Below are 121,366 nucleotides of genomic sequence, written 5' to 3'. Positions count from 1 at the left end.
GCAAATCTATCTTTTATCTGAAATGTACATAAATTCCTTGATGAGTCTTCTGAAGACTTGAGTGTTTTCATTTTGTCTGCGGTGCAAATTAGAACATGAAGGAGATCCAGCTGAGCTGCCTCTGCCTGTGATCAGTTCCACTGATTGAATTGGGTTGCTCCTTCACTGTGCCAAGTGTCTACCTCCACAAGCTGTGACCTGGATTGAAGAAGATGCCATTTGTTGAAAGTGACAATTTAATACGTTACTACTCTCTAATGACTCAATATAAATAATTCCCCAAGGGTGCAGTAATCGTTGAGTAGCCTGGAAAGTGGATTTGCCATATAATACATAAAATACATATAGAAGAATTCATGAAATGCCTAAATATGAAAACAGGACAAGTTTGACCGCATATACCCCACCCTTCCTTTCTTTTACACATCTTTTTGAGCATTCTCCTAATCTAATAGATATTTGCATTTAGAATAGAACAAACATTTGCATAGTCTAACAATATAAACAATTATATTTTTTGTGGCCTCCTGGAGAAGAATATGGGCTTGGAAATCTGTGACCCAAGCACACTGGATGCTGTTTTGTATGCACTGTGTTACTGACAATTATGCCCCCAGTCATAAATTATTTCTGTTGCCACTTCATAACTGTACCTTTGCTGTTGGTATGAATTACAATGTGAACATCTGTGTTTTCCAATGACCAAAAGCGACCCCTATGGAAGGAGCGGCCCTTCAGTGCTCAAAGGGAGCAAGCCTCACAGGTGCAGAACCACCTGTTTAGAGTTAGGACAGCAGAGAAAAGCTACGGTGTGGAGCACAGAAGAGACACACACACACACACACACACACACACACACACACACACACACACAAATATGGAAGTCTGAGTGGAGTCGTGCTGATTGTACAAGATGGAAAAACACGGAGAAGCTTTCTTCCCATTCTTTTGGGAAAAAAGTACAGTCTATGTCTCCTTTTCAACCATTTGAAGGCTCAATAAATCTCTACTTTATAGGCAAACATGCTAGAAAAAAAATCATTCTGCTGTGAGTAAACTGCAGGTGGTAAACTGACAATATCATCTCTGGTAGGAAAAATACAATAAGACCTGTTAACATCTATTGAAGTTACAAGAAAATGTAATTTTTATTTCTAATCATAACACACTAAGTAAACAATGTAAACGGGATAGAAAAACAATTTTTACCCTTCAGTTTCTTCTATGAAGAAGGAACAAACGGAGTGAACTAATACATGGTAATGTTTTGTAGACAACTACGCATCTTCCACAGCAGAGCCTGCTGGGTCCTCAGTCGGTAGCTCTGTTTGATTTCTTTGGGCTACTTCACAAGTTTTAGTACATTGAAGGAAATGGCTGATGGGGCACTGTGTCCTCCCTGTCTGGATGTGATTGACTTGACTTCTCCTCTATGCACAATTAGATTTGTCTCCATCTGAGTCCCTGCCAGTAGTCTCTCATTCCATGATGGTTTGTGCTATATTTATAACTCCTTTGAACCAGTTATCCATCTCAGCATTCCCGTGGGACCAGTAAACACTCTCTTAATGTATGCATATTTCTATCTCTGTAAAAATCATCATTTTACCTTTCCTTGAAAAATTATCTTTTCACAGTGTATCTTGGTACTGAGCACACTGTATGAGACTGCTGGGAAGCCAGAGCTGATGGATTCTACTCCTGCTTTAATATGCAATTACAATATGTTGACTCTTAAAATTACATCTAAGTGCACGAAGATCGTGTATAGACATTTTCCAGATAGTAGCAGCTTACGTAATGCATGCTGTAGGTTCACTCTAATGTTAGGTTCTCATTCTGCGAGCCATGAACCAATGTGCAGATCATCTCTCTTATTTTCCTTTGTCCTTGAAATAAATATACTTCCATAGCTACTTCATAACTTACCCAGGCTAGAAATTTGTTACACTGTGGCCAATTAGAATGTAGCAGTCTTGTATCCTAGCACTTCATTTTTCTCACCCTTCGAGAAATACAGAGATAACATAAATATCTGTTAAATAGTGCCAGTGTTCATTCACATTATAGTACTTGAAAGATATTCCAGAGGCTCTAGAAAGTAAGACAGAAAATAAATACTTACTTCATGTAAGTATCCTCCCTTCCCTAACAAGTAGTATACTATGGCACACCTGTCTTTCTTAATGCTATAGTATTCGTCATCTGTTCCTGATTAGCAAATGACTGCAGTACTTAACTACCACAGCATAACAATAAAGGTTCATTATCTTACACAATATCCTGAAGCTATGGCTGTGATGCTGACCACTGGTGCAAGCATTCGAGGTCTCCAGAAGGAGCAGCCAGATCAATGCCAGCCAGTCTTAGTCTAGGCTCTATGCCTCTATGCCTGCTTAGAACCTGAGATATAACCTTTTGCAACTACAGGCATCCTGGACACCAGTGTGTCCTAAATCCTATGTGACTACCATCTAAGCAAAGAATGAGATTTTGGAGGCAAAGACAACCATGTAGTGAGAAAGGTACGTGAGCACAGAGACAGCGGTAGCAATGGTAAATCCATAAGCCTGAGGAAGACTAAATATGGTCCAAACTACTTGAAATGTGTGTGTCAACAAAGAATTTTCCCCTGGAAGCCTAAGATAGGGTGTGGTCATATCCACACCTTGAATTCAACTTCTATCCCAGAACTGTGAGAGCATAAACATGCATGGTAAGTCTCGGTTATTGGATACTCTGTCTGAAAAAAAAAATCACTGGACTCTTACCATGCTGAATATAAAATTTTATGGAAACAAATGAGTGACTTCTTTAAAAACAAAACAGAAACAACTTACCTCAAATGAGCACATTTTAAGCCTTCTTTAATTTTTTCTTTCTTCTATTTTATTTGTTTATTTGTTTGTTTGTTTGAGAAATGAATATTGGCAGCCTCTCTCACCCTGACACTTCCATCTTATAATAATGGGAACACTGTGGCAGTTGCTACTGCTGTTCCACTCATGGTAGTTTCTTTTGGCCAGGGCAATTCAGGAAACAGTAACAATATTTTCCACCCCATGATATGAGGTTAGAAAACAGCTCTTCCTATGGTGATAACTGGAAATGAAATCACAGTTTTATATATTTAGGTATATAAAGTATAGATGATGACCACTTTTTATACGTATTTTTAGGACCTGGGAACTGTTTTTGCCTTTTTTTCTTACAGTAAGATACACATTAATTTTTCTTTTATAATTTGTTTCCTCTGCTCATAATTTACTTAAATTTTTTTTTGTTTTAACATTGGTGAGAGATAAAAGGGGATATAGGAAGCAAGACAAGGCAGAGAATTATAAGTTCCAGGAGGAACCTGCTAATTCTATCAACTACCATGGACTTCAGGCTCACACTGTTTGAAAAGCAGTTTAAGTGGAGTGGGTTCCTGATACCTTTGGTCTCTTAAAAGGGACATGAGAGGCCAAATTGCTCTGGCATCCTGACTGAGTTCGACTTGAGGAAATGTGTAGCATTGCAGTGCTCTGCTCTTCTCTCAAGGAAGAGAAACACAGAGGCACATTTATATAGCATTTTAGAACTGAAGACACTAGGATCGTGTACATCCATAAAGGACAGAAAGACACCTGCAAGAAAGGCCCTGCAAAGCACAAGCGGTAAACACAGGAGACTGGGACAGAGGTGGGAGGATAGTGATGCCCGGAGCATCAGGGGAGAGAAAGAGAGCAACAAGAGAAACAGGGGCTATTAGAGCTATTTTCTCGAGTGCACAGGAGACTAACAGACAGCAGCTTGTGTCATTATGAGCCTTGGACATGAGCACAGCCTAGAGCAGACAGAGAAGAAGCAATAAATGTGAAACTGACTGTGCTCTCCAGGAGTTCAGGGAGAGGGACAGGAGTAAAACTTTGATTTTTCTCTGGATCTAAAAGTTGTAGTCATGTCCTGAGTATTTTCATAGATTTATGCTAACCTCACTAACCTGTGATTATTATTTTGCTTCAAATTCAAAATAAGAATAAAATAACAACATGAAAACACGTGGGTGACTTCTAGTGTTGTAAGCACATGCACGGCTTCTTAGTGGGCCAAAACCGGACTTATGGATTTCACACAACCAATCGAAGTTTATTTTTAGTTAGTTCAGTTAACAAACAATAAATGTCAGGTGCAGATGTGGAAACAGACCTACAGCATAGTTCCTGTTTTATTTCTAAAGGCTCTAAGTCTCTTACACGGTTTCGATTGAAGAAAAGAAAAAAGTGCTCCCTCTAAAAGATCTCGTGTTGAGGATGTGGCTTATGAGATAAGCTCTTACTTTACCAGCCTAAGTGCTTGTTGTTCAGGATATAGCAAAAAGCTACACAAAAATTATAACTCCTTGTAGTAGCACTCTCTTATTTCAAGGAAACATTGGTAAAAGATGTAGTTCCCATAAGTAAAATGAAAATCCCTGAAATAAAATCTAAATATCAATACAATAAGAAAATTTTATTTACTGGAGTATTTCATATCAAACTTCTTTTTTTTCCATAGAAAACTACACCTTCCTCAGGTTTAAGCACACAATTAATAACATCTTCTTAATAAAAAGAATACAAACAAGCCAGGTGAGGTGGTGCACAACTGTAAGTCTGTCATTCCGGGAGGCAGAGGCAGGTGGATTTCTGTGAGTTCCGAGGCTAGCCTGGTCTACAAAGAGAGTACAAGACAGCCAAGGCTACACAAGCCCTGTCTCCAAACAAATAAGTAAACAAACAAACAAACACAAAAAAATCTTAAAAAACAAAACAAAACCACATACACAACAAGGCCGCTGTTTACGAACAAAGAAACAAACACCGACAGACAGTCGTGGGTGAAGCACAAGGGTTCCAGAAACTGCTATGAAAGTATTGTAATATTCCTGTTTTATTTCTGACATTTCTCATTTAATATTTATATAAAGTGTTCTGCCAGAGAAGAAAGTAACTCACAAATCCACTTTTTGTGTTCCGGACAGGCACCTGACTCCTTCCACACCCAGCAGAAGTTTCCACAGTGGTAGCTATGAGCCACTCAAACCCAGATGGAAGCTGCCCTTTTCCAGCGAATGAGTGCAAGCCTCCCGCCCTTAGGTTTGAGATACTTTCCCTCCCCGCCCCCCATCTGCTTAACAATGACAAGAAACACTGCACCGAATGCATTGTCTGCCTGCCTTCCTGGTTATTATCTTTTCTACCAAGGATTATTTCTGAATGGATTTCAGTTTTTGCAAATTATAGTGCAGTGTCAGGTTCCAGAATTCTAAGGAAAAACTGAAAATACAGAATTATGGAAATGATCCCAGCCACATTTAAAAACCTTAATTATACTCATGCAAATGAGGCTGCTTTAATTCAAAAATCAGAGAGAAATTGAGGGTTCTGATTTCCACAGAAACAGAAGAAGTAGGTTTTTTTTTTAAATGCCCATTTTCTTAATACAGCAGGTTAATATAAAGGCATTTCGAGATTTACTGTGGAGTAGAAAAAGCAGTATGTGGGCTGGGAAACTATGTACACAATCAGTGTATAATTAATTGACACCAAACATTGATTAATGAAGTTTCATATTTTGTACCTTTACAAGATTCTTATTATTCTCTTTCACAAAAGCAGAAATACATTCTAAAAATATTTATCATACTTAATAGATTTTCTTTTACAGAAAAACTCAAGACAAATGGAAGCAGCAACTATTTACAGCAATATGTTAAATAATCTGCACATATTTGCAAAAGCCCACACACAGGAGAGACTGTAGAAGCAAGCTGTCGTGGCCTGGCTGGGTGGTGCATGCCTATAATCCTAACACTGGGACAAGGGAGACCAGGGTTTATGACGTTAAAGTCAGCTTGGACTGTGTAGGAGAAAAAAAGGGCTGTGTCTCAAACTAAAGAACTGAGTTCTAGATTGCTTCCCATTCCTAAGAAAATGATATTGCCGCCACCGCCATCAGAGAGTGGCCCCATGGCCCTGCCTGCACCGTGCCATGGCCATAGAGTCACAACAAGATCCACAAGGTGAGGAAGAATGTTAGCAAGCCTGGATACAGCCGCCACCATGGGTGACACTCCAACCAGTTTGTGCTGGTCACGACGTAGGCTTCACACCCTGCATGCTGTTCAAAGTGTCCTACAAAAGGCACACCCTCAGGTTTGTCAGTGATACTGTTATTAACAAGAGATGACCACTCAGATGCAGTTTACAGCCAACTGAAAGCCTGTATTCCAGCCGTGTGGGACTACACCAAGTATTTGGGGATCTAGGTGTGGTCCAGAACACAGGGCTTTTGAAGGAAGAAACCTTGTGCTGGAATCTTGCTTGGGGGAGCGTCGCGGGGCGGGGCGGGGCGGGGCGGGGCGGGGCGGGGCGGGGCGGGGCGGGGCGGGGCGGGGTTTTGCATAAACTAGCAGTTTGACAGAAGCTAAGATAAGCGGTTATCAGGAGGGGTTCTTCACAAGCAGGCAGTTTAGAGGAAGCAAAGATAAGTTAGATAGGACATCCTGACCTTGAGTTCCTAGAAGAGTTAGGGAATTTTCTGTGGGATTCTCCATCAAGGGGATAGAATTCAAGTTAAACCTTAAATGCCCTCAGCAAGACTATAAGATGGTGGAACCTCGTGCACTGCCTTGTGTCTCGTCACAGAAGAGGGTGGGGAACCTACACAGATGGCAAGAAGCTCGAGGAACTGAGTAACGTGTTAGTTACTCAGGGGAAGGCTGCTGCCAACAAGTATAGATGTCCCTGTCCTCTCGAAACACATTTATGTAACACAGGGAAAAAAATATGGGGGGGGGAGGGGGAAGAAAAAAAGAGAACTCCATAAATATTGCAAATCAAATTTAGTATTTTCAGCAAAACCATCTAAATAACCTATATGTTTATTGATGTTGTTGATTGACATGGTTATGTCCTGGTATCAGATAATGCTTGGAAGATTGCATTAGTAATTTGTAGTAGTCCCTTGCTAAAATGGAGAGCTCAATTCTGCAGTGTGATGCTGCAAGCCCTGGTGAAGCCTGGTTCACACTGGCACTGCGGAGCCCACTGCTTAGCCCCATAGGCTATAGCAATGCTGTTGTCAAAACTACCAGTGTGGGGGAGTTTTGTCATGGTTCTTCCAATAAAAACAATTTCTTGGCATCTTGGATGGTTTTTCTGGGCTTTGTTCCTTGGACGTACCTGCATTAGCATCCTCCAGGGAAGCACCTTGTCAGGCTTCACCTCAGACCTGTAGAAGGCTAATTCACATGGTAACCGGATTACCACCTTATCCGAATGCACATTAGAGTGAGAGCACAAATGCTCAAAGGAATAAAAGTTTAATTTGTGGAGAGGTTTAAAAGTCTCAGGTACTGAATGAAAGAAAATAAATTCCAAAGAAATGTAATCCTAAGTACATTCTGTATTACTTTGCCACATCTTGGCTTCTCTTTGGAATCCATATATTGCAATTAGGCCATTGAATGCATCCAGTAAACAAATAAGCATACTTCAGAATTTCAGAATTGAGTAGAAAAGGACATTTTATTTAGACTGGAAATTTGTTTGTAGAATAGAAAAAAAAATGACAGGTGATTATACTAAAATGGTTTACTGGTTAATTTCCTCAACATGTACAAATTAATGTTTTAGTCGTGTTCAATATATCTTTGGTCCACCTTGATGATTCCCTCTATGTATTTGCTGCAGAGCACTGAGCTTTCACATGCTAGTTCCTCTGGAAACATTTCTTACAGGGATGATCCAGAAATCCCAGTTCTAAGCAAAAGATAATAGAGCAACATTGAAAAGGAAGATGTGTACTTTTATTCATTTATTTATAAAACCAAAGAGCCAATTAATTGTAAAATAACATTTTCATCATAAACACAAGAGATATGAGTACTTGCTGATATGTACACCATCTTCCTCAAGAAAATATGTCTGAAGCAATGTCACAATGAGAAAAGTCATCATGACCCAAAGCCATCCAATAGATGGCTCTAATGACTAGAAGTATCAAGTCCAGACATGGACATGCTGACCACAAAGTGTAGTAAACCCACAGAGCAGATACTATACTCTGTGTTCATACTACCTTGCCCTCTCCTTGATACAGAGAAATTTTATGCCTGTTTCCCCTCCTTTTCTCCCCATTCCCACACCCTCTTTTCTTCACTACCTTTTTTTCCTTTGGAGGAAAACTTGAGGACAGACTGAGAGAGGCCAGTTAGAAGTGTATTGCATGTGTGTGTGTGTGTGTGTATGTGTGTGTGTGTGTGTGTGTGTGTATGTGTGTCCATTCATGAGTATATGACCTCCATTACTAGATTGGCCAAAACTGATTTTATTCATACCTATTTATCACTTGTCCAGGATTTCTCCTTTTTAGTCAAAATAAAAATGATAATGTTTCCATGAAAATAAAACCTGAGTTTACAACGTATAGCCTTTGTATTTCTTCTATTTGTCATATGCACAGTATGTAATTGTTTATTAGGTCCAATTTTCAACAACCGTATACTTTTTCCTGAGCCTTTCCAATTTCAGTATAACTGCTATTGAGCTTCTGATGAAGGAGCACTCAATAGGCTCACCGACAAAATCAGCGACACTTGGATACGAGCAGCTAAGGATAGGCAATGCCAGAGGGTTAGTTGGTCATCAGAGATGCATCTGAAGTGGTAGCTTCTGTCGGACACTTGGTAGGAGAGCCAGCTGTGTGCTGGTAACACATGCCACACACCAGAATGTGCATGAAACTGGTGGTGACCTGTCAGCAAAGGCAGCAGGGAACATGGAGTAAAAAGACAGATATACAAAATTCTGCTGCAATATAATGTAGAAAGCCACTTGACAAGCTCTTGTCGCAATAGTTCTATCATTTACTGAATACTTTAAATCTACAAATATTTACTTTATTGTTCTTTAAAGCTTCATGTTTCAAAATGGACTTGATTGAGGGGCAATCAACTAAAAATATGAAAATCATGTTAAAGCAAAAATCAGTTGCACTCACTTTCTGAAAAGGTAGATAGCTAATATGAACTTACCTAAACTTTGTCTGTGTTTATCACTCACTGTAGAGACAGAGGGCAGTTAGTAGAGTCACTAGAAGAATATACAAATCAGTCACTACTTCAAAAATTAATAGTCTAACATTTTAAAATTATATTAGTCTTCTGACTATTTCAAACATGTAAGCTCTAGTTACTCTCAAAAGAATACTCCAAAATGTGGGACACAGCTCAGTGAACAAAATCCTTTTTGTGTAAGGGTGAAGAGTTGGGATGGCCAGAACTCTTGTAAGAAGCTAGCTGGGAACAACAACAACAACAACAACAACAACAAAACAAAACAAAACAAAACAGCAATAGCAACATGACCTCTATAACCTCAGGTTACTCACACGTGTTCGCTTGTGTGTGTGTGTGTGTGTGTGTGTGTGTGTGTGTGTGTGTGTGTGTGTGTGTTTGTACAGGCAGATCCAGGAGGCTTTCTGGAAAGTCAGTTTAGCTAAAACCGAGAGTGATTCCAGGTTCAATGAGAGAGCCTGTCTCAAAACCAACCAACCAAACAAACAAACAAAAACAAAAACAAAACAAAAAACAGGGTGAAAACAATAGAAGGAAGATATTTTTTCTTCTTTTCTTTCTTTCTTCTTTCTTTCTTTTTTTTTACATTAAAAAAAATGTTCATTTACAAACTTTAATTCATCGAAGTCTTTGTGAGAGAAAGGCAGGGAGGGGATATCTTGCTCATGGAGTGGGTTTGGGCCATCAGGTTTGAGGAGGGAGGCTGGTGGCTCAGATGTTTAGGCGCAGAGTCCCTAGATACCTTCAGGTGGGCAGAAACGAGTTGTAGAGACCCAGCTGGGATGGTGGTGATCTGGGGTTAGAGGGACACTGCAGAATCTGATGGCCTGGGTACAACAGTCAACTTTCACAGACAGCAGGGGAGACTGTTGAAGCCGGTACCCCAGGCAGAGTTTGCAAGCAGGGCCATGAGACAGCTATACCTGCAGCAGATGACGGGAAATAGAGTAGGGTTAAATTGTTGGAACCTGCACTTGTGGAATGGAGGCCCAGGTGGGCCAGATCCTGAAGGAATCAAAAGGTGTGTGTGTGTGTGTGTGTGTGTGTGTGTGTGTGTGTGTGTGTGTGTATGTGGTCATCACCCTGGTTGTTTTAAAAAAGTAATAAAAATTAGAAATGGAAATCAACGTCAGTTGTCAAAGTTTAAAGATAGGGACCGTCTCTAGTCAGGGACACCTCCAAAGGCACATGAAAGGCTAGAACAAGGCAGGCAAGAAGGCCTGGAAAGGGGTGCACAGGAGGCCAGGAACTGGGGATGGAAAGGGAGCAGGCCATAAGGTTGTAGAGTTTTGGCTCCAGGTGTAGGCCCACAGGTAATGGTGTGGCCTACAGATACACCCACTTTCCTTGAGCTCTGGCTGGTTGGTCAGCAAAGTCTTTTTCAGAGATTTCTCTATTACCCAAAGAAAGGACATAAAAAATAATAAAAATAAATAGCTACAAAACACAAATACCAGAGGGGGAAAACAAAAACAACAACAAAAGCAATTTGGTGCAGGCCCTTGGAGCATCTCTGGCACCCACACCTTAGAAGATTCTCTTCTGCTTCAGATAGGAGTTTTCCACAGAGGCCCTGGGAGTGCTGGGTCTGGGCTGGGCTCCAGTGAGGGCAGCAGGTGGGAGAAACTGCTCTCTGAGTGGCCCAGTGGGGTCTTCAGCAGGCGGCTGTGGCCACTTGGCCCAGGGCCAAGGCCCAGCAGCTGAGGGAAGACATCTTTGACCTCCACATGCTTATATGTACATCCATATACCAGAAGCACACAGTTTTCTTAGTGACTGTTTTCTGTTTTCAAAACTGTGAATTTTCATTTATCAGTATCCTTTGAATTGAATGATTTAACTGATTTCAATTCCAGTTTTTCTTTGGCATATATAAAAAGTGTGGGAAATATCTCTGATGTCATTTCTTTATTTAAGTACTACTAGATGACTATTAAGGAAACATGAAAATTGATTCAGGTAACATAAAAGGTATTTTTCCACTAACTTATGAGATCAAAAAATGACACCAGAAGGGAAAAATTTGGAGGTAAAACATTTGTCTTCTAGACAATTATATCAGTGCTACAAATTCAGCTTGAAAATCCAACACTTGGGCTCAGTGAGAAAACACACTTGCTGCTGAGCCAGCTTATCTGAGTTTGATCCTCAGATTCCCCATGATGTAAGGAAGAACAAGTTACCAAAAGTTGTCCTTTAACCTTCACACATAAATACATACAATAAAAAAGGTAATGACGATGAACATTTTGTTTATTTGTTTTTTTTTTTTTTTTTTGAGACAGAGTTTCTCTGTGTAGCCTTGGCTGCCTAGACTCGCATTGTAGACCAGATTGGCCTTGAACTCATAGCTGGGATTAAAGGCATGCACCAACATACCCGGCTCATTTTATTTTATGCTTTTTGTTTTTTTGTTTTTTGGTTTTTTTCTGGTTTTTCGAGAAAGGTTTTCTCTGCGTAGTCCTGGCTGTCCTGGTCTCACATTGTAGACCAGGCTGACCTCGAACTCATAGCAATCCACCTGCCTCTGCCTCCCGAGTGCTGGGATTAAAGGCGTGCGCCACCATGCCTGGCTATGATGATGACCATTTAAGGAAGAATATTTCTTTTCAATGATAATATGATACTTTGGTTAAATCAAGAGTTGTGTTTTTCAAATGTGCTAATTTAGGAGACTTGTTGTATCCATGGGCCCCCGGCACATTGTGCTCCATAACAAATCAACCCCAAAACTGGTGGTTTAACAATATATTCTTTTCCCCACGGATATATAAGAATATCCGTTGCCAGAAACACTAGCTAATAAATGAATGCAATACTTAGGTGTGCATGTGAGGGCTGAGTGGAGGAAGGAAATGAGGACTTGGGTGGGAACGAGAGGTAATCAGATGAGTAAGGGCATGGGCCAGTTTTCCTTCACGCTGATGACAGGTAGGTAGGCCAACAGAGCCAAGTTCCATTCAGCTGGCATCTTACTTCACATGATCCTTGTCTTTCTCAAGGGCACAGGCATGTGGATGAGAATTTGTCCCTGTTGAGGCAATGCCAAAGATCTGGAGAAGGAAGATGGCCTCTTAAGCCCAGGCTCTGAGACAGCACATTATTACAGTTGTTTATATACCACTGGCCAGATGGTAGGGAGGGAGCAGGGAAGGACTTTCTGCACAGGAGGCAGCTGTAGGCCTCAAGAAGAATGAAAAATTTCAGAATTAATGGTTCGATCTGCAAACTTGCCTGATAAAGGTACGCTCAAAAGCAGTACTTGGGATGGCTGTGATGTGACGTAGTTTGGCACATATCCACACTGTAACACATGGTAAACAGAAAAAATTATTAGAGATGTCAAAATTTAGTTTATATATGCTCAAAGAATAAATGAACTACAAATGTTATTTATAAAATGTCGGGTTAAACCCAATTTAGCTTGACAATACATGGTTAATTTTTTGCTGCTTAGTATTGACACGGTTTTAAGAAATGCAAACACAAATAAATAAAAATGAATTCTAAAATTATTAAGAAACAAAAAAGCCAGTACCCCATGTGAAATAGACACTTTGAGCTTCTATACTTTGGTTTAAGCACTTGGATAATAGAATTAATTGGGCTAGCAGACATCCACGTTCAGTTCATGGAATTCAAAAGAAAAGGAAACAGAGAGCAGAAAGAATGGTCTTCCAGGACACCGGTTTTCAAGTGGAAGAGTTCAAGATGTAGTGATGTGTAAGTCTGCAGCTATTGCGACATGAAAGGCTCATATCCTAAGTGACTGGATTGGGACATTACTCTTTGCAAAGGTACCGCTACAAGTCATGCGATCTCCTGAGTATTGCCATCTGGAGTGTAAGGAGGAGATACAAGCATTTTCTACATTTACTTTGGTTTGATGGACTGTTACCAAGTAGTAAACAATAATAATAATAAAAACCCTATAATTTAATTTTCTTTGATATTTGCATGATCAATGAAGAGTTCAGTAAGATAACATACAAAGATTATTTCATAATATCATTTGTCCAGTAAACATAGTGTATTATTCAACTAAACAATAACCTACTGGAATTAAAGGCATGGAAGAAATAAATATTTAATATATTCATACTCCATATTGATCTATTTCATTCCTCATGCAAATATTAACCTGTGGACAAGCATACATATAGTAAATATTCTGAAATCACAGTCCATACAATGCTCCAATTGAAAATGTAGCTTGAAGGGCTAAAAGAAATGGTCCAGAAGTTAGGAACACTAGCAGGGAGTATGGCAACAGTCTGTAAGTCTAGTCCATGGAGTCTTACACCTTCTTCTGACCTCCACGGACACTACACAGATGTGGTGCACATGCATACATGCAGTCAAAGCACTCATACATATACTAGATAAAGAAATAAAATACTGTTTAGTAACCATTATATAAAATTAGCTTTTTTGTACTAAGGATTGAAAATTGGGTCTTACTTATAACAGGCAAGAACAGCCATATCCCATAGCCTCTCTCCCTTTTCTTCATTTTATTATTATTATTATTATTTAAAAACAGGATTGCACTATGTTGCCCAGACTTGTCTGGAATTTGCATTCTCCTGTCTCAGGCCTCTGAGGGCCTGTTAGTATCTGCCTGTGTTACCCCGCCTAGCCAGTTTTGCACTTTAGAGGTTTAAAAGGTGCATTATTTTAGAACTGTAATCTTGCTTGTGATGATACAGTATCCTGATTTATTGACTAGGACATTTAATAATACCTTAGTACTAATTAGGTTCTTCTGTTAGCATAATCATGCATAATTTTATTAAGCCCATGCCTCTGTGTTTTTCTTTCAAGAGCTAAACTTATGCCATAGCTTAATTTATCTTAGTCATTTCCTGACTATCTTTAAATAAAAATTTGCACATGTGCTTGTTTGCGTATTTTAGCAAAGCATGATGAAGAGCCCTGCAGTGACATGCATATTCTGGTTGACCGGACATGTCTGGGTTGACCTACAAGCCCATTGCATCTGAGGGATTCTCACCACCTCCTGCTGTTGGAGACGGTTGGGTATCACTGCAGTTCAGCTCAGTGTCACTGCGTACGGAAAATCAAGCACTTCCCAGATATCTAGAAGCAGAACAGGCAACGAATGAGTTAAATGGGAAGTGGAATCAAGAGAACTAATTCTAAAACTAGCAGGAAGCCTTTTCTTGCTTTGCCTTTGAAAATATAAATTATATTACTTATGGCACTCACTGTCAACTTCTCATGCCTTGAAAAGTCACTCACTCATTAAGAACTCTGGAGCACAGCACAGGCATCCTGTCTGCCCCAGGTGGGAAGGTATCTCACCACCTCCACTCCAGTTAGCTGTTACTCGGCTCTTTGTCCTATGCCTGTCCTCAAGCATCCCAAGCTCTAACCCTTAGCTCATTACAACCACACCGGGCCTCATTACTCACTGAGCACTGCTGCAGAACTCTCTCACACTTCCTGCTGTAGTCCACTACTTGTATGTGGACAAAGTCACGGACCCTCCACCAGCTCCGTTCTTCTGTGCATACAGATGATCTCTCCAATTTCTGTTTTTAAAAATGACTCTCCACTTCCCATCTTCGCCACTTACTGTCCTGTTCTTTTCCTTCTTCCCAACAATTTCTTTCTTTCTTTCTTCTTCTTCTTTCTTTCTTTCTTTCTTCCTTTCTTTCTTTCTTTCTTTCTTTCTTTCTTTCTTTTCTTGTCCAAACTTCATTTCTCCAACTAATCAATCAGACCCCACACATTTGAGTTTATTCTCCTTTGCACTGACCAAGGTCACCAAGGTCAGAGTCAGCTGTTCCAACAGGAAGTCTTTATGTTTGGCTCTTCCATGGCATTCCTTGTGTTAATGACACCACACTGGAAACCTTCCCTTCCAAGTTCCTTGACCCAACAGCTTGGAGTTTTTCCTCCAATTTCACTGTCACCTCAAAGTCATTCTCTGAGTTGAATTTTCCTGCTGTTTGTGATCCAACAATTCATTTAACTTACAACTGGCCACATCTTCTTTCTGTCCTCTCTTTGCTATAGCGTTGGGTAGCGTTCCAGGCCTCCCAAACCTGGAGTTCAGACCTACCCTCCTATTCTAAAGGTAGAATTTAGAACTAGACTCATGTGTTCAAAAGCCTCTCTGACATCTTCACTAAACCTTTAGTTGGGCTGAGACATTCAAGATACAGTAGTGATTCTCTCTGCTAGCCCATTTTGTCACTGTTTTTCTATCTCATGGAACCGGCCTGCCAACATTCAGTCAAAATAAGAAAGAAAAAAAAACTATGGCGAAGTCATGCTTGGTTCTTTTCTGTTCCACCTTACTATCCCTTTTGTGCGCTTGATCACAGTGCATCATTTCCATGAGCAGCCACCTCCTACTCTGCATCACCTTCCTTTCTCTCCTAAGGTACCACGAGGTTTTAGCTATCATATTTGCCTTCATTACAAACTCACCAGTTTTGCATGTTGCTCTGTTTCTTCTGTGTACGTTGTTTCTGATGTACCTTCCTGCAGCCATAAGCCAGCTTCCGTTTACCTCTGCAACGCCAATAGATCCTCCTCCTGGATGCTTCATAAATCTGCATGTCACCCACCTGGCCTTCCATCTGCTCTCCAGGACCTGTGCTACTTAAGATTCTTCCTCCACACCTGCCTTGGCCAGCCTTCCCCTCATGCTTACATTGCAGCCTAAATTCCTCCATGTTGGAGAGTCTCCTCCTCCTCCTCCTCCTTTTCATCCATAGTATTCCTAATGGTTTCTGCCTAATCATCTCTGTCTTTTTTACCATGCCAAAGTATTATACTTACTCTCTTATCGACATACTCTTGGTCTGACTGTCTACTGAAATGGAACTTATTCAAGAATAGAGATTTTTCTCTCCATGTCAGTGCTGTGTTTTTTAGTCCTAGGAGAATATCTGTACACGCAGCACTTGCTATATAACTGTATGATAGGTATGTGTCAAATGAGTAGATTATTTATGTGTACTCTACAGTCTGTCTGGATGTTCTATATATAATATAGATGAAGCCAAATACTGTGAAACTGAATGATATCACAATATAACCCAAGATAAATTTAGAATCAACAACCACAATCACCTCAAAAACTAAAGGAAAAAAAGAGAAGTAAACAAAACAAACAAACAAACAAAATCAACTCTAGGAGACAGCAAACAGTACTATAGAGCTAAAGAGAATTTAGTTTGTAGATAAATCCTTTCACCTTTATTTAACTATAACAAAGCTGAACATTATGTACAGATACCTCAACTCCTTTTACCTGCTTGGACTCTAATTTGAATCATATTATGCAACTCACAGGTTTTCCTATGGAAATCTAAATATACTCATTGAACACATGAAATATGGCTGTGCAAATGAGGGGCTAAATTTAGGTTTTATTTTATTTTCAGTTGGTGGTAAGAAAAATGAAATTAAAATCAAAGCAATGAATAATATTTTTCCTGTAAACATAAACAACATTTTTTTGGCATGCTACATGTCATCTTAATTACTGAAAGCATATGATACTGTGATATATTTTAAATGGATATTTGCAGATAATATAGAAAAGAACATAAAATATTTTAATGTTTTCATGGGTTACATATTAAAATAACAATATTTTGGATAGAATGGAGTAAATGAAATATACTACAGATATGTACTTTTAAGGTATTTATTTTTAGTTTTCCTAATGTGGTGATGAGATTTTAAATTTTGTAAATGGCTTATATTTTGTTCCTATTGGATGGTTCTTCAATATATGCCTATATTTATACATACACATTTAAAATAAAGATTATTTTTAATGAACTATTTGACTTAGAAGTAATGCAAAATCATCTTTTGAAGTCAGTAAATAGAGATATATTTAGCCTCTTGGAGTGATTGCTTAGTTTCTAACTCTGTGGAACATTACATTATTTATTAGTGAATGTCAAATGGGTACTTTATTTTTGACTTTTGTATACAGTGTTGGGAACCAGAACTTAAAGGACACATTTACCATTGAAGGATGGTTATAATGACCAAGGGTCTTCTGTGCTAAATGGTCAAGATGCTGAGGAACCCAGGAGAAATTTTTGGAAAATCATCTTTATAGAACATAGAATTTTTTATTTTTATAGAATGAATAAACAATTATATGAAACACATAATGATGATTTCTAACAGTAGAGATGGGATGGGGGTGGGTAGGATTCTGGCAGTGAATTCTCCAGGGTAGAGAGAAGCCCTTCTTTCCCCAGAAAAAAATGACTTTCCCCCAGAATAAATAAATGAGTCTCAGATGGTCATGGGAGAGGAGAGGAGTGAGAGAATGTGTGTGTACTTCGTGAATTAGGAACATAAACTTTGGGCAGTGGGAGGGGTTTCAGGGGTGAATGTGTTCGGTTCACTGGTGCTATCAGTGCTAGGGCTCCTTCATTAACATGCAGTGGCACAGTCCTATCATAAGTAGGGAGACACAGTACTTAAATCCTATGGGGGCTGGGAGAACTCCATGTGAAATTATAGGTGTGAAAAAAGGTTATTGGTTGACAGCTACGGTACCAAGTCATCTATGTCAAGAGCACGGAGGATATTTCCAGGAATCCCCAGGTGCACACTGAAACAAGTGTCCGGCTTGTAACCTCCTTGAGGGCTACATGGCACTCTTTTGGAAATGTGAGGACTGATGCCCACATCCAAATGGAAATCTTTACATAAACGAGTAGGCAGCCCACTGAGAAGGCACTCCTCTTTGAATTCTCTCCGGGAGGAATTCAGAAGCTCTCTCCTCTTTCCATGTCTCTGCCACTGCTGATTCCTTAACCAAGGTCATGCCAATTAATTTCGCTGAGGGTCAATGTCCTCCTCTATAATATGGGGACAATAAATCCCACCTTATTTTCTTCACAGGACTGTAAGAACCAAATGAGGCAGAATATGTAAGTACATCTTGGGAAGAAGAAAGGACAGAAGGGTTAGAGGTATGGAGAGAGAGAGAGAGAGAGAGAGAGAGAGAGAGAGAGATGTCTTTTCCTGAAAGCTTAGAAGAATTTTAAGAAAAATAACTCTAACAAAGCCCTCATGTTGCTAGCTTCTCATATTAGGAATCTCATGATTTCAAGCAATAGAACTCAACTCAAATTAGTTGATAGGAACAAAAGGTGGTGGACAGAGGAGCAAGTGGTAAGGACACTGAACTGGTTCCTGGTATGTGAGACCGGGGCACGCCAAGTTCTCAGGAAAGAACTGGAACCAATTGCTTCCTTCATCTCCTTTATTTGTTCTCTGCCCGCACTAAAAAAACAAAATTAAACTGAAGTCAGATCTCTTTTGCCTGTTCATAAGTGAAAATGGTGTGGCTTCCCACAGATCCAGGGATGCATTTTCCAGATCCAGCCATGTAAGGATGCTCGTCTGGTCTCTTATTTTCAAACACAGCTTCCAAGGGAATCTGTCTTGTTCCATTAGAAATGATCAAGGCTAATGGAAACGAAATAACAGTGGAGTGAAGACTGTTGTTCACCGTGAAGAGAATCCCCTTCTCCTGAAAATGGAGCGTTGAATAAGACTTCTTTATGTATCCCGTGTTCTCTGCACCTTTCCAAACCATTCTTCTTTGGGAGTGAAATAAGACAAACAAAACAAACAAACAAACAAGAAAAACAAAAACCAACCAACCAACCAAACAAACAAACAAAAGGGAGTTTGCTAAGAGAAACAGAAGTTCTCTGAGGGATGGAGGTTTTATTTTTATTTTTATTTTCTTCAGAGGGCAAAAATAAGCTACTTTGACAAAATATTTGAAAGAAAGGGGAGATTTTAAGGGCAGAGTAGTTATCAGAAGAAAGGAGGCATAGGATTCTCTGTTGCAGAGAAATAATGCATTGAACTTCTTCCTGAGGGAGCTGGCGAGCAAGGAGAAGACAAAGAGGAGAGTTGGAAGGCTGAGTGAGGCAGAGAATCTGCTTGGAGTACAGAGAATACGAGAATACAACACATCTCCCCAGAGTGTAGAATCTTGCGGCATCTCCCTCAGGAGCTACGCCATATGGGCTCTGGAAGTTGACCCTGGGTGTTCTCTAAGGACAGGGCCCACTATTAGGTGCTGAGTCATCTCTTCAGCTCTGCCCCAATTTTTAGGATAGACTATATCTGCTATGCCACTTTCAGTTTTTGCATCATTTGTTTCCTCTGTAGACATTGTCTAAATAAGGAAATTGTGTTTGTGTGGGCACATACATGGAGCCCGCGCGCGTACACACACACACACACACACACACGTGAGATTCCGTTAATTCTACGTGTGATGACCACATGGAACAGAAGGAAATGTGTGTTGAAGCCAAAGCAGAGGCAGAGCCTAATCCTCCCTGAATGCCCAGTGAAGGTAGGTAGCAGCTGATTTGAGCTTGTAAACATTTCATTTTTCTTTTTAATATCCCACCCAAGGGCTTATCAAGTAATTACAACAGATCCAGTTACCTATTGACAGATGAGGAAACTACCATCATTTGCCTCAAGTCTATTTGAAAATGAGCCTCAGAGCAGACATAAAGGGGAGCAGACACCGCCTCCTGGGATGTGCTATTGCATTGAACTTACTTCCTTGAAATATGCCAAGGGTGACAGCAGCAACTGAGGTAGCACACGTTAGCAGCGGGGTCCAAAGCTCATTCCTGTAATTAAAGGCTTTTAGTGCTTTTTAATGAAACCACTAAAACTATATTTAACTTATTCCCTCCCATTCATTTGGTGTGCGTTTGCTGGATCTCTACTGTCTGACCACTACTGGGAGGGGTGACTGTCCTTTTTGCTCCGGAGAAAGAATAATTTGACCAAAGGAAATCTTAAAATTGAGCAAAAAAGGAAAAAGAAAAAAAAGACTAACTACTGATGTAGGACCATTCAGCTCTCAATATATTCCTGAGGAAAGCGAGTTAGAAATCTGTGCAGCAGTGTGCTTGGCCTTGGGACAAACATTGTAACACAGGAAGGCCTGGACCCACACACCCCACAGATGTCTTTGTTGAGTTTGTCCACCCTGTGCAGGCCAGAAGAGCTTATGTCTTATAATTGTAACACAAAATACCTTTCCCCCTTTATTCCCTAGGTAGCCTAAAGCATATCCCATATGTAGCCTAATAAGGTGTTGATATTCAACAAATGTTTTCTACGTTCTTTAGTATTTGCATGTGGAACAATGTTGCTGCCATCAATAGTTGGGACAGAAATGTGCTGGGTTCTTCACAGACTCCTTTTGGACTGGCTCCATTTTCTGTCCTTCACCAGACCTTCTGTCAAAATCCCTGCTGAGCTGAACAAGAGACACACATGTCAGCCCTACAGCTTCACCAGAACCCCAGCAGTGAAAGGAAAGCAGCTGAGCCAGCAGGAAGCACAAACAGAAGGGGGGTTGTGTCAACAGAGCTATTTTTAAATCCAATGTAGTAAATAAACAGACTGCAATAAAGCCAGGGCAGGTCTCTCTTCTTGAGAAGCTGGTCTTGTCCATGGATGACCATGGCCCAAGGCTGACTTGATTCTTTTTTGTTTATTTTTTATTTTATTTTATTTTATTTTTTTGAGACAGGGTTTCTTGGTGTAGCCTTGCCTGTCCTAGATGAGCTTTGTAGACCAGGATGGCCTCGAATTTACAGAGATCTGCCTGCCTCTGCCTCCTCGAGTGTTTGGATTAAAGATGTGTGTGACCATGCCCAGCTCTTGATTCTTTATTAGAACAAGACTTTTGAAATTTTGGTAAAGTCAAACAAGCATTGGAACATAGGGACACATGTTTGAAAATCAGAAAAAAAAAAAGAAATAAAAAGAAATATGAATGATATGCACGTGTGTTTGTGTGTGTGTGTGTGTGTATGTGTGTGTGTGTGTGTGTGTGTGTGTGTGGTTATCAAACTACAAGCAGATAATACACCCTGAATTTGGCTATAAAATAATTTCTCCCAGTTACATATTATGCACATCTCTTAATATTGGTCCTCAAATCCCTTCACTGTCTTTTCATCTTAGTCTTTTCAGTCTGATCCCAGTAAGTATACTGTATATGAGCATGTGATGGGAAAATTTTATGTATCTTCTTCTTTAATCATCACAACCTTTCTTATGTCTTCCATTTTAAAGAAACAGTCATACACTTATAATTAAAATGAATAGAGAACACCCTTAAGATAAAGACCTCTTAAAACGGCCTCCTCGGGTCTCCTGGATACGGTCCCTGCCTATCTGCAGCCCTTGTCCCTCTTATGTTTCAGCTCTTGCATCTTCACCATGTACTTCAGTTGACCTAACATGTAGTAGATCCCTTGATCCGGCCAGCCTTAGTTCCAGACTACTGACTTTGCATTCCAAAGAGAGTGGAATCTTTCCACTCCACTCTTGTTTCCTCTTGTTATCTGGTTCTAAGTCCATATGTGTCATAACTCCTGAACACTGGGCTGAACATTCCAGATTCCCTCCTTGACTAACTCCTTGAATGGCCCTTGAGGTTCATGACTCAGGTCCACTTTCCAGCTAGTATGGTTGGCTGACAGCTCCACCTGGCATATCTGTAGATTCATGGCTGTGTCCTATCAACGTCTTTCCTCTTTCTATCCGGGCTGCCATAGCCTAAGTCTGACCATGATGGCGACACCAAAGCCTAGCCATTTTTTCCCCCACTTCTGCCCAATGCAGGATTCCTTTAGAAAGAAATATTTACAAAATATGAGTGGAGGTCCCTTAGGTTTTTCTTCTCTTTTCTCTGTGCTGCTCCCTTTGAATTCTCTCTGTTTGTGCACACTTTATCCAAATTAGGATCACATTTATTTCAGTCCCAATGTCTGCTCTTCAGGGCTTGTGCCCTCTTGTAAAAAAGTGGCTTTACCACTTATACTCATATCACTTATCTTATTTCATTTAATTGATCTAGTTACATATTTAAAATATCCTCCTTCTACAACTGCCATTATTTCTATTGCTACCTATATTATCATCCACAATATTTCAGTGCCAAGAAATGGTTCTGAGCCATGAGGGGCCTTCAATTAATTAATATTTTTGAATGAGTTAAGCAATGGGTTCTATTACTGAATTTAGCTTCTTACCATAGCTTTTTCTACTGAAGGCACTGGACACAAAACAGGAAATGAAAGCGACAGAGTCTCTGCCCATTTGAATGCATATTCAAGAGAAAGAAAATAGGTGATAAGCAATATTAAAAATGTGCACTTTATGATAAGGGTTATAATAAAATTATAGTGCATAGTAAAGAAATAAAGAGTGATGGCTGGGTGGACAGAGATAATTCTCCATCTGATAAGGTGACATTTGAACAGAGATTTGAGTGAAATAAGAGAATGAGTCATAGAGCTATCTGGATGAATAATGTTCTAGTTAGAGAGGATGTACGTGCCAAGGCTCGGTTAAGAGATGCGTGTGGAAAGTTCAAACAATAACCTGCAGGTCAGCAAAGCTGAACTATCGAGAAAAAGGAGTGGACATAGTGCATCAAGTAAAATCTTGTAAGGCATCTTAAGAAATGCAGATAGAATATTCTCCAGGAAGGAAAGGGAGTAGGCAACACTGACATTTTAACAGGCTGATTCCTGTTATTAGCAAAGTAGTGCTGGATAGGAGTGGACACAGAGGCACCAGAGAGCAGTTCCACAGATGTCTTGAACTGGGCTATGTTGGTTTAGATGCATTACTTTGGGAATATTTGAGTGTAGAGTTTATAGGACTTATTTACTTATTTTTGACAGTTTGGACATTTACACTTTGAGGAAAAAAGAAAAAGTACTTGACCTAAACAAGTGAAAAGTAGAGTTGTTGATTATTGTTTTCCTCCAGTGCCCCTTGTTTTTGACAGGTACAGATACAAACAAGCAAAGGCTAGAGTCAGCTGGAATTCAAGTTTTCCTTGTTTAAAATAATGATGAAAGGTTTGTTGTTGTTGTTGTTTTGAGGGGGTGTTATCTACAAAGGAACACTTGTCCTGATAGAAAGTAGAACTTAAGTCAAGGAGAAAAGTTAACCCATGGCAAGGCAGAAAGGACTGGAAAGTGCCATATGGTTGGTCAATGGGTAGAACATTTCTGTTGGATTGAAAAATTGTTGAGGTCTTTGATCCACTTGGATTTGAGTTTTGTGCATGGTGACAAATATGGGACCAATTGCATTTTTTTACATGTAGATATCCAGTTAGACCAGCACCATTTGTTGAAGATGCTATCCTTTTTCCATTGAATAGATTTGGCTTCTTTGTAAAAAAAATCAAGTGACCATATGTGTCTGCATTCATATCTGGATCTTTGATTAGATTCCACTGATCAACCAGCCTATTGCTGTGTCAGTACCATGCTATTTTAATTACTGGTGCTTTATAGTACAGCTTGAGATCAGGTATGGAGATTTCTCTGGAGGATCTTTTATTGTATAAGATTGTTTTAGCTATTCTGGGTTTTTTTGTTTTTCCATATGAAGCTGAGAATTGACCACATCCCCTGGATGGGGAGGCCTGGTGGCACTCAGAGGAAGGATAGCAGGCTACCAAGAAGAGACTTGATACCCTATGAGCATATACAGGGGGAAGAGGTCCCCCTCAGTCACAGTCATAGGGGAGGGGAGTAAGGGGAAAATGGGAGGGGGGAGGAATGGGAGGATACAAGGGATAGGATAATGATTGAGATGTAATATGAATAAATCAATAAAATATATTAAAAAAAGAAAAATGATGATGATTAGGTCTCAGAAATGAGATGAAAAGATGAGAGAGGCAATCAGCAAATAGGGCAGCCATGGTCTTCCTTTCGTAAATACCATAGCAGTTTCTTTTCCTCCCCCTTGTAAACAGTTGAGAAGAATCATGACTGAAAGAAAGTAAAAATTCCTAAGCCCACATTTCCGTCTACCCCACATGCCTACCACAGTATGTGGGTGAAATTCCTGTACCTCCTTCTTCAGCTGCCACAGTCCTAGTATTTATTCATCACTTCATCCTGCATGGCAAGGCTTCTAAGCATAAAAGCGTATCAAAAATGCTTTTGTGTATTTGCCAGCCATCTGTCCTGTTAAAATGACAGCCTCATGAAAGTCCACCTTACTGATGATCTAAGTCACATTTGTGTTTACACACAAGAGCACTGCAATTAGAAGAGGCTAAAACTTTTAAAGACACATATGTAGCTGAACTGCATCAAGAATATACCTGCTTACTGGCCTAGAGTCTCTCCCTCAAGCCCACTTTTGACAGCATGTCTTCTCTATATATGCTCCAGGTGACATTTTAAAAATGACATATCATCTTTCCTGTCCTCCCTCCTTCAGCTATGCCTGCCAGCCTTCACCAACAAGGACCTCAAGAACTACTAGCTTCAGCAAGAAATTAACCCCCCCCAAATACATTTTAATTTGGGGAAATTAAAATTTCCCACTATTTTCTGAGTCCTTCCAGATGTCCTCACATCCACAGGCACTCAGAAATTATTCTGCGACTTGATGAAACTGTCTCAGTCTCCAAATCCTCCTCTTACATGTCTCCTTGGTTGTGGCCACTGTCAGGGAAGCTTCTTGAGTGAGACTTAGCATTGTAGTGGAGCAAGGTCTGTCACGAAACCCAAAGTGCTGCCTGAAGATGCTTCAGGTGCAGCCATGTTGGGATGGCTAAGTGGTAATATGCCTCAACCAGAGAAAAAGCCAGCCCAGTTTCTTTGTCATGGTGCTGTAACACTTCTATTGAAAGAGTGCCTTTAATGTTGCCACCTACAGTAGGCAGGACTTCTTACTTCAGTTAACATAATCAACAAAACTCTCCAACAGAAATGTCTAAAGGTCTTTCTCCCAGGTGAGTCTAGGTTTTGTCATGATGACCATTAACTCTAACTTCTACATCCTCTGTATCAACTCAATAGTCTCCCCTCCTCCATTCTTCGCTTAGAAGGTCACATGATCTCTAATGAAAATGGTTTCAGTTTGGGAGCTGTAAATCTCAAAGGTGTAGAGTTTCTTTTTGGTGGCAGTCACAAGACAGTTTTCAAATGGTATGAACATGGTTGTAGAGCTTTGTGTCTGCATAAAAAGCCGTGAATTGCACACACTTCAAATGGGCAAATGGTATGGAAGGTGATTTGTGTCTCAGTATAGCTATTAAAACAATCATGTTGTTCTGAAGAAAAACAAGTGTTCAGAAGTAGGTTTCTAACTGCTGTAATTCCAATATCACTCCTTCACTCTCTGTAAATTAGATGATTTAATAATGGCTGTTCCACCTCTTGGATCAGGTTGTTGAATCATGTTTTGCATCATCATAATTTTATAAGATATTAGTCTGTGTGATGGCTCATATCTCAGTAATCTCATGTCTGGATTACTAACGTCAGCCACTTGTTAGTAACTTATTTGTTTTACATATGATGCAGGGAGCCTTTTTCCCTTTACACATGTATTACCTGACTTAGGAGAATGTGGGCACACTTAGCACTCATTGTATCAAGTCTAACTATATATATATATCCCATATATGTGTGTGTGTGTGTGTGTGTGTGTGTGCGTGCGTGCGTGCGTGCGTGCGTGCGCGTGTGTGTTTGTGTGTGTGTAGTTATATATTGCCCCTTGCTCTTTCATTCATCACAGCAAACTTCATTTCAATTGTAAAGTCCGTACCATCTTCTATGCATACTTTTTGTATCTTGTACTTAGATATTCATATGAAACAAAACATTCCCTCTTCTGGACTTAATGCTTATGTCTCCTCAAAACGGTTAAGTTGAAGCCCTAATACCCAGTGTGATTTTACAGAAAGGCAGAGCCTTTGGGAAGGACTTAGATACAGATGGAGTCCTGCAAGTCAGGCACCAATGACAGTGTAAGAAGAGATAGACCAGAAGGAAATCTCCCTCTTCTCTCATTCTTGGTCCTCTTTCTTCTCTTTCATCTCCTTCTCCCCACTTAGTAAAGTGGCCATACACTAGCCAGTAAGAGAACCTGGATCAATTGGCGCCTTAATCTCAGACTTCCTCGACTTGAGGAAAGTGAGAAACACATACCTGTTCTTTTTTTTTTTCTTTTTTTTCCTCCTTTATTAATTTATTCTTGTTACATCTCAGTGGTTATCCCATCCCTTGTATCCTCCACATACCTGTTCTTTAAGACATCTGGTCACCATATTTGGCCATGGCAGCCTGTTTCAATGCAGACTCCTTCAGTTCCTTGCCAGCCTCCTGTAATCGCTTCCCGATGGTTCTTCCTACCTCCAACTTGGTTACTTTTTATCCTCTTAGAAGTCTGGCTTCTCTTCTTACATTCAGCAATTTTACTTCCTTGTCTCCTCGACAAGCTTCTCCAAGGGAAGTGGTAGTTCATGTAATTCCTTACAGGCTTCATTTCTCCCGATCACAAGGGGTACAGTTTCTTTCGCTGCTCCCCAGTACTGATAGATTCTCCTTTGACTGAATTGCTGGCCCCACGCTTCATCTTGCCTGAAGCATAGAGAAAGGCCAGTCAACTGATGACTGCGAATGGGCTCTCTCACAGTGAGAGATGAGGGCTGATTTCATTACTTCTGGAATTCCTGGTGAGCATTCAGTGTCAGGAAATACAAAGGAGGTAGGACGTGAAGAAGTACCACCAAAATGTGTGGGTTTTCTTCTACTTTTAAATATCCTAGGAAAAGTTGAGGCAGTTCTTAAAAGTGCGTATCTTGTGCCCAATAGCTTTGACTCTTACCAAAATGGGTACCTACAAGCTCTGCCTGCTCTGAAAGGATCCAACCTGCAGCTAAGCCATTGTGCCTGTGTCGTCAGCCCAGACGTATCTTTGAACTCAACACCAGCTTTCCAAATGATTTTTAGAAAATATGATTTTCTTTGTAAATATATTTTATTAATTTATTCATATTCATATATTATTTTAAATATATTTTATTAATTTATTCATATTACATCTCATTTGTTATCCCATCCCTTCTCTCCTCCCAAATGGGAGCCAAAGAGCAATTTCCTATTTTCAACTCTTTAATGAAGGCTTTTTTTTTTTTTTTTTGGCTAGTGGCTTCATCGTGTCATTAGTCAACCTTTATTCTATAATCCATGATCCATGGTACGACTGACAGGGAGAGCCTAGATCTCAGGCCTATGCTCCTCCTCTCATGCTGGGTGAAAAGTCACGTAGGCTTTGGCCTGGCCCGGGAAGGATGCACTGTAGTGTCAATGAACAGCTCATTTGCCCAGGAAGGAAGCTAAGGCTTGCAGAGAGAAACGTGCCCACTGGCACTGGAGTTAGAACACGGTCATAAACATGGGTATACAGCTTTACAAGGGACTTACATGTGCCCTAAAGGCGATCCATCACCACAGAGGCACGGACTTGTTTGTGTGTTTTATTTCCCTTGTCATTTTTAAGTTATTCTTTGTCAAACGTTTTATCCGGTTAGGAAGAAATCCATCCAGTTGCATTCCCTTAGGAAAAAGAAGGTGAGCATAGATCAAAGGGAAAGCTAGGGGAAAAGAAAGAGAAATGGCAGGAGGTGGAAGCCGCCAGATTCCCTCTTGGTTGCTCTCCACTTTGGGTTTCACAGGGCCCCATTCCTTTTTCATTTCGCTCTATTTCCCACGGTCCTTTACACAGCCCACACATTTGCAGACCTTTGCGTGGCTGCAGGCGGGGCATGCTCAAATGCTCAGGATTGCCTTTTTCTTTCTTTCTTTGTTTTTGTTTTTTTTTTCCTTGAAACTTTGGCAACGGTCCCACTCTTAAGTGGCAGGTACGCCTGGATCCTAGCGATGGTCTCCGGGAGAAGGAGGGTAGTAAGCACCCCGCTTGGGGCCAGAGAAGTCATTGGGAGCGCGAGGAACTCCTGGGGCAAGCGCGGGAACCGCCAGGGTCCGCGATCACGAGAGCCGGTGGCTGTCGGAGGGGGCGCTGTCCGACGGCACGTGCGCGGGCGAGCGGGCGGGAGCGCGCGCTGGGAGTGGTCGCGGGGCGGGCAGGGGCGGGGCCGCGGCGGCGCGCAGACGACGGGCTCGCGCGGGCTGTGCGCTGCTGAGGCTCGACCGCGGGTAGCTGCTGCGGCGGAGTCTGGCGGCCGTGGGGACTCACGAGCGCGGATCGCGGAGTGTCGCCGGCGGGGACGGCCGCCTGAGGCGGCGGCGTGCGGGCTCGCAGACCTTGCCTCCAGCTTGCCGGAGCTGAGGACGTAGTGGGGCCGCCTCTGGGCCAGCCTCTCCCCGCGCTGCTAGCCGGCCCCGGCGCCGAGGGCGCGGCGACGCTCGGCCACCATGGGCTGCACACTGAGCGCTGAGGACAAGGCGGCCGTGGAGCGCAGCAAGATGATCGACCGCAACCTCCGGGAGGACGGCGAGAAGGCGGCGCGCGAGGTTAAGCTGCTGCTGTTGGGTGAGCACGGCGGTGGGGACGGGGCCCGGGTTGGGTGGACAGCGGGGAGCGAGCGCGGCATCCCTGCCCCAGCACAGCGCAGGCGGCTTCTCGGCCGTGGCGCCGGTGACTGTCGCGCGACCCCATCAGCAGCCCGTAGCGTGGCCGGGTGGCGGGACGTGTGGGAACCCTATCTTTGAAGTTGAGCTCTGCCCTCACTAGATGGGGGGCAATTCGGGACCAAAAAAGCGAATCACTCCCTCCCCACGGACGCCCCGCGGTGAGGTGTCTTGTCTCCTTTGCTTTACCCACGCTGGGAAAGTGCCACGTTGGGTAGCCTCGGGGGTCTTTTTGTGGTGCCTCCGTGGGGTCTCAGTGATATCGCCTGTCAACTTCATTTGGCGAGTCTGAGTGGAAAAGAGCACTGAGGAGATTTTCCCTGCTTAAGGACCTGGGCTGTGCTGGATGGTGGATTTTGCATGGGTGGGGGATGGAAACCACCAAAGTTGGCTTACATTTGCTCCCATAGTAGGAGATGAAGATGCTTCGCGGGTGAAAACAGCCGAGACAGGCGCGAAGGGCTCCTTCTCGACCACAGGGTCCTCTCTTCACTGTGGTGCTCAGGCCAGTGAGGTTTGGCAGGTGCACATCAGGCTTTTTTATTCATTCTTTACACTGTTTTGCTGAAAGCCTATGTGGAAGTCTTTCTTTTCAGTTTTTTGAACAGAGGGGGGAAAAAATAAATCCGTATTTTTGATTGAGCGGTATATTAGGAAAACATTCACAGGTTATGGTGTTTTAGATCTGTGAGTCAGGGTTTCCTTTTGTTTGTTTTCCTCCTACACTCTAGGTATTTAGATAGATGACAGATTTCTTAGAATCTTCATTTTCACTTCCAGCGATTGCTTGTGTGTGTGCTTTTTCCCCTCACAGTTGTGATAAAAGAGAAACACCACTGCACAAATCTGCTTTTTAGTAAGCTCCTGTTTCATTGGTTTAACGACTGCAGAAAGATGGTGGTTATTTCGTTCTTTCTCCATTACTAGTAGGCTCAGAAGAAGCAAACTTGGCACGACTAAAAGTAATAATAGTCTGAGTCATTTTGCAAGCAAACTGTGAAACAACTTTGCATTTTAAAAATCAGGGTGGTGTTTTCACCCTTCACAGCCTCCCCCATAAATCTTTCTCTGTAAATAGGATTGACCTAAGTTTTTGTATTAAAAAGATCCTGTGTTTTTAGAATATTGACCACAGACGTGACACAACTTGATCCTGAACTAAGTAGAGGCCAGCTCGGTGAAGGCGAGGCAACTTACAATAAACATGTAATAAAAGGATTAGAAAATTCTTTTGCTGTGGTGGCAGTGCACCTGCTGTGAGTGTCTTAGTGGGCTGCAGTATAGTTCTTACTTGGAGCTGCCATCCATCACACTGAAAGCAGTAGTAAAATGAGCCCTCCGGCAGCGGAGGAGGAGGCTTATCTTTAATTAGGCAACTAAGAAAGATTTGGAGAATAGAGTTTTGCTTCTGCAAGCTCCCTTGACGGTTTGAACTTGATAATTCTTTGTTGTTCCTGGTGTCCTGTGGGTTGTTGTAGGATTTTGAGCAATGAAGTTGACCTCCACCCATGAGAGGCTAATTGCCACCTCATGTTTCTAATCTCCCAAAATGTTTCCAAACGCCCCCTGGAGGCAGATATGTAACCTCTGGAGAACCACTGTTTTGGGTTAATAATTAAATATGGTTGAGCGTGTTACAGCTGAAGTTGATCTCTTTAACCATCAGTGGTGAGTTTAATGAGAGATATCCGAGTCCTGATTTTCAGAAGAAATCATGCCATACTTATTCCTCCAAACCGGTGCATTAAAAAAGATGCTAAAATGATAAACGAACAGACCGCAAATGAGTTACTTTAAGTGTTGTTTCTAGCTATGAGGCTTTGCTTTTACCTACAACTGTATCTAGAATTGCAGTCCATGCCCAGCACTCCTCCTGTGTGTTACTCTTACTCTGCCCTACCCTTATGTCTGGAGCTTTGACACCCATCTTCATATTCTCTCTCTCTCTCTCTCTCTCTCTCTCTCTCTCTCTCTCTCTTTCTCTCTCTCTCTCTCTCTCTCTCTCTCTCTCTCTCTCTCTCTCTCTCTTCATTCTTGTAATACTTCAAAACCTTCCCCCCCCCCAAATCAGACTTTAGCAGTGAATTATGATCTTTGGCCCAAGTTTTGATGTTTAAGGCACGGTGCAAACAGCCCCATGACATTCATCTAACCAGCTGAGATGTATCTAGGTAATCTGTAACCAACGTCTTTTCAGTTTTAGGACAATGTCTTCATCTTCAGTTGTTTTTGTTTTTTCCTCAATAATGTATTTTAAGATGCCTAAAGCATAAAACATTTAAAACAGTCTATCTGGTTACATTACTTTCTTTTTTTTTTTTTTAAATGAAAGAATACATTGTTTTAAACATCTGAAGTGGGAGAGAATGAGATTTGCAAATATTTGGGTGCTAGGTATCTAATATTTACTATTTAAATGATAGCTGTTTCACTGAGTACAGTGAGTGAGGCCTACATAAACAGAGAGGGACTAAGTCTGTTCTCCTGACCCGAAGGGGACCAGGTTAGGGTTCTGTTCATTTAAGCCTTTCACTTAAAGTTTTACCTTTTAGTATTTGATGGAGTTAAGATGCTTACGTAGATGGGGTAGAACTTAGCTTTCATTCCACTGTACACGGATAACTGCTTCAGAGCAAAGTTCCCTTTATTATTACATCTTTGAGATGATGGGGTTCATAATTTTAAGGACATTAGGATTTATTTTCCAGTTAGACTATGTTGTATTCCTGTTATTTACTAAGATGCATTTAGTGATGATATTTTTCTGAGATGAAAGGTATTCAATTTTTTTTTTAAAGCACAGTTTTCATGAATTAATTGCTCAGCTGCAATTTCTTTGCAAAACTTTGAGTTTTATTTTTCCCTTACCACAGCTGATAGTTCTCTTGACCTTATCCACTTCCACAAGCAATAGAACATCAACCCACAGCCAGGCTGGGGGTAGGGTGGGGAGGGGCAGTCAGGTGAGAACTTTGAAGTCTTCTGTTGATGGACCTTTTTTTTCTGTTGCCATCAATGATCCCTCCACTTCCTTTGCACTTGGACTATGACTTCCCTGGCTGAGAAATTCTTGCTTCCTCAGGCTTTCGATTTTTGCGTTGTTTTAGCTGTTTCCCTTGGACAAATGGACCTGCCACTTCCAACTGAGTTGTGCTTCTCTGTCCCTGCTCTACTTGTGTTAGCTGGTATTCTGATGGGAGCCACTGGTTGTGTAATTGTTTGTTTTGGATATGTTGAGTTTTTCTTGAATCTTACACTTCTCATCCTCCCCCCACCCCCCCACCCCCCCAGCTCTCGGCTCCCTCTCTGCTCACACACAGCCTCTTTGCTGAAGGTTTGTGCTCCTACCAGAGCTTTCCCCTTTGCCTCTCTTTCCCATCATGCTGTGTGTTCCGTCTGAAACCTTTCTTGCCTTCTGCATTGGACAAAGAATGAACATTTGTTTTAGACTTGGCTCCCCTCCACCCGTATCTTCTCAGTGTTTCCACTCCTCCAACAGGAGCAGTTACGTAGATTAAATGTATTTGCAATTGATGTCTAATGTTTAAGTCTTTTTTTCCCTCCCTGAGTCCAACTACTCTGAACACACCAGAGGGGCAAAGTCCTTTTGTTTTCCCTGTACTTTCTTTACAGTCCTTTTACTTTGTCATGTGTAAATGTGTGCTAAATTATGTAAAATTATGCTGGAATATATTCTTCATAATTTCCCAGTAGCTGCAGGAATAAATAGCAGCCAATTAGCATCAAAGGAAAAAGGACTAGTAAAAATGTGAAATGACCAGAATAAATGAATGATATCTAGAAGCAAATCGAATACTGCTGTTAATACTTAATTTTCCACAGTCAACATATTGTTTGTTAAGTGTAGTCAATGTTAGGAGATGGCAGTGGCAGCTTGTTATTGTCCGGTTTAGTACTTGAATTATCCTCCTGATTTAAGAGCATTTCGCATTTGTTTTTTGGTGGAAGTAAACACTCCGCTTCCATGTCTATGCTCTGGCTCCTTTCATTTAGAACATGAGACTTTCAAGTGTATCAATGACAGGAGCTATAATACTTACCTTACAGGATTTAGTGAGTGACTTAGGAAATAGAATAAATATCTTTTAGAATTTGGTAGAAAATATTAATTAAATCTGAAAATATTTAGTGTAAGCTTTTAAGCCAAAAAGCTGAGGGTCTAGCCACAATCTTAACTGACATTTTGTTATTTGTTCTCGTGCCTTGGAACATTTAAGATCAACACATTCGTGGGAGACGAATGGAGTGTATTGGTCACATTCTTAGGTCACATATTTCTTGGTCACATGTCTTGGCATGCATTTGCCCAGTGCATGATTCCCTAGGGTAAGGCACTGGTGAGCTTCAGATCCCAGATGGCATTTGAGCCTATGAACTAAGGTTAACAGAACATTATCTTGTGATGCTTGGGCTGCCTTTTGCCACAATTAGTTAAATTACGGTTAGAAATCTTAATCTAGACAGGAAGAAATAATTTTAAAACAAATGTTTATTGGTTTATATTAAATGGCTTCAAGCCGCAGAAGATTCATTATGGGGTTCTGGAGGGCAGAATTCCCAAACAGGTTTCCACTGGGTTAATAAGGATGTGGACAGGACATCTCTTCTGGAAGATCTAAGGATTGCTTTGTTTCCTGGCTTTGTTTGCACAATCCAGAGCAGCAGTTCTCCGCCTTCCTAATGCGGCTGCAGCCCTTCAAGACAATTTCACATGTGATCCCCAATGATAAAATTACCTTTGTTGCTACTTGATAGCTGTAATTTTGCCACTGTTATGAGTAGTAATGTAATTTTTGTTTGTTTGTTTTTTGAGACAAGGTTTCTCTGTGTAGCCTTGGCTGTCCTGGGCTTGCTTTGGAGACCAGGCTAGCCTCAAACTCACAGTGATCCACCTGCCTCTGCCTCCCACATGCTGAGATTAGAGACGTGCGCCACCACACCTGGCTAATAATTTTTTGTTTTTGTTTTTGCTTTTATTTTGTTTCTGTTTTTTGAGACAGGGTTTCTTTGTGTAGCCTTGGCTGTCCTGGCTTTGTAGACCAGGCTGGCCTTGAACTCACAGCGATCCACTTGCCTCTGCCTCCCGAGTGCTGGGATTAAAGGCACATGCCACCATGCCTGGCTAGTAATATAAATATTTTTGGAGCTAGAGGTTTACCAGATAGGTTGTGACCCCTAGGTTGAGAGGGGGGCTCTGGAGGCAGCTGGTTGTTTCCATTGGCTTATAGTAGTAGCCCTCCACTTCTTCGGAGTCAGAAATCACCAGTGAGGCGTTTCCTCTCCTGCTTCTCTTTCTCACTTATTGCAACCTTATGATTACACCAGGCTCACCTACAAATTCCAGGCTAACAGACCCACGGCAAGAGTTAGACTTATACCTGCAAAGTGTGTTTTACCACATCTGGCAACATTCACAGATTCTAAGGGTGGGGCTTGCCTGGATGACGTCTTTCACTGTATCTACTACAGCCAAGTGCGTAGCTCCCAAGCATTCAAGTTTATTCTGCAAATAAAATGCATTAACCTCATTGTCTCCAGAGCCTCCTCCCTTCCTTCACAACACCAGGGGAAATTCCAAGGCTTCTGATTGCATATGGATGAGATTGTAGGTGTCTTCAATGAGTTGAGGACCTGCAAAACGAACAAATGAAACCAATTATCTGCTCCAGAGTGTAATGATGGGCCAAGAGGCACTCATCAGTTCTACATGCCACTTCCCCATTCAAAATGGGATGCATAGGGAGGAAATAAAAAGAACCCTTTCCTCTGTGCCCAAATTCACCAGGTCTCCATACCAGGGAGCGGCTGGCTGATGGTTTGCATCATGAGGTACTGCACTCTGCCCTTTGGTAACCTCTCCTTCTTACTGGGTGGTAGCACTCGTTTGCAGCAAGGAGGAAAAAGCTAACCTAAACAGAACACACCTATACTACTACAATAATAATAATGATGATGATGATGATGATGATGATGATGATGATGATATGCTACTTCTATTATTTTATGTACCGTATATAATATATAAAAAAAGATGAAGTCTTTTCATCTGAATATCCAAGATTGTGTTTTGAAAGTTTGCCTTTCTCACGACCCAACTCAAATAAGCTTTCTAACTCTATGTATCAGGTGCCTACTGCCTCCCCCCCCACCGGCCACTTTACTGTTGTTTCTAACAAAATATCCTTCCTTCCCATCCTAGTATTCTGCCCTACCTTTACTCAGGTCCTTCTAATATAACTTAAATCTGTCATGTTTCTATCTTTCGTCTGAGCCCTTGCTAGGAAAGAGCTCAATGTAGTATGTATACAGAGCACTCCAGGGCAACTCAGGTGGTATAAAGTCAGGCATGCTTTAAAGCAGCTCCCAGTAGCCAGGTAGCTCTATGCTATGTTGTATATAACACTAGGAAATGGCTAGTGGTTGTAATTTTATATTCTGCAATCGTTCATAACTTATATACCTGTGGAACCTAAGATCACTGGGTTCTGGCATTCTGTATTGAACCCAAGATACTGTACTCAAACTGTAATGTGAAAGCTTAGCTTTTCTCTCTCTGCCTTGTCAGTGAGGTTTTTCTTGACCATCTAGTCTAAATTAATTCTGCTTCTTGATTGCACCATACTGAAATCGCTGACTTTAAAAAAAAAAAAGCATATTGGTTGACTTGCTCTGTGGAATTAGCTCTTAGAAAATGAATCCAGTGGGACTTGTCTACTGCTTGATGGGGTCGTCTGTAATAGCATTCTCTTCATTACTGGTGAATACATAATGTGACTCAACAATAAATGTGGCTAATACCTTATGTGCAAAGAACTGGCACGTTCTGTTGTATCTGGGGTCATTTGAATGAATTTTGACCCAGTATATTCCTATTTATCTTTGTTTTATATCTTGCTGGTTAGAGTAACTAAAACTTAGTGTTATTCATTACACAGTTGTAAATATTAGTTGTGGGATAGATTCTTGTTGCATGATCAGAAAAGCACTGCATGTGGTTTGGTAAATTAATTGGTGGGGATGATGTGTTTTATTGATATTGTTGTTTATTCTCCGTTCTTTGCTTTGACATATTGCTTCATGGATGCTTCACATTTGACTTTGTCAAATGGATGCAGTCACATGAGGAGGTATGTACCACCAAGGCTGTGGGTGGCCCAGGATATCATGGAGATCAGCAGGGTATGCTGAGAGCTCAGCCACAATGTGCCCTCTCTGTGTTGCTTGTCCATAAGTGGTAGGAATTATTGGTGGTGGTGCCTAATAAAGTATGGCTTATGCTTTTATTTTAATCAGTGTTAGGAGGTATAGTTTAGAGAAATAATATATTTATAGCAAAAGACCAAGATTCCCATAGGCGCAAGGGGGAGAAAGAGAATAGAATTTAATAGTGGGGTGATACACTTCAGTTTGGGGGATTTTAGTATCGCAGAATGCCTCATAAATTGCTATGGCTATAAATTTGCCAGTTTCTGTTGTGCTTTTCTGAGCATAGTTGATCTTAATTGGCTGGGAGCTCTATGTAGCATAGAATCCTACTGGGTCCTTAGCTATTGGTGAATAGTTTTCTTCCCTTAGAGTTATTGAACTTTGTAGGGGTGCAATCCAGAATAAAGGCAAGTAAGTGACTGAGAACTCTCATGGCAATTGTTCTTCTTGAGACTTTCAGTAGACCACATACTTTAAGATTCCATTTTCTATAAATGCTGAATAATAAATATATCTAGCCCACGAGGCTGGGAACAGAATAAGTTAATGTACTGAAGTTCTCAGAAAAAGCACATGAGTTCCTAATAGATAGAAACTGTTATGAACACTGTGAGTTCAGCCCTGCCTTACAATTTGAACCATTCACTATCTTGGACGTTAAATGTTTTGTTGACTTTCTTAGCAAAGATGTGTGCATAGCAAAGACTTTCTCGAGGTAAAAATCAATTTTAATTACTTCTGCTCCCACCGCAGAATCTCTGTAGAGCTTAGATTTCTTTTACCAGCCCCTTCACTGCTGCTTCCCCAGACTCACATTTGTGCATTGTTTAGAAATCTGTAAAGATGAATTTTAAGAAAATGCAAGACTTTATAATTGATTAAAAAGTGTTTCCTTTTCATGTTATTACTCATTGATAAAAAATAAATGCTATGTTTTTCTTACATATTTTCATTTTAGATGTTTTTCTTTTGGAAAAAAAAAACCTGGACCTGTAAGTGTACATTATGAAAAAATATTTAGATAGATTTATACAAATGTGCCTTTTCCCTGGGGTAGTTTATTATGTTCCAAACATTTTAATCATTCTGAAACGTACCATATTTTTGAGTCCAGATACTTTTTTAAAAATAAAACTCTAGACCTCCCCTGAATTTACTTTTGGGGAGAGGAGATGTGTCTCTTGCAAATGAGAGTAGTCTTTATTTTACATTATGAGTTAATAAACATATTAGTTCCTTAATGTTCAGCATGGAGTTATAAGGAATGCTTCCTGCTTGCATTGCCCTCCTAAGATGGGGTCCTGAGCTTTTATTCTTGGAATTTATTTACCTAATCTATTATTGTATGTTCTCCTTCTTGGAAACTTGCCTTTTATTTGGCAATCTTAAGCCATACTAATTCTGCGTATCACAGTGTTTCATACACACAGGTCGTATAAGTAAAGCTGCAGTGAGATCATTATAATACATTGAGCATTAGGAGAAAACTCAATATGACTTTGTGGTTCTCAAGTTAATCCAATTTTAAGAATCACAATTCATTTTTATATGTTATAACCAGTCCATACAAATTAGAGACCTGGCTTTCCACAGATCTTTACACTCACTTGGACCATAAATTTTGTGCCAGGATGTGGCACGGTGCACTCTTACTCTGGTTGGTAAATTTGCTGTGTTGAATACCCAATACTCTGCATCTGTCCCCTCATTGACCCTCCCCTGCTTCAGCACCTGTGCCTCTCACCTTGCTCTTGCTCACACCTACACAAGACTCCTGTGTCCCGGTCCTTAGACATTTTCAACTCATGCCACCATTACAGTAAGATGAGGCAAAGGGAACTATTCATATATTCCTTAATAATTATAACTCTCTTTCATAATACTAGATTACTTCTGATTTTGCTTTTACCGCTTGTAAATTATAATTCAGTCAATTACGAATAGATGTTGATTTTCTTCTTTGGTGGTTTTGCATATTAAACTGGTGGCTTCACCAGTGGCAAGCGAGGCTGGCTATATCCCTGTCCTTTTTTTCTCCCTCTCAAGACCTTGAACTCTATATTGTAGGTAGGCTTTTAACTTGTAACCTTCCTATCTCAGCCTTGCTAAAATGAGCTGGAATTAGAGACATGTGCCACCACATCTTATAGATCATGGCTTTCTTTCCTTTGTATTGAAGCCAAAGTAGCATCAAAGGTCTGGAAGCCTTGAGAAATATAACAGACACTCATGGGACCGCACCTATCAGTATTTATTTAAAGAGGTAGTACCTTGTATCTTGTCTCTCCTCTTGTTGAATGAAATACTTTATACTTAGGCAGGGCTTTTCCATAACCCTTATTGATACTTACATATGCTTAGGGCTCATTTCATCTGTTCAGTAATATCCTAGCCTACCTTTTAATACCTTTTAATATGCTGACATTTCATGATGCCATGGCCATTCCTGGAAAACCATTTCTAAACCCTTAGGTTTGCTTATTGTCTTTTGTGTTTTCCAGATTTTAAATCACTGTCTACTGTGCATACCTAGTTTGAAAAGTTGGGTGGTCTGCTGCACAAAGTGTCTCGATGACACCTCATAGTAGAGTGTGTCCCCTTGTAGCTGCTTCACAAGGGTGCATATGGAACGGTGCATTTGACCTGGCTGAGCGTGTTGCCATGGTTCCACTGTACAATGAGTTTTGTAGAGTGCAAGGGGAAGGCAGAGTTTTTTGATGCTCCTAACAGCACATATTCAAGGCTGAGGACAACATTTCTCCTCCTCTGTTTAGACACCATCCCTTCATAGAGCCTCCTCCCTGACCCACCAATTGCCTCTGGAACTTTGGTCCAGAGAAGACAGGAAGAGAGAGGCCTGGCTCTGCCTTGCTTGTCCCCATCTGCCTTCTGCCTTTGCCACTGATAACCCCCCAAGCTTGTAGGCTTTGCCAAGAGGGTTGCCTGGGAGAGGAGGCCCCTTGGATATTCTTCCATCTCCATCTCGTTGACACTCATTTCTGTTTCTTTCCCCATTGTTCTTCTAAGTATAAAAGAGGGGTGGAAAGCCCATCAGCAGTGGTGTGTGTGTGTGTGTGTGTGTGTGTGTGTGTGTGTGTGTGTGTGTGTGTGTCTGTGTGTGTGTGTGTGTGTGTGTGTGTGTTGGTATGTGCCTATGAATGCAGGTGTGTCAGTAGAATTAAAAGGCACCTAGAGCTGCAGTTACAGATTGTTGTTGGACACTTAATGTGGGTGCTAGGAATGGAACTCAGGTCCTCTTCAAGAGCATCGTGTGCTTTTAGTCACAGTGCCCTCTTTCTAGCCCTGAATATTACTCTACTGCCATCTCTGAAGTTGGACCCCCCCCCCTTTTTTTTAAGGAAACAACTTTTTTCTCTTGTAATTTTTCTTTTAGCTATCCCTGATGCATCATATGTGCCAGCCCAATTTTTCTAGAACTTCTTTTCTTAAACTTACAACATGCATAAATGTAATTGAACTCTCATGTGCAAATTGGCACTCAAAAGGTGTAGGATTGGGTCCAAGATTCTGCATTTTTTTCTCAGGCTCCCAGAGGATCCCCATGCTGTGGGCCCTCAGGCCTGTCCACATTATGAAAGACACAACCCTGGAGATGATCCTCCTGGCATTTTTACATTTACCCTTCTCATAAACATTTTTCAAGCCTGGTCTTCTTTTCTCCACATTTATGAAACCTCACACAATCTTATCAATTGGTATAAAGTGAGCCCTCATTACATTTTTTACATTCACATATGTACACACATACATATTTGTCAATATCTCTCCTGCTTATTGCTGTTATGCTATGCATTTCTGATAGGAATCTGGAGACTAGTTTCAATGGGACATTTTGGGGAAAATAATTCAGTGTTATCTTCCATGGAAACATGTACTTCCTGAGGACTGACCCAGAATTATAATTAGTGACAATTAATCTTCTATGTGTGGAAGAACTTTCATGTGAAGTCCCTTTGATGATAAGATTATTCAGTCCCCATAATGTTTTCATGGCTGTTCTCTTCTGTTGATGCTCAAGATGAACTGCTTCTGTTGGACATAAGGAAAGGGCTGTTGGTCCTTGCTTCAACTCTGTGTTGTTCCTCCCCCACCCCCAATAATTCTTGCTAGAATCTCCATCCCAATGCAATAAGTAAGCATGGAGCCCAAGGTAGGTCCTAAGGGCTGGAATTTCTCTTCCACGGCATTTCCTCTCATGGATTTCCAGTTTCCAGAACTGGGAGGAGCAGATACTTTGTTTTTAAGGTTCTCTAATCTGTTTATAGTGTCAGACTAATTGAGAGTTTTGGCAAGTGTGAGGATGCTAGAGAGAGCAGCGAATGATGTTTATAGTAACTGGACTTGAAATGATTGATCATGCCATGTTTTTCATAACCATTTTTCCCCAATGCAAAATTTTAGTGTAATTCTTATTGCATGCAGTAGGGAATTCAGAGCTTAGGCAACTTACCATCTCATTAATAATTATAAGAACTTATGATCAAACACAGCTCACGTTCGTTGGCGTCTTTCTTTCCCAAGTATCATTTGCAGATTGGGTTTACTCAGGGTTAGTTGTAACATCTGGTTCTTAAACACATGTAATTCATTTAACAGATACTTATAGAATGCCAAACCTATGGCTTGCAGGCTCCATGTATCTTGGAATGGAGCAATCTTTGGGAAGCCAATAAGAGTCAGAGAAAACAGACGTTAAATAAAGCAGTCTAGTTATTTTGGCCCATTTCATTATATCCACAGATTATGTAACCATTCTGATGGTAGCCACTGAGGTCTTCCTGCTTTGTTGTAACATGGTCTGCTGCCTCCATCACACTTTGTCTCTATGTCCTTATTTTTTTGTTTTTGTTTTTGTTGTTTAATTCCTAGGTTAATGACATTGAGCTACTATAAGGTTTATGCTCATAGAAAGATCAGAAGGACTTCCAAGGTGCTGTAATGAATGTTTCAGCTCTCATATAAGGTCCCAGTACCCACATGTTTACCATCGTGTTATCTTTGTAGAAATATTTTACATATAAACCCAGACATTAGTATTGTACTCCAATACCTGTCAACATGGGCCTTTTCTCGTTCTGTGCTTTCACATCCAGCTGTTCCCTGGGCTTTGTTCCTCCTCCATTCCAGAAGAGGAGTAACCACCCTCCTTTTCCATTTTCATCTGAACTAGTCTGCTGCAATAGTCTCCTACCTGGTCTTCCTGCCTGCATACCTTCAGCCTGTAAGCCTCGTGATTGACAGCTCTGATTTTATCAGTGGCTGCTCAGAAGTCCCTGGTGGTTCCCATTATTTACAGAGCACCACCCTAATTACTAGCATGGTGTTAAATATTCTGTGTGGTTTGGTTTCCACTCTGCCTTTGTATATTTCCCATGACTCTGCTTTGCCATTCTCCAGCCCTTCCCATTTTTGAGTATGACGTCATGCATTTCAGATAGTGCTGATCTCCAAACCCATCCTTATCTTGTTCCTCTTCCTAGGATGCCTTCCTTCTTACCTGTTTCTAGGCCTGCTTCTGTCATCTCATGAATGGAATTTGAGACATTGCTTTTTTTTAAGTATCAAATATCTGGATCCTTATTAAATATTTTTATTTTTATTGATTCCTGATAATGATTTAAATATATTCAACACCATTTAAACATATATGTATATATGTGTATATATATACACACACACACACACACACACACACACACACACACACACACACACATACACACAAACATATAATTAAGGCTGAAGATTTAGATGACTACCAAGCAAAACAACTGCATTTTACTAGCACCCACTCTGTCCTAGATGTGAAGTCACACAGGCATAAGTTGCTTTGCATGCTACACGCCTAGTCTTAAATTCCAGGAAGGTCCTGTACTCTCCTCTTGCTGAAACTGGAAAATCCCCCATACTAGAGTGGTTCCATCTTCTTTAGTAGAACAAAAAAAATTTTTTTTTAAATTATGGCATCACCTATGATAGGAATCAAAAGGCTTACTGTACCTCCAAGTGTCCTATTTATTTATTTATTTATTTATTCATTTATTTGTACAAAACCCCACAACAGAACAGTCTATCTGGCCCCAACTTTAAACTACTGAAATGCAGATTATCTGGCAATACTGCTAAGTTAGTTACTATCTGTTCTGGGCTGTGATATGCATTGCATGGATCCAAAGCCAGTGTCTAGTATGGATCCTGCCTTCAAGAACTTTAGTGGCGAAAGAGAAACATCACTTCTGGAAAGGGAGGCTGAGTGCTGGGGAATGAGTGGGATTCCAACTTGTACAGGAAGGCATCCCAACTTTAGTTTGGGAGCTGTTAACCGTTTAGTGTTTCAGCTTCTGAAGGTGATTGACCAGCGCGTGATGTGATGATGCTGTCTAGGGCTAGAGAGATGACTCAGTCGTGAAGAGCATATGCTGCTCTTGCAGACAGCTCCAATCTGGTTCAAAGCACCTTAATTGGACCACTCACAACTTCTCTAACTCCAGTCCCAGGGTATCTTATGCCCTCTTCTGGCCATTATGGGCATCTGTGTACATGTTCACATACGCAAACACACACATATATACAAGTAAGTGAAAATAAAGTAAGTTTATCTTCATCCCTTCCCTCCCTCCCTCCCTTCCTCCCCCCTCCCTTCCTCCCTCCCTCCTTCCCTTTCTCTCTGTCTCTGTCTCTGTCTCTGTCTCTGTCTCTGTCTCTGTCTCTGTCTCTGTCTCTCTCTCTCTCTCTCTCTCTCTCTCTCTCTCTCTCTCCTTTTAAGAGCATGATGTCTATATGTTTCCTTTTCACTAATTAAAAAAAGTGTGTGTATATACTTTCCCTATTCTTTCTTATGATCTGTTTCTCCTTCAGTTTTCTAGAACTAATATAAATAGTATTAGTGTCATCTTACAAAGCAGGAAATTAAGATCGACAGGTAATTCCTTTATGCAAGCTCTAAGGCCAGGCTGAGGTGTGACTTTCAGTGTTTAACCCCTTGATGTAGCTTTTCTAAGTACTTTCCTACATTGGCGTCTAAGAGAAGCTTCCTTTTGTTATTTCAAAAATGTGAACAACTATGAATGTAAAAGTGTCTTACCTACGAGGGCAAGGCTTGGCAGAGTATATGCTAAGCACATAGTTATTGAATAAGTTAATAACAATCATGGCTAAAAAATAAATAAGTGACTTAGTATGAATAATAACCTATGCCTAATCAGGTGTTTTAATGGGATTTTTAAAAGGTGAGAATGAATCATATATATGCTATGATAACATGGCTTCCTCTTTAAGGACTAGCATATGAAAAGCTAATCCCAGAATAAAACTGCAGTTAATATAAATTCTCCTTCCTCTCTTACATCTTCAGTGTCTGGGGCTGAAATATTTCAAATTAAAAGTGAAATTTATTTAAAAGCAAAACCTGAGGCAATTTCATGTCCTGAATTTTTGAAGGGAGACTTAATTATATTTAATATACTGTATTTACTGAAGATAGACTGTAGGCTGTTCCATTTAATTTTTTTTTTTTTAAACATCAATGACTTTCCCATTTATCCAGGAAACCAGAATACTGAACTTGTGTGAATTTGGCACACTGTAGGAGACTGGATGTCCTAGCATGCTGGTTTCTACTTGTTTATGATAGAGACTGGAAGAGGGGAAATCACATGAATTCAGTGACTTTAGCTTCCAAACAGATCAAAAGTATCAGAAGACACACTGTGCCTGTGTCCTTTTCTTTTTGTGGCCATAATAAAGTTTTACGCTCTAGGTCTAAGGTTTTTCCTTGTAAACTATATGTCCTAAAATTAGGAAGCGAATCAACATATCATTTTTCTAATAATGCTTTGAATATGCCTGAAAACTGACTTGTGTTTGACTACTAAATTACAATTAAAGCCATTTCCAAGTCTGAGTTGAATGTGCTGCAGGGGAAAATATTGGGGTTATTGTGAACCAAGTCAGGATGACTAGAGCAAGATGCCACTTCCATCCAAACACTGATGTGATGGAAGCCTAGAAAGGAATGTTTCCGCTGACTTTATGTTGAGGGCTCATATTTGTCAATGACTTTGGCATTCCAATCACAGTGTTAGATATTTGTCTGAAAAAGCCGTTCCTTCCGTTGTCAAGGAGAGGGAAATAAAAAAATCCCAAACAGAAGATATTGTTTTCTTAATTGTGTGTAGACTATTTGATTTTCTTACTCTTAGTATTGCCTTCTGTAACTTCTGTTTCCTTTTTGTGTTATAACCAGACATAGTTCAAGCATCCAATTTATGTAAATTCCCATTGAAACAAGCTTTAGGTAGCTACTAAGCAAAGTTTGTCAGAAAACAAATAAAACTGATACTTTATTTTAGTTATTATATTAATGACTATATTGTCTTGTGGCTGAGTTATGGATTGTAAGCATTTTTTTTTTCAAGACAGAGTTTCTTTATGTAACCTTGGCTGGCCTGGACTCACTTTATAGACCAGGCTGGCCTCTAACTCACAGAGTTCTGCCTGCCTTTGCCTTCCTGAGTTCTGGGATTACAGACATCTGCCACCATGCTTTGGTGATTGTAAGCATTTTTAAGGGTGTATTTTTAAAGCATGTGTGTGAATTTTGTGAATGTTTTTGTGGCTACACTGTGAAGACTCGGATTGACCCTGCTACCCAGGAACTAGGTGCAGTTCTCCAAGCTGGTGAAAGGGATGGTTTCTGCATGAATATACGTTTCCAGACTGAAGCTATTAGGAATTCTAGTGTTCTAGTTTTTAGTTTGAGTTTCTCTCTCTGCCTCTGTCTCTGTCTCTGCCTCTGCCTCTGTCTCTTGTCTCTCTCTCTCTCTCTCTCTCTCTCTCTCTCTCTCTCTCTCTCTCTCTCTCTCTCTCTCTCTCTGTCAGACACACACACACACTCACACACACACACACACATTCAAAGACAACTTTTCTGAGCTCGAGGAAACTTTTATTAGACTTTGGAAGACCCCAGGTCACACAAGGTATGACTCTTGGCAGCTGTTGGTAGGAGGAACATACAGAGAAAGGAGAGAAGTCATTCCATTTAAGTTAAGCTGGCAGAGGTCAGCCATATGGCAGACAAACAGCCTTATGCTGGGGGTGGAATTTGCTAGACCACATTTATGTTGACAGCTACTTTAATCATTGCACTATTGTTGAAGTTTTGTTTATCTTTTTCTATGTTAAAGGAAATCAAGAATAGATTCTATGTTTGAGATAAAACTATATAATATTACTTGAAAATGACATTTGCCCCAAGTAGCAAGAACTCAGATGGTTTCAATTATTCTAACTGGAGTTCTGGGATCAGCAATTCTTGACTGTGTTCCAGAATTATGAAAGGAAAATAATTGTGAAAGACTTAGATTTATAGTTTAGTAGGTTACAGATAAAATATTTTTAAAAGTAGGTTATCTTTCTATAGGATATATTTTTACCTTAGTGACATATACCAAAGGGCACATAGCTATAGCCTATTGCAGAAAAAAAAAAAAAAGGATTGATAAATTGAATGTTTTGCTTGTTCCCCCCCCCCCTTTGTTTTTGTTTTTCCGGACAGGGTTTCTCTGTGTAACAGAGCTCTGAATTTACTGGACTTACTTTGTAGACCATGCTGGCCATGAACTCACAGCGATCCATCTGCCACTGCTTCCCCAGTGCTGGGATTAAAGGCCACTCCTCAGAGGACATTATTTATAATTTCTTTCTTTCTTTACTTTACATGCTGATTGTAGCCCCATTCCTCCTCTATTCCCAGTCCCAGGCTCCATCCTCTCCCTCTCCCCTCTCTCCTAGTCCTCAGAAAATACTCTCTCCCCCACTTTCGATCTACCTCAGCTCATCAAGTCACATCAGAATGGAACATGTCCTCTTCCCCTGTGGCCTGCCACGGAAGTCCTGCCAGGGGAAGTGATTAAAAAGCTGGGAACAGAATCTATGTCAGAGACAGTTCCCGTTCCCCTTACTTGAGGACCCTCATGGCAACTGAGCTGCCCATTGGCTACATCTGTGTAGCAGGTCTAGGTCCAGTCAGTGGATGATCCTCGGTTGGTGCTTCAGTCCCAGGAAGGCCCTCCCTAACTAGTTGGCTCCCTTGGTCTTCTTGTGAAGCTCCTGTCTCCTCCAGGTTCTTTTCTACCCCTTCCACTTTTATACAAGTCTCCTTACACCTCGTTGCAATGTTTAGCTGTGAGCTTCAGCATCTGTTTGAGAGTGCTGCTGCATGGAGCCTCTCAGAGGCCAACTCTGTTCCTGTCTGCAAGCACAGCAGAGTGTCTGTCAGTGCTTGGCTCTCCCCCATGGAGTGGGTCTTGGGTTGGGTATCATTGGTTGGACATTCCCTCAATCTCTGCCCTATTTGTTCCATCTTTATTCCTGCACATCTTGTAGGCAGGGTAAATTTTGAGACAATGATTCTGTGGGTGGGTTGGTGTTCCCCTCCATCTACTTGGAGTCTTGTCTAGTTATGGACAGCCCCTGCTCCTAGGAGTCTCTGCTAGAGTTCCACTCATGTCCTCCCAGAAGCCTTCCCTGACTTCAGTCTCCAGTCTGTCACAGAGATGCCCCCCACCACAGTTTCTATTTTATCTACAGGCCAAAAATCAGTAGTCTTCTTATATACAAATGAAAAAAGGGCTGAGAAAGAAATTAGGGAAACAACACCCTTCGCAATAGCCACAAATAATATAAAGTATCTTGGTGTAACTCTAACCAAGCAAGTAAAAGACCTGTATGACAAGAACTTCAAGTCTCTGATGAAAGAAATTGAAGAAGATATCAGAAGATGGAAAGATCTCCCATGCTCATGGATAGGTAGGATTAACATAGTAAAAATGTCCATCTTACCAAAAGCAGTCTACAGAGTCGAGTGCAATCCCCATCAAAATATGAGCACAATTCTTTACAGACCTTGAAAGAATAATTATCAACTTCATATGGAAAAAAAAACAGAATAGCTAAAATTATCCTATACAATAATAGAAATTCTGGAGGAATGTCCACCCCTGACTTCAAGCTGTACTACAGAACAATTATAATAAAAACTACATGGTACTGGCATAGAAATAGACAGGTTGATCAATGGAATCAAATCAAAGATCCAGAAAGATCCAGACCTACAGACACTTGGTTTTTGACAAAGGAGCCTAAACCATACATTGTTTTTCTTTTAGCCTGCTTTTGAGGTCATCTTAAAATGTCTTGTCCATGTTGCATTTACAAACTGTAACAAAAGTGCAAGGTTTTTCCAGGTTACTGATTTGAAATCTAGGATTGTGTAACTTTTCAACTATTGAGCTTTGCTTGCTAAAAGGAAGTGCTTGGGCCTCTTTATAGTCTCTTTAAATGAAGAAAGACAAAATATCCAAGTTAATATAAGCCCATAACTTAGGGATGGGTTGCTTGTAATCACAATGAATTTGCCCTCTTATAATTAAGTAAATAAAATGTTCTTTATCATACCAGTTTTAAGGGATGTTCAATTCTGCATTTTGGTATCTTACAGCACAGTTATGCGTGTAATGCTAATACTACTACTAATAAGAATTTGCTGCATGTAAGGCCTACTTAGTATAGTTGACCATTTTTAGTGGTTTCAGAGTGTGGCTATTGAAGGTTGTTTTTCTGTTCTGGAATCTGATGATTTCATCACAATTAAAGAACAACTCCTATGTACTTTCTTCTTTAAATATATCTCATGTAGTCTGGTTTTCAAGACTGCATGCGTAGTTATTAAGGTGTCAAAGTCAGCGAGTAGGCTGGTGTCTTTATTATTAAAGATCAGTGATTATAATTGAGGTTTTGAAATCTTAAGTAGCAGTGGTATTCCAAGAGGAATGATAGCAAAGTTATGCAGTTAGATGTTAAGGAGAGAAAAAAAAAAAACCCAACAGTGTCACTGAGCAGTCTATTAGGAAGCTAATGTACCCATCAGTAGGCAAGGTTGCCTTCCCTCCCTGTGACATTAAGAAGGAAGTGCTGTTGGTGCAGGCCTTGATTGTCTCAGGACGCTGAGATCATGTGCAGAACCTTCCCAAACTCTGCTTGAAACTGCACCCTGACCACTGGGCATGTCTTGGGATCTTGCTCTAAAGAAGTGAAGGCTGAAAGGGAGAGACTATTCCCTCACTGTGGACCACACAGTGAGAGGGGAGATGTTGTCTGTGGCGAGAAACAGCTTCAGAGTATGTGACAGTCTTCTGGTGAGTGCAGGTGGTGGTGGGGGTTATCTGAAGACCAAAGTGGGATCATTGTTTTCTAATTCTACCTCTGTATAAGGCATAGGTTTCTTATTCTAGCACTGAGCAGGAGACAGCAATTTTCTGTGACCAGACAACCTGTCCAGGCATGGCCTTCTGTGTTATCAGTACCCATGACTGAGATGGTATGAGCTTCACAGTTATTCATAAAGCTGCTGTAAGCATCTATGTACAGGTATTCTGTGTAGGCCTATTTTCAACTCCTTGTCAACAAAAAGGGAACTTGTTCATTCTGCAGCAACTCTTCAAGAGTAGCTGTTTCTTTTTCCATTTCCCTCAATAATCAATACAGTCCTCCTGTCCCATATTTTGGTGGGTTTATCTGGGGTGTATTCATTTGTGCATCCCTGAAGCTCTTAAATGGGAAGAAGCTTTGTGCTTGCTAATTTGTTGCTTATGTCTCTTGTTAAGGTCATTGTTCTAATTTTTAATATATTGTAGTGGTTTTATGACTTCTTTGCACATTTTAAGTTTTAGGTGTATTAAAAATTTTTAAATTGACATTTTATATTTTGCATGATAACCCTTTATTAGTATATGCTGAAAACAATTTCTGTTAGTCTTTTCTTTTCATTCTGTTGACATTGTCTTCATGGGGTAGAAGTGTGTAATTGTGACAAGGTACAACTTATACACCCTACTTTGGTGCTGAATCTACTAAGTCAACACCAGCTCAGGTCATGCAGATTTTCTTCCATGTTTTCTTCTAGGAGGTTTATCGATGTGTCTCTTACATTTAGGTCTAGGATCTGTTTGGAATTATTTATTTATTTTGTGTAAAGATAAACAGTTGTCTAGATTCTTTGTTTGTGGATGTCTACTTCCAGTACTCTTTACATTTGTCCAGAATCAGCTGACTCTAAGTCTTTGGTCTACTCTTGGGCTCTTTATTTTGGTCCATTGATGGTGCTTTTCTACTCTTTAACCAGTAAACCAAATGGTTTTGGTAAGGATAACTGTACAGTAAATCTTGAGGACGGGTAATGAATGTATCTACTCCAGCTTTGTTTTCCTTCAATATCACAAGGGCTACTCCGGATCTTTTGTTTCTCCATGTAAACCTTAGAATCCACTTTGCTGATAGTGGAAAAGCAATTTCCTGGCTAAATACCTAACTCTTGATGAGACATTTACAGATTTAATTGGCATGCTAATATTTAACAGCATTTCTGAGTATGTATTAAAATCTTTTCTGAAGGGTGACCTTTACTTAAAGTGCTACAACACAGCAGGCAAAGCACAATTTCCTCAGTTTTTAGTGAGCTACTGATACCAGCTTTAGAAAACCTATCACCTCTGAGTTTCTCCCTCTCTTGTCTGGGATTTGTCAGGGAGCATTTCTCCATCATCTTTGAGCTCTTGGTTCCATGTGGACTTAATCATTTTAATTAATCACTTAATCCCTCTCTTCCAGTGACCCAATGGATGTTTCTTCTAGAGCTTTTGACATGAGTTTGGTATTGCTTCTGCACTACTGTCTATAGTACACTCTTGACAAGGCTTGGGGCTGCGTTGTCTGTCCTTTGGTCTCAGAGTCCCTTGCCATGCTCTCAATATGACGCCGAGAGATTTGCCATACCACACATAATAAATAAGTGATGTGGCTACTAGCATGCAAGTGGTATGTCTTGCACTTGCACACTACCTTTTGTGAGCCAGTTGCTTTGGGTTTCCTTGGCTGTGCAGTGTGGTACCTTTGTGCTCTATTTGAGTCTGGCTGAGTTGCGCCATGCACAGGGCTTGGCTCCAAGTTTGCATTTTGTTGTGTGGGTTGACACTTCCTTGTCCCTTGGGTAATTGAAGACATGAGAAGGAAGAACCGTTTGCACATGTGAGCATGGAACAGTCAGCAGGGTAGATTAAAAAACAGTATTTCATAGAGCCGAGCTGGGTTCTCTGGACCATACATTGGCAGCTAGGAAATCGGATGAGTGAATCACGTTACATTGTAAGAACTCCTCTGTGTTCAAAACACGTTATTCTATAAGAGAAGATGTACTTTGTTTAACTTTGTATTTCAGTCAGGTGGTTTTCATATAACTAAGACAGTCAGATATTTCCATACTGGAGAAAGTATCCAGGGGAAATTTTGAGGTCAGAATTTGGAAATAGACCAGTTTCCACATATTTTATTCTTAACTTACATAGATTTTAAAGATTAATAACTGATATGCATTTCAAATCAAATCTAGAGCTTGTTTTATTTATTTTATTTAATTTATTTTTATTGAAACTAGATAGAATATAATACAGCCCAACCACAGTGCCCTCCCCCTTCATTCCTCCCACTTTCTCCCACACCTCACCTCTCTCCTATACCCATTCGTCCTCCATTTCCTCTTCGGAAAAGAGCAGGCCTCCACAAGATGTATTTTGTTTTAACAAAATGTATTTTGTTTTAACAAAATACAATAAGGCAAGGCAAAAGTTTTCATATTGATGCTGGCCAAGGCATCCCCAATATAAGGAAACGAGTCCCAAGATCAGGCAAAAGAGTCAGAGAAACCCCCACTTCCAGTGTTAGGAGCCCCACAATAACACAGAGCCAACAGTCATAACCTGTACACAGAGGACTTGGTGCAGACCCACGCAGGCCCTGTGCTTGCCATTTCAATATCTGTGAGCCCTTGTGAGCCCTGCTTAGTTGAATTGGTGGGCTGTGTTCTCCTGATGTCCTCTATCCCCTCTGACTCCTACATCTTTGCTTTCCCTCTTCCCAGGGAGGAGGGAGTTCCCTGATCTCCAAGGGAAGGACCCGATGGAGACATCTTGTTTAGACTTTCTCTCCAAGTAATATATGGCTGTGTGTCTCTCCATCTGCTGCCAGAGGAAGCCTCTCAGATTACAATTGGACAAGACACTGATCTATAAGTATAGCAGAATATCATTAGGAATCCTTTCATGCTTTTTTTTTCTTCTTGTCATTTGCTTGTTTCTTTGTTTGCTAGTCATGTTTTATTCTACCTTAGATCTCTGGGCTATCCAGCCTCTGGTTCCTGGATGTCCGACCAGAATAGTACAGCAGAGTGAGCCTCAAGTTAAGTCAGAAATTACACACAGTTCTCCACCACCAGAACTGTACCACCCCAGCAGATCTTGGAGGCAGGACAGATTGTAGGTGGAGGGTTTTGTGGCTGAGTTGGTGTCCCTCTCTCTTTTGGTAAGCTACAGAGTACCTTCCCACAGCAAAGAGACTAGAATATAGAGGCAAAAGCTCCATGCAGGCTCCAGCTAGACCTCTCTCTATGTTCACTGAACTGTATAAATGTTGTCCTTGTCAATGGACCCCTTCTGTCCTGTCAGTTTGCAGAGAGAACCTACCCTAGCATCATCTTGGATTGTTTAAGGAGCTCCACAGTATCCCCTCAGTGAACATCTTAACCAGATACCACCCAGTCTTGCCACGTGGAAGCCTTGCCTGTCTACAAAAGATGGCCAATTCAGACTATCCTCTATCAGTAAGAGTCTTCACTAGGAAGGACCAGGAAGTTTTCACTGTACTTAGTGTCCAAACCACCGCACAAATGCCACCCAGTTCCAGCTGTCTCTTCCTGCACTCTCTCCCTCCACCCCCATCACACCCATCTCTCTCTGTTCCTGTCCCCATTGTTCCCAGTCTACTCACAAAGTCTATTCTGTGTCCCCTTAACAGGGAGATCCACACATACCCCCTTGAGACCTCCTTGTTACTTAGCCTTTCTCGATCTGTAAACTGAGGCTACGTTATCCTTTACTGTAGAGCTCACATCCACTTTTAAGTGAGTATATACCATGTTTGTCTTTCTGGGTCTGGGTTATCTCACTCAGGATGATCTTTTTTTTTCCAGTTCCTTCCATTTGTCTGCAAATTTTATGATTTTTTTTTTTAAACAGAAAATAATACTCCATTGTGGAAATGTAACACAATTTCTTTATCCATTCATCTGTTAAGGGACATCTAGGGTGTTTCCAGTTTCTGGATGTTATGAATAAAGCTGCAGTGAACGTGATTGGGCAAGTGTCCTTGAGGTATGATGGGGCATCCTTTGCGTATTCACCCAGGAGTGGTATAGCTGGGTCTTAAGGTAGATCAATTCTTAATTCTCTGAGAAACAAACATATTGATTTCCAAAGGAGTTGTACAAATTTTCACTCCCACCAGCAATGGAGGAGTGTTCCCCCTGTTCCACATCCTCTCTGGCATGAGCTGCTACTTATGTTTTTGATGTTAGCCATTCTGACAGGTGTGAAATAGAATCTCAAAGTGGTTTTGATTTGTGTTCTCCTGATGGCTAGGATGCTGAACATTTCTTTAAGTATGTTCAGCCATTTGCAATCCCTCTGTTGAGAATTCTCTGTTTAGAGCTGCACCCCGTTTTTCAACTAGGCTTATTTGGGGTTTTGATATCTAATTTATTGAGGTCTTTATATATTTTAGATATTAGACTTCTATTGCATATGGAGTTGGTTAAAATCTTTTCCCGTTCTGTAGGCTTCTTCTTTGTCGATTTGACAGTGTCTTTTTTTTCATAAAGTTTCATTTTAAAGAGGTTCCATTATTAATTAACTCTTGATCTTATTGCCTGTTTTATTTGCCAGGTGTTCTATTCAAACAGTTGTCTCCTGTCCTAATGCGTTCAAGGCTGTTTAGCAGTCTCTCTTCTGTCAGGTTCACTATGTCTGGTTTTATGTTGAGGTCTGTGATGCACTTGGACTTGAGTTTTGTGCAGCATGATAGATACGGGTCAATTTGTGTTCTTCTACATGCAGACATCCAGTTTGACATTTTGTTAAAGATGCTTTCTCTTTCCCAGTGTGTGTTTCTTTCTTGTTTATCAAAACTCAGGTGTCCATTGGTGTTTGAATTTATGTTTGGGCCTTCAATTTGATTCCATTGATCAACATTTCTCTTTTTATGACAATATCATGGTTTTTATTACTATAGATCTACTACAGATCTTGAAATCAGGGCTGGTAATCTTCAGTAGTTCTTTTATTGTCCAGTGTTGTTTCAGCTATACTGTATTCTTTTTCACATAAATTTCTGAAAATGCTTATTATAAAATGCTTATAAGGAAGTTATCAGATTAAAAAGTTAAGAGTTTTGTTTTAAAGAATAGTATATTGAAATAAAAGAATAGTATATTGAACTGTAATTAATAACATTATGTCCTTTATAGCACTTAGAAAATCTGTTTTAATGAGACTATTTTGCTAAAATAATATGAATATCTCCTAAGGAAATAAGGAATTATATGTTTTGTATTCTTACTATTTAGTCATAGTGGCAGAGAAGCTTCATAACTACACCTAACACGCTGAGTCAAAGAAAGCTTAAGCTTTAAAACTGGGCTCTTCTTTTGAATATTTAATCAGAACTTAGCTTCTGATATGGGAGTTCCACTATACAAATTATCTGGAGTCACAAACTGATTGGTGTCTTGATGGAAAAGAATTAATTCTCTCCCTACAAAACCTCCTTTGTTAAAAAAAAATGTTTGTTTGAAAGAAATAATTTGCAAAACTGGATTTGTTGTAGGGAATGCAGCCAAGTACTCTGCAGCATCAAGGAGGACTTGGAAGATTACAGAGGCCTGCAAAGAGGCTAACGTAGTGTGCCTCACTTGTCTCCCTGGAACCTGTACTTATCTCTCTGTGGCAATCAGGATAAGTGTCATTTCCCCTTAATACAGCATCTTTAAGAGTTTAAATACTAGAAGGACAAGGTGACCTCTATCAAGATTTTTTTCAATCAAGAGTTTATTTGTTTAAATAATTCTAGCCCTGGCATCTTCCTTATCACATTATCTCTCTTATCTCAATATCCTAGTAGCATAGCTGTGAGCATAGTATAACCTAAGCATCGTGAATACTACCAATCTTCTTGTACTGTACATATTCCCATAAGCTCTTTTTATATTGGGATCATCATCACTCACCTCCTCACTGTTGGCATACTCATTGAATTAACTTAGTATCAACTTAGCTCAAACAAGTAATGCATGTGTGAGTAATTGAACCCTTTTTAGTATGTTTTATATTTTATATCAATTCCTTATATGTGAAGATGGTTTGTTTCAGTCACTGCTACTGAATTTATAAGAAGTAAGAATAATTTTCCTTGCTTTTGTCTTTCTCACATGGTAGCACATCATCCACACACAGTCCTAACTCATTACAGAAGGACTGTTTGGCAGAGATGGACCACTGCATGAAAACTCAGTGAATGAGCTGGAGTTTGGCTTTGCATCCTTGTATTGAGCGCAGTAATGTTATGGGACACATTACAAAAGCCTTGCTGAAATTAGGCGGGTCTCAGCCTCAGACATAGGCATGGCTTTTCTCCCCCTGTCAAATAATTATTTCTAAGAGGGGTTGGCATTTTTGGTCTTCCTATGCTACTTCTAGCAGTTTCTTCTCTAAATATTCATAATACTGTGTTCAGATTTGCCTGAAGTCAACTCCAGGTTTTGTCTAGTTCCCACTTCCCTTTAAATTTGGGGATTTGTCCACCTCAGCTTCTGCTAACATAGCCAACGGTTGCTTAGATTCACAAAGATACCAGTAATCAGAGAAGTGAGAAATATATCTTGACATTTGTGCACTAGAGCATCACCCACCACTTTATGGGCCTTTAAACAGTAAGGGAGAGACAGAGTGAAAAACGACTTTGAAAGGTTTAGAAAATGAAGCATTTGAGGAAAAAGCTGAAGATACCATTCTTTGTCTCTGAAGAGATAAAGCCAAAGATATTTCATGTGAAGTTGGATTGTAATAGCCAAACGTTGTATATATTTCTCAAGGACCAAACAAGGAAATGGATGTAAGCTGTGTTATTCAAGGATTTGCACTGAGTACAAATGTAATTTTATGATTCTAAATTGTATTCATCTTTGGAATGACTTTTGGAAAAGTTGTGACTTTTCTCTTCTCCAAACTCTCTAAAACTAACTGGGAGCCTTCCAGTGCTCCCTCCATAGTCAGGGACCAGCTGACCTTCACAAGTCCTTTTTTCCTCAGTGCGCCTGTCTTTTCACAAGTCTCATTTCACATCTAGAGCTTGGCTAAATCAGGTTCACTCTTGTGCCTCCTCTAGCTGTCATTTAAAATACTGTTAAAATTCCATCATGAATCTGCTAATGGAAAAGTGACTGTGCAGTCTGGTGTGCTATTCTCAGGGCAAAAATAAAGCTCTACCTCTCATCTTCAGCTAAAACATAAATACTTCATGTGGCATGTCAGCATTTCACAAGAAATGAGATGCTGGATAGCTAGTTTTAAAAGATAGCCTTTATTTTCATTTTACCTCCAGGATTTTGGCAGAACATTCTTTTCTTTTGCTGTGCTCTTGTTTTTATTTTGCCTTCATATCATTTCTTACTAGGTAGTTCTTTTGGCTAAATAATTCTATAACTGGAGGCATTTTTCACAATAGTGTTATACAATAGATAATTACTAAGCAGGGCATATTAGATATCTAAAAGGACAGATGCTGTCTGGGAACCTTACCTCTGTATGTTTCTGGCTTGGAAATGAACTCAATCTGAAACCCAAACAGAATAGTGAGTATTTCCACAACTCTTCCTGCTCACTTGGGTAGCAGCAGCCCACTTCATTTTACTTTCTGCTTCAGTGGGAATAAAAAATAGAGAAGGCAAATTGATATAAATTTTAGCTCCAAGTCTCTGTTTACAGTTGTGACTGAACAATTCTTTCATCTTTGTGAAGGTGAGTTTTACAATTCAGCATGTATCTTGGTGGTGACATGGTGCGTTTCAGGAGGATGAATGATGAATGCAGAATGGTGTTGGTTACATAGTGAGAGCTTTAAGGTAATTGTTTTTAGGTCTTAGGGAAAACCTCCAATTAGTTACCACTGTTCATTAGTTCAGTTAACATTCACTTAAACACAGAGTATACAAGAAGGAAAATATTTCTTTCTTTCTTGGAGAAGACCCACACTCCTTCATAGGTAAGGTAGCTGGCAGTAATGCATTACAAGAAAAGAGGAGTCAGAGAAATGCAGTCTTTTCTCAGAGCCCAATGGAGTAAAGTTGCCTTTGCTCTAACATCTATCTAGGATTTGGAGTTAGGACAGTTAAAGTGGTTCTTGACATAAACATCTGGCCTTTTCTTTGTTGGGTGGATGTTCCATTCTTTTGTTGTTGTTGGGTTCTTTTGGTTGCACTCTGAACCTCAGCCAAGTGTGGAATCGCTGGGGTTCCTGAATCTCACTTGTGGCCCTGGGGTCCCTGGTAGAGAACTGTTCTGCACATCACATGAGGAGTCACAAAGGAGTGAATATGGGCTAGAAATGGTTAAAGGGGGTAGAAGAGAAGAATTACAGAGACCCTGGGCCTGGGTCCACACCAAGAGCCCAAGTCTCAAAGGGATTAAACTACAGTGTTTCACAAAACACATGTGACAACTTGGATAGTTGATCATTGGTCCAAATAAAACTTTCAGACTCTTAAAACCATTCCTTTTTTTTTTTTTCAAAAAAAGGACATTACTATTTCTATTGGTGATTTTCATTTTAGAAGGTAAATGAATGCATTATTCAGAAAAAAGATGTTATGGGCAGGGAATTTCCATGTTTGAGTACAAACAATGATGTAGTGTTATTAAAGGAAAGAGAAAGTCATTCCATCTTGAATATTTATAAATTGATATTAATATTTTGGGCACTTCACTTTAGGATTAGTCCCATTGACTTTTTATTTTAACCTAATGTTAACTTCAATCCCATCACATTTTGTGTGAGTTTTGAACAGTCATATTTATGCAATAATTTCAGAAAAATTGAGCATGGCAATTTTATACCTGTAGTCCTAGTACTTGAGAGGTGAAGGCTGGAAGAGCAGAAGTTTAAGGTCATCTTTGGCTAGCAACTTCAAGGCCAACCTGGGCTATGTGAAATATGAAAGAAATTATTTTATAAAGGACAGCATTTAATTGGTGCTGGCTTATAGTCCATTATGAGTATGGCAAGAAACACAGCAGCACGCAGGCAGACATGCTGTCAGAGAAGGAGTTGAGAGTTCTATATCTCAATCCTCAGGCAGCAGAAGGAGGCTGTGTGCCACATTGCATGTAGCTCAAGCATATGCACCTCACAGCCCACCACCACAGTAACACACTTCTACAGTAAGGCCACACCTACTCCAACAAGGCCACACCTCCTAAGAGTGGCACTCCCTATGGCACAAGCATTCAAACACACAAGTCTATGGGGCCATTCCTATTCAAACTTCACACTGTTTGCCTGTCTGCCTGCCATCTGTCTATCTATCTACCTATGTACCTGCCTACTTCTATCTATAGACAAATACTTACGTCCCTGTGGTTTCCCGTGTTATTTCTCCATTTCCTCAAGCAGATTCGTAGTGATTTACTACTATCTTCAGGCTTATGAGTTCAGAAAGTCTATAAGGTCTTTTTAAAATGACTTATTTGTCTTTGGAGTATGTTATCCAAGGTGTCTTGTTGCTCATGATGGTAGATGAAAGATCCATGGTGATGTCATAAACAACAGCTAATGGATGATTGTTCCCTGGCCACGTGTCATAACTGAAGCCATTTGAGAACTTTGGTGCTGTGGTAAACTTAGAATGGGAAAGGAACTTGGAGGTGATCCTAGGAGAGCCTCACAGCTGGTGTGTAAATGACCCTTTTCCTTCTACAACTCTCCACTAAGGGGTGCCTTGCTTAAGTACTTGCACATGGATGGAAGGAAGAAAGAGCATCCTTCCTTGCAGTGCTAAGTACTCTGTGGACAGTGGTCCTTTTCCATGTCTGTAGACTTTGCAGGAGATATATGGCGTCATCTTCATTTGACTGTGCTTGATGTGATATGTGCCTGTATAAAGAAAGCTGAGTTAGATATGCGTGGAGGGAAAAGAAGCTAAATTTTGTACAATCCATGGCTCTCATCTTATCAAATTTGGGGCTCGCTTTCTTAACAAATAATTGTTGCCCTGTGTAATAATTGAAACAGAAATTTGTAGATAACCTATCTGCCTTCATATGATTACTAAGCATAGCACATCCTAACTGCAGTGTATTAGAAAAAGAAGAAAAGATAATTTATGTTTTTCAGTATGCAAATGCTTTCAGCACTTTAACTATAAACTAGGAAAGCATTCTTTTTCTATCTATAGAGATATGTCACCAAGAATATGATTTGTGGACATGATACTCAACTTTTCTAAAAATTTCAAGTGATATAGGTATGGTCTTAATGTTTCTAGCAATTGCATAGCTAATAAAACATATATTACAACTATACAAAAAGACCTGTGTTCTTGTTGAAAATGGAGCCAATAAGATGAAAAATTCAAGTGACACCACATGCTGCTGAGGATGTGGAGGAAGAGGAACATTCCTTCATTGCTGGTGGGAATGAAAACTAGTACAACTACTTTGGAAATCTATCTGTCATTATCTCAGAAAACACGCAATAAGGCTTCCTCAAGACCCAGCTATTCGACTCCTTGGAATATACCTAGAAGAAGCACCAGCACACAACAGGCACATATGCTCAACCATGCTCATAGTGGCCTTATTCATAATAGCCAGAACATGGAAACAGCCTAAGTGTCCCTCAGTAGAAGAATGGATAAAGAAACTGTGGTACATTTACACTATGGAATACTACTCAGCTATTAAACACAATGAATTCCCATAACTTAATGTTGTTTAAACACTGCTCCACAATTGTCCCCTAATGTGTTAATAAAGCAGCTTATAGCCCTGAGAAAATAGGGCTAGACTTCCTGCCAGCCAGGGGAGGAGGAGTTAGAAGAGGAGGGAGGGGATTCAGCAGAGGTGCAGCAGAGATGAAGATTCAACCGGAGCAGAGAGTGAACTAAAAAGCAGGCAACTTGGGGATTTTGCCAAAGATGGATTCAGGATAAAATAGAGAGTTAAGAACAGACTTAAACTGCTCAAGAGTATGTTGTAAAGCCTTATAAACAGATATAAAAGTCTCAACTATTGTTGTGATAGCCTGGCTAAGAGAAAAACCAAGAGGAAACAAATGCTTTATAAAATAACATCAACAAGGTTGTCCTGGAACTTGCAGAGATCCATCTGCCTCTGCATCACAAGTGCTGGGATTAAAGGCGTAAACCATCATGGCCTGGATTTTTAAATACATATTTTATTTTAAACCATTGTGTTGTTTGCTGTAGCATCTGTACAGGTGGCCTCAGTGTACAAAGTTTACATTTTTTTCTATCTCGCTTGCCTATATATAATATAGGAAACATTATTATATTATTATTTATTAATTATTAATATATACTCTGTATTATATATTTATTATGTTAGGTATAATATAATTATCATATATTACTATTATGTATAACATTAATATATGAGCTGTATATATTATCACAACTGTCCTAAGTAGGGTTTTAGTTCGTATCTCATGTTGGTCTTTATTTGTTGAGAAAACGGGAACCAGTATACCACTCCCAGCCTTTCATGGAGTAGTTGATTGCTGTGTATGCACATGTTCATATAGTATATTTAATCTGTCTATATATGCATGCTTTCCTTTTGGGCATTTCTTGTACATTTTGTGTGTTGACTACCAAACCATCACATTTAATGCAGTTAAAATGCATTGCATATAGACATCTTTTTATAATCCCTATTCCTGAATATTTTGGCTGTCTGTGATTCTTTTTTTTTTTTTCACAGTTAAAATGTATAAATGTGTTAGGACCATTTGCTAACTAGGATCCTGGAATTTGCACTTAGGATGGAAAGTCTGTAGTGGTTGTGCTCTTGGGAAGCAAGCAGCCTTCTTGCTCATATTCCAGAAACCTGGCTCATTGATCTCACTGAAAGATAGTTTGAAGAACTTTTTTGGACAGTAGATTAATTTAGCTAGCTGTCACTTAATCGACACAGAGCTTGTGCGTTTCCTCGGTTGTCAGATCCAGTGCTTTCTGCTCTATTTCTTGTTTTCTCCCCATTCTATACTGGTGTACTGGTTTCATCTTACCTATTTTAACTTTAAATATTTCCTCATTATCTTCCTTTTTCTCTTTTGTCCTTTATTTCATTTCCCACTTCCTTGTTGCAACAATTTTTAAGTCGTGGGGTTCTTTTTAATTTTAAATGATTATTGGATTCAACTCAGAGAGTGAGTGTCTTCTCTTAAGGGATGGCATTTGTGGGAAGATTGCATATTGCAAACATGACTGGCACTTGCACACAATGGCCTTCCTGCCTCCAGTAACAAAGCTATAGTGGTACTCTTCCTTCCTTCCTTCCTTCCTTCCTTCCTTTTTCCCTTTAATTACTTAATTCATTCATTTATTTACTTTACATCCTGGACATAGCCCCCTCTCCTCTCCTCCTAGTCCCCCCTCCTCTCCCCTCCCCTATTCCTTAGAAAAGGACAGTCCCCCTACCCTCCAACCCCAGCTCATCAAGTTTCATCAGGACTGACTGAGTTCGTCCTCTTCCCCTGTGGCCTGGCAAGGATTTCAGGTGGAAGTGATTGAAACGCAGGCAACAGAGTCCATGTCAGATATAGCCCCTGCTCCCCTTACTAGAGGATCCACATTGGTTCCCTCTATGTAGAAGACCTAGGTCCAGTCCTTGGTTGGTGCTTCAGACTCCACAGGCCCCTCTGGGCCCTGGTTAGTTGGCTCTCTGTTGGTCGTGTGGAGCTCTTGTCACTTCTAGATACTTTTACCCTTCTCCCAACTTTTCCTCTAAAGTCCTCATGCTTCGCCTAATGTTTGGATGTGAGTCTCAGCATCTGCTGTGTGGAGCTTCACGGAGGACAGCTCTGCTGGGCTCCTGTCTGTAAGCATAGCAGAATATGTTAATAGTGTCAGGGGTTGTCTCTCTTCCCTGGCGTGGGTCTTGGGTTGGGCCAGGCATGGGTTGGACATTCCCTCATTGTTTGCTCTATCTGTTCTTTTATGTGATTCCTGGGTCTGAACCTAGTGCCTTATACATGCTGCACAAACATTCTACTACTGAACTGTATTGCTTCCTATTTCTACTTTTTATTTCTGGACAGAATCTTACTGGCCTTGACCTCACTGTGACTCAGGCAGGCTAATTTGCAGCCTCTTTGTCCCAACCTCCCAAGTAGCTGAGATTACAGGCTTGTTCTCGTAATCCTGGATTTGTCTTGTCTACTCAGTTACCTAAGTCTTAGGCACTTTGTCAAGTCTGGAGATCTCTAGACTAATTTTCTATAAAGGAATATTTTAGTAGTATAGTGTTATAGTAAAGGGATGTAGATGTATCAGTCTTTCACCAAATAGCACCCACCTACTTGGTGAAAAATCTTGGAACTGTTATTTTGTATAAAATTACCAGGTTTGAGCAAACTGTGTGGTTAGAAATGCTACATGGTGAAAGGCGTAGGGTGGGGAAAAGGTTGTGTGTAGGAGAGGCTTGGTCTTATGTGAGCAAGGAACAAGATGTTAGTATTTCAAGATGATTTAGTTAAAATGACAACAGTGAAATAACTGTATTCTGGATTGTGAACCTAGTTCTTTATTTATCAGTTAATTTTTTTCTCATCATTTTGGGGGAAAAAAAATCCCTTACAGAAGCAAATCAAAGGAGAAGGGAGTTAGGTTCACGTAGATTCAGGACTTTCCACTGAGGACAGAAGGCGTGGCAAGTAGGAACATCAGGGTGAAGCAGCTGTTCCTATTGTGGCTGAACAGGAAGCCAAGAGTCTGTTTCCCTGGAAGCAGGGTTGGCTGTGCTATAATCTCAGATACCCACCACACTGTACCACCTCTGTCACCATGCCTCCCTTCTCAAAGGTTTCACAACTTCTCAAAGTAACACCAATAGCTGGAGACCCAAGTGTTCAAATACATGATTGAGTGGGGACATTTCTCATTTAAACCACAATGATTCTCTTATATACAGTAATTAAGTCTTATGAACTTTAATGAGAAATTTGAGCTTCCATTCATTAGCCATGGGTTCTATTCATTTAAAGTGTACAGTTTGATATTTTTCACAGACTATTCACAATGTTGTGGAGCTATCACTGGAATTCAGATTTAGACTATTTTAACTACTCCTAAAAGCAATTGTGTGGCCTTCTGCAGTAGCCTCCATTGCCACCACCCACCCCCTCCCTACGGGAACCATTCATTGACATTTCATCTGTATAAATTGCTTCTTTTTGCCATTCCTTGCAGCCATGTGCCATACAAATGCTACCATTGTTTTTGGCCTCCTTAAGGTTTGCTTAATGTTGAAGCCCTTGATCAATGTTAGAGTAAACGCCAGTGTGTATAGAGAGGCTTTTGGACCCACAAGAAGTATAAATAATGACACAGAGGCATGTTAATATTTTAAAATTTTGAAATTTTAGCTAGAGCAGTCTTCCTGCCAACTATCTAGCTTAACCCAACTAATCTTCATACTTTATCCCACCAATGTGGCTAGCTCTACCTCTCTGCTAAGCTCTGGTTTGTCCACTGACATGCTGTAGAACCTACTACCTATGGTTTCTTCTTCCCAGAGATCTTCTCTCTCAGAAGTTCCACCTTCCATTTCTGCCCAGTTATTGGATGTCAGCTCTTTATCCCATCTAATAGGCAAGTGAGGAAGTGCAAGGATGAATGTTTACAAAATATGAGACTGGTAATGGGCCACAGACATAGCAACATCAGGATCCCACTAGTAGGCTAGCACATAGATCTCTGCCAGTTAGCAGTAAACAATCAAATATATGGAGACATATCTTGATGCCGTGTACCCCAACAAGTGTGAACGTCATTCCTGTGCATGCTCATGCAGTTCTCCTGTAAGGATAAGTTGCGTTTTATTCACCAGTGATGGATATTTTGATTATTACCAGCTTTGTGCTGTTAATGGTGCTTCTGTGAATACCCATGTACAAAATTTTGGGTAGATATATTTTTTTTCACTTCTGTTGGTTTCATATATATATAGGTTTGGAAGTGACAGTGAAATGGCTTGACATTTTTTTTTTTTAACTACCAGTGTCTTACCAAGCCACCACCCTATGGTTCACATTCTGATGAGAGCTATGTGAGGACTCCACAGTTCCCGACTTTCTCACTTTCATTTTAAAGTCTCCTTGCTGTCCTAATAGTATCTTTTTGTGACTTTGATATTGGCTTCCCCCATTTCTAATGGTGTTGAATGTCTTTTTGAAACCTATTAATTTCATTAACTCTTAAAAGTTAGCTATACTAAATCTCCAATGGAAGCATTAGCTTGACATTCATTAAGGAGGATAGATCAAGGAATAGAGAACATATTTTATTAATGCTGACATACACATTTTTTCACACTAAAACAGCACCAATATATCTCATAGTGAATGTATTATAGCCATAGAAAAGACATTGACTAGATCTGAATAGGGGGGGTCTAGGTTTACTGCATGCATTGCCCTTGGTTGGTAAAGCAGTTTGTGCTGCCTCGCCCTGGGTCCAGATATGCCAGCCTTTATGGTCTTCTTGTATGGTTCTTCTTTTTTTTTTTTTTTTTTTTTTTTTTATATTATATGAGGTTTATTATATGAACATGGGGAGAGAAGGAAAGGGGGAAGGGATACTCCAGAGAGAGAGACAGAGGCAGAGAAATAAGAAAGAGCTTGTATGGTTCTTCTATTTCCCCATTCTCCCATACCACTCTCACCTGGAGTCCCAATAGAAAGTCGCAGCATCTGTTCCAGTCCCACACTGAGTGAAGACTCTCAGAGGACATACATGTTGGAATAATATCCAATTATAAGTGAGTATATACCATATGTATCTTTCTGGGTCTTGGTTAACTCATTCAGGATGATCACTTCTAGTTTCATCCATATAAATGTTTTTTGATGAATGGCCAGTAGTTCCTAATCTACTCTAGCATGTTGTGGCCAATCTTAAAGAATTTGATGCAACATTTATTCACATTCTAAAAATTAATAATAATAAAGAAAGAAAGAAGAAAGAAAAAAAGGGGAAATTGCCAGAATAATCCACAAACACTATATTTCCTTAGAAAGAGAAATATTAAATCATTATTAAGCATTCGGAATTTGTGTTTGTGCTTTTATATTGACTTTAGTTCACTGTGTCTGTGCCATGCATAAATAAGTGTAGAGACTTAGTTAAAGTCACACTGTCCTTTATCATCCTTAGCCTCTCTCTCATCTGGGGAGACAGATGATGAGGGGCACAGTAGGGCCAATCTTTATTGATTTCTGTTGTACTTTGATTTTTTTTTTTAAACGAAAAAAGTGCTTCTTTTCTGTTTCTATGTTACTCACATTGTAACCATCCTATTATCCAGTAGAACCACAAAGTTAAGCAGAGAGTCAGGACACAAAGAATAACATGAGACACTCTAGAAATTTACATCAAACTTAGTAAATGTAGAGAACATGGGATAAATATGTCATGCACTCAACATGCAAGAATAATTGTGGTTACAGTTCTTGCTGCAGATAAATGGAAAAGTACTTTGATCTTCTACAGACCTGGCAATGGCCAGATAGTATGAACTATTTGGTAGTTTTATTGATGTCTATATGCAACTCAAAATTTTAAAATCACTGCCTGTATCAAGGTAGACAAATAAAATCCACTTTCTAGGAGTGCCAGCTAGTTGGAAATTTTGTTGTTGTTTGCTTGTTTCCTTTCCTTTCTCATATTGATGGCATCTAGTGAGTTTTAACAGTAAAGGACTCAATTGGAGTCCTAGTGACAAAATCTGTTGACAAATGATAGAATTTTGTTTGTTCTGGCATCAGATAACTAAGTTTTTTCCCTTCTTTAACCCCAGTTTCGGCTCTGTAGTTGTTATCATTGTTAATTCTGGTCTGTTGAGTGTCACATGGTCTCCTGTGTGAATAATCTTCAGCTCTTCATCAGATGTAGTACAGTATTTGAAATGTCAGTGGACTAGTGAAACTTGAAATAAAATGGCAGCAGACCTTGTACTTTGCTATTTGTGTGTGTCTGCAAGCTTATTTATATTAACTTTTTAATAATCCTTTATTATCACTTATTTTTTCATTAGTTTAAATCCTCATGATGAGTTGCTACGTATGTTTTGATAAATAGCCGTTAGTTATTTAAGTAAAGGCTCCATGTATGCTAATCTTTTCCTTACCCCTTGCTGTGAAGTATCTTCTGTCACCTGTTCTCCCGTCATGAGCAGGAAATACAAGTCTGTTCTTATGGACTCATTTCCTTCACCTCTTATCGTGTGCCTCTCAAATGGTAGCTACATAATGCACAAACTCAAGTAGTTCCTTCACATGCTGTTTCCTTGCAGTTCGGATTAGCGATTACATAGCTGGGAATTCTACCCTTTATTCCTTTGGTTGAGTTTTCAGGTACGGTTGTTGATAAAAGTGGCTCTGGTGTCCTGTCTGTGTGGGCTAGGTAACTGTGAAGATTTTTGTGGCTATGGGGTGTTTGAAAGTATGTAAAGCAATGAATCTGGAAGTCTTTGGATCCAGATTTGGAATGATTCTGCACTGTGCTTGGAAGGATACAGTAAAGAATTCGGTGAAATCTCCCCCATCTTAGAATACTTCCCATGGGAAATGGATGCAATTAAGTTTTGAATTAATATGCAGGGGGAAAATCTCTTTGGGATCAGAATTAAATAGCCCAACCCAGCCCAACTTCTCTTACTGGGAAATTCTAAAATCAAAATCAAAATTACAAACATACCTTTCATGTTCTTTTTACTTGATAATTTGCAAAAATTCTCTTACCATGACATTGTTTTCAAAGTATGATTCACTGTTTATAGTTTAGATTTTCCTTTTTAAAAAAAAAAATCCAAATACATCTTTTATTTTTTTAATGTAGGTAAAAATGAAATAGCAGAAAGCAATCTGAATGAAGAGTCCTTCTCACGTGCATAGTTAAGTTTCATGCTTAACCATTGCCTTACTGTTCTGGAATTCATAGCTTTTTTTTTTTTAAGGTACTCTCCTTATGGCTCATTTTTCAAAGGCTCTCAACTTAAATTACAGAAAGAAAATCACAACAAACTAAAAGAGAAAAACAACAGCAGCAGCAGCAACAACAACAACAACAGCAAAACAGGCATAGAGCCCTCACCCCTGTATTTTAGTGTCTTTGGTACAGGAAGTCACTCTTCATGCTACCATAAGAGGAATGTAAACACCAACCCAGCCAGGAGCCCTAGGAATGACAGTGGTGTCCTGTGTGCAAGATATGCTTGTGCAATTGTGGCACCGAGCTTGTGGCAGTAGCCAACTAATAACTGATTTGACTGAAGGTCCACTCCACATGATGGAACCCATACCAGACACTGCTTTAACTTTTTTTATTCTTAATACATTGAGTTGCATAATATTTAATTTAACAAACAATCAGACAGGGAAACAAAAGGAGATAATAGGTTAATGGGTGCTGCAAACACTTTGGTTATGGCCCCGCCCCACACTCAGCTGTCCCTAGGACCTGTTTTGTGATACAGCTCGACATTCCTAGTGAATATATTTTTTGAGTCTTAATTTATAGCAAGGGCAGTTGGAACAGTAGGTTGTAGCTGTAGAGATGTGGCTGCAAGTAATAGGAACTTTGGGGTTTATGCTTTTATAGGAAAGGGCAAATGTTTCATTTTCCCTACTTGGTTCCTTCCACTCATTGCAAAGCTAAAATAAAGGTGGAGTCAGCTTACATTTAAGATGGGTGCTACATTATGAGGAAGGCGGAGGGAAAAACATAATGTCCAGGTCTCTTTCTAAACCTGCTTTAAAAATCTATTACTTATTTGTTAATAATGAAGATTACAAGAGTTAATTCACACGATTGCTTTCATGCAGAAGGAAATATCATCTGAATTTAGTTTATAATCAGGTCAGTACCTGCTGATTAGTAGGGGGAAAAAAACTACAAGATATTTAAAAATTAAAATTGATTACCAGAGCCTTGGTTAAGCCCAGTCATTTGAACAGTCAATTAGTGTGATGGTACTCCAAGAAATTTCATTATGTGTTGCGCCGTCACTTGTGTGGGGGATAGAAAGTGGGTTTGAAGGGGAAAAACTGTAGCAGCTGACCTGAGTTCTATTTTTTAGCAAGGATAGCCTGCCCCTCGGATGTGATATTCATAGCCTCCTTTGCTCTGGTGGGTGGTTAAGGTCTGTGTGCTAAGGCACAAACTTGTTCAGAGCCTGTCTTAGCTTCCTCTAAGTATGGCCTTGGAATTCTTGCCTAAGCCTCGCTTGCACCGCATAGTCTTGATATAGATGTCTTTTCTACTGCCTTGTTGCACCGTGTACCAGCTCAGTGTCTGTCAACGTAGTTAACCGTAGTTTCTGAAAGTGAGCATTGCCTTGAATGGAAAAACTGTACCCCAGAGCCTCTGGTGTTGAACATGTCATTTATTATTTTTTTTTTTTTGCATCCAGCTTGGTAAGGGTTCAGCCTGGGAAAATCAAGACAAGGGTGGTCATAAAATTTTTGAGAATAAAAGACATTTTCTACAACTTGTGTGTGAGATTTGTGTGCTTGGGTGATGAGATGGGAAGCTGGGTAGATGCAAATGAGTTTAAAGGAGATGATTTTATTCAACTTTAATCACGGGAGAAATTAGACTGAATTTTTCTATATAAATTGCATAATTTTGATTCAGTTTTATGTATAATGTAAAAAGTGTGAAACTGCAGACATGTTTGATGAATAAAATCACATTACTCAGATATAAATACCATTACACTATATTCCCTTATAAGTTTCTTATTCTCTTATAAGTTTCTTATTGCATTACACATATATCTATGTAGTTTAAAAATTTTATATTTATGATTTTTCCTCAGTGAGTCTTCGTCACTTTGCTGTTTATCCTTTGAAAGTAATGCTATAGCTATATCCTTATCATATAAATTAGTATATATTTATTCAATATTGAATACATATATCATCTGGAGTCGTTAAATATTTCTGTGAGTAGGTTATCTCCTCCTCCTCCTCTTCTTCCTCCTCATCCTTTTTCTCCTCCTTCTCGTCTTCTTTTTCTAAGATTTTTTTCCTATGTGTATGAGTGTATGTGTATCACATAATGTGCCTAGTGCCAGAAAATGACATCTGATGCCCTGGAACTGGAGTTACAGACAGATGTGAGTCATCCTTTGGGTGCATGGAACTGAACTGGGTACTCTTAAAATACAGCAAGTGCTTTTAACCATTAATCCATCTCTATACCTCCTCAACCCCCACCCCAGGACTCTTATCAGCTGTGCAGTTTGTTAATGCCAGCAGTTTTTATTAACTTCTCTTTTACCACTTTGTAAGATATCTGTTATGATCATCATTCATTATGAATATTTCCTTATTACATAGTTTTCTTATTTATTCTTTTAACATACATAGGTTTTGGCTAGTTTTAAGACAAATTCCTGTCTTAAGTTCCTGTAATATTACTGCTCCCTCCTCTCCTGGGCATTGCCTTAATCCACACTGTAGAAAAGATCTATATGAATAGGTCTTCTCATATATAGGGGCAGGAATTAGAAAACCCCTGGCCACATTTGCTTTTTATGTGTGTGACAAGCTTTGGTGACAAATGTGATGTGGCTTCCCTGTAGCAACAGGGGAGCACACAAGGGACACAGCGGCCAGCCCACAGACATGTTCCCAACTTTATATTTTTCATTGCTAGAACTAAATTCAGAGCCTTGAACTTGCAAAGGAAGCATTCTGTATCTGGGATACCGATTTGACTCTGTGCGGCTACTATCTCAATAGAATGGAGACAGAGCCTCTTTCGGGGGATAGCCAGACACACTCTTCATTTTTCTCCGACAGAATTTTCCTCCTCCCACAATTCACACATCTCCTGTGCTTTCTTATATCTCATGGTGTGTTTCTTTCTCTCCCTCTGGCCAGTCTGTTGTTTCTGCAGTGTGCTAAATAGAGCAGTATGCAATGGGACAGCATAGTGGTGAAAAGCGTGAGGTCTCTTCCTTTTCTTTTTTGTTAATTTGTTTTTAATTTATTCACTTTCCATCACAATTGTAGCCCCCCCCCCTCATCTCCTCTGGGTCCCACCCTCTCTCCCTCTTCTCCCTCCCCTCTCCCCTAGTCCTCAGAAAGGGAGAGCCTTCTTCCCCTACCATCTGACTTCAGCCTACCAAGTCTCAACAGCACTGTCTGCATCCTCATCTTCTTCCTCTCTGGCCTGGCAAGGCCACCCTGCCAGGGAGAAGTGATCAAGGAGCAGGCAACAGACTGCGTGTCAGAAACAGGACCTATACACCGCATTAGGGGACCCACATGGAGACTGAGCTACCTATTGACTACACCAGAGCAGCGGGTCTGGGTCCTACCCATGCATGGTGCTTAATTGGTGCATCAGTCTCTGCAGGTCCCACTGGACCCAGATTTGTTGGCTCTGTTGGTTTCTTTGTGGAACTCTTATCCCCTCTGGGTTCTTAGATCCCCTAACTCTTCCATAAGACTCCCTGTGATCTGCCCAAAGTTTGGCCTTGAATCTTAGCATCTGCTTCAAAATCCTGTTGGGTGGAGCCTTAAGAGGACGTGTATGGTAGGCTTCTGTCCTGTTCCCTCTCATCAACTGCTTCCAGTGTCTATTTTATTTGCCCTTCTGAATGAGAAATAGGCATCCTCCCTAATGTCCTCCTTGTTACTTAGCTTCTTTAGGTCTGTGAATTGTAGTATGGTTGTCTTGATTATATAGCTGGTATCTGCCTATAGCTGAGTATATACCATGTGTGTCTTTCTGGGCCAGAGTTACCTCACTCAGGATAATTCTTTTCTAGATCCATCCATTTGCCTGAAATTTTCATATTTTCCTTGTTTTTAATAGCTGAGTAGTATTCCATTGTGTAAATGTACCACAATTTCTTTATCCATTCTTCGGTTGTTTCCAGATTCTGGCTATTATGAATAAAGCTGCTATAAACATAGTTGAGAAAATGTCCTGGTTGTATTCTGGAGCATCTTTTAGGTATATGGCCATGAGTGGTATAGCTGGATCTTGAAGTAGCACTTGCCTGATTTTCTGAGAAAATGCCAGATTGATTTCCAGAGTCGTTGTACAAGTTTTCACTTCCATCAGCAATGGAAGGATGCTCCCCTTTCTCCACATCTTTGCCAGCATGTGGTGTCACTTGAGTTTTTTATCTTAGCCATTCTGGTAGGTGTAAGACTGGATTCTCAAAGTCCTTTTGATTTGCATTTCCCTAATAGCTAAGGATGTTGAGCATTTCTTTAAGTGCTGTTCAACCATTCGGTATTCCTTTGTTGAGAATTCTCTGTTTAGTTCTGTACTCCATTTTTTAATTGGGCTATTTGGTTCAGTGGTGTTTAACTTCTTGAGTTCTTTGTGTATTTTGGATATTAGCCCTTTGTTGGATGTAGGGTTGGTAAAGATCTTTTCCCAATCTTTAAACTGTTGTTTTGTTCTATTGACAGTGTCCTTTGCCTTACAGAAGCTTTTCAGGTTCATGAGGTCCCATTTATTATTTGTTGATCTGAGAGCCTTAGCTTTTGGTGTTCTGTTCAGGAAGTTGTTTTCCTGTTCTAATGAGTTCAAGGCTTTTTCCCACTTTCTCTTCTAATAGACTTATTATATCTGGCATTTTTGTTGAGGTCTTTGATCCACTTGGCCTTGAGTTTTGTGTAGAGGGACGAGTATTGGTGCTTGGTATTGTTTTGTTCAGCATCTTGTTTTGTAGCCCAGGCTATCTTTGAACTTATTACCATCCTGCCTCTGCCCTTAGTGTGATGAAATTACAAGTGTGTGTTGCCATGTCCTCTTCCTTAATACTCTATGTAAGTAACTCAAAAGCACACCAGAAGTGTCTCTGCCTTGTCCCCAGGCATGATGGTTTTCTGGAGAAAAGCAGAGGAGGTACAATTGAGCTGTTAAATGGACTCACCGTGCATTTGTTGGAACCTATTTGTACTTGCAAGGGTGACAAAGAATAGGTAGTCTGATTTGGGGCACTGACACCGCCTTTCACTACAGGGAAAACAAGGATCAGGGTCTTGCATAATAACACTCAAGTACTCAAGTTAGAAACATACTTGTCTCTGGCCCTGGAATCTGAGGTCTTCTCACAACACAGTTTCTGATAATTAAAGAGAATAATGAAACACGTTAGCATCTAATTCTGTGTAAATCAGTCATCCAGTTTCTAAAACAGACATGCAGAAAAACATCCATCTCAAAGATTATAAAATAAACCAAAGGAATTTAATGTATGGAAATATTAGGGGCTCATAGAGATGGCTTCAGATTCTGTTTTCTAACAAACTTTAAGACGTGGTCAGGGTAAATACGATCTAACTATGTTGCATTTGTGCCAGAAACTAGCAATGGATAAATAAAAAGAGAAATTATCCATTATAAAATTTTGATACAGAATCAAAGACAACTGAGTCATTTGAAAATGCTGTTAAAATATCCTCCCCGTTTTTAGCTGCACAGATTTTTGAAAATGAGTTTTCTTTTTGCTCTTCAACCAATGCAATATATTCAATGCAGAAGTAAGTATGAGAATCAAGATGTCTTTAATTAAACAATTTGTCAAAGGGCAAAACCATGGCACCTATCTCATTTCATGATGGGGGGTCTACTCACTTTATAGAATCAGCAGATTTTAAAAGCAGGTTTAGATACCAAGTTAGACTTATCCTTGCTGGTACAATAGAGTGATAGGTTTCCTTCTTTGCTGAGGTCACTACCAATTTAAACTCTTGGTAGTTCCTCAAGCTAGGTGATGAATTAACTCTGAACATATTGAGCAGTTGTGGAGGCACACAACTGTTTTATTAGTCTATGGAAAGCAAAGGCAGGAAGATCAGGAGTTCAAGGTTAGCTGGACTACATAGGAAGTGTGAGGCCAGTCTGGGCTGTCGGTGAGCTGTCTTAGCATCTACCCCCAAAGCATAAGTGGTGCAGATAAGTGAATTGTGTCATGCTCACAATATCCTGGGACTACTTTTGGCTCCCTCCTTTTATTCTGGTTCCTGCCATTATTTGATCATGCAAAAACGGTTTTAGTGGATCAAACTTTGTGTCATTCTTTAGTACCCTGATATTTCAAGCTAGCTTTAAGGTCAAGAAAATGGGAGGAACCTGATTTGCACCTATCCTGGGGAGAGAGCTAGTCCTGTATTCAGAGATTTATTTGTCTAAGCTGCATGCATTATGTTTATCTGATGTTTGGTATAAGACCTACAGACGTAAGGAATTTCACTTCTAGTAATATGCACTGGTGGTATAGCTCAGAAGACATGAGTCCATATTTGGTGGTCAGCGGTTATGTGATTGGTCACTGAACGAAATACACTGCACAGTATTTGACGCTTGCTTAAAAAAATATAACACAAACTCAGATAGAGTCCTTTGATATTGTCTGCTTCTTGTGCAGCTATGAGAGTGACTCAGAATGGAATAGAATAAGCTATTTTTATTGCTGTACGAAAAAGGAACGCTGGATTAAAAACCACAGTAGACATTTACAGGAAAATGCCTGTGGCATCTAGTCCTGCATTCTTCTTCACCGTCACACGGAGGGTCACGAGACTCATGATGTCATCTGACCTGCCTGTTCAGCTGCCGAACTGTGTGGTGTGTTTGCAGAGATTCCAGGAATGAGCAGCAAGTGCTGCACACTCTTCTTCCTGATTTTACCCCATCGTTCTGTGGTTCCCTAGCAAACACATTAACTGCTTTAGAACCACAGACTATTTACTTATACTTATGGAGGCTGAAGCTCCAAGATGAATGTGTCAGTTAGGGTCTTTTTTTTTCCTTCCTTTTTTACATACAAAATACATGTATGTTTTAGATAGATGTGAAGATATATGCCTATAGTGTCTAATGCCATGTTTAGTGTGTATTTGTCTCTATATGTGTTAAAATAATCTAATTGTCATATGCATTATTGTCTACTTGCCATTTTTTTTCTTGTAGTGAGGATATTTAAGATCTGCTCCCAGCAGATTTTAAACATTTACACAAGCATATCAACACACACACACACACACACACACACACACACACACACCCCACATCATCATCATCATCATCATCATCATCATCATCATCATGTTTTCTTTATCCACTTACCTGTCTACAGTGAGATTCATGGAATATCTTGAGTGTGACTGACACTGTAGCAAGCATGTACATACCTCCTAGGCATGTTGATTTTGCTTCCTTTATAGCCGTTCTTCATGATTGTGATAATGTCCTAGTTTTCTTAGACACGAATGCCTTGGTGAGTAACTATATATTAATGAAGAAACTGGATTCCTTTGAGGTTTTAAGTTTTTGTGTTTATGATCATTATCAAATTGTTCTTTCATTCTAGACTATCAGGTGCATTGTAAATATAATTTAAATACATTTGATTAAATACTGGAGCTCTTAAAGCAAAGTAGAAAAGATTATAGATTATTGTTACTGTTTGAGGAATTATGGTTAATAATAAAAACCACCCATCCCAGAAACCCTTTTTTCATAGTAGAGAAAGCATTTTCATAGTTGAACAACCATTATAGCAAAAGTTGATATTCAAATTATGGAGAGGCTTCTGAGAGGCTGTGAAGATAAAGAGTGTACTCACCTGCGTAGCCTAGCGGAGGATGCATGTTTGCATTGAGCACAACCTGAGTCCTCAGGGAGGACTACACAGCTCTCTGCTCACATGTAGTTCCTCCCAACTGTGAATAGCAGTGACCCTCTGTGTTAGCTCACAAGCTGGTATCTGGAGGAGGAAACGGTGTCTGTCCTTAGGACAGGAGGAAGCTAGGCAGCTGCTTTCCCATTGAAACTGTGAGATTGGGAACACTCTCTCTTCTGATACTTGAATCTCGTACCAGAGAGAGAGAGAGAGAGAGAGAGAGAGAGAGGGGAGAGAGAGAGGGAGAAGGAGGGAGAGGAGAGAGGGAAACATATTTCACATAGAGAAAAGTCCTTCTAATTATAGTTTTTCTAAAATAAATTCTCTCTGGGAGAGGGAGGAGGGAATCTTTTCCCCTTGCTTTTAAGATGCTTCTTTTATCTCTTCCATTGCATCCCACTTTGTTTACTTTTATCTTAAAAGAAAAAAAAGGTCTTTATCTCCGTCACGTCATCATCGCAGCTCGCTGAAACATCTTCCACAAGGCTGTCTAGTTGAGTCTCGTTCCATTTTAACTTAAAGTTTAGTTTACAAACACCACAAAACAACTTGTTTTCTGAAGTCAGGAGTGCTTTCTGTTTTGATCTTAGATTTGGCCAGGATGAAAATTTTAACGTTCTCATTTTGCCCTTTAAGAAGGTCAGGGGCAAACACGTATGAAGTAGTCATTTTTTTTCTAGTGATAAAGCCCATCACTTCGTTCAAGGAATTGGGAACAAGTAGTTATTTGACGTGGGACTTCCTATTTTTATGCTTTCTTATTCGCTGTCCCTTCGTCGCCCTAGCTTTCCTCGGTGCACTTGGCGGGCTCCTACTGATGGGCTGCCATGGTGGTGAGACCTGTACTACAAGGCCTTCGCTCTGGGTCCTAGGGCTCCTCTGTTGTCACAGTTGCTCTTTCAGCATCTGTTCTTTCAATCATTCCTGCTAAGCTCCGCTTCACACACCTGCTGGGCGCAGCATTGGCTCTCAGAAGTGCAGCGTTCTCCCAGTCCTTTCCTCCTGAAAGGAGGCCCCAGGGAGGAGGGCTCCCTCATGGTGGCACCCATATTTAGCTTCACAGACCCACTGTGACCCATGCCTGTCTGTCCATATCCTAGGTCCTCTGGGAGCCGCGGCCCCTCCTCTCTTTCCTCCAAGCCTCACTTCTCTGTGACCACAGAGTCACCTTGAGTTTCTGAGCCGTATAATCAAATTGCTTCCACACTTGAAACTTCTGAGTGCTACATTCTGTGCGAACATCTTATGTTCTCCTTGAAGCTGTGTTTGGGGGGAGTCTGGGCAATTGTTTTTTTTTTTTTTTCTTATCTCACTCTAGATTTAAGTGAAACATACAAGCCACCCGGTGGAGTACTTCTGTGAATGTAGCCTTTTCCTCCTGTCTCTTTGCAGGTTTTTGTTGTTTGATTTTTTTAATGTTGCTTCCTGATGGCCTCTCAAACCTGACTGTTCTGACTGAAATCTGCAGAGACAATTTCCTTCTTGCTGTACAGAATCAGAGTATCAGCATTTGCAATGTTCAAAGTAACAACAGGAGGGATCTATAATTTTCACGCAAGGACTTTTCTGTGTGGAACTGAGAGTTGAAAACTACAAATCCGGGCAGTGGTGGAACTGCCTTTAATCCCAGCACTCGGGAGGCAGATGGGTCTCTGAGTTCAAGGTCATCCTAGTCTATGGAGTGAGTTCCAGGACAGTCAAGGCTACATGGAGGAACCCTGTCTAGAAACAAACAAACAAACAAACAAACAAAACAAAACCAAAGTCTCCCCCTCTTAAAAAAAAACAAAAAAGAAAAAAAACCCATGTAATTACATAAATTGCTGGGTTTGGAAATATTGTTTTCAAGGTTTCTGCCTCTCCATATCTGTTGTGTAGAGACATCATCACTAGTGGAAAAAGGAGATCCCAGTTAGTAAGGTGGCCACCTCTAAAGTCCAACCCTAGGTAGATGTCATGACCTCTGTGGAAACAGGAGCTGTGGGCTGAATGCTCCTTGCAAAATAAGCCAGCCACCTCGTGTCACCATTATTTTAAGAGATCAAAACGTGAATTCGAATTTAAGGATAATCATAACTTTAAACACATTCCCCCACTCAGGCTCGAGAGCTCTTCTATGTATGCATAGTCAACTGAGAATAGTCTCCTTTAGTCCTCCTGACTTTTTCTTTGTCGGGATCTCAGCCCTCACCGGTTTCTATTGCTTGAAGTTTTGAATTGTCTCTCCAACAGCACCAACCAGGGAAGCCACTCAGCAGAGCTCTCTGTGTCCAGATCCTAGACTCTGGCTTGTTCATGTTCCACCACAGCATGGCCACTGCTCTCTGTACTTGTGGTATTCTAGAAATGCTGAGGCCTTTAGCAGACCGCCCTCCCTGGGACTGCCTACCCTGTGCTTTTAGGGGGGACCTGCCCCTGCGTTAGAGAACTGTGTGGGCAATAATGCCTGCAATTGTGCCTTTCCCAGAGCCAAGCCACTGTTGGGGATAATAAATGATGGCTTGTTTATCTTGGAATTATTTTTTATGGGCAGATGCCATGAAAGATTCAAAGGCTGTCAGCAAGGAAAGAAAGAATACCCCAATTGTTCGTTCAGTGCCTGATTTTCAATTTAATGTGAGGGTATCTTGTGAAACTTGTTTGAATATCAAACAGCTAGTAAACCTTAGACAGTTTTCTCCTGAGATGTTTTAAATAGCCCATTTAACCAACTTGTTTTCAGATGCAGTCTCTCTCTGTCTCTGTCTCTGTCTCTGTCTCTGTCTCTGTCCTCTGTCTCTCTCTGTCTCTCTCTGTCTCTGTCTCTCTCTCTCTGTCTCTCTCTCTCTCTCTGTCTCTCTCTCTCTCTCTGTGTGTGTGTGTGTGTGTGAAGTCTATTTCTATGTCCTCTGACTGTCTGTCAGGAGGGAAAGAAAGTCATTGCTGAAGCATCTATAGTGCTTTTTTGCCTTCTGATTGGCTGAGAGTATGTGAGGACAACTGCTGAGAAATCCAATAGAGTCAGACACAGGGAAGGCTGCAAGCATCATGTGTGAATGCAGAGGTTAGAAGAGGGCACCAAATCCCCCAGAAGTGGAAATACAGGTGGTTGTTGTAAGCTCTCCAGTGTGGGTGCTGGGAACAAAACATGGCTCCTCTGTAAGTTCAGCAAGTGCTCTGGACCATTTCACTCTAGTCCCTCAAATGTCCTTCTGTTGCAGAGGAACCAAAAGTTAATGTTTAGATATTTACCCAAGAGTTAAAATATCTACTAACATGGAACAAAATCAGGAATGAAAGAGTTTATGATACTTCAATTTGCAGTACAAGGTTGGTCTATTTTTATTTCCACGTTTTTTTGTTTTGTGAGACAGAGTTTCATTAGCTACCTTGAAGCTACTATGGTTGCTATCATGTAAAAATTAACATTGATCATTACATGTAATTACGCATTTCCCCTCCTGGGGTAAAAATGGCTAAAAATAATCTACTCACTTAGCACAATCCTGATAGAGGTCTGGGTATTTCTCAGAGATAGGGCATTTGCTTGCCTCGACTGTGTGAGGCCCAGAGTTGATCCCCAACACCCCAAGAAGGAATGGGAAAGAGGAGGTAGGGAAGGCGGGAAGGAGGTGGTTCTGAGACCACTTCCTACTTCCTGTGGTTTGCACGTTGTACCTTGGGTCTTTGTATTTGTTCATCCTGCATACTTGTTGCTTTGTATCTTGTTTGAATATAATACAAGATTCTCTTGTACGTGTTGACACTGAATTAGAAAATCCTCATTTTATTTTCTAGGTGCTGGTGAATCTGGAAAAAGCACAATCGTGAAGCAGATGAAGTGAGTAGGCAGTGGGCATTCAATAAACTTCTGTGGCTCTGGCTGGCTTCTGTAGGAGCACGTTCTTATCTCCTTTTCATCTCCTTAGAATTATCCACGAAGCTGGGTACTCAGAAGAAGAATGCAAACAGTACAAGGCAGTGGTCTACAGTAACACCATCCAGTCCATCATCGCCATCATTAGGGCCATGGGAAGGTTGAAAATAGACTTCGGAGACTCCGCTCGAGCGGTAAGTCATTGAGCTTGTTGGTGGCGGGTTGGAGGACTCACTGGGGAATAATGCTGTAGCTGTATCACTGAGGCCAGACGGCTGTCAGGAGTGCATTATACAAGAAGTCAAAGGGCAGAAATGAGTCTTGAGCCGCAGAAATCAGCAAAATAAGAAATGCACAGAAGTGTGCTCTCCGCCTTGCTGCAGCTTTCCCTAACTTGTCCAGACTGTTCAGAAATCACCATGTGTTTACTATGTTACATGGATATTAGAGTCTGAGAAATTCTTGTCAACTCTACAGAACACCTGGGTAAACCCACCCAAAGTGGGGCAACTTGATTTTTGGCTCACAGCATCAAAGGTTTCAAGTCCATGCTTGGCAGACTCCATTGCTGTGGTCATGATGCTAAAACACCGTGGTGGGGAGTGTGGGAAGGAACAGTGGATCGCCTTATGATGGGCAGGACATAGAGAGAGACAGGAAGGTCTCTTCTAGGACAAGATACTCTCTTCAAAGACAAACGCCCAATGACCCAGTCCCTCCAGGCCAGGTCCCTGTTCTAATAGTGTATTCACCTTTAAATTTGTCAGCAGTTCAATTCACTGAAGATGTTATATTCCCCCTCTCCCCTGCATCCAGTCATCTCAGTAGTCCATCAGGGACCAAACATTTAGCCATTTTATACCCAAACCATAACTCATAGATACCTCTGTACCCATGTTCTCATTTGTTGTTACCGTAACAAAATGCCAGAGATAATTAGCTTAAAAAGACAAAAGGTTCATTCTGACTCACAAGTTCAGCTCTTTCAGTTTAGCTCTTGCCTGGCTTAGGTAGGAGGATTGCCACAATGAGGCCAACCTGAACTACGCAGTGGGTCCTACATCAGTCAACAAGGCTACAGAGCAAGAAAGCAAAGCAAAAACATTTCAGCACTGACATGATCTAATTATTTGTTCTTGGGCCCAGACTGAAACAACAACGGAACCCTGAGTAAGGAAAACGGTATGAGTTTGCTTATCTTTGGGACAGGAAAATACCGGCTATTTAAAGACATGAATCAGAGCTTCAGAGGTAAATAGGACCCCAGCAGACAAGCCGGTGCCTGGTAAAGAAGCTGGAAGGCAGGACCGTGTATTGTATAGCACTGCAGCCAGCTGGGAGTGTGGTGGGCTTAGTGCTAGCATGGCTCTGTGCTGGGCTCCCTCCTTTGACCCTCAGTTTGCTTTGAGTTTGGTTGAAAGCAGCCTGCCTGGTCCTTTCCACAATGCGCTTGCTTCTCCTTTCTCTCAGTTGGATGCTTAATCTGTTTATTGAAAGGCTTTTACTTGTTACCTTGTTCATATGTCACTGAAAGGAAATCCTGCCATTTTGCACCATGAATGAGCCTCAACAATATTATGAAGTAAGAAAAAAATATGGTCTGGCTTTATTTATATGTGAAATCAAAAGCGAATGTGAAAGTCAAGTATCAAAGAGAAAATAAATCAATTTTGAGCAGGGCCTTAGTGTAAAGTGAAGGGAGATAAAGGTGTGTAGCTGGAAGTGTAAAAAAATAGTATACATGTAAGATAAAGAAATCTAAAGGTGAAAGGTACAGCTAGGGGATTGTGTCAAGATCATTAAAATAATGTACTTATCATTTATTCATTTAACGCTTTCAGGGCACTTGTCAGATGAAGAAAATAATAAACGCCTAAATTACAGTGTGAAAAGAGTAGATGATACAAAATGCTCTAGATGTAATCAAACCTTCTTTAGAAAGAAAGGTTAGAGGAATGTTGTGAATTATTAAAAATTATCTTGAAATGCTCTTGGAAATATCAGCGGCACCGACCTAAAAAAAAAATCTCTGTTTAAAAGAACGGCGCAGATGGCATGCACACTGAGATTCAGGAGAGGAAGTAAACAGAAACGGGACTCGATACCAATTCTAATTCCAGCAACTGAAAACTTAGCAGATTCCTTTATGTAAGATGGTTGTAGTGGCTCATGCCTGTAATTCCAGCTCTTGGGAGAACTGAGGCAGGAGGACTGTCACATAGAACTCACTAAGCTATGTAGTAAGTCCCAGGTCAGTGTGGATTATAAAATTAAAGCTCCTCTCAGAAAACCCAACCAAACTAAACAACAGCCTACATTCCCAGCTCTGGGTATCAGATCCCACACTGGCTGCGAAATGAAACACTTTAGAGCTTGTGTTCAGTGCAGGCAGTTCAATGAGAAGCCATTTGGTTTTCATTCCTTTCTTTTCTTTTTCCCCCAAGCCTTTTATTTGACTTTTATTACTTTAAAAAAAAAAAAAAGGCTGCATATTTATTTTGCTCTCTGACACGGTACTTATGCCTTCAACACTTTCACGATGATTTTCTGCTCCTCAATAAGGAAAGCCCGCTTGATCCTGTCATAGATACTCTTGACACACACGGAGCCACCGTCGGCCCTGCTGACATGCTTGTCCATCTTAGACAATCTCACAAGGACTTTAGGCCTCACAGCAGGAACCCCTCGCAGTCTGCCTGGGCACACACCGCACGCGAATTTAGGTGCTTTCCCAACCTTCTTGGTACACAGGGAAACAATCCTGTTGCCAGGGGTTCAGAAAACCTAGTTTTGTTAAAGGCTGTATTATCAGAGAGCCTAGGATGGTATGTCAAACTCTAGACCATTCTGAGTGCCTCTAAGCACTGTCCCCGGGAAAGGCCTTTCTTTTTAAACCTTTTCTGTACGATTTTGCTTAGCCTTAGGAGATGCTCTGACCACAAGGGTGCTAGTTTATGTTTATGCTCTCATCTGAGGCTCTGGAATCTGCATGAGCCTGTGCACCCGCCCCTTCCTGCTTTCAGTCTGTTGTTATCTCTGATGACCTCAACCTTCCCCAGTTACTGCTTCACACGGAGGGGGTATTCTCCCGTAATCCGCTCCCATTCTGTCTGTCCTGTATTTCAGGGTACCTTGTTTCTACATACAACTTAAGCCACTACAAGCCCCTGGCCTTTCCTCTTGGGGTTATAAAGATGAATTAACCAGAGCCTGCACATGAGGAAGGCACATTCACGCTGAGCATTGTAACCTGAGTAAGAGGTTTCTAGACAAAAATGAAAAGCCACTCTACAACCAAGGAGTACCATATTCAAAGGCACTTTGAAAACTCCTTTTTCACAAGTAGCAAGCTCTGTAATATAAGGTGAAGGATGAGTAGATGTTTAATTCTGCAGAGGACCACAGATCTGCTGTAGAAGTGAAAGCAGAGTGGATATTCTGCATCACTATTTTTTCCCTGAGGGTCACACTGACTTACTGACTTAGACATTACTAGAGCTCTGATTTTGAACATCTCATAAGTGAGGAAGGTTATCTGTTTCATCTTTTAGTTTTTCTCTGACATTTATTGAAGATGAGAATGGTATATAATATTTTGTTTCTAGTTCCTTTGTCGATTCTTCTGCGTGTGCTCATTTTTGTTACATAGTTTTTGTAGTGGTTTTCTTTGAATATTAGAGATACCCACTCTTTGTGTGTTATATTTTTTTTCTTACCAAACCCTTTTTTTTGCAATTAATTCTGACATTTTTGGGTTTTGTTTTCTTTCTTTCTTTCTTGCTTGCTTGCTTGCTTTTCTTCTTCTTCTTTTTGGTTTTTTTGTTTGTTTGTTTGTTTATTTGTTTGTTTTTGGCTTTTGAGACAGGATTTCTCTGTGTAGCCTTGCCTGTGCTGGGCTCCCTTTGTAGACTAGGCTGGCCTTTAACTCATAGAGATCTGCATTTCTCTGTCTCCTGGAGTGCTGAGTAATCAGGCATGCACCACTGTGCCTGCCTAATTCTAACGTTTTTGTCTTGGTATTGATATAAACACAATAGTCCCAATTACCATAATTACTATTGTTCTTGTTGAGCCAAGGTCTCATGTATCCCAGAATGGCATCAAACTCATTCCATATCGAAGATGACCTTGAACTTGGTGTTTGTGCATGTCTGCATCTGTGCGTGTGAGTATATATGTCCTATGCATGTGTGTGTGGTTGGAAGGCAGAAGTCAACATCCTCTTTTTTCTTCTTCAGTTGCTCTCCACCTTGTTTTTTTGGAACAAGGACTTAACACTGGACCTGGGGCTCAGTAATTCAGCCTGGATGGCTAGCCAGGAAATTCCAGGAATCCTCCTGTCTCAGTCTTCTAAGAACTGGGGTTAAAAAGGCACATTGTCATGCCTGGTTTTTGTCCATGTGTGACGGGATCTGAACTAGATCCTCAAGCTTACATGGGTGATGGGACCTGAACTAGAGCCTCAAGCTTACATGGGTGATGGGGCCTGAGCTAGAGCCTCAAGCTTACATGTGTGATAGGGCCAGAAGTAGAGCCTCATGCTTGTGTGCAGGCACTTACTGACTGTCCCATCTTCTCCACCTGAAAAGTATAATTTTTAACTTTATTGTTTTCTATAATACTACATTTTTTTCTCTAATATATCTTTCTATCCACCTATTTGTGGATTTTGCTATTAAGTAGGCTCTACATATATCATATAATTTGTCTCTTATCTTATTACCACATATTAAGTAACCAGTCCATTCCCCAATAACGTGAAATACTACTTTTAGCATTTAATTGGGTATGGTTTTAGACACTTTTACTCCACCACTGATATACTTTTGGTTCCTTCCCAGGCCAGTAACCAGTTATGTGATTCGGTGTCTCTAATGATGGTTAATTATAAGAAATAGGAAAAAAAAAAAAAAAAAAGAACATTCACCTCATAGGGTTTTAAGAAAGATAAAATCAATACTGATTGTTTATCAGATGCCTTGATCATAAGAGATGCTCAATAAACTGTTGATTTTATTATCAATAATTGCCATGTAATTGTTGACAGTACAATCATAGGCTGTTAGGCTAGTTGCTTCATATATGAATTGGTACCTAATAAGTTTTGATCTCCCTGTCTTGTTCTTTTACCAAAGAACCAGTATGCAAGACCAATGTGTAATTCTATTCCAAATGGACTTCAGAATTAATTTTTCTCTAACTAAAAGCTTGTTTGTTTTTTTGTTTGTTTGTTTGTTTTTGTGTGTGTGTGGTTATATCTTTTCAAATTAAAAAGTAATTAAAATATGATTGCATCATTTTCCACTTCCCTACTCCCTTCCCTCTCTCCCAAATACAGACCTCCTTTTTCTTAACCAGTGTTGTTACATTTGCACTTAAATGAATAAATACATAAATGCAGCCTATGAAGTCATTCAGTGTTGCTTGCATGTGTATGGTCTGGAGCTGGCCACTCGGTATTAGATAATTGGGGCTGGGATGGCTATCCCTCTGGGAGATTATAGCTCCTCTCTCAGCAGCTGTATATTGCTTGTAGTTCTTCATCTAGGGCTGGGGCCAGGTGAGAGTTCCTCCATCTATGTTGGGATTCTATCTTAATACACAGCTTGCTTGTTGACAAGTGAAGGAAAAGGAAGGGAATTCTCAGAAACTGTGACTTAGTGTGTGGTAGTTTCTGGAGTAAGTACATTGGTAATTTTAGGCAAGGTCAGGTATCTTGGGAATGGTACAGCCATAGCCTGCATTATCTATACTAATTGAGAAAACTTTCTCAGAGTGAGGGTGGTTCATCTGTGAATACTAAAGTATTGATAAGTAGATTATTGTGTGGTAGGAAGCATTATGTAGGACAGTTAGCACAATAGGCCCTGGTGATGTCAGTTAGGACAGTCGACTGGCTTACAGTAACATGTACAGAATGAGGACAGCTGGAAAGCGTGCTTTTATGGGTTTATAGCAATTGATGGAGAATATGTTTACTAAGATAGCTTGAAAAATATAAAGTTATAATGTATATGCCATTGAATTTTATTTTTCTAGTAGCATTGACTCTGAGATCAATTGGCAACAAATCCAAACTCAAGGCTGACCTTTCACTGTTTGGAAGCCACTTGAGATACCTTCCTTATACTCTAAAGAACCCCAAAACCTCACGTCTTCACCGTGCCCCTGGGAGATGGTCTTTTTTCTCTTTGAATGCTGTGTGGGTGTTTTCATCAGCTTCTTGGTTGGTTTATGTGTGTCTGCCTGATTTGCAAGATCGCTGCTGTGGAATATTTAGCATTTCACCTTGGCAGCCATCTGAAGATGTATTTTCTTCTTCCTCTAGGCTGCCAGAGTTAGGGCAATTTCCTGATTGGTGATTAGAGAGTCTTAGCTAGATGTAGTGTGAATCCTTTCACTGGTCTGTTTTCCCATACTCTTGCTGACTTGTTTTTATTTTCTGTATGTGGCTTGTGCCCTATGTTTGCATACCCACTGGGGTCTTTTTTTTTGTTGGTTTTCTGTTTGCTGGTTTGTAAGCGCATATACATCAGACTTTTGTCCCCCAATAGCATTTTCTCTTATGTTTTGTGTATTGTCCTTCATATTATTGTTGGGTATTTTTCATAATTAAACTTCCTATGTTACTGTTTTCATTCTGTTTAAATTTAGAACATATTCAGTCAACCAAAGATTTACCAAATATTTATGTGATTTTAAAAGTTATGCAAGGCAGTGAATTCCAGTACTTGAATCTCTGTTTGTTCTTGAGTGCCTCTGAAATATTCTACTGGATGAACTTAATAAGCTGTGTTTGTACTTCCCTCTTTATAGCTTCTTATCCATCAGTATTTTTGGAATAACCACATCTTCTCATACTGATTTATCTTACCTCCATGGTCATATAAGTTTATGTTGGTATTTTTATCTTCTTGGCTTGTATTAAATCCAGGCTGTTCTACATATTGTAGGTTTTTAATAGCTGGTAATTTCTGCTCTTTCCAAATCTCATTTTTTAAAAAACGTCCCCAGGCATTTTCACTTGCTGTGCCCGATGGATGAGCATCTGCAGCATTTGCAGTAGTATTCCACTTTACCTGAGAAGGGAGAGAGGTGAGGAGCGCATGGTTGTATAGCCCATGGCTTTACATTGTCTCTGTCCCGAGAAGTAGCTATGCAAATAGCTAAACATCACTACAGTTTGAGGTGTAATGTGTACTTCCAGTGTGGGCTATTTTCTTGCCTCAGTTCACTTTTAATTGTCATGTGTCCCTGTATCTCTGTTGACTTTTGACTATCCACATAAAAAACATAAATGTCAGTATTTTTAATTCTATTAACTTGAATATATGTTTATCATCATAAACATGCATAAGGTTAAGTTTTGGTAATCCCTTTCTTAATACTCTGAAGCTTATGATTCCTGCTAAATTCACTGAAATTTAGTAAAAGTTTTCGCAGCTTCTAATGGGGTTAAGATTAACTTAGACCTTTTAAAATATTTTCTTTTTATTTTTAGACTTTACCCACCTATTTTAAATAATATAGGGAAAGAAAAATAAGTATTTTCTTGCCTCAAATCATTTTTACTTTTGATTGTAGAGAAAATGTGTTGCAGTTTCCTGTTTCTTACAGCAACCCTTCATCATGTATGGTTGGCTCTGAGCCACAGAGTGACAAACCCCCTAAAGTTCTTTTTCTTCCAATTAAAGTTCTTGAGATCTTTGTTGATGTGTGTGCACGTGTGTGTGTGTGTGTGTGTGTGTGTGTGTGTGTGCACATCAACATACCTATAGGAATGTGATAGGCTTAACACAAGAGAAGCTATCATTATATATGATTTCCAGTATCATTGCAAATATTACAAATGATACAAGTATGGGGCAAAGGATATTCATTCATTTCTCAGTCTTGGTAGCGGGAAATTATCCTTACAGTCTGAGTTCAGAGCTCTCACTATTTGTAACCTAGTCTATCAGATTGCTTACCTTGTATCTCAGAGGGGCCTTTAATGTTCTCTATGCAAAGACCACATTCCTCTAGCAGCGTTGTCTTCTCTGTCCTGATTAGTCATCTGGCCATTGCTTTAAAAGCCTCCCCTGAGGTTTTCATATTTTAGATTGCATTCACTATTGAGAAGTGTTTGTGCTTTTGAATTGAATCATGATGTGTTTGACCCTGAAATTGCAGTTTCTGCTCTGTGCCCAACAGTTTCTGCTTTTGCCTTTTGCTATCCTTAATATGTCAAAAGTCAGACCTCTTGGTCTTTCAAAGTCTTTTCCATCCTGTATAGAGGCTTCTAAATCCATAAAGTATGAGGCAGTTTCAGACAGAATGCACATCACTGTCCAGTACCTAGGCTATCCCTGGGAGAGCCTGTGCTGTCTCTAATACAGTGTTGACATGGCTCCTTTCTGAGCTCCAAAGCTCACAGTTAGGTGCAGGGATTTACATTGTCAGATTGCATTTTAACTGGCCTACCTCCATGTTTATGTCCTTGCAACTCTAAAATTAAATTCCTGGCATGTAGCCATTCTGTGCTTAAAAAGAAAAGTTGTGGCTAGGCATGGCAGTGCACACCTTTAATCCCAGCACTCGGGAAGCAGAGGAGTGTGGATCTTTGTGAGTTTGTGGGCAACCTGGTCCACAAAACAAATCCAGGACAGCTAGGACTAGAAGAGAAATCCTGTCTCAAGGAATGGGGGGGGGGGGGGTAAAGAAAAATAAAACAAAACAAAAAAGAAAGAAAAGTTGCAATTTTTTTAGCTTTTATTTTTATGTGTGTGGCCACTTTCATAACAGACACACACACACACACACACACACACACACACACACACACATATGAATGATCTGTGCACCACACAGTGCTTACACTACAGTCTTGTATGTGGAAAGTGGTCAGGTCTTGGAAGTAGTAGAGAGGCTTGAAACTGAACTCAGTCTAACTTGGAGCCAAGCCCCCCAGCCCTTCTTTGCTTCTAACGCCATGGAGCGGCTCCTATTAACCACTTCACTAGCCACACTCCAGTCCTGTGTTGCATGGTTCCTTCTGCTTTACTGCATGTGTTCCTGCTAATGACTCTAGACGCTGTTGAGGAATTTTGTTTTATGTACTTTTTGCAAAGTCCTTGTTCCCAGCTGTCTCTGTCCTACAGTTCTAAGTCTTAGACAATAAGGACTTGCTGGTTGTTGATTTACTGGTTTATATGGTGCCTGGGTGCCTGGCTGAGGTACTTGAGGCAAGTTGCCTTGGGTTGTGCGAAACAAAAGGTTAGGTAGAAAGATCTCTTCAGTGCCTTCTGCTCAAACACATTACATAAATGCTCACCGACTGGCTAAATGTCCAGCCCCTAATCAGGAGGTAAGTGTTCCCATTTGTTTTTCCTGTGACAGGGTTTTATTGTAATTTAGACTGACTTTGCATTCACGATGAAACCCAGGCTGGCTTAGAACTTGAGTCCATCCTGTGTCAGCATCCCGCGTACCAGGATGATAGCTGTGTACCGTCACACTGTGCCAGGTTTTCAGTTCATTCCTGTTAACTCCCATTTTGTGAAGAAGAGACTCTTTCTTAAAGTTAATTTTTCTGTTTAGTTTTGAGGTTTGTACCTTGATGTTCTATGGGATCCGCAGGATAGCAGTGTCCTTACGACAGTAATGAAGTTAGCGCCTCCATCATCTCACATCTTACATGTTTGAGTGACCACAGTGGGCTCCAGTGAACTTAATCAGCACAATTCCAACAAAAAATGCAAATGTATTAGTTTTGGCATTAGGCATTAGCTCCTTGCACTCCTGTTGGCCTATCTTGTACTTCTTATCCTCTACACTGCACTTCCTGTTTCCCCAGACAGCACTTCTTACCCTCTACACTGCACTTCCTGTTTCCTCCAGACAGTGCTTCTTACTCTCTACACTGCACTTCCTGTTTCCCCAGACAGTACTTCTTACCCTCTACACTGCACTTCCTGTTTCCCCAGACAGTGCTTACCCTCTACACTGCACTTCCTGTTTCCCCAGACAGTGCTAACCCTCTACACGGTACTTCCTGTTTCCCCAGACAGTGCTTTTTATCCTCTACACTGCACTTCCTGTTTCCCCAGACAGTGCTTCTTACCCTCTACACTGTACTTTCTGTTTCACCAGACAGTGCTTTTTTAAAAATTTTTTTTATTAATTTATTCTTGTTACATCTCAATGGTTATCCCATCCCTTGTATCCTCCCATTCTTCCCTCCCTCCCATTTTCCCCTTATTCCCCTCCCCTATGACTGTTCCTGTGGGGGATTTCCTCCCCCTGTATATGCTCATAGGGTATCAAGTCTCTTCTTGGTAACCTGCTGTCCTTCCTCTGAGTGCCACCAGGTCTCCCCATCCAGGGGACATGGTCAAATGTGAGGCACCAGAGTTTGTGTGAAAGTCAGACCTCACTCTCCACTCAACTGTGAAGAATGTCCTGTCCATTGGCTAGATCTGGGTAGGGGTTTAAAGTTTACTGCACATACTGTCCTTGGCTGGTGCTGTAGTTTGAGCAGGACCACTGGGCCCAGATCTATCCATCGTAATGTTCTTGTAGGTTTCTAGGACTCTCTGGATCCTTCTATTTCCCCATTCTCTCATGCTTCTCTCATCTAGAGTCCCAATAGGATGTCTTCCCCTCTGTCCCACTTCCCTGGTAAGTGAAGACTTTTATGGGACATGCCCCTTGGGCTAGTGTCCAGATATAAGTGAGTATATACTATTTGACTCTTTCTGCTTCTGGGTGAACTCACTCATTATGATAATTTCTAGTTCAATCCATTTGTCTACAAATTTCAGGAATTCCTTATTTTTAATAGCTGAGTAGTATTCCATAGTGTAAGTGTACCACAGTTTCTTTATCCAATCTTCTACTGAGGCACACTTAGGCTGTTTCCATGTTCTGGCTATTATGAATAAGGCTGCTATGAACATGGTTGAGCAAATGTTCTTGTTGTGTGTTGGAGCAGCTTCTGGGTATCTTCCAAGGAGTGGAATAGCTGGGTCTTGAGGAAGCCTTTTTTCCCAGTTTCTTGAGATAGTGCCAGATAGATTTCCAAAGTGGCTGAACTAATTTGCATTCGTACCAGCAATGAAGGAGTGTTCCTTGTCTCCACATCCTCACCAGCATATGGTGTCACTTGAGTTTTTGATCTTAGCCATTCTGATTGGTGTAAGATGGAATCTCAGAGTTGTTTTGATTTGCATTTCCCTGATGACTAAGGAGGTTGAACATTTCTTTAAGTGTTTCTCAGCCATTCAATATTCCTCTGTTGAGAATTCTTTGTTTAGTTCTGAGCCCCAATTCTCAGTTGGGTTATTTGGTTTGGTGGTGTTTAATTTCTTGAGTTCTTCACATATTTTGGATATTGGACCTTTGTCAGATGTAGGGTTGGTGAAGATCTTTTCCTAGTCTGTTGGCTGCCGCTTTCTTCTACAAATTGGTCCAATGTTTTATTCTGGCCTGGAGGATATTGTGCTAAGTGAAATAAGGCAGACATAGAAAGAAATGGATCACATGGTCTCACATGTGCAATCTAAAAAAGGAAGAGACATTTGAATGCCTTGGCAAGTGCACTGTATAAATACAACGTCCAAAGTTCCCTCTGTATTTTATTTAGGGTGTCTTCCTAGAAAGTTTGAAAGAAAAGGCTTCTTTGATGAGGATGAAGTGACCTTCCCCATACCTTTTGATTAGTTTTGGTTGAAAGCCTATTTTATTAGATACTAGAATGGTTACTCCAGCTTCTTTCTTGGGTCTGTTTGCTTGGAATACAGTTTTCCAACCCTTTACTCCAACATTATAAAGAGTTTTGGGGGACTGCCTAGGCAACAAACTGTCTCTGTCATCTTCTCATTTGGAAAGCTACTAACCTGCACTCCTGGTATACTCATGTAATCAGTTTTATTCCTTCTCAAGTCTCTAATGGGGTTGAAGACCAGTTAGTTTAGTTTTACAATTAAGCTTAGTTGTTTAGGGGTTAAGATGTTTTTAGATCCTAGATAGATGTTTTAAGTTGATAATGATGAGATATAATAGATATTGATTTACATTCAGAATTTTAGATGCGTCAAGGTAGGAAAGATGTTTTCTTCAAGGCTGCCAAATACAAATAGCCAAAGCACTAAGAGTGTAACACTTATATAATTCTTGAGTGTGTCATGGTTCTTTATGCTATAAGTAGTTTATTGTATATATGTGTAGTAATATAAATGTATATGTAAAAATAAAAAAATTAATAAAAAAAAAAAAGGAAAGAAAGAAACAGCTCCAATCTGATGACCCAGACTGGAGGGTCTTAGTCTCTTCTGCCAAAAACTTTACTATAAAACTGGCTAAAGATTACATAACGAAATACACTTTTAAAAATTACACTTAAGTATTTTTCTAAATGAAATCATGTTCTGTGTGGTGCAGTAAATAAAAATGGCAGTTTTTTTCTGTATAGGTTATTATCTGGTAAGTGACATTGCTGACTGGAACTAGGTTAGCTGTACCGAGTGGCTGCAGCCTGAGGTAGGCTGCTTCGCTAAGGATACACGCACGTTGCTGACTTGCCTGCATTTCTCTTGTGGTTTACTAAAGAGGCAAACATATGCTTGAATAATGTGTTCCCATGCTGAGAGACTTAATTAGTTTCCATGATGAGTTCCAGCTGAAAAAGAAAAAACATGTTTCATGAATTAGCAGCAGGATGAATTCATATTGTCATCTGGTCTATTCTTGCAAGCCTGTCATGAGACATTTCTCTGTTGCATACTTCCTCTTATGTCTTCCCTCTGTAAGACTGGACTACAGGACACTTTTCCCTCAGCACTAGTTGTCACTTAGTTCAAGAACACTCAGAAAGCACCAAAATCTGAAGATGATCATGTTTATCTATAACATGGCTTGCAGATGTGGTGGTGCCTTCCTGTTGTCTCATCATTTAACACTGAGGCAGGAGGATCACAGGCTAGCCTGGGCTGGGTAGGAAAAACCCATTTTAAAAACAAAACAAAACAAAAAAGGTTCCCCTTTCTCCCCATCCTCACCAGCATGTGTTTATTTGAGGTTTTGATCTTAGCCATTCTGATGGGTGTAAGATGTACACCCTCTCATAGTCGTTTTGATTTGCATTTCCCTGATGACTCAGGACATTGAGCATTTCCTTCCTTCTTGGCCATTAGGGATTCCTCTGTTGAGAATTCTTGGTTTAGCTCTGTACCCCATTTTTAATTCAGTTATTTGGCTTGGTGGTGTTTAATTTTTGAGTTCTCTATGTAGTTTGGATGCTGGCCCTTACAAGAAATGTAGGGATAAAGATGGAACAGAGACTGAGGAAATGGCAAACCAATGACTGACCCAGCATGAGAGCCACCCCACAGGAGAAAGCCAACCCCTGACACTACTAATGACACTCTGCTATGCTTGAAGAGAAGAGCCTAGCATAACTGTCTTCTGAGAGGCTTCATCCAGTAAATGATGGAAACAGATGCAGTGTACCACAGTTGAATAGGCAGAACTCAGGGAGTTTTGTGGAATAGTGGGAAGAAGGGTTGAGAGATTCAGAGGGGTCAAGGACACTACAAGAAGACCTACAGAGTAAATTAACCTCAGCCGATGGGGGCTCACAGAGACTGAACCACCAACCAAAGCACTTGCATGGGCCAGACCCAGACCCCTGCACAAATGTTAACAGATGTGCAGCACTGTCGTCATGTGACTCTCCCAATTATGGGAGTAGGGGCTTTCTCTCAGTGTGTTCCCTGCCACTGGATCCCTATCCCCTAGCTAGACTGCCTTGTCTGGCCTCAGTGAGAGAGGATGTGCTGAGTCTTCCTGCGATTTGAGATGCCAGGGTGCGTTGGTACCCCTTAGGGACCCCTCTTCTATGACAAGAAGTAGAGGGGAGCAAGAGGGCAGGATTGGGTGCAGAGGTGGAGGGGAGTGGTATCAGGCTGGGAAGTGATTAAATAAAAATAAAAAATAAAAAATGAATAAATAAAAATAAATAAAAACAAACTCAAAAGGTGGATTTACATGTAATCTTCAGAAATCCTACCTCTGTAGATTAAATCATTTCTAGATTGCTGTTAATAATTGTCTGATCACATGGTAATAGTTTTTATACAACATTGTACATAGAATAATGATGATAATTTTAAAAAAGTGATAAACACCTCTATATCTCTTCAGTGTACCCCAACTTTTCACATACTTTCAACTGGAGATACTTTTAAATACTTACAGCTGGAGAGCCAGCTGGAGTTTGGAAGGGTGACCCCCTGGGAATAATAATGGTTCCCTACCATATAAAACTATACATCTCCAGTTAAAAATTAAAAAGTGGCTCTAAAAACAAAGCAGTGACCTATGACCCTTAGATTTTGTTTTATTTTTAGATTGGTTCTACCTCGGGTCTCCACTATGCTCCTAGGGATGACAATCACCACTCACGTGCAGATCTGAGAACGAATGTGGACGTGGGTCGGGCCTTAGTAAAGAGATGCTAAACTACACCCCAGACACTGGAGACTGATTATGAGAAAGGGCACGTGAAGTAGGAGCTCTGCTCAGTTCGATCCCTCCGCCTGGGTTAGCATACACTTCCTCACTGATTATTAATATGTGTATAAATTGAGGTCTCTTGGGAATAACAGGCTATCCTGTGAAGGTGTTGTTGCTTTCTCCACGTTGAACTCTCTCTTCTCTGACAGTATGTTGCAGCTGAAAACTGTATAAAAGAATCTAACATATAATAGGATTGTGCTTTAGGCAATCTTTAATGACGTTTTGCTGCTTAGATTAGAAGCCCGTGGAGAAAGGCTGCATTTTTGTATCGGTCCTTTTTTTGTTTTTGTTTTTTATTTTCTAAATGATCTTCAGTCTGCAACATTATACCAGTAGAGAGTTAAGTCTCTTCATATGCTGTGAGTTTAGTGTTTCTTTCAGGTGCAGGTGCTTTGAGAGCTGTCACCTATACCACAAAGCACAGGCTTGTGATAAATACACATTGCATAAGCCAGCATTTGAAGTGGTGCTTTAGATTAAAAAAATGTTGTGGCGCATCTATTAAAAAAAAAAACTTGAAGGAAATTCACAATTGCGTTTTCCTTCCTGCCTATCTCCCCATCTGCACTTTTTATCCTTTTATCTTGTCTTGTGAAATGTGCAGGATGATGCTCGCCAGCTCTTTGTGCTTGCCGGGGCCGCAGAAGAAGGCTTTATGACTGCAGAGCTTGCCGGCGTCATCAAGAGATTGTGGAAAGACAGTGGTGTGCAAGCCTGCTTCAACAGATCCCGGGAGTACCAGCTGAACGATTCGGCAGCGTAGTAAGTGGCCACAGCTTCGGAACTCAGCTGTCACGAATGATCACACGCTAGTCAAATCTATCTCCATGTCACCTGTGCTAGAGGATTGCCTGGCACATTCTTACACAGCTCAGGTTTTCTGGATGACAGCGCTTGAATCCTTTCTCTGTCTTCATCGTGTGTTTGTGATAGCAATGCTGTGGTGATATTGGAAGTGTACAGAATAGGACTGTCTCTGGTACACCTCCGAGAATGTCACTTGAGAGCACTTAACTGCCCTTACACACTTCCTGCACGCTCTTCTGCTGAGTGCTCTGTGCTTTAGAAAGGGTGGTGTAAATGTCTGGTTGAGGTTTGAGCCCTTAACTATGCCTTATGCTCATGATCTTAGACATCCATGAGGCTCAGCGTTTCCCCCCCATTCACTGCAAAGAGAGGCTTCTCTGCTTCAGGCTGAGAGTAGCTACTGTCTGTGAGTCTAAACATACATATTTAGGAAGGAGCTTGATGTTATATCAATTTAGTAACTGTACTGGGGCCCGCAGCTTCTCCAGACAAAGGTTTTTAAATGGATTTCGAACTGTGGACCAGGTGTGAAATAAAATCAGATGTCAGTTGTTTACCCCTGCAATAGTGGCGCCACTACTGAAATACGGGGATGTCTTACCTGGCCGCTTAGTTGTTCGACTCATAGAGTATATAACACCAGCGATGCCTCTTGTGTCCCAGCAACCTGCAAAGCACCTTCTGGCACCTGAATGCTAGCTATGGGGGAAGGGAGGAAACAGACTGTTGTAGCTTGCTTTTGTTGTATCTTAAGCTGAAGTGTGTGGTTCCTTTAATGGGAGGGTCTTATCGTCTCATTGTGATGGGCAAGTAAGGCCACTGATACGAGCCTGTATTATTTCGGGGGACTCTGGGGCGTCCGTGATCAATGTGTGTAGAGCTATAGAATTAGAGAACAGGAAAGTGTGGGCTCCTTATGTGGAGCATGGGGCTAGTAGGGGGTAGCATTCCTGCAGCCTTTGCTGAGCTTTCTCACTGCTGCATTCACAATTAAGCCTTGTGACATCTTCAACAGAGGGCAAAGTGCAGATCCGAGCATGGAGTTAAACTGAAATGTAAGGAAGCATTTTAAGAAACAAGCTCATGATATTTATTAGTTTAGACATTTTAAGCCCCTTTCCTTTGAATTACTATGCCTGAAAAACAATGCTTAAGACATTTAAAGAGACACAAAAAGATAGTCAAGTAGTTATGTGACATGTAAGCTTGAACTGTTTGTTTTGTATGTTTATAAAGACCCCTGAAAACTTCAGAACATCGCATAATTAAAATATGTTGTAGTTTTATTTTAACTAACATTTCAGGGCTCTAGTTCCTTTCAACGCTGTGTTTTGTTGTTTGATTTCAGTTATTTGAATGACTTGGACAGAATAGCACAACCAAATTACATCCCAACTCAGCAGGATGTTCTCAGAACCAGGGTGAAAACGACAGGAATTGTGGAAACCCATTTTACATTCAAGGATCTTCATTTTAAGTGAGTAACTTCCACCAAATACATGGTGTATAAGCTTGGTAATAAGATGCAGTACTTTGGAAAGAAAAGCCCAAATCATTGAGTTTTATAACATTTTCAGTGTTGGGAAAATCTTTTTCAGAATATTAGACAAAATGATTTTATGGAAATGAGCAACAATATTTTCAAAAGGATATGTTAATTTTTATTTAAAACAAAATAACCAAGCAGGGCAGTGGTGATACACACTTTAAATCCCAGGTGTCACTTTGACACTCAGGTGTCAAAGGGAGGTGCATCCCCGTGTTAGAGGTCTGCATGGTCTACAGAGTGAATTCTAGGACAACCAGGACTACACAGAGAAACTCTGCCTCCAAACCCCACCCAACCTACCAACCACCACCACCAACAACAACAACAAAACAAAACAAAACAAACAAACCAACAAAAAACCAGATAAATGCCCTTTGCCTGTTAATTTTACAACGACTGAACTATACTCAGATTTTGGCTGGTTTGGCTAAACAGAAGATATAGTCATGCATCTGAGGAAGAATCACTGTCTTTAGGTAAAATAGGGACATTTGCTTTTCGAATATATACTTACAAACATGAGTTTAAAGAAAGGTACCTTTGAATTTTTTTCATGAAAAATGTTATCAAGGCAACTGATATTTGTAGTCTGCTGATGGTGATGTTTGCTTCAGGTGTGCTGAATGTGACCCTGCTGGGTGAGGAGAGCAGTGCAGAATGGAACTATCTGGAATAGAAGGGGATGAGGCTACTCCCTCCCAGGCCTCACTTGGAACAGGCCAGTTTCAGGGGAAGACAATGAATTGTCCTATAGGCATTCTCAGAACTGCATTCCTCTTCTTCTAATAAATAATACATTTCAAAAACAATGAGAAAGACAAAGGTTGACTCACAGCCAAATCCAAGCCCTGAAGCCTCCTGGACATTTGCTTTTATCCAGGTTTTCCCTTATAGATAACCTGTTTCTTTTTTATTCCTCATTTCCATGTTCTCATTGTTCCACTGGCTGAGCCAATGGCTTCCCAGCCAGAAATGCCACACATATGCAGTGGACTTTTCATCTATCCGCCTTACTCTCATTCAAGTAATGATGGTGGAATTAAGGAAAAAGAAGCTATGTGTTTCATATAAAGATGTGTCCTGAAGGACAAGAACTTGACCACACACACACACACACACACAAACACACACACTCACACATATACATATACATATATATATACATATATATTTATACACAATAATTATTGTTCTTCTCTCCTTCATATTATGTTTCTATACTTTGAAGCTCTATACAGGAACTAGAAAAAATATTTTTCAAAAACCACATGTCTTATGATTCAATTTCACTTAAAAATGACCTAAGTTTCAGGTTTATGTCCAGAAGAAAGGATCCTGTTTGTATTGTATTACATACCATGTTGCTTAAGCCATATAATATCAGCCGAGAGGGTTGAGCGTTCTTGTTTTTTCTTAAGCCATTGTGAGTAGGATTGGTTTAGGGAACAACGCCAGTATAGGTTTAGGCCATACCACCAGTATGGGTTTAGGGACCACCACCAACATAGGTTTAGGGAACACCACTAACATAGATTTAGGGAGCACTGCCACTGTGTTGGTGTGTCAGTCCAGTCAGGTGCACTGCACTGCTGCAGAACGTTACAGATCCGTTGACACCGACTGAGCAGACCCCACTTGTCACTACAGAGGTGAGATTAGAAAAGAAATTTATGATAAAACTTCCTCCCTTATGAAAGCTGCCCTGATGTGCACACCCCAGGTTTTCTTAAGATTCCATATTCTTAAGGTTCTTTCAAAGATTAGGCAAGTCATTGCTTAATCTGTCCATCATTTCATGATATTCTTAGTGCTTTGTGTTTGGTTTGTAGGCAATATTGACTGAATTATATGTCCTTGCTTGTTCTTCTACGCCATCACCACAGTATCTGAAAATTTGAAGGAAAAAGGGCCCAGAAGGCAAAACTAGCAGCAACTTCTCACCCATCTGTTCAGAGGCCTTTGACTTCATAGACTTAAAATGGACTAGCTTATACTGTCATTGAAATCCTTTAGTCTTTGTTTGTTTGTTTGTTTGTTTTGACTGTAAAGAAAGTCATTCAAAAGAAACGCTTTACTATGAGTCATAGGCTCAACTGTGCTCCAAGTAGCTGTGAGCCTCTAAAGTGATAAGGATAAAGATAATGAAACAGAGCAATTTAACCAGATATTCATAGTCAGAGATTTGTTTAAACACACACACACACACACACACACACACACACACACACACACACACACACACACACAATCTCGGTTTACTTCCTAATGAAGGTTCAATACCCCAAGCTGGGAGCACAGTTACACTTCTACAGCTCCTTCTCCGCTTGCTAGTGTCTGGGTATGTGTGCATGTGTATGTGTGTGCATATGTGTGTGTGTGTGCACATGTGTGTGCATGTGTATGTGTGTGCATATGTGTGTGTGTGTGCACATGTGTGTGCATGTGTATGTGTGTGCATATGTGTGTGTGTGCACATGTGTGTGCATGTGTATGTGTGTGCATATGTGTGTGTGTATGCATGTGTGTACATGTGTACATTTGTGTGTGTCCATGTGTGTATGTGTCTGTGTGCATGTGTATGTGTGTATGTGTGTTAAGTGCAGTATGCCATCTAAGTCATTGTCACTGACTTATCAGTGATCCCCTCATTTAAACTTTCCAAAGTGTATCAGTCAATTCTAATTTTCCATAATCTATTTTTACCTCAAAAAAGCAACCATTTCCCTGTTGTCCTAAGTAAAAATGTAGATTATTTAGCTGCAATACTAATTTTATACAGTAGGTGTGATTTTTGAATTCACTCTTATTATTTTCGCTTCCATTCCTTTTCTTGGTACCTTATGGTGGGTATATTTTTTTCTTCATACTGAGTCGCTTTTCCATGTGGCCTGTTTGGTTTACTTGTAGGCTATTAAGTGACCATATGCAATGGCTGGTCTGGAAACATCATTAGTTGCTCTGTTTGTCTTAACATTATGCAATGATGTTTAATTATAAAGTCATTTACTGTTTGAATATTTAAAATGTATTTGCCTAACTCCAAGACATCTTAGAGTCTTGTTTTTTTTTTCTTTATTTTGATTGTTTACCTAGGTTTTTCTGTTTGTTTGCTTTTTGTTTTATTTTGCTTTGTTTTTGAGACAGGGACTCATGTAGCCCTGGCTGGCCAGAACTCACTGTATAGACCAGGCTAGCCTCAAATTCATAGAGATCCACCTGCCTGTGCCTTTTGGAGTCCTGGGTTTCAAAATGTGTCCTACCACACGTGGTGGTTCACCTAATTGTACTGGCCATGGACTAATGAAGACTTAAACTATGTTTTGGTAAGGAAGTGACTGACTGTGACCCAGGGTACTCTAAGGAGGAAGTGGAATGCATTGAAGCTGGAACAGAAGGGTGTGGTCATAGAGTTCCCTACTAAGTACTGAGAAAACTCCATTATGATGCTTAACTATTAAAATGCTGCCCTTGATCAGAAGTTTAATAACACAATAAGCCTTCTTATTTTTTAAAAATCATGTAAAGATTTTTGTGATGAGTGACAGTGCCAGGGGTTGGTATATTACTTGGGTCTTCAGGCAGTCTGGCCATATGAAGTTACACGTGGTTCAGGGCACTCTCAAGCATTTATGAGGAGAATGTGCTTTCCTGGATGTTTCAAAGTTGTCATTTCAATGTCACACACCCGCTGCAGTCTGCTGTCACTATGATCCTTCCCGGAAGCCTTTCTTACCCTACCCGTGAGATCTTTGAGTGAGGTACAGTGGCACAGGATGTGCCGGGTGTCAGTTGTAAGTTGATGACTTAGAGATAAAAACAGGTTAGTATAAAACTTTAGGTAAGGATTCTTCTGGATATGAATATGCTAAACCACAAGGATTGCCTATATATATTTCTAACCTTGCTTTTTCTGCGCTAAATGGCCCTCAAATGGAGGATGGCAGAAATGTATTTAGAATAAATATAGTGAGAACCCTTTACAGTGATAATACCTTAGCAGTGTTCTGGATATTTCATGTTGTCTTTTTTCTTTGTCTAATTTTAACTGCGAAGTGAAATATATTTCGCATTTTTGCATGAATGGATTAGCAAATAGAAAATGAGCTATGAGGGAATTTATTATGATTTAAGGATCTAGCTGTATGAATGGGCTTTTATGGTCAAAGTCTTTGTCTAATTAAAGAATGAGCGGTTTAATTAGCAACTTCCAGATAAAGATTGAATGTATTCTTTCTGTTATAAAATTGGTGGAGCTTAAGAGAAACATCTATTCCATTTCTATAATATAAATGTGTAATAGATTTTGGGACACATTGTTTTCTTAATGAGCTTGCTATCCATATACAGTTAGCTAATTTTGCACTAGTTAGGCTTGGCCATAATGCTACTAGATGACTTCAAAGGCTAAGTTACTATATTTCAGGAAAGCCCACATCCTCTTTGACTTCCAAAAATACCGAAGAAATTCAGACTGACTCTCTAGTTGACACAAGTTAACAGCCTTTTCACATAAAGGAGTACAGATTACGTAAGGAATTTTTGTCATTTAAATAAATATGTAGAATTTGAGAACAATATGGGAAAGAATTATAAGATTCCTGAATGAATAATTATAGTGTTTCTCAAAACTTTGTAATTTATATGCCTTTCGGGACATGAAAACAGTAGTAAAAATAGTTATTCTGGTTATTATCTCCCTTTAGCTCTTTAAACACTTTATGATTTTAAACACAATCTGGTCTCAGCTATTGTTGATTGTTAGTTTATAGGTTGTTTTCCAAATGACAGTCGCAGACCAATGACTTCGGCATCTCTTCATGCTACTTGGGAACTGCTGGCTTAGACTTGAACTCCAGCTAAAGGTTATGGCCAATCTATGAGGGACCATCACTCATTTATGGTTCATAAGTTAAACAGATTGGAGGGGGTTTCTTTTATAGTCAAAGTACCTGACTGTCAAACTATAATGAAATAAATCATTTTGGCTTTAATGTTTTGCTAATCTAGAGGGCAATTTCAAATCTTGAAACGCAGTCAAGTTTGTCTATTAATTCTTGAAAATGTTGAAAAGCGTTCAGTAGGCATAATTTATTTATTTAGTCCGACAGGTTCAGGAAGTTCTTTGTGAATCAAATGTTGGGGACATAAACAAACAAAGAGAGACAAAAGTCTGTGCTTTCAAATTCTGCAAGGGGCAAGGAGATGGTTACTATGACAAAAAGTAGACCTTATGGGTAAAATAGCCATTGCATCAGAATGGTTTTGCTTCCTGGGGCTGCCATAACAAATTGGCAAACACTAGGTTCATGAATAAGTAAATGTCGGCCATGTTCTAGAGCTTAGAACTGAAACCTGTATGTTGGGAGGGCAGGCTCCTGCTCCAGGCCCTGGGGAAGAAGATTCCTGACCTGTGTTTAGTGTCTGGTAGCTGCTACAGTCTGCAGTACACCTCGGTGTATACCTATGCCATCTCTGCTCTCACATGTCCTTCTTTCTCCTATGGGAGAGCGGGACCCCCTTGTAACTTGGAATTCACTACTCAGTTTACTTTTCTGCTGTTGTGGTCCTGTAAGCCGACGAGGTCATTACTTACAGACGCTGATAGCAGACAAGCCCCTCAGATGCCTCTGCCTGTGTGTTACACCGGCACCTTCCCTGCAGTGTGTACATTTTCCATTTCCTTTGAGGACTCATTAAAAGTGACTCTAGCCAGTTTAATGTTTGCATTCGGTTCATCTCAGTATATGATTCCTTGAGACTGTAAAGCCTCCAGGCTTTTCACGTTCACCTGAGTTTGAAATAGAATGAGCGTTGGTGTCTGCATTCCAAGATAATCTAGTTGTTTTCCTTTTCTTTGGAGTGCTTCGGTACACTTCAAGCTGCTACTCTAGTTTTGAACCTGCAGGCCTCTTGGTTGATTGAAGGAGCCTGTCGCCACCACTGAGAATAGCCATCATCACTTAAAGTCAGCCAGCTGTAGGCATCAACTACATCACTGACACAGAAGCATTAATGAGCGATTAAATAACTGAGTTGGCCAATCAGCTCAAACAAGTGGAAGATGGGCTAGATTGGGCTGTTACAGTGAGTGGATGAGGGATGTTTGCTGTGTGACGTAAGCCATCTAAGGTTATGGTAAAGTTGCTTAAGGCAACTTAAGAAGTGTTGATCTATCCAGGAGTGGGGGGCACACACCTTTAATCCCAGCACTTGGGAGGCAGAAGTAGGCGGGTCTCTGTGAGTTTGAGGCCAGCCTGGTCTACAGAGCTCATCCATAACAGCCAGGGCTACACAGAGAAACCCTGTCTTGGGTAAAAAAAAAAGCTGATCTAATTAAATCAGGTTTTCTTTTGTTTTTGTTTGATCTCTATTACAGTGTGTCATATATTCCCCACTCTACTTTCTGTTCTCTTTCAAACCACTCGGATTTATGTTGTGGTAGGATCAGTTTGTTACAGTTTAATGACAGAGGTAACAGTACTAGTGGATGAATTTGGATTTGGTTTTTAGGCCACTACTGCTCTGTAGGGAATTAAATAGGAATAGTTTTAATTAGTGCACCATAAAGACAAATGGGGCCTTTAAAACTGTGCCAGTTTACAGGGTGTTTCCATTATATAAGTGGATATTTCTAGGCTGTATAATGTAGTCTATGCAAATTTAAACTTTTGCTTAACTTTATAAACTCTTGCCAGGAACAAGAAGAAAAGGTCATCGGCATTATTTGTTTGATTGTGTCAGAACCTTGTACATTAACCTTCAATTGCCCATGATTGCATATTATGTAACCAGTTTCAAAGTCTCCCCCTCTTTCCTTTAATCTATAAGCTGCACAGACCTCTTGACCCCTTTCTAAAATTGCTTCATTTCACAACCATTTTCTTACCTGGAGTTGTTTCTCCTTTCCATCAACATCTTGCTTTCTGCTCCGACAAACCTCATTTGTCAGTTACGATAGGGGAGCCCTGTTCTCTGGCTCTACTGCTCAGGACTGGGCAGTTGAGTGCACTCACTTTGATCTCTGGTTTCCTCCATTGTGTAACGTAACTGTCAGTGTTGACAAGCAGTAAGCTCTTCAGTTGCTTTGATGTCTGAAATGCTTTCATATGTTTGTTGATGGGCGCCTGTGCTTTAATTTTTAATTTTTAATTTAATTTATTATTATTATTATTTGTGCACGTGTGTGTGTGTGTGTGTGTGTGTGTGTGTGTGTGTGTGTGAACTCACACATGCTCATGCAACAGTGTGCATGTGGAGGGGATCCTGGCATTGAACACAGACTGCTAGGCATTCTCTGGGCCATCTCTAGGACCCATATGTGCTATTTGTTAAGAGTGTTTTTGATCTGGCTTTATAGTTACTCTGGCTGCAATCAAATAGTTAATAAAAAATAACTTTAAAAATTTCTACACTTTGAGAAAACGAATCGGTAACTTCTTTTTCCTCCCATTATGTCCTTTTCTCCTTTCTTCTCATCCCGCAGTCCCCAAGCTATGTGGAACATTTTTTGTTGGCCTTACAGAACTCAGAGCTTTTGAACGCTTAAAGTGGTGTCAATTCATAAATTTTCCTCTTACAGAATGTTCGATGTGGGCGGTCAGAGGTCAGAACGGAAGAAGTGGATCCACTGCTTTGAAGGTGTGACCGCCATCATCTTCTGTGTGGCCCTGAGCGACTACGACCTGGTTCTCGCTGAAGATGAAGAAATGGCAAGTAGAAGGGCTTTTTAGGAGTGTGGCATCAAGTGCCGAGGGCTACAGATGCTGCCAAGAACTATTCTGAGAAACCTTGAGAAGTCCTTGCTTCGGAACGAAGTATTTGGGAGTTCAGGCTCTCTGCTTTAGCTCCTGCTGCAGCATGAAGGGCCCGGGTGCTTAGAAGGCACCTGTGCTTCTCCTCCACCCACCTACCTGGGAATTCCCTGCGTCTGCTCCAAGGCTCATATGTCCTCACTAGTTACACTGTTAGCCTGTAAATTTTGATATATGCTATACTTCTCTATTTATAGAAAGACAGTTTTCAAATAACAATAAATGCATCATTAATGTGGAGAAATATTTTTAATAGAAATTTAAAAGTCTAGCACTTAAATACAACGGAAAATTTTGGGAGATTTCAGGTCTTTCTAAAACAAGTTCATACAGTTGTCAGCCAGGAAGGAAAAAGACAGCATCACATTTACATTTCCCTCATTCCCACACTGTGGAATATACCAGTGTCCTCTCTAAACACAGAGCCTGAAAGGGTAGAAAACAAGAACGGAAGTCCTCTTCTCTTATATCCACGGTGCTGAACTAATTGGATTTCAGTTCCTTCAGTTTAGTACATTAGTGTTTAAGCTTCCGCCTGTCTCTTAACAAAAGTTTAGCTGATCTGTGCAACAGTGACATTTCTTTGACGTGTTCATATGTGGACATCCTTTGATTGTAACATCCTGCGGCAGGAGGCTCTCAGGCATAAGACGTTACATGGCGAGCCTTCACCCAGTGATGACTGAATGATGCTGAAACACTCTGCTTGCTAAAAATCTATGTTGTATTTGTCCAGACATGACAAAAATATATTATTCTGGGGGAGACCTGGTGGCAATCAGAGGAAGGACAGCAAGTTACCAAGAAGAGACTTGATACCCTATGAGCATATAGAGGGGGAGGTAATCCCCCTCAGGAACAGTCATAGGGGAGGGGAATAAGGGGAAATTGGGAGGGAGGGAAGAATGGGAGGATACAAGGGATGGGATAACCATTGAGATGTAACAAGAATAAATTAATAAAGGAGGAAAAAAAATATATTATTCTGGAATTATTTCTAGCTCTAGATTAGAGATCTAATGAGATAGAAACCTCAATCCACTGGACATGACCACCCATCACCTCTGTAGTCTAATTAAAAGGTAGCTGGCCAGGAGGAGGTAGGGAGGAGTTCTTTCAGTACAGGCTTCCTGGGAAAGCAGGCTTTTGGTGTCCTAGGGCTTGGTTTGGTAGTGAGAAGAGCTCCGAGATTCTATATGGGAAAAAAAAATCAGGAAGCAGAGGATACCCATCATCCCACTGTCTGGGTCAAACTGTGGTCTGGTTGATCATTGTCACAGGGCTGGTTGTGCTGGGTCTCCCACTGGCTTCTAGAAGATTGTTGTTGCCTGTGTGTAAGGGAAGGCATTCATTTTCTATTAGGAGGTAATTGCTTGCACTGGGGCCAGCCTCCCTTCCTTTGGTCACAAGGAGGAAACCTGTAAGGCTTTTGTTGCTGGACTTTGAAATAAGCCAAAATGACTCAGAACAGGTTAGAGACAAAATTGGACTTCAGATAGCAACTGGGACGTTCTTTCTTTTCCCGGTGTCACGTGGCTTTCAACTAAAAGGATCCGGTCTGCTGCAACATTTGTTCCTTTTAAAGCTATTCCTCAGAAACTTCACTATTCATGGAAATGACTTTATTTTCTCTTACAGAATCGGATGCATGAGAGCATGAAATTGTTCGACAGTATATGCAACAACAAATGGTTTACAGATACTTCTATTATACTTTTTCTAAACAAGAAGGATCTCTTTGAAGAAAAAATAAAAAAGAGTCCCCTCACAATATGCTATCCAGAATATGCAGGTATTTGACTCTCTTGGAATAACTTAGCCAATCATGTGTTTCTAAGAGAAATTTCCCCTAAGGCAAGCTTTTCCATTGTTTTGAATTTATTGGCTTACTTATTCTTGCACTGGAGGGTGTACTATTTCTCAAGCTGCATTTGAACACGAGCAGTTCTTTGAGGTGTGGATGAGTTTTTTGTAAAGCCCTTGTTCATTTTATGGGAAAGCTTTTTGGCAGCTGCCAGAGATATTTCCATGTCTCTGTGAATTCAAAAACTGACTTGCTCCTACCCTAATCCATCACAGATTGGGTAAGCAAGATAGATAAGACCAGTCTTTGCTTATTATCTTATCTCAGACACACACATGCTAATAACCACATGATAAACAATAGCAAGTCACCCTGCTTCTAAGAGGGAATATTGCAGGAAGGCAAGTGAATGGTATATACTCACTTACAAGTGGATATTAGCCCAACATAGGTGTCCTCTGAGGGACTCCACCCAGCATGGGGGATCGGGACAGATTCTGGGGCTAGATGCTGGAGCTCTGAGGCTGGTATTGAAGGGTTGGGGGATGAAAGGAGCTAGAGGGGTCTGGAGCTCCACAGAGAAACCATCAAGATTGGTGGATCTGGACACAGGGGGCCCTGCACAATCTGAGGCACCAACCAAGACACTGCATACAGAGAAACTAGACCCCCTGTTCAGAGGTAGCTGGTGGATAGCTCATTCTGCACATGGCGAGGGAGAGGGAAGGAAGTATGCCTTGGACCTTCTGACATGCACTCTGGTGCCCATGACTTGATCACTCGGCAGGGCAGCCTGGCCTTTTGGACACACAGAAGAAAGGGATGCAGGCTATCCTAATGAGACCTGATAGGCTGTGGCCAGATGGTGGGGGAAAAGGGCCCCCCTGTAGGAGATCTAGGGGAGGGGAATGGAGCAGAAGAGGGAGGGAGGGAGGGCAGGAACAGGAAGATACAAGCAAGGGAAAACAATTGGGATGTAATGTGAATAATTATAATTGAGAGGGGGGGGTGGGGCAAGTGAAGAGTGAAGAGGAGCCAGTGAGGCAGCCAGCTCCTCCACAGTGCAGGGAAGGTTTCATAGGAAATCCAGGCCTTGAGGAAGAGATCTCAATGACGCTGTAGTTTTGCACCTATGGCCAGTGTACCTCCATTGAACAAAGACCCAGCTGTGATAAGATTTAGGTCTATGATCTTGAACAAAGCAGAATCTTTATCTCTGTTCCAGTATCTCATCTTCAAAATCAGGACTTGAGCTAAAACTTTGGTTTTAATTTGGTTTAGTTTCTTGGAGCCTATCCCAAGCTGCTAATGAAAGTAGGTTGATGAGCCCCAGACTTGGGCAGTGAGCAGGAAAATCAGTACTTTAAGGCCATCCTGACCTACATAGTAAGTCCAAAGAGAGACCAGGGTATATGAGAACCTCTTCCCAAAACAAAAAGTGAGAAACAGGAACAGAACTCTCTACCCACTCACACCCTCCTGGTCCTCACAAACAAGAAAAGTAAATTGGTTTTCATATATATATAAAATGACAGATCCTGTCCCTTTAAAAAATAAGGCTGCCACTGGTTTTTATAAACTCTAAAATTTAAATATTCTTAACCTTTATCTCAGTATGTTTGAAATAAACAAAAACAAATTCTCAAGAACTTCTTGAAGTCTAAATAAATTTGAGTCAGTGCTGCACTGAAGGGTTGATGGTGGGTATTGTATGAGTAAATCTCAGAGCCGATGTTGGATGGCCCTGGTGTTGGTTCTTGGGTAGAATGTTCAGGCAGCTGAGGACAAGAGCTTAATGCAGACACAGAGCCCAAATTGAGATCCCAGTGCATCACACATCTGCACCCAGACCTTCACCAGGCCAGCTGCCTTTAGAGTCTCCCTGGAAGCAGAAAGGAAGTGTCCTGTAGTAAACACAAGACTATTACATAATTATTTGACATCCCAAGTGCTAAGATTACAATTTCAAATCCCCAACGCTTGTTCTAAGAATTGATCCAGTTGCTTCTTGTATCAACATCATCACCTCTTGGTTCTTTTGTTTGTTTGTTTTTTGTTTTGTTTTTAGGAGCTTTCCCCCCTACTCCCTTTTTTTTTTTTTTTTTTTTCTGAGACAGGTTTCTCTATGTAGCCTTGGCTGTCTTGAACTCATTTTGTAGACCAGACTAACCTCAGACTAACAGCAATCCTCCTGCCTCTGCCTCCCTGAGTGTTGGGGATTAAATGTGTGTGCCACTATGCCAGGTCTCAGCTCTTGGCTCTTAAGATTATGATCTTTTATGGATGAATCCTGTACAGCTTCCTAACCACTTGAGCGTGTCCTACCTCTGCTGGCTTGCAAAGCACCCCTCCTTTTTCATTGTGAATTGCTGTTTCACTAGGGTCCCCCGGCAGTCCTATAATCTTCTTGCAAGCTATCCTTTCCATAGTCATATTTATTCTTACTGTGTTAAATTATGTTATTCTCCCATTTTTTTTCTCCATAGGCCCTTGCTTCTGTTCTCAACTGTTTCTTGAATAGCATTTAGTGTTGGGGCATAAACAAAGCTACTACTGTTTTCTTTATCTCCTTCTCTTTTGACTGTCTCATAAAGTTTCCAATTTTCTAGTGTTGAGGTTGCCCTCACCCAATCATGTATTCATTTAGGAAACTTCACATGGCACAACATACTTATTCTCCCAGCATGTATGTGCAACCTCTGCAAGACACACTCACTGTCTGCTCTTTCTCAGACTGAAAATCAAATCAAAGAATGTGTTTGGCAGCTTATTCATGTATTTGGTAGCCATTGGGATGCAGTAATTTAGCTACCCAGAATATGTGTTGTGTTTGAGCTATGTACTTAGTGTAAATAATTTTATACAAACACATTTGTAATTAATTTAGAGGGTATATATAATAGCTTCCTTAACCCAACAAGATATTTTTCATTGCATACAAATTTTAGAGTAACAAATGATTTAATAAAATTTGATTTTTTTCAAAGTTGATCATTTATTACTTATTCAGGGGCTGTGGTCTTATCATTTATGTTGTAACTGCACACTAAACCCAACTTCTCTCTGGGCCTTGTCATGTGTCATTCATTGCAGGGAGTTTTTATGGGTGGTTGGCAGGATAAAGTTGTTGCATTCTGTTTCAGGATGTCTAATGCTCAAATAGAATTCAGACCTAGTAAAGCGTATAACAAAAACTAAAGTAGGATTTGTATTGTCTGTAGAAGTTTTTAAGTGGCATTAGATAGAGCCCATCTGGATTTGATAAGTTAAGAAATGTGCTGTAGAGTCCCATTTTGATTAGATGTGGAAAAAGTCAGGCATACTGGATGGTGTAGATCAGCAGAGAAGGCGTGCTGCAGAACACAGGGGCACTTTCCATACTGAGTTCTCATGGTCAACACTGAGGCCCCGATGGGGAACAGCACCGCAGAACAGAATCTGAAAGCACAAAGAATCCTGAAAGGCAGACGAGTAATTATTGGTTATAAGAAAAGAAGGATTTAATAGATTTTGTTCTGTTATTATGCTTTAACATATTTTCTAACAATATTAAGTGCACTCTCATACGCACTTAGCTTCAGTGTAGGGCATATTTAGAAAACCACAAACAAGCCAAATGCAGAGTTGTGGAGCCCAGTCCCAATTAACACATCTATAAAACAGCTCCCGCACCTAAGGCTCAGGAAATAACATGGAAGTGGAAGCAGAGAGACTCTAAGATCCAGAAGATGAGAAAGTTTGCTTTGTGAGGTTGCATCTCCTACTAATGTCAGAAGCTGCATCCATAGAGTCTCACCAGAGTGACTGCCTTAACATGATCTGAACAAGGACACCACCAATAGACATGCCAGAGTGAATGGGAAAAACCCCAAGAGGCCTCACCCCTACACAGAGGACTTCAGGCAACAAAGGAGTGCTGAGAGCAGAAGAATCTGCCCCAGGGACGAGCACACCAAGTGGTTATCCAGTGCCAATGGGCAGCCCTGAAAACATACACACAACCAACTTTATACAGTTTGAGCAGATTGTATTTAGGAACGTATATGTATGAACATACATCTTTCCGTGTAACAATAATTAATGAAAAAAGGCTGTGAATTTTTAAGAGAGCAAGGAAGGATATATGGCAAGATTTGGAGGGAGGAAAGGAAATGGGTAAATGAAGTAATTATATTATAATCTGCAAATAAAATAAATAATTTTTTAAAAATAGAAAAGGGAGGAGAGATGAACACACAGAATAAAAAGTGCGAAGTCAGTATCTACTGCCTGAGTCAGGAAACTGAACCCCCCAGCTCCCCACGAGTCCTTCAGTCTCAACAAATTCATCCTCTTGCCTCCCCCTGATTTAGAGTGGCCTCTTCTTTTTGATTGTTTTGCAAGCAACAACTGGGTCACACAGGGTATGTATATTTGCTTCTGGCTCCTTGAGTCCAGCGGAAATCTCAAACCCCTTATATTCTGATGGCAACTAACAATATGATCCTCCCAGACTTCACGTGTCAATGACAGTGCATGAGCTTTCAGGTAGATGGTCATGCTCTGCTAGCGTCCTTTATGACCCTACTTTGACCATAACATAATTCTACCAAGCCGACACTGAAGAGCTGGGTCTATGGGTCAGAGTATGTGTGGGCTTCTTCTCAGATGCTGCCAACTGACTTGCGAATGCTTCTTACTCAGGGCAGTCTCCAGCCCCTCCTGTAAAAGCAGGAGTATCCCATTCTTTTTTGGTAACTTCATAGCTTTGAACTGTATTGCAGACTTTGCATAATAAAATGATCATAAAAGGATAATTAATGAATAACTATGAAGGGAGAGGGAAGCATTCAGCCAGCATTAGTGATTCACCTCTGGGTTAACACAGCAATAATAGGCCAACAATAGAGTTAGGGGTCTGGAATTCTCCAGCTTGCAGATGTAGATGATAAAGGGTGACACATAAGTCCGACTCTCCGAGACTCAAACAGAAACAGAGCGCATAGACTACCATGCAAAACAGCTTTTAAGTGTATAAAGGTGGCTTGTAAAGATTAGCTTACATAGGGTATTTTTCATTTGAAAAAAAAAATCATTTTGTTCTAGAAGGGAACATATGGTTATGGAGTCCCTATATTTTATATGCGGAAAACTGACCTGTGTTTAAAAGTACATTTTCCTGAACCCTGTCCAAGTTTAACTTCTTGCATACTTCCTTTTCCCGTCTCAGGATCAAACACGTATGAGGAGGCAGCTGCATATATTCAGTGTCAGTTTGAAGACCTGAATAAAAGAAAGGACACAAAGGAAATCTACACGCACTTCACCTGTGCCACAGACACAAAGAACGTGCAGTTCGTGTTTGATGCTGTAACCGACGTCATCATAAAAAATAATCTAAAAGATTGTGGTCTCTTCTAAGTTTTGCAGTTGGTAGTAAAAATGCATTTTCAAACCAAATGAGTACTTATACATGGATCTCTCTAGACTAGAGTCTCCCAGCAACACAGAATGTAGTATACAGCAAATGCATCCTGGACCTGACCAAAGTTGTTCTGTTTTGTGTCTTTATCTGAGCGTAATAGAAGGACCTTTCTCAATGGTGAAAGATGGTCCTGCAATGTGAAAGTGAGGTGTGGTGTTCAAGCTGGGCTCTAGTGTACCAATGGTTTCTGTGTACGTGTAAATATGCAAATGTATGATGTATTTATAATTTTTGATTTCCCACATTATGTTTAGGTTGTAAGAATGGCGACTTATGATGCTAGTGTGATGGCTTTGGAAATAACATAAATATTAAGTACCTTGTACTGAATGACCGATTAGTTCTCTGTTTGCCAGTTTTAAACAGCTTTTGTTTATGTTTGTGTTCTATAAATTTTAGGTACCATAACTAACATTAGGAGATGTCATGGCCCTTACCTTGATTACATGTATACTTGTATTCATAAGATGTTATTTGTACAAACATTGCACAGACTATTTTAATAATATGAGTTTTCCCTAAAGTTGATGTGTCTCATGGAGATGCGCCTACAGAGGTTGGATCCACCTGTCTTTGGGTCAATCATTTAAGCATTGTGTGTATTAAAGTTTTCATTTACTGAGTGCATGATGTTCCGAGTCTACATTAGATTTTTTTTTAAGAAACTAAAAATTCCAGATTTTTGAAGATACAATATCTTAGACTTAAAAACACTTCACTTTTATTCTGTCACGTGGTTTCAATTTGAATCTCAGTATCTGGATGGCATTTCTACATTGCCTTCGGGTAATGCCAGATTAATTTTATACATTTAAATAACCACAGTTTTATTTATAATGAAGTTTACATGAGTGCTGAAAGCATTTTTGTGGGTAAAAAATTTTTAGTATGTGAATTTTGAGACACTCATTTACATATTTTCTTTGAGAAATCCCTTGTATTTTAGCATACATGATCAGTCCTTGTTTTGAAGATGACCAGAAAAATACTCTATTACTGATATTATATAAGCTTTTGATTAATATGTAACAAGTTTTAAGTTTTAGGCTCATCACTTTATGTCAAAAATTACTTATTTTCCCTTAGCTTTTCCAATTCCTTCCACTTGCTTGAGTTTATGTTCTTTTAAAACTATTCTATGATTTCTGACATTGAGTGGACAATTGAATAATAGTATTTAACACAATCAGTGCTTATATGTGTGCTAAAATAGGTGTTACGTAACAGCTACATGCTGAGGTTTGTTGGTGAGGGCCATTTTTCTTTTAATCATTTACCATGTGTCTGTGTGCCCTTGTTTCAGCAAAGCGAATACCATTCTCCAGCTCCACCCCTTTTTAGCTCATCCTACAAAGTTAAGTCTTTCCATATGCTTTGCCTGGAAGTAGTTTCTCACTGGAGTTAGGTGGTGCCATTTCTGTAGTCTCCTTGTTGGCGTTTGTGCACATGTAAGTGTGTGGAGAATTGTGAAATACGTTCACATCTGTTTACTTTGTGGGAATTTGCTTTCTTCTTTGTAATGTAATGAAATGTAAAGTTATCAAAATTCCTTAAGTGTTAGTTTAGATTATTTTATGTGCCTTTCATGAAAAAAAATACGTTTCCATTCATTTTTACTAATGGAAGACCTGTCAGACCCACATTGTGATGCTATGTATGAAATTCAACTATCATCTGAATAAATTTGAAAGATGGAAAAGAGGGTTTTAAAGCCACTAAGAAGCACATTTGGTGACCATCATTGGTGAATCCCTGAACTACTCTGTGTAACTGTGCTACTAAGACATCCCAATAAATTTAAATTTTTAAAATTTTACAAACCTGTTGACTGAACTCATTTTGCATTATAAATAAGTTTCAGTGTGCGAGAGCTCCCTTCTTTGTTTTATGAGTTTGTCCTGCCCAAGTGTTCTTGTACAGTATGATGCCAGAAATGAAGTTGCTCATATGTCAGTCCCTTATGGGAATTCAGCCCACAGCTCACTGTGCCCAAGGGGTCTTGGATAAGTGAAGTCCTTAGGTCATAAGGATGTGTGCTTTAGAAGAGGCTTGAGGTGGTCTCTCACTTCTTGCTCACTTTACTGCTTGGCTGAGGATGTGAGGAGATTCATTTTGCCACGTGCTTCCAGCATGTTGACTTGCCACAGAGCTAGAACAGTGGGGGCAGTTGATCAAACAGGAATCTCCAAATCCATAAGTCAGGATAAGCCTTTTCCTTTAATAACTTATCGCAAATGTGTTTTGATAGTGATGGAGGGCTGCATAGCATGCCTACTGAGTATATCTTTGTCCAGAGACATACATCCCCAGTGGTCACATGTGTGTTCAAGACATCTGTAAATGTGGTCCAACACAAAACCATTAACTTGCTTAAAACTTATAAGTGTGTTTGTGGTAGGAGGAGGTGGGGAAGGGAGATGGATGACCACGTGGGACTCTGCAAATCCTTTCTCCACATCTAGACAAGGTTTTTTCCTAGAGAGATTTTTTTTTTCCAGAGAGTTCTTTTTCACTGAATCACCTCTTACTTTATGATTTAGAGCAAGGAGGTGTGGTTTGTTGTTGTTTGTTTCCTGTTTCCAGGTCTTTGCTGAGCCTCCCCTTAAATGTCTTGTTGATGAAATTCAATCAACCCCTTATAATCTAGATTGGCATACTAAATATATAATTGGGACTACATTGCCCTCTGTTTTAACCTATACTGGCTCTGACTTGTTAATAAAATTGAGTATTATTTAAAGTCTCCTGCTCAAAAACTTTCTATCGACCCATTTTAGTACTTTCTGACTCCTCTTTTATACTACATATAAATAGTGCACTGTGCTCTGCCCAGACTTCCTATGTCATGTGAATAATCTTTAAAACCCTGCCTAGGTGGGTCCTCAGAAAGATGGGATGCCATTTACCGGAAGATCCACCTATACCCCCTCTTGGGCGTATACCCAATGGATGCTTCATCCTACCACAGGGACACTTGCTCAACTCTGTTCATTCCTGCTTTATTCATAATGACTAGAAATTGGGAGCAACCTAGATGCTCATCAACAGAAGAATGGATGAAGTATACTACATTTGCACAGTGATGCGGAAAAATAAATGGCATCATGAAAATCTCAGGCAAATGGATAGAACTAAAAAATAATCATCCTGAGTGAGATAACAGATCCAGAAAAACAAACCATGATTATCTGCTCATATCTGGATATTAGCCATTAAATAAATGATAACCAAGCCATAATGTATAAACCAAGAGAGGTTAGGCATAGAGAAAAGGATGGGGGGAGAGGCACATGGATCTCCTTGGAAGGCAGAAATAGAATAAATTTTATGAGTAGACAGTAGTAGGGGTAGGGGTATGAGAACAGGAGGATCAGGTGGAAAGAGGGAAGGAAAATAGGATTGAGGGGAAACAACTAAAATTGAAGGGCATTAGAAGAGTGATATGAAAACAGTGCAGTAGAAATTTCCTATAATATATGAAGGTGATCCTAATGAAGTCTCCAAATAGTGACGGAGACAGAAGAACCCCAGTGGACCATCTCCTGTCACCAAAGCTTACAGTACCAGGATTGAGCTGTTTGCCAAAAGAATCCAGTGAGAATCTCCAAACAGCCCAGCCTGTGGCCAAGAAAAGAAGTTGCTCTCCAAAATGTGACAGTATTGCCCCATTGCTGAGGACAATGTTCACACAACTTATTGAACATGGAGAAGTCAAGCTGATGGATAGTGGAGCCTTCACACAATATCTTAGTTTCTCTGGTGTGGGAAATTACTCTGCAGGCTGCCAAATGGAAAACTTAAACACCAATCTAGCCACAAAAACTGACCTAAAATCTGTCCTACCTACAAAATATGCTAGGGTGATTGTGGCATAGTACTTTTGGGAGTAACTAACCAATGACGTCTGATTTTACTTAAGCCCATTCCATGAGGAGGAACCCACACTCAGCACCAATTGATCGTCCAAGAACCTGAGACTAGATAGCCCAGGGATTTAGGGTTAGATTAGACGATTCTGGTAATTTTAAAAAGTATCAAAAATTATTCCTAAGTCTCAGCCAGACATTAGAGAGAGAGAGAGAGAGAGAGAGAGAGAGAGAGAGAGAGAGAGTCAGTACTTGGAACACACAGAGCTAAATAGGATGTCTCCATCAAATTCCTTCTATCAGAGCTCTGGGAACCCTGTGGAAGAGGGAATGGAAAGAGCAAAAGAGCCAGAGGGGATGGAAAGCACCAGGAGAACAAGACACTCTGAGCAGGACTCATCTGAACTCATAGACACTGAAGCAAAAAGCACAAAGCCTACATGGGTCTGTAACAAATTATAGCTTTTCAACTCAGTATTTTTATGACTCCTGGATGCATGAATGAGTGGGTCTCAGATTCTTGTGCCTGCTTTTGTGGTTCTTTCCTTCTGTTGGGTTGCCTTGCCCAGCTTTGGTGTGATGGTCTTTATTTTATCTTATTAAATCTTATATTACCATGTCTGGTTGTTACCTCATAGAAGCCTGTTTTTTTCTAATGAAGAACAGATAGGGAGTGAATCTGGTGGTGTTGAGGAACTGGGAGGAGTTCAGAGAACTGAGGGAAAAGTGTAATCAGGATATATTGTATGAGGAAAAGAAAACATTTTCAGTAAAAGGGACATTATATATAAAATATTTTTAAATACGCTTAGGGCATGGGATGTATTCATTTGGTCTATCATTTTATGCATTAGCCTTTTGCTTGTGATACTTTATATTCTGGTGTCTGTCCTTCTGTCTGCTCTTTGGGGAGCTATGTGGTTTTGGAAGGCTGCCATTCCAATCACATTTCTTACTTTCCTGGTTGTAGGCTCAATCCTGACCAATCCAATCTCACATCCTTAAGCAAGGGATCCAGACCAACTCACATACAGTCTCAGTTTCCCATTCTTAGAACCATAAGGCTTTTGTGATTCAGGAATACCCTTCCTTCATTTCAGTACATCTCTGAAAAATTACTTTCTACTTAATCCAGTTCAAGCATATTCAACCTCTTTGGAAAAAAATAGAAATATGTGTGTGCTCTTACTGAATGCTGGTAACTGGTCAAGGTAAAGGCTCTGGCAGATAATTTTACATGGCCATGTCAAGATTTCAAATGCAGGAATGAATGTCTGTTTGAGGGCTCTGAAGAATTATCTTCCTTCTTGAAAAGACATTATCAGAGTCTTCCAATTCTTTCTACTCGTGGCTTTGGAATTTCTCTGAACCCTATTCCCTTCTTAGGTCACAAAAACACGGTACAACTAATGTTGGTATCTATGTTGTCAACACCCATGAGAGTAGTGCAGGCCACAATAGCTATGCATTTTTACATAATATTTTTGTCAGCAGAACTGCCCACTACTCTAGGTATCTTTAATGAACTTGATTAATAATGTGGTCAGTATTGCAGCTATTAGCATTGTGATATTGTGATTGCTTAGTATGTTTTTTTACAAAAAGTCTGGGTTCACAGGCTCCCTTCTTGATTGGTTGCACTGACATTATTTTTTATCAAAAGTGGCACTAAGTGGACTTTTTATTTTAGAGTGTGTTTGTTTGGTGTGGTTGGTATGGTGTGGTGTGTGTGTGTGTGTGTGTGTGTGTGTGTGTGTGTGTGTGTTTGTGTGTGTGTCCCTACAGAGGCAAAAAATATATCAGATCCCCTGGAGCTGGGGTTATAGGCTGTATGGTGCTTTCCAATCTGAGTGTTGGGAACCCAATTCCATTCTTAAGTTCTGAGCCCCTTCTCTAAGCCCTCATTAAATCATAATCAGTGTGTAACACATATGTATAGATAAGTGTTTTGTGTGAAATGCTTCAAAAGCTAACTCTGTAATTAATCATTGGAGTTAAAACCCTCCTGCTCTGTCTTATGTTGCTACTGATACTGGAAAACTCAAATGAGAGGGGAAATGCCTCGATTTTAGGACAGCTGTTATTTTTAATAATATAGTGGAAACTATGAGAGATTTGCAGTTTTAAAGTAAGCTTGGGAATTTTTTTCATTTGCACTTCATAACCCTGCCTTAAGCGTTAAAATGCATTTATATGCAGTTTTGTGCTTTACGGTCCCACTGGCCTGTTTCCCAGGCATTTTTCCCTTATTGCTTTGGTGTTTATAGTGACTTTTTTTTATAGTTACATTAAAAGTTATGAAACACATATCATTGAGTCTAGAGACACCCAAGTTGCAGACAGGAATTGGCTGAGTTACTCGGACCAGAGCTGAGGAAGCTTGACTGTGACAGCCTTGCTGTGTATGCAATCCTGAGCACCATGTAAATAGGCAAGCACTTCCAGATTTTGTGATATTTGTTGCCAATGTTGTATCTCTAGTCACAGAACAGAGGCATGCTGTCATTGTAAAGGGAGAGTTCTTATAGTAAATCTATGAAGGATTGAAAATAAGATAGGTTGAAGAAAACATGCATAGAAGAGCAACCTGAGCATGTATTGGTTAGGCAGTGTTGGTTAATAAAGGTCTCCTTCCTACTTGAATGCTATAGTGCGCTGTCGCTTTAAGGGAGTACATAGAGTGAGACCCTGAGAGCAGAGGGGCTAAAGAAATGTCTCTCAGTACTTCTGTAGTGCTTGAAGTGTGCTGTGTGGTTTGAATGTGTCCATATGCTCATATTTGGGCATCTTAAACGCAAATTCCATACGCTATGGTATTTGGAGGTCAGGACCCTAGGAGGTGAATATAATTGGATGAATTGATGAAGCATGGGCCCCAGAGTGGAATGTGTGGCTTTGTGAGAAGAAAGAGAGAGCTCTGAGCTCAAAATTGGCACCATCATCCTATAATGCCCTTGCAGCTGCTTGATACTAGACCACAACCTCCCCAACTATAGGAAGTAGGTCTTAGTTCGACATAAATTCCCCAGCCTTGGGTGTTATGTTAAGGCAGCAGGAAACACTAAGATAAAGGGTTCTTAATATTTCATTACCTTATAGACATAATAAGCTATTTCACTATTTCACTATTGCAGTACAGTTTCCTGTTTTGCCTAACTAAATCCATGGTTTTGTAGTACTTTGCTTTGTCTTTTTTTTTTTTTAAATATAATTAAACTGATAAGAAAAAAAAACCTGTGAAGTTTCACTGTGAACCCAGTTTTCCAAATGAACCAATGTAGAAATGTAATTCGATTTCCTAAAACTTTCTGGCTTTCACACTTGGATCATAATCACTGTCTCTGGAAACCTTACAGAATGCCGTCCTTTTACTGCTTTTGAAATCAAAAGAGTGAAGCTAAGGTGGTTTCAAAACTGTTCCTTTAGATTTCATTGAATCTAAATGGTGCTTGTTGTTTCCTCAGAGCTGTTCGAAGCTGACTGTCTCCCTAACAAATTCTTTAGTATCATTTACACAGGACGCGGCTCTCAGCACTCCCTGCATATAGCATAGATCTTCTACTTGCAATGAGCAGAATTACTCTGCTGTCAGTGACTGGGTGTAGGACCCTACTGCGCAAGCCAACACACTTGTTATAAGGGCAACTTTGGCTTTCATACTTGGGTACATATTATGCTCTTATCAGATTTCCTAATTTTAACCGACTCTTCCCAGGACTAACACAATGTCGGGTAAAGGGTTTCCCAGGCTGAGTTCAGAGTAGAAAGCTTAGAGTCAGTATCCAGGGTCGTGTCTCCCCTCTGAGAGCCCCACAACCGCTGCCCAAACAGCCTATGTCTCAAGTCCTATGGGAATTCAACTATAACAGGATTCATTCAAAAGTATCACCTCCCATTGTGTTTTTTTTTTTTCTTCCAAAGCAATTCTGTTTGAATTCCATGGCTCAGTTAAAAGGCTAAAATTTACGTATGAAAGATTTGGATGTTGGGGTCTCGAATGAATCATAATTTCGGTGACTGGCCTCTGTTGCAGACTGGACTATTTCAGTTCTTAAGTGATGCGGTTTGGCTTGATGTAATGTAGCCTTTGTAGCAGAGGGACGAAAAAAAGTCCAATTTTCACTTCAAACCTGTAAGAGAAGAGACAAGTGCACACTTGAAACTCCATGCTCTAGAACTGAGCTTTGGAGCTATTTTTAGTCCTGATCCTTTGGAGCAGGCTCATGGGATCCTGGAAAATTACAAAGCACAGGCTTACAAGCCATCTCCAACTGTCCTGCCGCCAAGTCACAGGAGTAGTGGCTTGCTTGGTGTTTAATGTTGTTGTGTTGTATTTTTAAAAAGAAATGTTTCTACTCCCCCAGACAAATTCCTTCTTCTTTCCAAACCTCCCACAGCACAGAGGTGGACCGGGCATGCCAGGCAGGCAGACATTCCTAGCTTAGTGTGTAAGGAGAGGCTCCAAGGAGATGAGGAGGAGGATCGGAGGTAGAGTTCCCAAGGATCTAAGCCATCAGAATACCAAGTCTCTCCAAGTGTTAGTTGGACAGCTTTGGTTTTGAGAACAACAGAAGACCACAAGTTCTTTTTATTTTTATGGGTATGTATTTGTGCCCAGTTTGCATACCTAGTGGGTCCTTTTGAACAGGAATTACAGAAACTTATGAATTGCCATGTGGGTGCTGGGAATTTAATCCCGGACCGTTGGATGGGCAGCATGTGCTTGTAACCACTGAGCCATTTCTCCACCTGACAAGTGGTTAATAGCCAGTAAAATCTTCTAGTCTGAGTGGTTGAAGCTTGCAAGATTTGTAAAGTCCCTTTATGATTAGGTTCCCTCAGCTAATCAGAAGGGTTACTATACATATATGCATGTTTTAAGCAAATCTGTTTACAAAATGTATGTACATATAAATATTGCATAAGAACTCTAATGGCTTTCTACTTAACTACAATGTAGAACACATACATTAGAAGATGTCAATAATTCCTTTATAAATTATTAAAACTACCAAGACTTAGAATGTAGGAAGAAATAATATTGGTTTCCTAAAGTGGGCATAGTAGATTTTTTCATTTATTATTTTTTTATTTTTATATACATTTATATTATTACACAGATATAAAATAAACCACATGTAGCAAGAATAACCATGAAACAATCAGGAATTATATTAATGTTACATTCATAGTGTTTTGTCTATTTGCATTTGGCAACCTTGAAGAAAACATCTTTCCTACCTTGATGAGTCTAAAATTCTGAATGTAAATCATTATCTATCATATCTCATCTCTAACAACTTAAAACATCTATCTCTACCTAAAAACAACTTAACCCCTAAACAATGAAACTTAATTGTAAAACTAAACTATCTGTTCTTCAACTCCATCAGAGTGTAGAGAAGGAATAAAATTAATTACCTAAGTAAACAGGAAGTGCAGGTTAGTAGCTTCCAAAGTGAAAGAAATTACAGAGGCAATTTGCTCCTCAACTTAACGCCTTCATTGTTACTCACAAGGTTATTTTCAATTAATTGGTATAGCATTTTGTATATTGAAGCAAAATAAGTTTAATTTTGAAACATTGGTATAGACTTCAAAGTTAAGACTATTATTTAGACATAATATATACATATATATGTATATATGTACCTTAATATGAGGTATTGATTGTCCCCATGCAACTAAACTATAATACAAGGTTAACTTCCAATATTTTGAAAGTGCTATTGCAGTCTGAGTAGGATAAGTAAGTCATACAAGGTAATTGTTAGTTGATCAAATCATGGTCATGTCAATTACTAGTCTATTTTTATTAAAAGAGTATACATCCTAGGTATAACAGATAGATAAGATTCTATAGATAAATAAGGTAAAATAGTTAGATAAGGTCTTCAAAAACCTCATAGACCTACAGAATATGACATTTAAAGATGTTTTTACTATTTTAAAGATTCATTGAGAATCAATGAGCATCAAAAATCCTCCTTATAGAGATGGCTTCAAATGTGGCAAAGCAGCCACTGGGAAAAATGTCACCATTTCAGCCACTGACTAAATTCTGCCTGAAAATGGGCAAGCTTGGATGCTGAAGAGTCAACAGGCAAACTCTGCCAAGCTATGGTAAGCAAGACCTTAATAGTCCCTGCCTCACAAATCTGTCTGTCATATATACTGGGCCAGAAGGCTGAAGATGATGCCCCAACTTTATAGAGAGTTTGAGTTCAGGCAGTAGATTCTTTTCTAAGCTACATGACCTCTCTCACCTCAGGAAGTTGGCTAGTTCTCTAGTGCTACGTGTGACTTCCCTACTGTTCAGTGGGCTTTCAGCCCATTTAGACAGCTGCTGGTTGCCAGCATGTGTGCCACTTATTGCGCCTTTACAGGTGTTCGCCAAGATGACCATTGCTGTGGTCCATAGTGTTAGAGCTGAGTAGGACTATTCGTTGTTTCCCTCCCTTGATATCATGCACAGTATAGGCTTTCAGGTGAAATCCAGCTCTAGCCATCTGAGCCTTATTGCTTAAGTGTTCAGTGTATTCAGGATTAGCAGTTTACCTTCAACTTCTGAGAGGCAACCGCGGGCTACGTTCATAGTCTATATTGTTTTGGGAAGCCACTTGGACTACTTACTTGTCCAACCACTGTAAAGGATATGTATCTGTTTTTCCTGGGGCTGGTTAGTCTATGGGTCTTCTGGGGATCATTGTCAGCCCAAATTAATATAAAATAATGTGACTCCTGAAGGCTCTATGAGACCTTGGTGTTATTTGTCCCTAGTTCTTCTTTCTCTTTCTGTATGGACTTCCTTATGCCCAGTGGAAGCCACTCTCCACATTTTTCTGTTGCTCACTTCTTCTTGCCTGTATCCCACTATTTCCATCTCAAGAACCCCAACACACCTGTGGTCTGTTTACGTTTTCCTGGTTTCTGTAGTTCCTCCATATTGTATACTCACACCTGAAGATGAAAGAGAACATGTGGTGTTTGTCTTTCCAGGTCTGGGTTACCTTACTAAATATAACCTTTTTAGGTATATCCATTTACCTGAAATTTTCATGTTTTTTTTACAGATGAAGATTCCATTGTGCACATGTACCACATTTCACTGTGCATTTATTTGTTGAAGGGTATTTAGGATGTTACCATTTCACTAGCTACTGTAAATTGAGTGGTAATGAACATTGCTGAGTAAGCATCTGGGAAGACAGATGGAAGATCTTGGGGAATCTCAGATCCAATAGATACATAGACATAAAACATCTATGGCTCAGAGAACATCGAAGAAGAGGAAGATGAAGGAGGAGCAGGAGGAAGAGGGGGGAGATTGGATGATACTGCTATGAAACTGTATCTCCTGGAAAGGTCTACATAAGAAAGACTGCACAATGGCAATGGTGGATATTCTAACATAGGAGGAAATTTTTACACTGTCCCACACCTACACAAAGAACCACATATAATTAATGACCATAAGAAGGGGAGAATTAGCCTCTCCCTGGAATGAATCTCCTTATTGGCTTTTCAATACAGTGTTCAGTCCTGAAACTATACACACACACACACACACACACACACACACACACACACACACACCAGACAGAAGGTTATATTTATACATTCATGCACACACAGATTTGTGCATGAACATGCACACAGGCACATATGTGTCTGTGTGTAACAACAATAATTTAAAAAGAGAGATTAGATGGAGATATCTCATTTAGGGCTAAGTGTTCTAAAGTCTCTCATTTTATGCATAATGTCCAGCTATGGCTTTCTGCTTCTGTTCCCATATACTGCAGCAGGAAGCTTCTCTGATGACGTCCGAGCAAAGCACTGATCTATGAGTATAGCAGAATGTAATTATGAGTTATTTTTCTTGTGCTTTTTTCTTTTAAAGAATGGTTGTATTTGGTT

At 40.2% G+C, this 121,366-nt stretch overlaps 1 protein-coding gene across 2 annotated transcripts; it reads left to right on the top strand.

Annotated features, from left to right (window-relative positions):
- Window positions 1-28,104: 28,104 nt before the first annotated feature.
- On the top strand, window positions 28,105-111,400 carry GNAI1 (G protein subunit alpha i1). 2 transcript variants are annotated; one of them, XM_084784508.1, is made up of 8 exons: window positions 28,105-28,489; window positions 77,511-77,553; window positions 77,642-77,783; window positions 92,750-92,907; window positions 94,301-94,429; window positions 102,081-102,210; window positions 103,951-104,104; window positions 109,326-111,400. In XM_084784508.1, exons 1-8 carry the CDS (start codon window positions 28,372-28,374, stop codon window positions 109,514-109,516), a joined length of 1,065 nt encoding a protein of 354 aa, XP_084640634.1. In that variant the 5' UTR covers window positions 28,105-28,371; the 3' UTR covers window positions 109,517-111,400. The 2 variants fall into 2 exon arrangements, with proteins under 2 accessions (XP_084640634.1, XP_084640635.1); XM_084784509.1 differs by lacking the exon at window positions 28,105-28,489 and adding an exon at window positions 34,417-34,437.
- The last annotated feature ends 9,966 nt before the right edge of the window (window positions 111,401-121,366 follow it).

This window comes from Acomys minous (assembly GCF_964271855.1).
Source record: "Acomys minous genome assembly, chromosome: 6".
NCBI lineage: Eukaryota > Metazoa > Chordata > Mammalia > Rodentia > Muridae > Acomys > Acomys minous.
The sequence above is the reverse complement of the archived record's forward strand: the minus strand, read 5'-3'. Positions and strand labels throughout refer to the sequence as shown.

Bases quoted from the DNA above. Each gene is read 5' to 3' on its own strand.
- GNAI1 (XM_084784508.1), top strand. From the start codon at position 28,372: ATGGGCTGCACACTGAGCGCTGAGGACAAGGCGGCCGTGGAGCGCAGC. The intron at 28,490-77,510 runs GTGAGCACGGCG...TTTATTTTCTAG, and splicing joins GGTTAAGCTGCTGCTGTTGG to GTGCTGGTGAATCTGGAAAA. The intron at 94,430-102,080 runs GTGAGTAACTTC...TTCCTCTTACAG, and splicing joins TTCAAGGATCTTCATTTTAA to AATGTTCGATGTGGGCGGTC.